General features: G+C 41.3%; 4 protein-coding genes and 2 long non-coding RNA genes across 10 annotated transcripts; 4 read left to right on the top strand and 2 right to left on the bottom strand.

Annotated features, from left to right (window-relative positions):
* LOC8065925 (CTD small phosphatase-like protein) lies at nt 47456-49004 on the top strand. Its single transcript, XM_002440730.2, has one exon. The coding sequence runs from the start codon at nt 47627-47629 to the stop codon at nt 48584-48586; it is 960 nt and encodes a 319-aa protein (XP_002440775.1). The 5' UTR covers nt 47456-47626; the 3' UTR covers nt 48587-49004.
* LOC110430127 lies at nt 49668-53965 on the top strand. Of its 4 annotated transcripts, XR_002447370.1 has the most exons (6): nt 49668-50036; nt 50088-50297; nt 50497-50552; nt 52025-52394; nt 52471-52584; nt 53713-53965. It is a non-coding gene; the product is annotated as an uncharacterized LOC110430127 (long non-coding RNA). The 4 variants fall into 4 exon arrangements; XR_002447371.1 differs by having other exon boundaries at nt 50237-50297; nt 50497-52394; XR_002447369.1 differs by having other exon boundaries at nt 50105-50297; nt 50497-52394.
* On the top strand, nt 60107-63756 carry LOC8055735 (aquaporin NIP1-3). Its single transcript, XM_002440729.2, has 4 exons — nt 60107-60489; nt 60944-61366; nt 63143-63204; nt 63281-63756. The coding sequence occupies exons 1-4, from the start codon at nt 60334-60336 to the stop codon at nt 63489-63491; spliced, it is 852 nt and encodes a 283-aa protein (XP_002440774.1). The 5' UTR covers nt 60107-60333; the 3' UTR covers nt 63492-63756.
* LOC8065924 (serine/threonine-protein phosphatase 5) lies at nt 69514-82388 on the bottom strand. Of its 2 annotated transcripts, none has more exons than XM_002439393.2 (13): nt 82220-82388; nt 77085-77228; nt 76477-76646; nt 76315-76386; nt 76033-76183; nt 72847-72955; nt 72646-72763; nt 72028-72175; nt 71517-71765; nt 70820-70945; nt 70645-70745; nt 70330-70404; nt 69514-69893 (listed from the first exon to the last, which is right to left on the bottom strand). In XM_002439393.2, exons 2-13 carry the CDS (start codon nt 77152-77154, stop codon nt 69834-69836), a joined length of 1449 nt encoding a protein of 482 aa, XP_002439438.1. In that variant the 5' UTR covers nt 77155-77228; nt 82220-82388; the 3' UTR covers nt 69514-69833. The 2 variants fall into 2 exon arrangements, with proteins under 2 accessions (XP_002439438.1, XP_021303569.1); XM_021447894.1 differs by having other exon boundaries at nt 77085-77177.
* Nucleotides 92759-94024, top strand: LOC110430553. Its single transcript, XR_002447901.1, has 2 exons — nt 92759-93064; nt 93440-94024. It is a non-coding gene; the product is annotated as an uncharacterized LOC110430553 (long non-coding RNA).
* On the bottom strand, nt 94449-96768 carry LOC8055733 (B-box zinc finger protein 22). Its single transcript, XM_002439392.2, has 3 exons — nt 96128-96768; nt 95492-96013; nt 94449-95383 (listed from the first exon to the last, which is right to left on the bottom strand). The coding sequence occupies exons 1-3, from the start codon at nt 96326-96328 to the stop codon at nt 95096-95098; spliced, it is 1011 nt and encodes a 336-aa protein (XP_002439437.1). The 5' UTR covers nt 96329-96768; the 3' UTR covers nt 94449-95095.

The following is a 144179-nucleotide window of genomic DNA, read 5'->3' as shown; positions in this document are numbered from 1 at the left end:
AAATGTTTTGCTTTTGCGTTGAATTGTTAGTCGCTATATATTAGTAACTAAGTTGGATTATCAGTTGCTAAATAAAATAATCCATTGGCACAATGTTTTCGACCCATTTCCATGGAAATTTTGGCCCAAAAGTGAGTTGTAAACCCTAAGTCACCACCCCATGTGGAAAGACCCAATAGACAGCCTCTCTTTCCCTCTGCTACCGATCCACTTCGCAGGCGCACCGCCTCCACACTCCCACCACTGACGCCCGTCCCCCTAGCCTGCCTCCACATCACCGCCATCATTGCCTACTATGAACGTCGCCCACCTCAGAGGTGAGCCCTGGCTGGCCACCACCCCCGACCTCAGGCACTTGACGCTGCTCTCCATCCACGCACACCCTGACATGTGGGCACCCAGAGTTGCGCCTGCCTTGACGCCACCCCAAGCCATGGGATAGCAAGCACATACTTGTGCTTCCGATTCCGCCCTGTGCCTTCAACCTATGCACATCGCCGGCACCTTTGTCTCTAGCCTCCACTAGTCCTCGCCAAATTTCAATCTACTGGAGGAGCCGAGCCCACCAGTGAAGAACTCCCCGCCCTAGATCTACCCAATCTGACATGCAGACTCCGGCCATGTGCTCATCTTACTCACACCCGACTGCCAGTTTAGATCATTTTATTATGTCTAAATACTCACACTTTACTTTTTGTCATACTGATATAACCTTTAGCATACTGATATATCCATCACTGTACACCCCTTTCAGCAACTTTAAGTCAATCACTGTTTAAGAGTTGTGGTGTAGTGTTGAGGCCAGTCTAGTCCTAGATGGAACTTATCAAGAGGTTATTTTCAAGCCTTTCTATGTCATGTTAAGCATAGTGGTAAATACTAGGTGGCCATAAATTTGTTGTTAACTAATTTGGAGGAGAGTCGGTAGTCCTCAAGCCATGTGCTAGGGTTTAACTGCATATTGTACTTCTCTAGGCTCTACACCTAGAAGCACTCAAGAAATTTGACACAACGGATCTAAGAGTCGAATGCTCTTGGGCTGGTACGCTAGTTTGTCAACCATCATATTATCTAGTGTTGTTGTATGCTCTAGTTGTTGCCATGGTACTGAGTGGGCACATCATGAACTGGTGGTGCCTGTGGCCTAGCTTTGCAGATCATCTACTAGGGCATATTTCAAAATATTCCTTTCTAATTGTTAGAGAACTTTCCTAGATAGGTTCACCTTTTGCCGGTGTGTCTACGTGGCACCGGGCAAATCATCAAGTCATGTTTCTATCTTTATACTTTTACTCATGCCTGGCAACTAATTCCCACTCTTTATATATAAGTGTTCCCTAGCTCATTTGGAGCGCGCGCACACACACACACAGAGATATATATACTTTGGGAAAGATTTGAGGGTATTCAAGTCAAGACTACTTAGGCCCCATTGGTTGCATCTGGTAAACTTTAACTCCTGTTACATCGAATGTTTGGACACATGCATGAAGTATTAAATATAAATAAAAATATAACTAATTACACAATTTGTATGTAATTTGCGATACAAATCTTTTGAGCCTAGTTAGTCCATGATTGGACATTAATTACCAAATAAAATAAAAATGCTACAATACCTGTTAAACTTTACTACCTCCAACCAAATATACCCTTATGGGAGAGTGTGGTTTTTGGTGGAAACTTTATGGGGAGGCTGAAACCATAGATTTGGAGTGGTGAATTTTTGGGAAGCTCAAGGGAGCATAACTGAATCCTAGTGACTTTTTGGTGCTCCAACATGGATTAGATGGTGGTGCCATTAACATAGTACCACAGGAAAAATCTGGTTATTTTTTGTTCTCGTTTCAACTCTTGCATTTCCATTTTTGTATTATGTTGTGCTTTGCTCCTTTTTAGGTGCAAGAATATTGTGTGGCAAATATGGTGGATTCTCCATGTTATTATGTGCTTAGTCATATATTGGCTTCATCCCTTATCTTAGAGTGATCTTTACTAAGGACATGTTCATCTTTGTGGCCCTAAGGACTTGAGTTTGTGTGGTCTTTTTAGTCCTAGGTCTTAAACCATGGAGGGGGTAGATTTGCATAGTCAAAAGTTGTTCCCTTAAATTTTTTAAGAAGAATTCACCCCACCCTCTCTTGGGCCATTCGGTTCTTTCACCATAGTCTATGAAGTGGTTTCAGACCAGGATGGGAGAGAGAGAATGACATGAGGAAATAGTGGAATTAGATAGTTGAGTAGATGACCCATACAAATATAGCTTTATTGGTTACTAGCTAGTCTACTAAAACAACTAGCATAGCCTATCAGGCCCATAATCTATGCATTGTGTGGTGCATTCTATAAGGAGCTTTTTGCTGACATGGTTATTATAGAAACTAAAAAGTGATTACATGGTTGTGGCCACCCTTATAGTAAGTATGTCAAAATTTAACACGACTCCAAAACGATATTTATTATTATTTAATAGTGGTGCCAATGGGACATGAGTCCAATATAGCAACCAAATCGAAGGCAATGTGTTGATACCATCACCTTTAGTATAGCAAATATACACGGGCACCTAATAGAAAACTCAAGTATGCGAATCATATACGTTTACATCTTGTATTCAGTTTATATCTTTTTTCCACAATATATAGTACAAGGAAAAACGCTTTATTGATCAGAGAGAGAGAGAGATGTAAACGTACACGTACATACACATACATACACGTACACGTACACATACACGTACACATACACATATAGATACACATACACATAAACATACGCGAAACGTCATTTATGGATGGTGGCCGATGCCGGGGCTCGGCACCGATCCCTCCAGTATCCAGGTGTTGCTCTCGGGATGGTCGACCTCGTCTCCTGGCGCCGCCGGCGGTGACGGCACTGCCACTGCTCCTTGTACCAACTGCCGATGTGATGAGGTGGTGCTAGTTACAGAACTGGCCGCAGGGCTGGTACTGGTAACAGTACTACTCTTGCTCTTCGGTTGTGCATGGTGATCAGTTAGCATCATCCTATCTCGAGCTTGACAAGCAGGTGAAGACGATGCTGCTAGGAGGGTAACGAAGAAGATCACCATTGTCACTTGAGAACCCATTGCGGCAGATTGGTCAGTGGGAGCTAGAGAGAGGCAAATTAAATGTGGGTTTGAATGTATGTGTGTGTGTGGTTTTATGGAGAATGTGAGCAACTTGGCCCTATTTATAGGAGTGAGTGGAGCTCTGCAACTAGCTAGCATATATATATGTTACGACAACATAGCAGTTAGCAAGTGGTTCCTTTTTAGGCTTTTAGAGAATATAATGGGTTGACGTCAACACATAGCAGTGAGCAAGTAGTCAATATATATACAATGTCTCTGGGAGTACAGTTTAAATTCAGTATAAAAAATGATACCAGCTAGCAAAGAAGCACTCAAGAGAAATAAGATTTATGGAATCCACAAACTGAATGTAGTTTTTGGTCAGTGTTTAATTAGTTTGAAAGAATCTATCTGAATAAACCAAAAATTAACTTCACTAGTTATAGTTTTGGTAAGTACCATTAGAAACTATAGTCATGAAAGAAAATAAATTAAATAACATATAGTTGGATAAACTTTCTGAAATGTAAGGACTAACTTTTAACATAATGTCATATGCTCTCATGTATATATAAATAACTGCAGAAATGAAGTTCTTTAATGTGTAACTAATAGAACCAGTGTTCGCCTAAACGGCTGCTAAACAGTAAACAGTAATAGGTACTTTTTGTAGCCTATCTAGAAACAGGTGTAGAGAATATGGTCATCATTGTACTTTGTCCTCAACGATTTTGGTGATTGAAACGATATAAGTGAACAATATTCAATAGGACTAACCTTTGTTATACATAGTTCCTGGGGATGCTAAGCAACGATGCAAAACAAGAACGAACAAGATCCAAATTTAAACAGGGAGACAAAACATGCACCAGATCAAATTATCAGTGAACACTGCATTATACAGTGGTGTGCAGAGAAGCACTAACACGGAACCAAGTGGACACCAAATAATCCACTAGATGGAAGGAGAATGTTGGAATATGATCCAAATTATAACGTGAGTCTTGCGGGGATGCCCGGAGGACCCATGGTTCGGGTTATGTTTATTAGCGGATTAATTTATTTCTGTATTTGACTACAGTCAATTCGTCCTATAAATACATCTTGTAAGCCTTATGCATGGGAAGAATTGAGAGAGAACTCATTGTATTCCCTGTATTTTGTAAACTCTCATCATATAGTGAACATCGTCGGTTGGCATCTGTGGTTTTTTTCTGCAAGGGTTTTTCTCGTAAAAATCTATGTCTCATGTTTGATCTTTATTCGCATTATTTCCTAACAGAAAAGGTCACTGGATCATATGGCAATGGTAAAAAAAAAAAGGTGGCAGTGAAGAAGGAGCACCATATATCCAACAAGGCACCTCTCTTTGCTTTGTGTTGGATGATCCGGTGATCACTTTGATCGGAAAGCAAAGAGCTGCATTGTTGGATATATGGTGAAACTAGATGATATGGTGTATAAAAAGATCTATCTCTGGATCATTTGGTGAGGTTCAGGACCTAGTAACTCAAGAACCAGCAATTGAATATATACCTCACCGAGCGAATCCTGTGTATGGTATTCCAGGCCACCGGATTATCATGTGATGTCTACGACAATAGGATGTTTATCCAATGACTAGTTGACGTGTGGTGGCTATAAATATGCCGTTGGCTGACTGTTCTGTGAGTGTTGAAGTACCATGAGGCTATAGGAACCTTGTTACAAGAGTCAAGGGTCTATTAGGCTTTATTCTATTAGGGTTAATTAGTCTCTTGTTTAGGGATTAAGTAAACCTCTCTATATAATAAGAGGAGATATATTAACATAAAATAAAGAAAGAGATTTGAAGTAAATCCCTTCTCTGTTGCCGGCCGTGGGCAGAGCCCCGCGGCTGGTGTTCCTAGCATCCAAAACCCTAGCCTCCTCTCTCGCTCTCACAGCCGCCTTCATGTGAACAGTACCCGTGGCTACTGTAGTGCGGGTACTGTTCACGCCTTGAGCGGCCGCTCCCTCAATCCCAATCATTCTATCTCAACCCTAGCCTGATTTTATAGATTTTGCTCACTCACAACACGCAAAGGAGCAACAAGCAAACATCATCTCAAATCATATGCACCGGCATGTATGCATAAGAATATTGCTAAGTCTTATGATAAATTTTAATTTAAAGAAAAATTTCATTTTACTATGTTTTCATGAGCACAAAAAAATAGATAACTAAATTATTTTAGCCCTATTTCAAAAGGAGCAAATTTTTGGGTGTTACAATTCTAACCCCCTTAAGATGAATCTCGTCCTCGAGATTTGGAAGACTATGATCAAAGAGTTGTGAATACTTCGTCCTTCAATCTTTTTTTTTACTTTCTTGAGTTGCTTTGCATGTTGTTACAACCTTGTTCTGAATAACTTTCTTAACTACTTCCAAAACTTTGATGAGGTAGTATAGACAAGATTCTTCTTTACACTAAACTCCTCATCCTTCCATTGCCCTTCGGTGTCCTCATGCCCCATAGTAAGCTATATTACCGATTCCAAAGCACTATTAGTGAATATGCTCAGGTTAGTGTTGCTCAAAACGTAAATATAGTTCCCTAGTCCTTGGTGTTAATGGAATCTTCATTGCCATAGCTCTCCTTTGCTATGGCCATTGGCAACAAGATTTACTTCTCCCTCATGATAACACACTTTCTATCATCAAGTGACCAACATCAGTAACACGGCAAAGGTAGATGACCATAACCATAGAATATCTCAAGAAACAAGTATCACTCCAAGATAGATTAAATATGCATCATCCAGTGATATCAAGGTACTACCCCCTTAAGACGAGATTGATTGGAGGACACTAGGGACTAGCTCTCCTATCCTTTTTGGACGCTACATATCATAGTCTTTTAAATTCGCTTGTACCAAGTCTCTTAATCCAAGGTTAGTTCCATCACTAAATTCCAACTATCAGTACCTTTATCACAGTTAAGTTGTTCCACTCTCATATTGTACATATAGCTTTGTAAGCTTTGGTGTCATCAGATCCTCATAAACACAACTCTCAATCCATGAATATCAGTAGTGACATATATCTCCATTAATATTCTCTAAATGGGGTGAGATCTTGAATCAAAAACCAAATTTACCGAACACTTGTGATCCTTATATATGATCCAACATTAACCAATTCTTCTCCTTGTAACTTCTTTAACTAGCATTTAAAGTCTTCTGACATCCCAAAGAACTTATGTGCAAGAGAGCAAACGGGTATCCTGAAATTTCCTCGCGATATGAAAAACATCAACGTAGTAAAACACATATAACTCTTATTCTGTTAACCCAATAAAGTTGTATCTTATACCGTTAGAATGCTTATGAATTTCTCTACAACTTTCATGTAGAATACCTCCTTAGGTTTTGTCTTTAAGCTTAGGTAAAATAGCCAAACTTAATATCCATACTGACCATGTCTCAGCAAAGGTGCAGTAACTTGTACCAGTCATATCTCGAGCTATAGAACTCATATGATGGTGATCCATATATTGTTGAAAAGCCTATAAAATCCTATACAACGTTATTATACAATATTTTCCCAGATTCTGAAGTTAATTTGGCTGAAATTAGGAAAATGACAGATCTGTCCAAATTTTGAAACAGTACAGAAACATCCAAGTGTAAAGATCATATCTTAGGTTCTACTTATCCGAATAAGTTCCATCTTATACTGTTGGAAATCTTAGAAAATTTTCTATAACTTTTCTATAGAACACTTTTCCAAATTCTATAGTCATATTTGTCTCAAACAGCAAGTACCCGAAACTGGTCCAGATTTTTGACAGCACATCTGTATCATCTTGTGATTTTTGTAACTTCTAACCCATAATAGATATGAAGGTTATTCTTGCGGTCAGAGAAAAATATTGAAGTCTAGATGTTCCCAGAAAAATTTGATAAACTTTGCACGATCAGAACTTGAGATACACCAGAATCATTGCAGACTGCTACAGAAATGAGCAAGGGATAGAAACAGGATATAACCAAACCCAACTACTTATTTCATTACTCCTTATGCCTTAGGCCTATAAACTAAATGATATTGTGGAGAAATTCCACAAAATCATTGCACTCATTACAAAAATCCAAATCAAGCATAACCATAATAACAAACCAACTAAGTATTGAAGGTTCACACTTCACTCAAGTTGCGATACTATCGTTCTCTTCGTATTAAGGTCAAAGATCCTAAAACTTATATTTTGAATGATGCAAGAAAATGGTAAGAAAAGGTTCTAAAAGCATACCAAATCAAGGAGTGAAGATGAGAATAATTATTTTTAAAATAAGCATCAAGGTAGAGATGAATAGCAAGGGTAGAGATATAGTATAGATGAAAATACCAAGGTTTATAGAGCAAGGGTGTTCTAACTATTTCAAAAACTTAAGATGGCCAATTTCTAGCTTGGCTTGCGTCCTACAGTCAGCATTGCTTTGATAACACTTTGTAATACCTGATTTTAAAGATTTTGCTCACTCACAACACGCAAAGGAGCAACAAGCAAACATCATCTCAAATCATATGCACCGGCATGTATGCATAACAATATTGCTAAGTATTATGATAAATTTTAATTTAAAGAAAAATTTTATTTTACTATGTTTTCATGAGCACAAAAAAATAGATAATTAAATTATTTTAGCCCTATTTCAAAAGGAGCAAATTTTTGGGTGTTACAGCAGCCACATAACAATCTGGTATCAGAGACCTTGCCGATCATGTACACCTCCGCTGCCGCCGCCACTAGTGTTAGGAGAGTCAAGGGCCTATTAGGCCTTAGCCCATTAGGATTAAATAGTCCTTGCTTAGGGGTTAAGTAAACCTCTCTATATAATGAGAGGAGATGTATCAATCTAAAATGAAAGAAGAGATTAGAAGGAAATCCCTTCTCTCTTGCCGGCCGTGGGCAGAGCCCCGCGGCTGGCATTCCTAGTGCCCAAAACCCTAGCCTCCTCTCTCGCTCTCACAGCCGCCTCTGTGTGAACAGTACCCGCGGCTATTGTAGCTCTCTCAATCCCAATCGATCTTTCTCAAAACTAGCAGCCACGTAACAATCTGGTATTAGAGATGTCAGGTTCCTAAAGATCTTTTGCCGCCATGGTGTCTTCTTCGGCATCCGCTGCGATGACGACACCAGAACAGTTGACCGCGGTGATCCTCGAGCTCTAGTCTTCTATTGCCGAGATCTAATCATATCTCACCGCCCTGCAGTCACAGCAGCAGCAGCCAGTGTCACAGGTTTTCTTGCACAGGATGCCTGGTTACGAGACGATGATGTTTTCATTCCAGGGCGTGCATCCATCTGCCCCGGTTCCTATCCAGCTGCCATGGATGTCGTCCCCTCCATCGATTTTGTCTTATGCTCTAGAATCGATGATGGGGCTGGTGCACGCGATGGCAAGCACCCCGGCAGCCACGACGACGGTCGCTCCAGCACCCTCCACCAGCGTTGTTGTCCTTCCTGGTGTACCAACCATCCAGCACCCATTCACCGATGAGATCTTCTATAGGGGTGCCAGCTTCCAGTAGATCCGAGATCGAGGACAAGATGTCACAGCAGACTGAGCAGCTGATGGCAATGGAGCTGACGGAGAAGATGCTTCACTACCAGGTGTCGGCGGCAGTGCGGCTGCAAGCTGCTACGCGTGGCCTTCTTGCACGTCGGCGGGTGTGGAAGATGCACGGTCTGCCGCTGATTCAGCCATGCACCTATTTGTAGCTCCACCACGTGGAGAACTATGATCTCATCCGTTGCATCGGAGATTTTTAGAATGCGGTTCTGCCCACGGGCAGCGTGCATGCTGTTTTTTCCACGGGCGGTGGACTCAAAGTCTTCGGCGTCAGCAGTTGGAAGCTCTATGCTCTTCTATGTGTGCTGCAGACCAGCAGCCGTCCAACGGGGAGAAGGCATGGTGCCATCGGTGGGAGCGTACTTCCTAGCGCCACTAGATTCCGCCACTGACCACCGCGAGGGCTCCTTCGCTGGTCGCTGTTGCGACCACTTCTTGGAGGCCACACACAAGCACATCTTTCATCCAGATGGTCTCCATGGGATCCAGGTGGATGGTGTCCGTCTTATATGCAGGGGTTAAAATTAAAGAGTCTCAATCTATTTCTAGTTGAGAATCCGAGATGTAAAAGGCTTATTTTTATGTGTTACGTTTGTGTCTTGCGGAGTCATTGTTAATGTCGTCATTAAGTTGCAACTCGAGAACGAGCTGCATGTCCAGGTGGGGTGTAGTGTTAGAAGAGTCAAGGGCCTATTAGGCCTTAGCCCATTAGAGTTTATTAGTCTTTTGCTTAGAAGTCTAGTAAACCTCTCTATATAATAGGAGATGTATCAATCTAAAATAAAGGAAGAGATTCTAAGGAAATCCATTCTCTCTTGTCGGCCGTGGGCAGAGCCCCGCGGCTGACGTTTCTAGCGCCTAAAACCCTAGCCTCCTCTCTCGCTCTCACAGCCGCCTCTATGTGAACAGTACCCATGGCTACTGTAGCACAGATGTTGTTTACGCCTTCAGCGACCGCTCCCTCAATCCCAATTAATCTCTCTCAACCCTAGCAGCCACATAACAAAGCCAGTGAGTGTTGAAACGCTCCATCCACTATATGATAGCTTAGCGATCATATCCAAGACTAGAATTATGCACGCTTAGTGCCATCATGAGTGAGTGATTAAGCCTGAGCAAATGAGAGGTGGGCTACGTGCTGTTGTAATCTTGGCGCACTGGTATACTGACTACTATGGAATGATTTTCAGTCATAGTCAAATCGATTTGTCTCCAACCGCCTCTACTCAAGTGTGTCAAGAAATCAACGAGATTTCTAGATGCAGGTATGCAACCGCCTTTAGAAATCAATTTATAGAGATAGTTAGAATACTCCACCTCTAAAAATCAATTTTCATAAAATAAAAACTAGCCATAAAAAGCAAAAAAAAGAACTTTATCGCAAGAGAAACTCCCGCTTTGGGAGCACACTTACCAGCAAGATTCGGACTCAAATGCTAAAACAAATTATGTGCGCCTATATTGGGATTCAAATGCTGGACCTCCCTTGCAAGAGCGTCTCGTACCAGTCCACCACACAATAACTTTGTATTAACTACAACAAATGTAATATTGAATATTTGGTACACTAAATGGTTTCAAATGAAAAGTTTGGAATGGCAAAGTTTAGATCCCATCGAACATAAAAACTTTGGTTTAGGAAGTCTCGTCATCTGTGGTGATTTAAAAAAACAAAAAATTCTAATTCCAAAAATCTGAGAATTTTAAACATAATTTTGAGGCACTAAACGATTTTAGATGAAGACATCATGATCTCTTTTAGTTCTAGAACTTTGATATATATTTTGTCATCCTCCGACTTGATTTGGAAAATTGTTTCTTTTTGTGGTGCACCTATTTTTTTAGGCGGGATACACTACCAACTTGCTCTATAAATCAATTTGTGGTTGGTGGTTCTAACTGCCTCCAAAATTGAGGTTTCTAGTGGTGGTTTGTCTCATCTAGAAATCGATTTCTAGAACCAAGTCATATTTGGAACATTTTTAGAGGCGGTTTTTGATAGAATTGTCTGTGCCCAAAAGAGCACGCCTTTGAAACCATTACTTTAGATATCAAACACTCCTGAGGAAGGAACTTGAGCTAATGAACAGCTTTGATACATGATGATGTAGTGTTGCCAGTTTATGCACATCTGACGATGGCAGTAAGGAGCACTGATGGCCTGAAAGTTGAGTTGCATGTCTTTCATAATGATTTGATGCTCTCGCGCTCATGCTTGCATGAGATTTGATGTCACCAGCACTCATGAGTTAGGTCTCACAGATATCTAGTCAAGCAATTCGTTTTATGGAGAAAAAGATAATGGACGACCAGAATTGACTCTTGCTGCAACTTGCAATCCTGCAGATATCTGCAGAATTCTATGATACTAGCAACTGGGGCTTAAACTTTTAGCAATTCTGCACAAGCAACTTATACATATGCCACATCCTTTGTGAAATACTAGTATGATATTAAACATGTACAACTTCTGATCAAAGACATGATGTGACAAGATATAGTTCCCAACAAAAAAAAGCCCAGATGGAAATTCATTGGATTGTTTAACAAAACGTGCCACTTGCACAAGTCAAATCCGCTAGGACTATTGGGCCTCTAATAAACGGAACCATATTATATATATGTATTGGGGTTCTAACTTTCTGTAATACAATCATCCAATCTTTCCTCTTTTGACTGGCCTAGTGTACTCTCCACTTGACACCCCTCTCCACTTGGCATTAGTTGTGCATTATGCATATGCATGCTTAACTATTCTCTCTCCTTTGTCAAACTATCAATATTCATGTTCTTTGTAACGATATACATGCTTAAGAGAAATCAGAGCGAGGGATGACTGTGAAAACAAGAAGGATCGAAGTGAATAACATAGGAAGAATGGTAGGAACGAGAGATGATGTAATGCATAGACCGAGGGATGAAGAAAGAAAAAAAATGTACTTCAATATAATAAAAATCATAGATTAATTATAGATAATGGTACACTTACGAAAAAAGTGTACAGGGGATGAAGGAACAAATTTTCATATTTTAATATAAATAATAGGTTATAGATAAGTCCATGCTATGTATTGTTGAATGTGTTTCACTAAAATCAAGGGTGTGGGTTAGGGGTTAGAAAGTTGTTATGCACGATGGCGGTTGCTGTGGGACAACCGACCAACTTTACCAAGCATGGAAGGACCATTGGTTCATTCTTGAATCTTTTTGAGAAAAAGCAAAGTGTCATACTTGAATCTTTTCGAGAAAAAGGTTGTGCTTGTGGTTGCTTGCACTAAGTGTTATCCAAATGAATTGTTAACTGTGCATTAATTACCTACAATGCATTGGCTTGTTCTAGCTATCACTGTCTAAATGTAGTTATAAACCGGTAACTGATGCAAAAACGGTTCCCCTGGTTTTGTTATCGACATGCAAACTGCTATCTGATCCTTACAATGGGCGGGGCAACGAGGTTTTCGTGATATTGATATCACTGTTCTAGGGTGATAATGTTATTTAACAGTACCATTTGAAAAATTGAGTAGCTCATGTCATTGCTGTCTCTAAATATTTAAGTATTTAACAGAAGGAAGTTATCTTTTCGAGGAGAACATTGGATCCTCAAACACCTTACAGCTTGTTCATTTGGCTGCTAAACTATAGCTAAAAGTTAATGTGAGAGAAAAACATTATTGGCAGATTCGATAAATAATCTCAAGCGAATAAGAGCTTAGTTGATAGGTCCATGTATAGGAAAAAATTTGATCGGCTTGTGACATGGAGGGAGACAAGCACTAGTAGCTTTAGTTCCGGTTTCCCAACTGGACTATGAATCCGTCTAGGTTGCCTTGAACCCAAACTAGACTAATGGTCAGGATAAACAAATCATGCCTCTCATCTATGTGTCTCGCGTGGAATTCAAACCTAAGACCTCATGCATTGTCTTGCGCATACCATTCCATCCCCCCTACACAACACATGTGACTTTGGAGGAGATGCTTTTATTTTGAACTAACCCATGGGACATGGCAACACTGAAAGGTCCTACTGGCTAGAGGGGGGTGAATAGCCTATTTAAAAATTTCTACAAACTTACTAGAGCAAAGGGTTGGTATAACAAAAGGCATAAGCAATTTTGCTCTAGTTCTATAAGAGATGCAAGCCACCTATCCGCAAGTCTAGTTGCTATAATCTCTATGTTCAAATGATGACTAAGTCACTACTTACACTAGAGAGCTATTGTAAACAAGAAAGTAAGCTACACTAGTTCACCGAAATATAAAAGAGTGAGATGTAATCTTTATACCATCATGTAGAGCGGATAAACGAATCACAATTATGAAATCCAATCACCAAGAGAAATCTAATGAGACAATCACAATGGAGACACAATATTTTTCATCCGAGGTTCACGTGCTAGCCGGCATGCTAGTCTTCATTGTGTCGACCAACACTTGGTGGTTCAGTGGCTAAGAGGTATAGCACAAACCTCGTCCTAACATAGGACACCGCAAGAACCTACCCACAAATGAGGTAGCTCAATGACACGAGCAATCCACTATAGTTGCCTTTGGTGCTCCATTGGGGAAGGCATAAGAACCCCTCACAATCACCGGGAGATGGTTTTGTTCAAAAAAAATCACCGGAAGATGGCCACAAACAATCACCAACTCGAGCCAATGCTCCTCCATTGCTCCAAGTTATCTAGGTGGCGGCAACCACTAAGAGTAACAAGAACTTCACAGCCACAATGATCCCCAAGTGCCACTAGATGCGATCACTCATGAAAATACACTTGGAATCACTCCACTCTCACAAAGATGGTGAATCAATAATAGAGATGAGTGGGAGGTATTTATTTAGGCTCACAAAGATATCAAGTAAGTCAAAGTGCCAAGAGACGCACCCAAGAGCCGGCCACCATGTATTTATAAGCCTCCCCAAAGAATTATAGCCATTGGGCTCTGAAATTTGTCACTGTCGGAGGCATCGCACGCTCCGGTTCTTACGCGTCTGACACTGATCTATCAGCAACTCTCGATTGCTACCATGTCTCCTCAATTAAACATGAGCTATTGATCTACAGCAGTCACTAAAATGTTAATGCACTTGGTCAGGAGGCGTCAGACACGCCAGGTGCTACGCACTAGACGCTCCCACCTCACACCAGAAGCTACTCAGAGAGTTTCAGGATTGCTCAAAGATGCATCGGACGGCATGCCATCTGACGTGCCTCAGTGTCCGACACACTCTGTCTGAAAACAACGCTTGCGATCTTGCTGACGTCACAGCTCATTGGACGCTCAAAAGTGTTCTAGCCACGTCCGGTGCCAGAGCGTTGGATGCGCCGATGACCCACTGTGTGCTGCGTCAAAGCTCCAGCATGTGTTAGACGCTAACATAGCATCTGACGCATCGCAGTTAGCGTCCGGTGAGTATTCTACAGTGAGAAACACTCCCACGACTTCTCCAAATCTTACCTCTAGCGCAACAGAAAATATGCATTTAAATTTTACAAAAACGTTGAATCCTGCCTTCCAAGCTCGGTGAGAGGGAGAGAGAGACCCAACTCCTCTGTCCCTCTTCAACCCATGCTCAAAAGTGCTAACCACAAAGTATACCATCTTGTGCACGTGTGTTAGCATATTTTCACAAATATTTTCAAGAGTTAAGTCAGCAAGGTTCTAAATGCATGCACATGATTAATAACACTTAGTGGCACTCAATAGACCGCTTAGTCAAAGAATTCTCCTCCTTGTAGTACGGTTATTTATCCTAAATATGATCACATCCTATGGTGTCTCTATCACCAAAACTAAAATCCTATTTATACCTTTGTATTGATCTCCATAGGATTTTGTTTTTCTCTTTCTTGTTTTCCAAATTGAGCACTTGATCATCTTGTGGTCATCACCACCATCATAATGATCCTCTAGGCTCCACCACTTAGCACGTATCAACCTCATCTAATCTATACACACTTAGCATAGAGGTTAGTACTTTGAGTTTTATCAATTACTAAAACTAAACTTAGGCTATAAAACACCAACTAGGACTAAAGGGTCAAGGCTCTTTAGTCTAGGTTGGCATTACTATAGGAAAACTTTTACAAGACATTTGGTCAGGCCCTCCAAGGTGGGCAGGCTAGTTAACCACCTCAGTCAATGCTTATGATTAACTAAGGTAGTTGTTTTTTATTAAGCGAGATGGTCACAGTCAACCGCCACATAAAATTAATTTACCAAGACGTTAAAAAATAACCACCTCTTATATTAACCAAGCCAGGCCTTATAAGTGATCCACCTCCAAAAATACTCCCATTTTCCATGAAAAAGGCCGAGGCCCAACAGCCCAAACCAGGCCCATAGGAGCGACCAAGTATAAAAACAAAAGCTAGGGTTTCTCTCATCACTCCTCTCCTCGCTCTCTTCTCCCCATCTAGAGCGACCCCCTCCTATCCTAAGCGGCTTGCGTGGGCCATCCCAAGCGCATCCCCTCCCTCTTTCTTATTAGACGCTCACCTCTCCCTCTCCCACTCCCTCTCAGGTGCTCATGTGGGTGGTGGATCTTCGACAGCAGGCGTGGCTCCTCTAGCGTCACATTAGAGTTGGACTGAGGTGGTAGGACTCCTCTAGTGTCACAGCAGAGGTAGGATGGCCCCTTCTCGCATGGCCATGCGGCACATCTCTGGGGGTGGACTGAGGTAGCCTGGCTCCTCCAACAGTGCGCACGGCTCCTCCTCATGCGAATCTAGCGCCACACCGCCACTAGAGAATCTCCACCACTTCCCCGGCTCCTTCCCTTCTCCCCCAACAACGAAGCACCTCCACCACCATAGATCCTATGCCACACCACCGCAAATCTGATGCCACCACCGTATATCCGGTGTCTAGGTGGAGATCTGGCTGTGGGTGCTCGTCCAGGTGCGAGACGAGGTGGGCAACAGGGAGGCCAGACCTGGCAGCACACGGCGGCGGCATGCAAGGGCTGTAGGCCCAAATCCAGGCTCGGTTAGGTCTAGATCTAGCTTTTTCATTTTTTGTTGTTTCTTTAATACGATTTGCCATGGCAGGCATGGAACCGCCTCAGAAAATGTCATATTAACTTTGACCTTCTATCCGAGGCGGTTGCGAAAAATGCCTTGGATAATCGGTTTTGCCCGGCTTGGTAAAAAATGTTATAGTAGTGTGGTAACACCAACCGGAACTAATAATATAGATCATTTAGTTTGGATTGATAACGGGGACTAAAGATCCTCTGACGCCCCGAGAAACTTGGACGCAGGACTAATGCTCACATTAATCCTAGACCCAATTGTAGCCGAGACTAATATGCTAAACTGAAAGTCTTTTCTCTACTAGTGAAGGGAATAGAATAAACCCAATCAACGGATGCTTCCTTCACGTCAACTTCTCCCTGCAACTCTTTTCTGGTGAACTTTCTTGACCCAAACCCGGTGGAGAGCAAAATGTGGCTGATAATGTGTAGAAGTGGGCGATAAAAAAAAGAGAATGAGCAAATCATTTCACTGTTGTATTCATTAAATAATGTATGTATAAGGGCAAAAGGGTAGTTTCCATATCAGAACAGACATTGATTTTTTTAGATAAAGTGGAAAAAAATCTGGCTTCATCCTCTTAGGCTAGTCTCAGTGGCCCGTTTCAATGCACTATTTCCAAAACAAATCTGCTGACAGAGCATCAATGAAACGAACAAAGAAACAACCTCCACAATGCATGAGTTTCACCTTGACGTTTCCTAGGCTGGGCAAAGCATTTAATTACTGCAAAATGATTGGATCACATACAAGATGGTGAAACGATTTAGTCCTCAGTGGGGATTTCATCCCGTTTCACCGCGTGGGAAACAATGCCCGTGGAGTTTCACTATGGTGAAACTACTTCCTTCTCTCTCCTCTTCGTTTCATGCAAAAAGTGCAGTTCTAATAAATGTGCATGACATCCTGATGAAACCCCCACTGAGACTGGCCTTAGAAGAAGAATTAGACCACCTTATTACAAACACCACATGACAAAGTCTCAAATGAGTTTGTTAAACAAAATCAACTCATAACTCAACTCGTGAAAAAAAAGTCATCCAAAGGACACAAAGAGTTGCATACCTGCATTCTCCAACTTGCGACATTCCTCTAATACCAACTTTTTCTTCTCATCACTATTGCAACTGAGCCCAGAACCATAGCCGAAGTGTTCCTGTGAATAAGACCTGCAAAAGGAGTATTTTTGTCCATATTTATCAAAAACAATTTCATTCCTTGTTAGCCAAATAGACTAGCAGATCAATACTGCACCCATCAATAAAAAAGATCTAAAAGTTTTATCCCTTGTAGGATACCAATTATTAAATAAGTTATAGACATTAAGAGGTGGATTAAGACGAAGCACTATAAGAACTGCCCTCTAGAGGAACCTAGCACAAGTGCACTCAAAGAAGATATGTTGAATGGTTTCTGGCTTACTACAAATACAACAAGACGCATCTCCACTCCCATTTCTCCTTGACAAGTTATCTTTTGTGAGAATAACCCTGGTTTTAAAGGAAGAAAATAAATATTTTAATCTTCAAAGATATCTTTAGACGCCAAACTATTTGTGAAACTTTGACCCCGTTATTGATTAGGAATCTATACATCGAACTGACTGAGAAAATTCCATTCTTGGTTTCCACCTTCTCCTCCTCCTTCTCCTCCTCCTCCTCTCCTCCTCGTCCTCTGATGAAGTGATGGAATTGATTAGAGGAGTGAAGAAGATGATTGTCAAGAACCGGTCCAAGGGTGTGCCCATTATCATGTCCACCTACCAAAGAAAAAAGCAAAGAGAAGAGAGCATGGTTTGGTTGCAGTGACTTCGGCTAATGTTGCTCTTCTGTTACGGTCGCTAACATGTCACTGCTCATGAGAAAAAGATAAAAGAGAAAATGTGACAAACATCATGCAGCTTTTTATGAAGTATCTTTTTCAAGAAGTGGCAAAACACTTAAGATTTCAAAAAGTTGGTTTAAAAAGTATAATATGCGCCAAATAAGGCCAAGATTAATTAGATACACAAGGAAGCATATTTTTTTTGAAACGAATCGGCAGGAGAGCTGCCTGCTATATTAAAAAGAGGAGAGTGCCAAGACAGGCAAAATACAAACACGAAAAAAGCAGCACCCGCAAAGGGTGAAAGGAGAGAAAAAATATATATACAGAAGTGTCAATCAAAACTGTAGACGGTGGTGATTTACGAAATTGTCCAGGTGCTTTGCTCCTGTCATGATCCACACTCTCACCTCCTCTTTGATCTTTTGGAGAACCCCCAAGTTTGTGGACTCCGCTCGTTGGAAAATTCTAGCATTTCTTTCCTTCCAAATTTCCCAACAAATTAGGATGATAATCGACCGGAGGCCTCTCTTGTTTACACTAGGCACATCTGATATGGCTGTCCACCACCCCTCTAGGGTGTCGCTAGGTGGCCAAGCATTTGGCTGCAAATTATGGTTTGCTGTCCAAAAGGCGATTTCACTCCACAGACGTTTCGTGAACCTACAATCTTTGAAAAGGTGCAAGCTCGTTTCTACATGTAGTCTACATAGAGGGCAGATCCTTTGGTTTGGCCAATTTCGTGCTTGCAATCTGTCAACAGTCCAAATTCGGTTTTGTATGGCAAGCCAGCTGAAGAATTTGCATTAGGCAGCGCCCATGCCTTCCAAATAATGGTTTCAAAATTATTGCGAGTTGTGCCTATAAACTGGGCGTGGTAGGCTGACGAAGCGGAGTAGTCACCATTTTTCTGAAATTTCCATGTGAGGGTATCTAGCGTCCCTATTCTCAACGTGATGCGCCTGGCCTCTTGCCACAGATGCATGTACTCAACAAAGTGCTGGGCAGAAAAGCTTGGATGTTGTAGGCTGATGTCACGTATCCAATTGTTGTCGAGGAGAGCTTGATGCAGCGTTCTGTTTTTTCTCTTGAAAATAGAGTAAAGATGTGGCACTACATCACAGGGGCGCTGGCCATTTAGCCATGCACTCTTCCAGAATGACGCTCGTTCCCCATTTCCAATTGTGAGCGTTGTGGAAGCCGCAAAGAGGAGCTTGTCTACTTTGTTGCACGGTGTTTCTTGTCCTTCCCAAGGTCTGTCAGTGTCTGCGAACCAGCCCCTCCACAGCCATCGCATTCTGAGGGCCCTCGCAAAACTTCCCAAGATGGAGAATGCCTAGGCCTCCAGAATATTTGGGTCTTGCTGATCGAGGCCAGTTTACCTTACACTTTCCTCCAGTCAGCGCCTCGGATCCCGCCCAGAGGAACTTCTTCCTTTGTCGATCTATGTCCTTGAGTGTTTCCTTTGGGGCACGCAAAGATGTGAGGAAGTACACTGCTTGTGATGTAAGGACTGCCTTAACCAAGGTCAAGCGGCCTGCGGGGTTGACTTGGCGCCCATTCCAGAGGTTGAGCTTGCTAAGTGCTTTGTCCACCAACGGCTGGAAATCCACTCGCTTTAGGCGTTTCACCGTCAGTGGCAATCCAAGATATTTGATTGGGAAGCAAGAGATCTCCGTAGGAGAGCCAGCCAGAATGTTGTTTAGGTTCAATCCTTCGCATCGGATCGGGATAATTGTTGATTTCTAGAAATTTGTTTTTAATCCTGAAGCCTCGCCAAAGCACGTGAGGAGATCAGCCAATGCTAGCATGTCCTTCCTTGTTGGCTTAATGAAGATTGTTGTATCATCGGCATACATCGACACCCTTAGTTGTGTCGTTCTTCCCCTTAGCCTAGAGAGATAACCCTTTTCTGTTGCTAGATGGAGCAATTTTTGTAGAGGCTCCATTGCTATGACGAATAGCAAAGGCGATAGGGGATCTCCTTGCCGTAGCCCTCTACCATGCTTGATCGGTGCATTTGGAATGCCATTCAGCAGCACCCTCGTGGAGGAAGTGAAGAGGAGCGCCGCAATCCAATCTCGCCATCGAGCAGGGAAACCTAATTTCTTTAGCAGATTCAATAGATATTCCCATATCATAGAGTCAAACGCCTTTGTAATGTCAAGCTTGATGAATAGAGTTGGAAGTTTGGAGTTGTGGTATCTTCTTGCTGCGTTTCGGACCGACATGAAGTTATCATGTATGCTTCTTCTTTTGATGAAAGCACTTTGCGCTGTGGATATGATGGAGCTCATGTGTGGTGCTAGGCGTAGCGCCAACAACTTGGCAATAATTTTGGTGAAGGAATGAATCTAGCTAATAGGCCGGAAATCAGTAATGGACTCAGCACCATCTTTTTTCGGAATTAGAACCACATTGGCTGAATTTAAGATGTCTAGGTTGCGTGTCCGCAGCGAGTAGAATGTATTTGCAGCCCTAACAACATCCGCCTTAATAATATCCCAACAGGATTTGAAGAAGATTCCTGTGTATCCATCAGGCCCAGGCCCTGGGGCTTTATCTGTCGGCATTTGGTGCATAACGTTTTTTATTTCCTCCTCAGAAAAGAGCACCTCAAGCTCGCTGAGATCATGTGTCGGTAGCTGCAGCACCTCCCAGTTAATGTCAAGCTGCTGCTGAGGTGGATGTTTCATGAAGTCTAGGAAATGCTCCTGTATCACCCGAGCTTTATCATCATGGTTTATTGCCCAACCATGGCCGTTTCTCAACCGTTGGATATGATTTTTCCTTCTTCTTGCATTAACTTTTCGGTGGAAGAATTTCGTGTTGGCATCTCCCAATCTGATGGTCGTTAGTCTAGATGCTTGTCTGCACCTCGCTCGCTCGATCACAGCTAGGCCGAGTACTCTTTTCTTTAGTTTTGCTCGTAGAAGCTCCTCAGTAGGCATCAATTCTCTATTTTCTTGGGCAATATCAAGCCTTAGGATCACCTCTTGCGCCATGAAGAAAAGATTTTTTGCGTCTGAAACAATTTCCTTGCTCCATATTTTCAACTTTTGTGCAGTATAGTGCAGCTTGTGGTACAGGACGTGGAACGGCTCGTAGTGTGTGGTTGGAGTGTCCCAGGCACGCTTGACTACTTCTTTGAACCCAGTAAGTTTGGCCCAATAATTTTCAAATTTGAACGTGTTTGGCCTTCTGGGACCCGACTGGTTTGAGAGCAGCAGTGGGCAATGATCCGAGAGTGAAGTCGACAACGCATTCAGAACGTGGTTATTGAAAGTAGCATCCCACTCTGTGTTACAAAAGAAACGGTCAAGTTTAGCCATTGTGGGTTGTCGTCGCTCATTGCTCCACGTGAACTTCTGGTTTTGCAAGGTGATCTCAGAGAGGTCACAATCATCTAGCGCTTCGTGGAAATGTCGCATGAGACGCGGGCTCAAGTTCCTGTTACTCTTGTGTGTTGCTTTATAAATGAGATTGAAGTCGCCCATGATTAGCCATCTCACCCCCTGTGCTAGCTTCAAATCTTTAATTTCGTTTAGGAAGCATAATTTGTCCGCACGATGTGATGGTCCGTACACCACCATAAGCCCAAAGGAGACGTTTGTGTCTTTTAGGTAGACGCTTGCCGTGATATGAAACTCTCCAACGAGAATGCTGGTGCAGCTTACTCGACATTCATTCCAGAGGATGGCCCCGAGGCCGGCTTGTATGCAAACTCTCGCATTCGATACCCACCCAGGTACGCGGCGTCAAATTGGCAAATTTGGTGCAGTTTAGTTTCTTGCAAACAAGCAATGTTGCACGAAGTTGCAGCTAAAATTTGGTGGACGGTGTCTCGTCTAACCTGTTGATTTAAGCCGCGGACGTTCCAGGATAAGAGGTCTAGGATTTGTGCACACATTGTTTAATGGCAAGCTCAAAGGCGTGCTGCTTCTTGGTCACAGATAGTAGCAGCACACAGTCTGATAGATGGTGGCCTGGATCAAGGCACAGCAGCAGCACATAAGAATGGCAGGCAGGCACTGACCATAGTAGAAGGAAGCCAATTAACAGCACACACACATCTCTAGATGCAAACGTGATGAAAGCTGATAACCAGCGAGTACACATTCTGCAACCAAACTCGAGTAGCTCTGGTAGTTCTGAAATAACACAAAAGCTGTCTGCAGGCACACACTGATGCAGATACAAATTCTGGGCAAGAGTTGCTTGATTCATAGGTGTTGACACCGTTTTTGAGCATGTGTCCATGTTTGGTAGAGTACAGGCCGGCAGAATAGGACGACGGTGTTTTGTCTACAGGGTGGTTGCCGATGAAGGAGAGATTGAACGTGACTAAGTCTGTAGATGATGATTTGTCTGTGCCGATGGCTACGACAAGGAAGTCTGCCGATGATTATAACAAGGGAGTCTGTTGATGATACGGAGGGAGAGTCCGGGAGTTGCCGATTGGTTTGTGGAGATGTTCCGATTTGTCACGGGGGGATAGCTTTATGTTTTCCTTAGTTATTTAAATCGTTTTGTATACGGATTCTATGTAATTTGGAATTCGAATTCTAGTCGTGTCTGGTTGTAACTTTTTGAGCAGGGTATAAATATAGACCCTAGGGCCTTGTAATGAGAATCAATCAATCAAACACACGTTTTTACTCATATTCCAGCATCTACTTTTTCGACGACTTCGTCATACCTTTTTTTCCTTTTCATTACGAGTTCTTAGGAATTCGTCGACTTAAGCTCAGCGCGTTCTCAAGTTCCGCGTGAGTACCTCTTAGCCGTGACATCCGGGCGCATCGCTGTTGTCAGGACTAAAGTATTCGAGTTACCACCTTTGCCGATAGTAAGGACAAATCGGCTGGCACGCCTTAACGTTTGAATCGGGTATTAGCCCCTTGTGTTTGCAGACCAGCTTTTGCACCAACACATCTTTTGGCACGCCTGGTGGGATAGATTCAAGATCAAGATCAACATGTCGACTTCTGAGTTTGATCAAGAAAACGTCATCCCCGTGACGGAAGCCAATCTCAAGGATGAGCAGAAGCAAGCTATTGCCAAAGCCATAGAGGATTACAAGCAGCAATGCCTAAGGTCCTTCAGCATAAACAGGAACGGTGAAGTGATTCAGAAGGATGCACTGCCGGCACCTCGGCAGGTTACTTTTGAAGCCAATCCCGGCAAACTTCAAGAGATGGTTGACAGCGCTATCAACCGTGCTTTGATCAACCAAGCTGGTGTACTGTCTAATACGGTTTTCAATGCCGTGGCAAGAACTTTCAAGGAAGGACAACTGCCACCGGATTATGTGGGCCCCACTTATCACTAGCCAAAGTCGCTAGTGGTCACAGCTCCATCGGCTGCTACGGCCGCTGTGGGTATGGAGATTCCTGTTCCGCCAAGCACGTTGGGGGTCACCAATGGACAGTCTACGCCGATGACAACTAATCCACAGACTTCAGATGGGCAGATTAAACTTGCCACAAATCTGTTAGCATCGGCAATGACAGGGTTAACTCCTCCTCCCAACTGGTGGGGTTATGGCATGCCTCCAGAATCAACGCCGAGTACATCGCAGACGACTGATATGAGAGGCAAGACTCCTATGGCATCGGCACCTCCCAATATGCCGATGAACCAGAGTCCCCAGTATACTACAACTACTACTGCAAGACCTTACACTGGGAATTCTCAAGCTCCAATGTTCCAGATGCCTAACGCAGCGGCAGACTCGATGCTGATGCAACAGAGGTCTATGGCTCAATCAGGGTATGTCAATTCAATGATGATGCCCAATTACCAGTCATCGGCAGGGCCTATGCCGATGAACGCTAATAATGGATGGCTTGGGCAGCAAGTCTTTCCGCAAACGCCCCAACAGAGTCACCAGGTTACAGGGTTCCAGCAAGGACAGATCTATCCCGGGTTCCATAATCAGGGGATCCCTAGCCAGCCAGTGAATCTCGGGCAGCAGGTCAGCGAACAGCAGATTGGCGGGCAACAGCTTGGTGGTCCACAGGTTGGAGGTCAGATGATCAACCCAATGTTCCGTGCAGATCGTGCACCGAACAGACACGTGGAGGCTTATCAGCAGGCACCTGATCCGCAACCGCCCCATCGGCAAGATGCCGATGCGTACTGGGCTGATAAGATTGCTGAAGTAATGAGAGACCAATTCGGGATAAAACCCAAAGTCAATACTTACTCTTATCGGACGCCGTATCCTCCTGCATACGACTTGATTCCGCTTCCACATCGGTACAAGGTACCGGATTTTACCAAGTTTTCTGGGCAGGATGACACGTCGACCATGGAACACGTCAACAGGTTCATCATTCAATGCGGAGAAGCTAGTAACAGGGATGAGTTAAGGGTTCGTCTATTCTCATCATCATTGTCTAGATCGGCCTTTACCTAGTTTATATCACTACCTCCCAACTCAGTGATTACTTGGGCCGATCTGGAAAAACAGTTCCACAAATACTTCTTTTCTGGGGTCCATGAGAAGAAGATCACCGATTTAGTCAAATTAAGGCAGCGTAATGATGAATCGGTTGAGGGTTTTGTACAGAGGATATGGGAAGTCAAGAATAAGTGCTATAGTCTGGTTCTGGACGATCGGCAGTTAGCCGATTTGGCTTTCCAGGGTTTGTTGCCACACATCAGAGACAAATATGCATCTCAGGAGTTTGAAAGCTTAAGTCATCTGGTACAAAGAATCTCTGATCAAGACATCAAGCCGTTTGAGCCCAAGAGAGCATGGAACAAAAAGGTGTCGTTCGTTGATGAAGCAACAAGCTCGGATTCTGATGAGGAACCAGTCATCGGCTTGGCAGAGTGGGTGAAAAACAAGAAGCCGATGTCTTGTCCTTTTGGACATAAAGAACCAGAGAAATTTGCGTTTGACACTGCTAAAGCCGATAGGATATTCGACTTTCTGCTCCAGGAAGGGCAGATCAAACTGTCACCTAATCACGTGATCCCATCGGCTGAAGAATTGAAGAGGATGAAATATTGCAAATGGCACAATGCAACTTCTCATGACACTAACGAGTGCAAGGTGTTCAGACAGCAACTGCAATCGGCTATAGAATCTGGGAGAATCAAATTTGACAACTCCAAGACCCAGAAGCCGATGAAGATTGACCAACATCCTTTCCCAACGAACATGTTGGATGCTAAGGGAAAAGCCAAGGTCTTAACCTCAGAAGCAGCCGAAAGAAGTGCATCGGTGGATCCTCAGCATCAAGTTACTACTGCCGATGCGAGAGGAAGGGGCTTGGTCTAGGAAGGAACCAGCTCAGGAAGGCCTCCCCGATCTGGGATTGTAATAACTCACAGAAGGCCTCGGGAAACTTGGCAGCAACGAGAAGATCGGTACCGGCGCCAGCAAGAAGATTATCGTCGGGAAGAAGAAAGACGCCGACAGGAGTGGAATCGGCATAGGGATCACTGGAATTGTCCGTTCTTCATCCATTGCTGGGAGGAGAATATCAAGCTTCCTACTATCAAGATTGCCCTGAGTGCAACGGTTATGATCGATACGACAGATTCGATCGGAACTACCGTGATAATGATCGGCGCTTCGATGGGCCGATTAGAGGGAGAGCATCCGTCCATGATCGGCTGGGGGGCAGACTCAGTGTGCACGACAGGCTTGGTGATCGTGTCCAATATCTTCCCAGGAACCAGGAAGAACTTGAGGAGATGGCTAATGCACGAGTTCCCGACGAATTCATATTTTGCAGGGATGCCAATGCACATCGGATGGAGTCAAAGGAAAATTATCGCCCGGCAACAAGGCAAAAGCCGCTTCCTCCATGGTGTCCAGAAGGGTTAACTAAGACGCAGAAAAGGAGGTTGCAGCGCGAAAGGCGAGAAGGGCTAAGCAAGGGCGAGAACTCTGGTCAGTCTGGAGATCAGCAGCAATCAGATCCCAAGGGGGAAGGTCCATCGGCAGATGTCAACATGGTCTTTATGTTGCCGATGGAGTTTCTTGCGCCATCTAGCGATGATGAGTTGAAATTTTCCGACCAAATAGCTCAATTGGCTCTGGATCCGATGACAGCTATCTTCGAGAAACCTGCCGATGACGAAAGACAACATCTCAAGGCTCTATTTGTCAAAGGGAGGGTTGATGGACAGCCGATGACCAAGATTCTAGTTGATGGTGGGGCTGCTATCAACATCATGCCGTATGCAGTATATCGGAAGCTTGGGAAAGGGGATCAGGATTTGACCAAGACCGATATGATGCTTAAAGACTTTGAAGGGAACGTGTCTCCAGTCAAGGGGGCAATATGTGTAGAGTTGACCATCGGCAGCAAAACCTTGCCGACAACCTTCTTTGTGATCAGTGGAAAGGGTGCTTACAACTTGCTATTGGGAAGAGATTGGATTCACGCTAATTGTTGCATCCCGTCTACAATGCACCAATGCTTGGTTCAGTGTGTAGGAGACAAAATTGAGATTGTCCCGGGAGATTCTTCTTATGTTATTGCGTCGGCAGAGGCGGACACCTATGAGAGGACTAGGTGTATTTCAGGAGAAGTTTGGGAGAAGGATTTTCTCAAGGTTGCCGATTACGAGATTCCACCGATCCAGGCAGTCAGTTCTGACGAAGATTTTTAATGGATAGGTTCGCCGATGATGGAAAATTAGGCCAGGGATTCACATCGGCCGATGATCTAGTAGAGGTAGACATAGGTAGTGGTGATAAACCTAGACCCACTTTTATTAGTGCTAAGTTAGATTCTGAGTGTAAGCAACAGTTAACTGATTTGTTAAAGGAATATAAAGATTGCTTTGCTTGGGATTATACTGAGATGCCTGGTTTGGACCGATCAATTGTTGAACATCGGTTGTCTATCAAGTCTGGATTTCGGCCACATCAACAGCCAGCTCGCCGATGTAATCCTAACATCCTCCCTGATATTAAGGCCGAAATCACCAAACTTATTGAAGCTAAGTTTATTCGGCAGTGTCGGTATGCCGAATGGATTTCCAATGTTGTTCCGGTTTACAAGAAAAACGGGAAGCTTCGGGTATGCATTGATTTCAGGAATCTCAATAAAGCTACGCCGATGGATGGATACCCAATGCCTGTTGCCGATCTACTGGTTGACGTCGCGGCTGGGCATCGGATCATTAGCTTTATGGATGGCAATGCAGGATACAATCAAATATTCATGGCAGAGGAAGATATTCCAAAGACTGCATTTAGATGTCCTGGTCATGTCGGATTGTTTGAATGGATAGTCATGACCTTTGGCCTAAAGAATGCTGGTGCTACGTATCAAAGGGCCATGAATTTTATTTTTCATGAGTTCATCGGTAAACTGGTAGAGATTTATATTGATGATGTGGTGGTTAAGTCTGGAGACTTCACAAAACATCTTGCCGATCTGCGAAAGGTGTTGGAATGCACAAGGAAGCATGGTTTGAAAATGAATCCCAATAAGTGTGCATTTGGCGTATCGGCAGGACAATTTCTTGGTTTCATGGTGCATCAAAGGGGGATTGAGATAAGTCGAAGATCTATCGATGCCATCAATAAGATAGTGGCCCCTACCAACAAGACCGAACTCCAGTCCTTGATCGGCAAGGTAAATTTTATCAGAAGATTTATATCTAATTTATCTGGTAGAATTCGTGCTTTCAGTCCTCTTCTTAAGTTAAAGGCCGATCAAGAATTTGTTTGGGGAGAAGAACAGCAGCTGGCTCTGGACGAAATCAAGAATTATTTAGTAAATCCTCCAGTTCTAATTCCACCTCAGCAAGGAAAACCCTTCAGATTGTATTTGTCTACCGATGGGATGGTCATCGGTTCGGCTTTGATTCAGGAGTTTGAAGGGAAAGAACGTGTAATTTATTATTTAAGCAGGAGGTTGATTGATGCTGAGACCAGGTATTCGGCTATCGAGAAACTGTGCTTATGCTTGTATTTCTCTTGTACCAAGTTGAGGCACTACTTGTTGTTGGCCGAATGCACTGTTATTTGCAAGGATGATGTAGTCCGATATATGCTGTTCATGCCGATTATGAGTGGCAGGATTGGCAAGTGGATTCTGGCACTATCAGAGTTCGATCTGCGTTATGAATCGGCCAAGGCTGTTAAAGGGCAGATTATGGCTGATTTGGTAACTCAACATCGCAGCGCGGTGGAGGCCCTGGGAATTGTACCTTGGACGCTGTTCTTTGATGGGTCTACATGTGATCGGGGGGCAGGAATCGGCATAGTATTAATTTCCCCTCGGGGAAGAAAGTATGAGTTCTCTTTGCCGATTGTTGCCATGTCAACAAATAATCAGGCTGAGTATCAAGCTTTAATAAAGGGATTAGAGTTGTTGAGAGAAGTTCATGCTGATGCTGTTGAGATCTTCGGGGATTCTATGCTAGTTATAAATCAGTTGGCTGGAAGCTATGAATGCCGAAGTGGAATTCTTATAGGTTATTAAGAGAGGAGCATGCAACTGTTAAAGGAATTCAAGAATTTCCATTTAGAGTATGTTCCTCGATTACATAATGAAGAGGCAAATCAGTTGGCTCAGCATGCTTCGGGATATCAGCCCATGATTAATGCAATATCGGCAATTGGTGCCGATGATTGGAGAAAAGAAATTGTTGATTATTTGAAAGATCCATCCAAGAAAGTTGAAAGGCGAGTTCGGTTTCAAGCCACCAAGTATGTGCTCCTCGAAGATGGATTGTACTACCGAACTATTGTTGGGATTCTCCTCCGATGCTTGGGTGATGATGAAGCTAGAAGTTTGATGGGAGAAATCCATGAGGGGGTATGTGGAGCGCATCAGTCGGCTTTCAAAATGAAGTGGATGATTAGAAGGAATGGATATTACTGGCCGACCATACTTGAAGATTGCTTCAAATATTTCAAAGGATGTCAAGGATGTCAAAAGTTTGGCAATATTCAAAGGGCACCTGCATTGGCTATGAATCCTATTATCAAACCTTGGCCGTTCTGGGGATGGGCTATTGATTTGATCGGCCAGATTTATCCACCATCCAGTAAAGGGCATAAGTTTATTCTAGTTGCCACCGACTATTTCACTAAATGGGTTGAAGCTATTCACTTGAAGAAAGTCACCTCGGCTAATATGATTGTTTTTGTTAAGGAGCACATTATTTACCGATTTGGGATTCCTCAGACAATCACTACCGATCAAGGTAATATGTTTACATCAGGGGAGTTTGATGAATTCGCAATCGGTATGGGGATTAAAGTATTGAATTCTTCTCCTTACTATGCTCAAGCCAATGGGCAGGCCGAGGCGTCTAACAAAGGAATTATTAAGCTTATTAAACGGAAGATTAAAGAAAATCCTAGAAGGTGGCACACGTTGTTAAATGAAGCTTTATGGTCCTATCGAATGGCTTGTCATGGATCGACCAAGGTTTCACCTTATCAGTTGGTGTATGGGCATGATGCGGTATTGCCTTGGGAAGTTAAGGCTGGATCAAGGCGACTATCTTTTCAGGATCAATTGGCTGCCGATGACTATGCTACTTTGATGACAGACGAGTTGGATGATCTGGCAGAGCATCGTTTGAGGGCTTTGATGAATATAGAAGAGAATAAGAAAAGAGTTGTCAGATGGTATGATAAGAAGGTAAAGACTAAGGAATTTGCCGTTGGAGATTTGGTATGGAAGTTAATCTTACCGATCGGGACTAAAAGTTCAAAGTTTGGCAAGTGGTCTCCAAATTGGGAAGGTCCCTATCGGATAAATCGATCGGCTCCTGGTAATGCCTACATTTTAGAGACTCTCGAAGGAATCGAATTTCCCAGAGCATTAAATGGCAAGTATTTAAAGAAGTACTACCCCAGCATATGGGTCGATGCATAAAAGTTTAAATGTCGATAACACTCCTATCGGCTGGATTAAAATGTTTGGAGCAGGACTTAATGTTTCAAAAGATGCCGATAACAGTCCTATCGGCTAGACTGAACATCAAGAAAGCCGAAGAGCGGGAAGAGGCAAGTGTGTTGCCGATGAAGAGTTCACATACTTAGTAGCGCTTGGATGGCTGATATAGCGCGTAAGCGGATCTGGTCGGCTGCTTCTATCTCTTTGGCATCTTCATCGGCGGAACCTTCTATTGGCTTCAATTTCTTCTTCAGCTGCAGTGCTTTGCGACCATGGGTGTTTCACTCTTGCTCGAGGTGTTTGATGGTCTCCGGCAGTTGATTTTCTTCCTGTTGGGCTTGGGATAGGGCATCCTCCACTTGCTTGAGTTCTGCCAATAGGGCTTCTCGTTTTGCCGATAGGTCGGAGATCTTCTGCTTCAATGCATCGCCTGAGGATTTCAAGGTGCCGATGTTCTTGTGCTTTTCATCGGCTAAGAGTTTCTCTTTCATCATTTCCTCGGAGAGCTGAGTCTGAGCAGCTCTATCGGCAAGGCGCCGAGTGGCTCTCTGGTACTGCAGCTGGCGACTTTCTAGATGCGCAGCCTGGAAAAGGGTTTCTTCGGCATCGGCAGGAATCTGGCCTCTGAGGGTCTTGAACAGAACCTTGGCCGGGTCGGAGTCATTGACCAGTTGAGCTGTATCTTGATGAAGGATAGCCGATAGCTCTTCCAGCTTAACCCTGATCTCCGCCGATACAATCCCAACTGCTCGGGAAGAACTTGCCTCTTCACCTTCTCTTCGGAGATATCAATGGCGAAGGAAAATAGGCTGTCGGGGGAGTCTTGTTCCTGGGAAAGAAAACGAGACAAAATGAGTCATTCCATGATCAAAGCATTGGCAAATAATACTGGTGGAAGACTGGCTGGCTTACTTGCTTCAAGGCAATCTCTCGCCTTTGACTTGAGGATGCCGATGGAGCCATGGGTTGGTCGGTCAAAATTGTCGATGGAACTACGTCAACTGAAAGTTAACAGAGCGGGTTATAAGGCTGAAAGGGAGCAAATTCATTGGCAATGATGTTATAAAGATATGTTACCTTGAGGAGGGACAATGCTTGTCTGAATTGAAGAAACTACCGATGATATGATTGAACCTGCTGGGTCGATAGTTTGTTCGCCCACATCGACCGGTGTGTCTTCTGGTTGGGGTGCTTCTAGCTGAGGTTCTTCTTGCTGGGGTTCTTCCGCTTGTGGTACTTCTTGCGGTTGAGGAGGAGATGGTACTTGCCGAGTCTCTGTTTCTGGAGGAGAAGGAGAAGATTCCACCAGAATAGGGGATACCGGAGGAGGAGAAGGAGTTGCCACTTTCCGGCGCTTCGTTTGCGCTCTGGTACCTTTGGTGCCTTTTCTCTTCTGCTGGCTGGACTGGGGGGCATCGGCGTCTTTGCTTTTGATTCTTGCCGATGCACTGGTTTGCTGTTATAGAAAAAGGAATTTGTCAGTACCAATACAGCCGATGACAGAGTAAGATCGGTATAGGTGAGAAGGTTTAGCAGTGACCTTAAAAGCCTGCGCTAGAGCAGAAGCGGCTACCGATGGTGATGTCTGAGTTCTCCTAGTGGTGACTTTCTTGAGGCGTATACCCCGGTGCACGATAGCAGCCAGGGTAGGAGCTTTGTGGCCGATTGAGGAAACTGGGCCTGATGCAAACAAGTCAATTGGCTTGCCACTCCTGCTGACCGACGGAGGAGTGTCATCGACCTGAAAAGTCACACAAAGGGTCAGTTACCGATGGAAATAAGATTGAAAGAATTGAAACATCGGTTTGAAAGTACTTACGGCGTCATTGGGAACTTCGTATTCGGGGTCGATCATGTCGCGGTATGTAAGGGCCGATTTGCAGAATAGATGCTCCTTCCATTCTGCCCACCACTGCTTATATGCCTGAGTGATAAAGGCGGCTGGGACCCATTCTGATAGGTCTACATCGGTATCGGCACTTGATGGCAGCTGGGCTACTCGAATCCATTCAAGAAGACTGGTGATGGTTTTCTTGGGCTTTATCACATCGGCGTAACAGAGTGCAATCGGCAGCTGGCCGAAAGCTAATTGGCGAGCTAGTGCCGATGGATTATAGAACTCATAAGTCTGGAGAGATGTTTTCCCACTGCCAAAGAAATTCACCGGTATGGCTCTAGGGGTCACCAATGCCATCATTACTTCGTTGTCCTTGTCAAGAGCCTCGTTGAACGGGTTGAAAACCAGAGGGAACACGGTGTCTGGGTCATCATAAGCAAACCATGCTCGTTCATCTCTGGTCAAACCTTCATACAAGGATTGGAAGAATCGGCTGATCTGATCTGGATTACCCCCTGTACCTGGCAAAACTATGATGGCTTCACCAAAGTTTAAGGGAGGGCGTGTTGCCGATTCCTCTTCACCCAGCACATGGTTCTCGGCTATGTCTCTTGGAAAATGCTAAGTGAAAAGATTAAACTCCAGACGCTTGTGTAGATGGAGATTGAGCCACATGTTAATGAACCACCAAGGGCCTCCCAAGTTGCCGATAGACTGACCAAGTAAGAGCTTCCTAGTTACTTGGTGAAGGAGGTGGTAGGCTGCTCCAAGCAGGTATCGGCCGAGAGGAAATCGGCCGCCGTTGGCTAGATTTTCTGCTGCTGCTAGATAAACAGAAGTTGGTCCTGCCGATCGACCACAGAACACGAATTTGTCTAGCCACATGTTCAAGAAACAGGTCTGCTCTTTTGCGTTAACAGGGCCTGTTTTGCGGTATTTCTGGATATACCCTGACCAGCCGCCGATGGCGCGGGTTTCTACCTTAGCGCTGGGTTTAGTATCAAAGAAGTGGGTGCTATCGGCAGAGGAAATATCTAACCCGGTGAGCATAGCCACATCGGCAAGAGTAGGGGAAGCAGGGCCATGGCCAAAGACAAAGGCGTTGAGCGTGTCTGACCAGAAGTATGATGCAGCTATCAGCAGTGACTCGTTCCTATGCATATCGGCAATGGACAACCTAATGCATTGGGCTAGATTTCTCTCACCCCACTGAACTTCATTGGAGTTGCTGACCCTCAGGAACCAATCCTTCCATCCCACAGTAGGGCTGGGCCAGGAACGAAAAGCATCCTTCCATAGATCCAAAGAAAAATCCTCTGCCCTAAAAGGGATTCTGTTGGTTTCTGCATTTATGAGATCGGTTGGATCTAGATCCCCTAGTGGGCCAAGGCATTGGAGGTGTGGTTGATCGGTGGGGATGACAATTTTGTTAGCTGATTCCTAGTGGTTTTGGAGATAGAAAAGAAAAACAAAAAAAGGGGGGAAAAGAAAATGCTCAGTAAGACTGCGGATGAACAGGGATGCGAGAAAAAGTACGAGGGATAGTGCGAAGAACTGACCTCAGGGATGATGAAGTTGACGGCCATTTTGCCACGGAGGAGAAGCTTGAGAGTTTTGGAGTTGGTGAAGAAGGAGCCTCGTCGGAGATCTTGGAGCTTTTGGAACAGCGCCGCCGCCGGGAAGGTGAGGTTGGAGTTGTGGAATGATGTGATGGAGAAGGAGTACCCGAGAAGGAACTACTTATAGGATAAAACGGGCAGGGGCAAATCTGACTTATCTCTTTGCCGCATCCGAGAAATCCGAGGGTGCTTAGGTAGATATGGTAACTGTTTGCATGGTAATCAAGGGATTGTGCAGGAGATTTGACAGGAAGCGGTCATTATTCAGAGATATTTCACTGTGCGAGATCTCCTGGTCGGTCCATCGGCGGTGTCTTGTAACGGTTATATTGCCGATGGGCAAATAAAGTGGAGATAGCCGTTTGGGAAGATAAGGTACGAGCATCCTGGTCAGTCCATCGGCAAATCTTTGCAACGGTAATATTGCCGATACGCAACCAAAAAGGAAATATCCGTTTAGGAAGTTGAGGATTTCAAGGGGTTTACAAAAGAACAGGGTCAGAGTTGTTCAGATTGAGGTTGTCGGTTACCAGGTTAGGAGCATTAATTGCGGGAAAAGGCATCATTACTGCAGAGAATTTCAGAGCATTAACGATCTTATACTCTGAAATTGGGGGGCATGTGTTGACACCGTTTTTGGGCATGTGTCCATGTTTGGTAGAGTACAGGCCGGCAGAATAGGACGACGGTGTTTTGTCTACAGGGTGGTTGCCGATGAAGGAGAGATTGAACGTGACTAAGTCTGTAAATGATGATTTGTCTGTGCCGATGGCTACGACAAGGAAGTCTGCCGATGATTATAACAAGGGAGTCTATTGATGATACGGAGGGAGAGTCCGGGAGTTGCCGATTGGTTTGTGGAGATGTTCCGATTTGTCACGGGGGGATAGCTTTATGTTTTACTTAGTTATTTAAATCGTTTTGTATACGGATTCTATGTAATTTGGAATTCGAATTCTAGTCGTGTCTGGTTGTAACTTTTTGAGCAGGGTATAAATATAGACCCTAGGGCCTTGTAATGAGAATCAATCAATCAAACACACGTTTTTACTCATATTCCAACATCTACTTTTTCGACGACTTCGTCATACCTTTTTTTCCTTTTCATTACGAGTTCTTAGGAATTCGTCGACTTAAGCTCGGCGCGTTCTCAAGTTCCGCGTGAGTACCTCTTAGCCGTGACATCCGGGCGCATCGCTGTTGTCAGGACTAAAGTATTCGAGTTACCACCTTTGCCGATAGTAAGGTCAAATCGGCTGGCACGCCTTAACGTTTGAATCGGGTATTAGCCCTTTGTGTTTGCAGACCAGCTTTTGCACCAACAATAGGAAACAAATAGCACAAAATAGATGTCCCCAGCGACACTTATGCTGCAGCCATCGCCATGACCGCATCCTGGAGTTCTTCAACCCCCTCGCCTACCATGCGAAGCAGCGCCTCCTCAGCTTCACGCGCATCCTCCGTGCCGATGTTGAATATCTCCGTCATGGCGGCGATGACGTCCTGCGGTAGTGGCCCCTTGAACATGGAAATGTACTCCTGCAAAGCGGTTTCCACAGGTTCGAGCTCATCATGTATGAAACCAAGTTTCCTGCAGAGATTGCGTTGGGCACGTTGCATTTGGGTCATAGGACGGGCAGCTGCGAGGCGGGCGCTGCGGTGTACCGATGACATGTCGAAGGTGCGCTGGCGGCGGTTTCGGCACGACAGAGCCGCTGGAGGATTCGGAGCAGCTGGAGGCGTCACTACACACGTAGGCTGCTGAAGCACCGGCTCCAGCGGCTTACTGAAGAGGCCTGTGACTCCGGTGGCCAGTTCCTGACTACTTGCTGGTTCTCCACCGTACGCCTGTGTAGCAATATCATTGGCAACAGTGTCATGCAAGACAGTGGCTTCTCTGGGACCACACGGCCCACACATGACCACAGCAGAGTTCGATTGCATATTGAAATCAAGATTTGCATGATGCTCAGAGTCGCAGAGATGCACCGGGGAGGTTGGTTGTGGAACCTGGACTGTGGGAACTAGCTTGGCAGCTAGCTCCATACGCGCCAAGGCTTCTTCGACCTCAGCTATGGACTTGTCTTCCATTGTTGTTGAAGCTGGTAGCGCGTTGAGGATGCGGTCGAAGACGCTGCGTGCTGGAACTATGGCTTGGGGCGGGCGCTTGGACCAGGCTTCATTCACCGTCGCCTGTGTCGCCAGAGGCAGCAGCCCCAGCCCCTCCGCTAATGCACACGCTTTGTCGATGTAGTCGTTGAAAGTGCATCTAGCCCTTTGTGGGTTTTGGTGAATTGAATGACAACATGATTAAAGGTCTAATAAGTTTGCTAAGTGTTGAACAGGATATTGAGTCTATTGCACATACTTGTGGATTGTGTATTAACAAGTATGTTCAAGGCTCAACAAGCAGGCAAACTTGATGATATGCCACATAGTGTTGAAATGAAGGCCAAATTGTGTATTGTTGTATTAAAGGATTATGGAAACAATCTAGGTCAAGCAAAAGACAACAATGCAAATAAAATCTATGGAATGGCTTATATGCTGTGGGATATCATAACATCATGAGAAAGCAAGCATATTTGACAAATGGCAAAAGAGACATGAGTTGATGTTCTTGGATTGGTGTCTACAATGGCTTGCTTTTCATGAACAAGAAAAGCTTGATAGTGAACTAGGTTTGATCAAGCTAGAAGTATGAAGATCAATATTGAAGTGAGTATTGAGTGTCAAGCCAAAATAGAGAGGATATAAGGAACTGTGAATTGGCTTGATCATATTGATGCTGATCCATATATGTCTCTATGTGAGTCAAACTGAAGCTTGATTGATCTCAATATTTATATCTAGAAGATATTCAAGCAAGGATCACAATATTGAAGAAATGATTATTCAATGGATACTTAATGTGATATGACTTGAGTATGGCTTGATAAGGTGAAGATAGCAAGGAAAGGGCTTCGAGGGACTAAGCGGAGGTGAAGGGATAAGCGACGGCTTAAGGACCGAGGTACCATGGCTAAGGTGAAGAAGAGAGTACTTGCATTGAGTCGAGGAACTAATCAAGCTATGAGGAGTCATATTGTGTTGAGAATCAAATCTTTAGTAGAAGTGACTTGAAGCCATGGAGGTGAACTCATATGTGTTGAAATGGGTCAAGTCACATGCTCAAGGTGTGTTTGCTCAAGAAAAGGAGACAAAGTTGATTGCAACCCTTTATGGAGTAATATTGAGAAGAAATGGCATATGAAGACATTGAAGACTCAAGTGGTTAAATTGGTTATATTCTTTTGTTCTTGAGTATAGGTATGCCGTACTATCAAGGGGGATGCAATACGAATGATAGACAAGTCTCAAGTGCTCAAACTAACCGAACCCAAGTGCTAACATGAGAGAAAACACTTAGCACTGCACCTGCACTAGTTGATCTTGAAGCTTGTTCTCTACAGGGTTGGATAGCCCTTGAAACAAGCTTTCCGAAAAGTCCAAGATCACTGCAAACGGAGTTCGGAGTAAAAAGTTATGACTTTTTTCCGTAAGGTGACCTGTGCTGTTTTTACAAGGGCGGCAGTGCCGCACTTGATGGGCGGCAGTGCCGCACTTGATGGGCGGCAGTGCCGCCCTTGTACAGTCACAACGGCTAGTTTTCGAATCCTAACGGCTAGTTTGAGTGGAATGAGTATATATACCCATCTCACTGCTTCTGGTCGTGCTGCTGATGCTTCAGACTTTCTCAACCTTTGCAAAGCCTCTCCCCAACCCTCTCTTTGTGGGAGTGAAGTGCTTAGTGCACAATTAAGTGTTGGGGCTGTGTGATTAAGTGTTAGAGAGCATATTAGAGCAATCCTAACCTTGAGCACTTGCTAAGCTTCGTCGATCTTTGTTGTGCATTTGTTACTCTTGGAGGTAAATCCTCCTAGACGGCTAGGCGTCGTCCGGCGAGCTCCCGTGCTTGTGGTGAGCAGCGGGACAGTTTGTAAGACTCTCTTGCAGCTAGTGAAATCACCCCTCATCTCAAGAGTTCATTCTCTTGATTTGAGAACGAGGGCAAGGCAAGCCTTGGTGGCGAGCCAATCCTTTTGTGGATACCTCAACAACGTGGACTTAGGCAAGCCTTGGTGGCGAGCTGAACCACAGGATAAACACCGTGTCATATTGTGCTTGTTTTACATTCTTGCAAGTTTATATTGTTGTTGAGGTGCTTGTAAGGTTTGTGGCCGATCTACTTGATGGTACTTGTTCTGCTGCGTATAACTACTATTCAGTGACTAACATACTTGCAGGAAGCTGGGAAATTTACCTGATCTAAATTTCCTTGGTTGGATTTTGAATTGTACTAAGTTCCTCCTGCGCAGGCCGGCAGTGCCGCCCTCTAATCTGATAGTGTTTTGAGTTGAAACTTTGCAGATTTGTCATTGGATACCTCTAGTACTTCTTCACCAAGTTTGGGCTCATTTGGACACACGGTTGCAGGAAGGCAGTGCCGCCCTCAAAGGGAGGCAGTGCCGCCCTGAGTTTTAATTTCAGTTTGAGCAGAATTTTTTGGCAGGCCTATTCACCCCCCCTCTAGGCCTCCTCGGCGACATCAAGGTCCTTCCAGTCGTGCATGAGCGCTCATAGGGATGATGCCATTTTCTTGTTGCCATGGCCAGCAGTCCAGTCCGGGATGCGCTGCACAGCATCCTGAATGGCGAATGCTTGAGTTTTGAAGAGGCGCTGCAGGTCTGTCTCCTTAGTGACCTGCAAAGTGCTCACCTGAGGAAGCTCTGCAGGCAACTTTAACGGAGCCTGAGTATCGTCGTCGGCAGTCCGTTGTTGCCCGCCATATGTGTTGCCATGGCCCCAGACGCGGCGCGGAGGGGAGCGATCTCGCTCACGCTCGCGGTAGGGGCCATCCTTGGTGCGTTCACCCCAGGTAATGTTATTTGATGTTATAGACGATAGTATATTTTCCACAAATTTCAGTAAAATTAGGTAAGTTCGACTTTTAGACAAAATTCAATGATATGGTTTGAAAGGAGGCCAGAGTTGGTACGTCCTAGACAATGCATACATGGTTTTATACTTTTATGCCTCGTTTGGCACATCCCTGAATGACTTCGGCGCTTTCTATGCTGTGCCAAGGAGCAAGAGCTAGCGAATCAAAAAAATACCGGTTTACCTGCTTCTAATTCATTTTAAAAGAAGAGATAAAAAAATAGCTCCTTGCTATATTACATGAAAAACTTGAAGTGAAACTGATTGGAGCTCCACCGACGGGGTCATTTTGGTATGGCTCCAACTCCGACTTTGGCAATAGCTTCAACAATGAAGTCCAAGGAGTCCTACCGAGAAACTTTTTTTTTATAGATAAGAGTAGCGATGAAAACAGATCTGATACATATAGATATCACTAATGTTACATTTGTTTTTATATTTTTGTTCGGATTCGGATTCAAATACGGATATTGTCAATCATAGTGGATAAGACATAATTGGATATCGATATCATTAATATACGATTTGAGTATTCAGATACGGATACGGTATCGGACGTTGAATATCCCAGCTCGGATACGGATAGATTTGAACCCCTATTCGGTTTCAAATACGGTTGAAAAATAGACATACAGTTTTCATCCCTAGATAAGATGAGCGTTTATAGAGGAGCTACTTTTTGAGTCTGCTCTGACTTCCGAAGAGAGCACTAACTCCTGCGGAGGACATATTGGAGAAAGAGCCATGCCCAATAGAGCACTAACTCCTGCCGAGGACATATTGGAGAAAGAGCCATGCCCAATAGGGATAGAAAATGAAAATGGATATCCAAATTATTTTGGCATTCGTATTTGCTAAAACCTATAATATGGATATTTTTATTTGTATCCATTTTTGATGTGGATATTAAACAGATGTATTTAACTTTGTTTTTTCAGTACTTTTCTATTCAATCCTAGATCCATATTCAACAAAAATATAAAATATTTGATATGTATCTGTATCCATGAAGAACAAGGTATAATGAATTTTGTTTGGGGATGACCCTGGCGCAGCTCCTGCCCTGTTGCTTAATCCTTGTGCAGACCCGTCTAAGGGCACTCACAATGCAGACTCTATCATGGAGTCTAAAGTTATTTATTACCTCGAACAATGTGGATTTGGAATCTAAATAAGACTTGGAGTCTTATTTTTTTCTACCTCTTTCTTCAATAAATATGTTGCCACATCAGCAAAATACCATAAATAATATGTAATTAATTGTCTTGGACTCTGTGATATAGTCTTGCATTGGGAGTGCCCTAAGGCGAGTTTCAGTGGAGGTTTCACCAGGATGTTACGCACATTTATTATAGCGCTGTGTCAACAAAATTGCACTTTTTGCATGAAACAAAGAGGAGAGAGAAGAAAGTAGTTTCACTATGGTGAAACCCCGCGGGCGTTGTTTCCCACGCGGTGAAACGGGATGAAATTCCCAGTGAGGGCTAAATCGTTTCACGATCTTGCATGTGATCCAATCATTTTGCAGTAATTAAATGCTTTGTTTAGCCTTGGAAACAACAAAGTGAAATGCTTCACTGCTGGAGTTATTTCATAGATGGTTTCATTTCAATTTTGATGATGTGTTGGTATGTGAAACCGTGCAGTGACACTGTCCATTGAGACTGGCCTAACTGGCCTCGCGGCAGTCTGTCACCCTCACCGCAATGGTCCCCATTCTCCCTAGTTCATTGTTTTGCAGGTACTACATGATGAGGATGGTTATCATTGAGTGAAGGATTGCCGAGAGCGGCCTGAGGGAAATCCTCGCCCGTCAAAGCGCGGAGGTCTGCCCAATGCCATAGGGAGATGCTAGACTTGAATGCCTTAATGGGCCCGCCGCGCCCGTTGAAGATTTGGAGTAGTTGGCCAGAGCAGGAAGATTACAATTGTACCCTTAGATGCAGCTCTATGTGTATCTAGTGAGTGCCAACTCTAGTGTAATTTTACCTTGACCCCTAGTATGGTCTATAAATACTCAGGGCGCTCATAAAAAAAAGGACGGATCTTTTTTGGACAAATTAATGGGCATTTAATCCACGTCAGTTTTTTACTCTCTCTCACCACCCCTCTACCTTTGTTTACTAAGGGCCTGTTTAGATCCCAAATTTTTACGTTCTCAAACTTTTGGCTATAAACTTTACATTTTAAATAGGTGTTTACATGCTTCCCAAATTTTTTTGGTCTACAACACACAAGACACGGGCTCCTAAGCAAGTTTATACAGTTTTGGGGCTCCAAGATCCCAAATTCCAAATCTTTACAACCCAAGTTTTATAGGCCCCTGTTTAGATCCATTCTTCCAAAAATTGCTCATTTCTCCAAAAGTTTTGGCTATTTGTCTGCATCTAAACAGGGCCTAAATACCTATGGGAAACCCTTGTTACATGAAATAATTGAAGGAAAACTAATTGGAGCTCCAGACAGGGTCAGTTTGGTGTGGCTCCAACTCCGACTTTGGCAACAGCTTCAATAAAGAAGTCCAAGGAGCCCTACCAAGAAACTATTTTTTTGGTATAGATAAGTGGAGCCTTTAGACTATCTCTAACAATCATCACCCAAAATACAAGACTCATTTGTCCTTTAGGTAGCGCTACAGATAAAAGGTTTCATACCTATTTTTAGTCTTCTCCAACAACGAGACCTAAAAGACAACACTCTCTGCAAATGGGTCTCGAGGAGAGAGGATACCCAAATTTGGGTTATGCCTCTTCTGATACCCAAAATAGATCTTCTGTATGGATACTCCATTGTAGGCTATAGGTATTGTGTTGGAGACCTATTTTAGTTTTAGGTTTATGTTCGCAAATGAATCTCACACAGCCGAGCGAGTCTGCTCTGACTTCGGAAGAGGAGCACTAACTCCTGTGGAGGACATACCGGAGAAAGAGCTATGCCCAATAGGGATATAGAAAATGAAAATAGATATCCAAATTATTTTGGCATTCGTATTAGCTAAAACCTACAATATGGATATTTTTATTTGTATCGATTTTTAATGTGGATATTAAATAGATGTATTTAATTTTGTTTTTTAGTACTTTTCTCTATTCAATCCTAGATCCATATTCAACAAAAATATAAAATATATGATATTTATCTGTATCCAAGAAGAACAAGGTATAATGAATCTTGTTTGGGGGGATGACCCCGGCGCAGCTCCTGCCCTGTTGCTTAATCCCAATGAGAGCATCCAATCGTTTGGCAAATAGGCTTTGCATGTATTTACAAAAAAGTTCAAAAAACATCTATCCAATTGTTTGGCAATTGGGTTTTCTAATTTTATTAACTTGGTGTAATACCCGATTTTAAGGACAAAACCAGATATGCACCATATGTGAGTTTTAGAAGTCAAACCTCACATATAGCTACAAATAAGGGGTAATATCAAATGACAATGCATAAATATATAACATACTTAGTATAAAAGAGATAACCTTTGATAGCAAACAGCGGATAGACAACTTCCAACTTCGGGTATTAACTTCACTCTACAGGATCCAAACTGACTGGTTGATCACAAGCCTAAAATATCTCCTGAAGTGTGGGGGAAATAGCAAGAGTGAGTCCATGTCGAACTCCACAAGTATAGCAACTAGATTGTATAGCTCCCACAACCTCATGATCAATGTGACATAAGTAATGTAAAGCATTAAACAATAAACAATGAGTATATTTAACACACAAGAATCATCACCCTTAATGTAGATGTCCCCAAGGCCGCTCCTGACCGTGAGCTCGGCTAGTATACTAGTTTTTAACCCTCTGCAGAGGTTGCACATCTTTACCCATGAGTCATGATTTACCCTTTCGTCCGAGGTGATCAGCCTCTTAACCCACTTCCAAGGAAGGTCAGCAGGGATCACTATGAAGCCTTTCAAAAGTTCGTCTAACATGTTAGGGCCGCAAGGTTTCCTTTGCGCGCAGATATAGAGCCCCCCTTCCGATGGCACAATGACGCGCAGCCTATACACATACAGACAGAGGCCACACTATACCCAAAACGGTTCAGCCCCTCCGCCCTTTCGGGTAACCTCTAACAAGCTAGAAAAGGTCTTCATACTGAGCTAAAGCCAGAGCCATTATAGCCCTCATGGTTGCACTGTTGTCCCGGGTGATCACGTACAGATAAATCATCAAGTGGCTAAAAAGTCATTTTTATCATTTATTACTTAACATTAATCTAGTCACAGGATCATGGTCACAGAAATAAAATCCAAATGCTATACTTGCCTTAATCCAATTGCTTAGTTCCCACACCATCAGCTTTCGGTCACCATCTTTTGGTCTTCGGTGCCAACAAACAATTCTCGTCTACTCGTAGCAAGCACCACGCATAGAAAAACATACAAGCAACAAACAAAAGCAACTAAGAACAATACACCACACAGAGTAAACAAGTGTACTAATAGATAGCTAATGTTACAAGGTAACAAGTAACGCTAATAATAGAACTATCACTATAAATAGACGACTATCAAAAGATTTTTATATACAAAAGTAATTAATTAATTAAAGTCACGAAATTAAAAAGTTTCAAACTGAGTAAATAATTTTACTAACATGTAGAGCTCATGATTATGAACCTAACGCAATTTGAATGGGATAAAACGGTGTTCAAACGGAGAAGATATGGCCTAAACAAACTAGTGTATTTTCTTTGTATTTCTGGATTTGTTTTTCTAAAGAAAAACGGCAACAAAATTCATACACGTCATCACCGCATCATCATGACATCATGGAGCTAACAATGAGGGGAGGCTTCCTTGCCTGGCGACCTGGAAGTGTAGAGAAATCTCTTGACGAACTCACCTGCACCGATCGTAAATCGTCGTTAGAGCATCAGGTAGTCCTCATCAAAGCTGAACTGCGGCTCGAGCTTGCCCTCAGGATGTTCTTGAGCTTTGGCGGTGCTCTTCTGCAAGAACTCCCACCCCTGCTCCAGGTTGATCGTCTTCTGCTTGTGCATCGCCATCACTCCCCAGCTGCAGCCGGCTCGGCACGGCATGGTAGGCGCGTAGGGGTTCCACCGGAGAGGGCAACCGGATCAACTGCAGGGGGTAACGCCCGGAGACGTAGGCGTTGGCCTCGGCTTGGGCGGCGGCTTCCCCAAAGACAGGACGTGATGCTGAAAGAGATCGATGCCCTAGATGAACATGACGTATATATATACACGCTCCGTTTGGATCAAGTTCGACTAGGTTTACAATTTATTATTTTTGGAATATTTAATTTCATGGCTAAAAATAATTATTCTAGAGAATCTAGAATTACTATTTAGCTGCCGAAAATACTTCGAAAGCTCCAAAAATTCGAAGCAATAAATTCTCAGAGATATTATGTAACATGAAAAACCCAAATAAAGTATTTGGAGATCATGATAAGATAATTTGAAGTATCTAAGAATTAGATTATGCTCACGGAAAAAGGCCGGAAAAATTTTCTGAGAGGTTTGCAGAGATTGCTTGGTGGACAAGAAACTGAAAGGAGTGACGAGGTATGAAAGAAAAGATTTTGAGAGACTCTAAATGAAATATTGAGTTGAGAGACAAGAAATTTGATTGTAGAAAAAGATAAATATGTGCCGAAAAAGGAAGATCGATCTACTAAACGTATTTTAAATATTTTTCTTATTATCAACATACAAAGAACAACAAGAAAATATCACAACAAATCTTATGCATCTGCATGTATACACAACAATGTTGCTAAACCCTATGATGAATTTTAATTTAAAGAAAATTTTCATTTTACTATATTGTCATAAGCACAGAAATACAAAATAAATTATTTTAGCTTTATTTTCAAAGAAGCAAATTTAGGGTGTTACACTTGGCAAATAGAGGGGAAGAACTTGCATATATGCCAAGCCCCTCCGTGCTTGGCATCGTGTCCCTCACGCGAAATCTGTCGCCCTCGCCCATGGTCGCACGACTACTCCCTCCTCCCACCGCCAGATTTTTTTTGTCAAGTGATTAATGCAAAATCATTGGAGATTGTCTCTTTTCACCTTTGTCATATTTATTTGGGACTTGGCAAACTCCCTCATTTGCCAAATGAACTATGCAAAACGGTTGAGGATGCTCTGATGGCTTGCCTAACTAGCCTCGCGGTGGTCTGTGACCCTCGTCGTGATGGTCCCTATTCTCCTTAGTTGAAAGGTCCTAATATGGCTAGAGAAGGTGAATATCCTATTTAAAAATTCTACAAAGTACTAGAGCAAAGGGTTAGTATAACAAATGGCGTAATGCAATTTTGCTCTACCTCTACAAGAGATGAAAACCACCTATCAAAGCAAGTCTAGTTGCTATAATCTCTATGTTCAATCAATGACTAAGTCACTACTTACACTAGAGAGCTATCCAAAATTTCTATACAAGATAGTAAGCTACACTAGTTTATGGGAATGTAAAACAATGAGAGGTAATCTTTATACCGCCGTTTAGAGGGGATGAACCAATCATAAAAATAATATGAAATCTAATCATCAAGTGAAATCCAATGAGACAATCACAATAGAGACACAAGATTTTTCTTCCAAGGTTCACGTGCTTGCTGGCACGCTAGTTCCCGTTATGTCAATCAACACTTGATGGTTCAGCAGCTAAGATGTGTTACACGAACCTCATCCACACAATTGGACACCACAAGAACCAAACCACAAGTAAGGTAGCTCAATAACACGAGCAATTTACTAGAGTTACCTTTTGGCTTTCTGTCGCGAAAGGTACAAGCCCCCTCATAATCACCGAGAGCTGGCCACGAACAATCACCAACTCATACCAATCCTCTTCTATTGCTCCAAGCCATCAAGGTGGTGGCAACCACGAAGACTAACAAGAACTTCACAGCCACAATGATTCCCATGTGCCACTAGATGCAATCACTTATGCAAATGCACTTAAAATCACTCTCAATCTTACAAAATCAGGAATCTATGAAGGAGATGAGTGGGAGGTGTTTGCTTAGGCTCACAAGGATGTCAAGTATGTTAAAGTGCCAAGAGCATGAACCCCAGCCAGCCAAACACTAATCTTAAAAAAAAGTCGGCTAAATACTATTTATAAGACCCCAAAGAGTAGAGTTATTGGCTCTCTGTTCTCATAGAAAACAGGGCCACTAGATGCTCCAGTCGGATCGACCAGACGCAGACCCCAGCATTTGGTGCATGGATGCCTACCACGTGACATCTGCCTTTAACCGTTGTGCGTTAGATCTCAATGGTTAAGTTCACACTGGACGCTCTTCACAAGATGACAAGATGCAGACGCCTAGTGTCCGGTCGTTACTCAAAGAGGTTCTAGAACGTGATTTTTATCACTGGATAGGTCTTGTGCCTGGTGACCGGACTCGCGCCAGTGTCTAACTCCTTCAGCTCACACGTCTATGCCACGTTACACAGACTGGACGGTGAATAGTGTTTACACAATGTTTGGTTAGCAGCGTCCAACGCTATCAAGAAAGTGACCAGACATGCAGGTCTCTGCATCCGATGCTAAATCCTCAAAATAGAACTGACTGGACGCAGCCCCTACGTCCGTTGAGTGTTGCTCAGAGATACACTCCTGTGACTTCACCACCTTTTCAAATCTACCTCCGATGCAGTGGAAAATAGGCATTTCATTTCATAAAATGCCAAATCTCACCTCCCAAGCTTGGTGGGAGGGAGAGAGGATCCCAAACCCATCTCTACCCTTTAAACTCCACCTCCTTTGCAAATATGTCAACACCACCATGTGTATACCATCGTGCATGTGTGTTAGCATTTTCATAATCATTTTCTTTAAAGGAGTTAAGTTAGCTCACTAGGTTCTAAATGCATGCACATGAACAATGTCACCTAGTGGCACTCAATAGATCACTTAGCCAAAGAATCCCCCTCTTTATAGTACGGCTATTTAACCTAAGTGTGATCACACCCTCTATAGTGTCTTGTTCACCAAAACCGAAACCCTAAGCAATACCTTTGCCTTGATCTCCATAGAGTTTTGTTTTTCTCTTCCTTCTTTCTAAGTTCAACACTTGATCACCATGTGGTCATCACCACTATCACCATGCCTCTAGGCTCCACCACTTGGTATGTACTAACCTTATCTAATTCACACTCTTAGCATAGAAATTAGTACTTGAGTTTTATTAATTATCCAAAATTAAACTTGGGCTTCCACTAGTTCTCTGTTTTGTGGGCACTACATGGCGAGGATGGTTATCACGGAGTGAAGGATTGCCAAGGGTGGCGTGCCGGTGACACCTTGAGGGAAACCCTCACCAGTCAAAGTGTGGAGGTCTGCCCGATGCCATAGGGAAATGCTAGACTTGAAGGCCTTAATGGGCCCACCGCACCCGTTGAAGATTTGGAGTAGTTGGCTAGAGTTGGGAGATTAAAACTGTACCCTTGGATGCAGTTCTATGTGTATCTAGTAAGTGCCAACCGTAGTGTAATTTTACCTTGACCCCTGGTATAGTTTATAAATACACGGGGCGCTCGTTCAAGAAAGGGACGGATCTTTTTCGAACAAATTATTTAGCATTTAATCCACTTTAGTTTTCCACACTCTCTCTCTCTCTCTCCACCCCTCTCCCTTTGTTCATTTACTAAATACCTATGGGAAATCCTCGGCCTTTCCTGCATGGTCCTCCACGAGGGTGAGAGGCTAGGAGTAACCCCACAAATCTATTTAAAAGTTTCTCTCCATGACTATAGTGACTAATTTTTAAATTTAATATTATTATTATTAATGATGCATTGAAACTAATTAATAGTATATCTAGAAAGAACTTCTATTTAATTTTATTAATGATACATAAAGATTAAATTAGTTTGAATTCTTTTTATAATTTAGTTTAAACCTAATATATCTTTTGTTCTAAATTATTTATAATTTATAATTCCGTGATAAAATACTATATAAATAATGATTGGCTATCGGTGAACTTAGTTGTAAAATCCTGTTCATGTATGTTGAATTTAATTTAACAATATGCATTTTTAGTTAAATTGAGTAACTATCCAAATAGAATCCTAATTTGAGACATCCGTCTCTTATTTATATTCCAAAATATTCATAAACATGTTCAAATTTAAATTAAAATATGGTAAAAAATGATAGCCAAATTTGATTTCATGTGTCATCCTTAGGGGCTTTTTAGTTGGCGGAAATTTTAAATTTTGGCTACTGTAGTACTTTCATTTGTATTTGACAATTACTGTACAATCATTAACTAACTAAGCTTAAAAAATTCGTCTCGCAAATTATACAAATAGCTATTTTTATCTACATTTAATACTCCATATATATACCACAAGATTTGATGTAATAAAAAAATTTAAAATCTTTACAAAATTTTTGAGGAACTAAACAGCCCCTTACTATCGAAGAGGCACGTTCTCCACTCCACCTAGAAGCCGAGCTGGCGCCACCTTGTTACAAGACGACACGAAATTCTGGCCCAGTCCAAAGTCGACCGTTGGGTCCGCCTCCGCCCCGAAATCAAATCAAATCGCCCCTCCCACGCCACGAATCCATTCCACTTCCGCTTTTGACCGTTGCGTTGCATAATCTCCCTCCACAAAAACTCAAACGCTCCTCCCGCTCACGCCGCCGCTCTCCTCCCCAACGCACCAGCACCAGCGAGCGCGGCATTGAGAAGCAGCAGCAGTACAGGTTCACAGCAGAGCCACCCCGTCGAGGAGACGGACGCCGCGAGATGGTGTCCAGGACGCCCACCAAGGCGCCGCCGTCGCCCAAGCTCGGTACCGGCAGCGTCACCGTCACCCCGTCGAAGCCCTCCCCGACGCTGGTGGCGCGCCGCGGCCGTGCTCTCCGCCGCCGTGTTTCCCCCGCCACCGCCACCAAGCGCCGCCGCGGGAGCCCGCTCAAGTCGCTCGCGTCGGCGCCCGCCGCGGTCGCCGCCTCCTTCGACCGCTCCATCCGCACCTGCCGCCGCCGCCTCCTCAAGCTCTTCGCCCGCCTCGCCGTCCTTGGCAGCCCGCGCAAGCGCCGCGCTGCCGCCGCGGGGTTCCAGCGCCTCCGCTCCTCCTCGACTCCCCCTCCTCCTCCGCCGCTGCCTTCGCAGAACCCCGCGGTCCGCGCGCAGTCCGCGGCGCTCCCGCCGCCGCCGTCACCGGGGAGGCGGACGCTGTTCCTGGACCTCGACGAGACGCTCATCCACTCCCAGACGGACCCACCGCCGTCGCGGTTCGACTTCACCGTGCGCCCCGTCATCGGTGGCCACGCGGTCACCTTCTACGTCGTCAAGCGCCCGGGCGTGGAGGCGTTCCTCCGCGCGGCGGCCGAGATCTTCGACGTCGTCGTCTTCACCGCGGGGCTCCAGGAGTACGCCTCCCTCGTGCTCGACCGCCTGGATCCTGACGGGGAGGTGTTCGCGCACCGCCTCTACCGCGGCGCCTGCCGCGACGCCGGTGACGGCAGGCTCGTCAAGGATCTCGCCGCCACCGGCCGGGCCCTGGACCGCGCTGTCATCGTCGACGACAATCCCAATGCGTACGCTCTGCAGCCGGAGAACGCCGTCCCGGTGGCGCCGTTCGTGGATGATGACAACGATCAGGAGCTGCAGAGGGTGATGGCGTTCTTGGACGTTGCCGCGGGGTACGAAGACACCCGGGAGGCCATCAGATACTACAAGGATCTCGTCATGGCGAACTGAGCCGCTGTCCTGCCACCCGGGAGGCCATCGGATACTACAAGGATCTCTTCTTGAAGCAGTTTCAGGTTTAAAAGTTGGTACATTTTGGCAGATTTATCTACTGGTTAGTCGGAAAGAGAGAGGTTGCAGCAGAACAGGAGATGTGTTAAAGCTTTGACTTTTCAGGATCTTCCTGAATTTCAATGCGAGTTTTATGATGTAACTGAAACCAAATTGAATTGTTACAGTAGAATGTTGAAATCACCGATTACAAACTTATTTTTGTTTTGGATGGTGATGAGCATTCTGAGGCAGTTTTAGGGAGTCAGATGGTGATGAGCATCCAAGTTTCAGAGTCTTCCTGAATTTATCTATGCTGCTGAAATCAAATTGAAATTGTAGTATCTGCAGATGCTTTGAAACTATGGCGTTATAAGAATTTTGTCATTCGGTGTCCCTTATGGGAACAAACATTTTGGGGAACGAGGATTATAGGAGAAGAGAATATGAGATGATGTCCAACATTCAGGAAATTTCCTCAATTGGGGCCAAGCATGTCGCTGAAATCAAAATATGTAATTGTAGTCTGTGGAATGCTTTGAAGCTATGGAATTACAAGCACAGGGATATGTCTCCATATCTCTCGTGCACAATTTCCAACTAATTACTATCTTTTTGTTTCTTTCCCACATGATGCAAATTGATAGCTAGTTTCTAGGTATAAAAGAAAGGATGGACAAACAAACTGTAGATGCAAACAAGCGTTTTGGTCGAATAGACAAACAACTGTCAAACTGATACCAAAACTATTTGAAACTATTCTGATCATCTGTGTTCACTCCTACAATTTGGAACGCGACGGAGCACGCCCAGCTACTCCACGTTAGCGAAATTTTTTTACATCGTCCCATCCCAGATTCAACGGGGAGATTGGCCTCGGGCTCCTGTTATCGGTGCTCTCGAAGCATGGCCGTGTCCAGTGCGCTGCTCGGCCAGAGGGTCTGTCTGCTCCCGTACAGTTACCAGCCAATAGAGTGTTTCCAGCGACGTGCTGCACTGCTACTCCAAATAAAAAAAAGGGGCTGCCAAAAAAGGGGAAGGAGAACGGTCTTCTCTGCTCGCAGTTCCACGCTAGTCACCTCCTCCTGCTCCGTCTCCACATTGCTCTCTCTGTCGCCGTACTCTAGGCCCTGGGCGTTCCATGTCGTCTCTCACTGTCGCTGTGCGTGCATTCGCCGGTTCCTCTGTCTCACCGTCCACGGAGGGAGGAGCCCGGGCATGGCTAGGCGAGGCCGCACGCCGGCGCCGGCGCCTTCGCTGCTCCTGCCCTCGCCCCACCCCCGTCTCTCCTTCTAGATATGGCGGCGCAGCGGAAGGGCTCCAGCACGGCCTTCTTCGCGATCCTCATCGCCTCCGTCAAACATAGGGTCATGGTCGTCCTCGACTACCTTGCCGCAGTCTTCGCACCGAGGTTCGTTCCTCCTCGATCTCCATCTCAGTCTTGGTCTACTGTTTGATCTAGGTCTTCTCTTTTCTCAGATCGAGGCGGTGGAGGACGCCCAGTAAATTCAGATGTGTAGCAATGAACTCAATATGACCTGGGTTACTGTTGCAAAAAATTATTTTTTTGCTATATTATTTTGTCAGCGCTTAATTTTCAGAACTTTGTAGGACACGGTGTCTTCAGAATGAGAGGATCCTTTCTTGGATTTATCTTCTTCATTGAGAAGAGGTATAATTGCTCCTCTTCCCCATTTTTATTTATTCTCATAAGGACTGCAATACTTTGAGGGATTTTAGTTTGTCATTTCTATACATTCTTACGCTTATTTGCAGTGTCTCAGTTTCTACTGGACATCATTTATTTGATTTAATTGGAACATCAAATCCTGCAAATTGAGAATGTTGCTTATTTTCTCCTAATTGTGCAGGTCATCAGCCAATTGAAGGGCTCATTAAATCTTTAGTAGAGTCTTGGGGTCTTGTGGTATGATAGATCCTGTCTCTTATCCTGCCACCTCCTCAAACTATTATTGAGTTTGCCGCTGGGCCAATAAAAAAATCTTGGTGGTTCCAAAACAGCTCTTATTTTTCTTCTCTTCTCTTCAGACTAGGCGCTCTTTGCAAAATGTTTTTTTACTATAATTGCTGAGGGTGTATTATGGGTCCTGAAGTTATATGATTATGAGAGTTCTTTGTAGTTCAGTTAAAACTTTAGGATACAAATAGCACAGTTAAACCTTGCATAGGATACCTAAGTAGACTATGTCACACAAAGGAAGTACTCCATCATGTTCATTCAGACGTGTCTGAATATCACCATCACATCGCTGTAAAATTCTAAGACCTGCCAGCACAGCTGTATGCCTGTAGTTATTTTGATGATTTCCACGCCTACTATTGTTATCAAGAGTTTGTGAAGGCTGGTAACTTCTAAATGGTCGCTGAATTTTTGTATCTGCAACCTGATAAAAAGATATAGGTAGAAACTGATATTTGTCAGGATATAAAAGATTTTGCTACTTCTTGCGTAGATGCTTACTACACATTTTACCTTAAATTTATTATATATCGACTGCTACAAATTCCAGGAATTAGGAAGACTACATGTGAATTTAGTTTTCATTACCCCATTCTCAAATTTGCTTCTTATTCATGAAGCTTTGCATGTATCAAACCATCCTGAACTTCACTGTGACCTGTACTCACGTTTCTCAGTCTATGCTTAAATACACAATAGATCAGGTCTAGCTGCAGGCATATATGGCGGAGTGAGTTCATATTCATGTTTAATGAATTCTTCTATACAGTTTCCATTTCTTATACCAAGTGAAAATTGAGGTGTATGATTTATATTGTTTTCCAAGCAAGAAACACAGGTTACAACTCTGGGCTACTGAAATATGCAACTTATCACCTATTTGCACTTTTATCTAATAACTCATTAAATATTTGGACTTCAAATTTCATCGTGTAAATGAAACATGCAAGGTTTGAGATCACACAAATCAGCATGTCACTAAAATAGCTTCCTGAAAAAGAAATCTGAGCCCCCAAAAGTGTCAGAATACATTATTTGAAGTGTTTACTGCAGCATGTCCAGGCCACGTAGGTAGGGGCGAAGCTACGTTGAAGACTGTGGGTGCCCAACAAAATTTGAAAAATCACCATTACGAGGAGACTTTCATCATGGTTATAGATTAAATTTTCATAACTATAAGAGAAAGGCACCCCCCCCCCTCTAATTTGCTCTAGCTTCGCCCTTGCACATAGGGTATTTGTACCACTTAGTTCAGTTACTATTACAAGCAAGCTTAGGCTTTCTGGTTAATTTCACAGTTAGTTTACCTCGGTTATGATTTTATATTAGTCTGTTGTGCCAATCATGAACATTTACTTATAAATTTTGGGTTTGTGCAAAAATCTTGATTGTGCATTTATTTGTAATTTCCTTGATAGTTGAACTGGCAAATGATTTCATCAGCGCAAGATCTACCTGGTGAATGGTGATGGAGTGCTGGTTGAGAAAGCTCACCTCCGTCTCCATCTCGAAGACATGCGATTTGTAGATTGACGCATACACTCCTATATGTATTTTCCCTACCTACTATTTTAGCGATTACTCTTCATGTAGGGTTAAGTGTGCCTACGAGTGCCCTACCCAGATCTGCCAATAGATTTTTTTTCAACCTGTCCATACTAATGTTGCATGTATTGCTATTGTTTTCTTCATGTTCGGTAATTCCTTCTTGGCTTTAACTATTTTGTGTATGTGCCCTACTTTTGAAGTTGGATATGTTGGACGCTGGTGCACAGACTGCCTAGCTTGGTACTTCTCTTGTATTTCTTCTATTTACTCAATAATCAAAATTAAAGCTCCTTATACTAGCCCATTTTGTTTGCAGCCTCAACTTCCAGTCAGCGAAGCCTGATTTATGTGCTCCTTTGGGTGCACTCAGCAAGCGGTATTCACAGAGATGGAGTCATCAAACAATTTCTGAAAATGATTTTCTGTTTTGGTGACAACCTTATTCTCACCCTTTCCTTCATGCCCCCTTCATGTGTACCTCACATTTTGTGCCTATTTTATATTCACCGTCCCTACCTTATTGTCGTGCCCATTTTTTGGTCCCTGCCGCTTTGCTTTCACAAGAAACCTTTATTTAGTTTCGTAAGAAAGATGTATGAGGTCAGGTGACATATACATGGATAGTTGCAGGCCAGAAAAATATATTTATTTCCATTGTTGTACTCTAATTTTAAGTTCCTGTCCGTATGTATTGCAATTTATGCTTGGAGTTCTATATAGACAACTCAAATTAATGCCCATCTTTATATTGGCTAATTATACCATCTTGTCTTGCAATTTTTTGGTTCCTAGGTTTTTGCTTCTGTGGGGAAGTTTTGTTTAGTTTGATAACAAAGATATATAGGGTCCAGGTGGTGTGTATGTGTGTGTGCATAATTGCAACCAGAAACCTATATTTATTTTGATTGTTACAGTGACAATGCATAACAAAACAGTGACTATGTGTAGTCATAGACGCCTTTTGGATCAGCAAAGGGCCCATATATAGGGCCAATATATTTGTTATCTTTTGCTTAATTATAGTTCAAGGTGTTCACAGACAAAATGAAACCAAGAAATAGTTACATGACTGCAAATTCAAAACTCAATAGCTGCGTATTTTTTGCACAAAACAACAATTCACTTGACTGATACTATGTACCCTTGCGGGGAAGTTACCCAATTTTGTTTACTGTGGCACATATATGTTTCATTATTCAGTCTTCTCTGTTTAAAACTAATCCAAAATGCAAACCCGCTACTCGACCCATTCTTATTCCACCATACAACTATCTTTTGAATGCCCCCTTTCTTACTGTAAATTTACCAACTTATTTAGCTAAAGAACCAATTTAGTCATTATCCCAAAGTTCTTGGCTGTACATTTGTGAAAAAAAGGATAAAAGGTAAATAGTTACATCAACAAAGACCAAGGAAGAAATGAGCAACTGATAATACTCTTAGCTCTCTACATCTGTTTACCAAGCACCAACCATTCTTCCCTATCCTACCTGATTTAATAGAAACCACACTGGTATCATCTATTATTTTTTAACTGATTGCCTTTGCTGCTCCACAGAATGACAACATAGAACAAGATGGCTGCTTCAACGTTTGGCGAAATGCACGAGGTTATATTTATCATGCCATGATTGCCTTGCCATCTCAATTCTATGTGCATAGCAACAGTTTCTGAGAAACACACATCAACATGTTTAGGAACTTTCATCGTGTCACTCCTCTACTCATTATGTTGTTCAATTATGCTTTGTCTACTATGCCTTGGTAATATCAACAGCTGTCTGATTCAATATATATTTTTCAAATGTCAATTTACCATCTACATCTATACCTACACATATAACATTATATTGCTTGCAAGCAAACTTCAATAGAAACTTACTGATCGCGCGCAGGGGCGCGCGTTTCCTACTAGTTTTTTCTAATTGTGCAGACAAGTCAGACATTGTAATCCAGTGCTAATCTTGCACTCCAACGAGCTAAGAAGAATCATCTTAATCTTGCACTCCAATGAGCTAAGAAGAATCATCTTAATCCGTTTTTTTCTGTACCCCCTAAGTACACCCTGGTAGAATGTCAAACATTTTAATTTCTATTGCCCATATGAGAAACTGTTGCAGAAATTTGTTCTCAAACTAAAATATTGTCCCTGAATTGATTAGTCCTAGAGACTAACTAGGATCATTTTGATCCCATAGAAGTGCAAACCCCCGTTCCCACCAAAATCAAAAGAGGTTCCAGAATCACCAGCATTTAGGGATGTCTCCTTTTTATTCATCCATATTATTTTGATGATGATCTAATATTCCCAAACTATAGAGGTGCCTCAAACTTTCTTGTACGAAAATAGGAGCCTAAAAAGGGAAGTTTTGTCAATGAGCATGAAAGTTTCATTCTAGAAGAGCCACAAGCTCCATATTTACATGAGAAGTTTCCATAGTCAATACGAGTAATTCACTATGATAATGCACATATGAGATGTATCAAAAGTTTTATTTCAAAAAGGTTATAAGAACAGCATACCCTTTTGTTTTGAATAAACAAAATTGTTCCATGAGTTAGAGGATCTTTTAAGCTAAAAATGCTCCTTTGGTTGGTGTAACGCTTACACTGATTGAACTGTTTGTCTAGCAATTGTTGTGAATCTACTACCACAAAGAACATAGATAAAAGAACTTTCTGACAGGAGGCTGGAGCCAAATCGGCTGAACCCATTTAAGTTGGGTAACAAAACCTATCCACTAATATATGTTGGAATATGATCCGAATTATAACGTGAGTCCTACGGGGACGCCTAGAGAACCCATGGTGGTTATGTTTATTAGTAGATTTGTTTCCGTATTTGACTGCAGTCAGTCCGTCCTATAAATACATCTTGTAAGCCGTTCTAAAGACTCTCGTCATATAGTGAAGATCGCCAATTGGCGCCCGTGGTTTTTTTCCACGAGAGTTTACCACATATCTGTGTCTCGTGTTCGATCTATTATTGCTTTAGTTTCTAACAATATAGGCCCATGCAATGCACCAAACAAAGAGAGAGGAAATGTGACACAATGAATGACACTAAGTGGATGGAGATTGGGGATTGATTGACCATACATAGGCTGGCCGACCCCACCCCTACTGCTCCAAGTATTCACCCACATGTGATGTATTTGAAAATTCTCCACTCGTCCCTTATGAATTACTCCTTCCGGTCCTCTATATCTGGCGCCTACCTGTTTTTTTTGGTTTGGCCATAATATCTAGCGGACTAGAATACCGAGAGAGAATTAATTACGGAGCAGGTTAAACGAAGCGTTCTCGGCAACAAAGTCTTGTGCGTGCGTCCCAGCTTGGCAACCAAAACGTTGCATCTGTCCTAGCTCGATTGCATGCTGACCAATAGACTTCTCAAGACTAGGCCGCTGTTACTCGCAGTTAATACCCTTCTTGGTCTCTGGAATTAGCTCGCCCATGCCAGATATAGAGGACCGGAAACATCCATAAAACTCGATGAAACCAATCTTGGGAGATTATTTGAGCACAACTTTGACTCGACACATTAGCTTGCGTAAGTTTTATTCTTTGACTACTACTCAATTTTGTGAGACTGTTCTCAGATAGGAAGATATTACCTAAATTGTTAAAAGATGAACACAACAAGATAGAAGTATTTCCTTCTTGAGTAAGTATTACTTGGAGAATTTTTTTTAGGCTAAGCTTTAAAACCCTCAGCTTCACATCTCCTAATGGTTTACATGTCCTATCAAAGCCAAATATGTTACACGATAAAACCCATACATATCCTACATTTTATTGTGTTAGTTTTGAGACATTACGAAGTAGTGACACTTCAAAGCCGACCTATTTCCTTCATGTTTACCTTTTATTGCTGGTCTTTCCCATATATCTGTTTATGCTCAATTTATTGTTAAATTCAAGGATTCTTTTTGTCAAGCGTTTCTCCAAACCAAACCCAAGATCTTTTCACTTATCATATCCACCAATATTATCTTCCCAAATAAATACTCCAATTCCTTACTCCATCTACCATTTGTAAAATCCCCTCAAATCCCTTGAAAAAGAAGGCAGATCAGAAAATAAAATAAAAATAAAATAAAATAAAATAAAAGAGGCACCAATTGACATTCCTCCACCAAATCAAACACATGTTCCTTTCACTTATCCTATCGGAATCATGGGGAGCTGATACCTTCCTAATACTTTTAGTGCTCCCCAAGATGCAATCCATACCATTGAGAGGTAAAAGAAGGTGCATCTGACCTGGGCCCATTTCAAACCACCTCTCCTCTTTGCCTACAAGTACCGCATGCCTAAGAACCGACTTATGCAAGCTATAAATAGAACTCCACTTCTAGAAAGAAGAGATACAATATTGAAAATCTCATGATAACACATTAAGATTATTATGCAATGCATCAAAGAAAATAAGTTAAGAAGTAAACCATAATTCTTATTTATCTCGTATATGTTCACATCTATATGATATTCCTCGATTTACTTCCAAACATGGATGTGACTAACAGGTCATCATCAAACATGCTTATTTGAAAAAAAAAGAAGAAGAAGACTAGAAAATTTGAAATAAATGATGTTATCACTACTAAAAAAATTGTGAGGCATTTTGGAAAAGGCCTCGGAGGTGGACAGGATATCCAACTTTCATTAACCGAGGCAGTTACAAATAACCGCCTCAGTTAATCGATTTACAGAGCGGACAACATAAAATGCTCGCCTCGGTTAACTTATATTAACTGAGGTGGTTTATTGTAATGCAACCGCCTCGGTAAATCATTAACTGAGGCGGTCATCATAATACAACCGCCTCGGTAAAGTAGACCCAGCCCGTTAGCCTACATCAACCCAATATCAATCATCTTATATAAACAGAGAGTTAGGGTTTCTCACATCAGCCTCTCACTCCCTTAACCCCTCCCTATCCTTAGCCACAGCACGACCCCTTCCCATCTCGTTTGCTTGACACTCCTCCCCTAGCCCGACGCTCCTCACATCCCGTTGTCTTCTCCCCTCCCGTCAGTGCCCCCTTCCCTCCCGGCGGTGGCCCCTCCCCTTCTCCCTCGGCGGCAGACCTCCCCTTCCCTCTCGTGGTAAGGGCCTCACCACCCCGGCGGCGAGGGTCTCCACCACCCTAGTCGCGAGCTGCTTCGGGGGCGGCGGATCCGCGGGCACGGCAGGTGTAGCTCCCAGTGGCGCTGCTCCCCTCCTCCATGTCATCCTCTCCGCTGGTGACGCTCTTCTCTAACCAGATCCAGACGCACGACAAAGCATAGGCGACCGGATCCAGACCTTCACTATGCGGGGACTGGCCTCTTCTTCTGCCCTAGCACTTGGGGGCCTTCCTCTCCCTTTGGTGGGCGGATCCAGGTAGGAGGAGCTCTCAATCAACCCCCACGGTGGCGAGCGCGGCCCTAGTGGCGGTGGCGGCGTGCAGACGATGGCGGTGGCCGAGTCTGGCGTGGAGCTAGGCCCAAATGCAGGCCTGTTAAGGGCTAGATCTAGGCTTTTTTATTTTTTTAGATTAACCATGGCGGGCATGGAATTGCCTCAGTTAATGGTCACATTTACCGTGACCTTACCAAAAACCACATCGATTAATCTTATTTGCTTCTATCGACCAATCTTACTCATTCAGTTAATAAGTTCTGACTCTATCGAGCCATTTTTTATTATAAGATCAGCCCATGTGACCCATTGATCATGCTTCCATGGGTCGGATCAACTATCTAATTGGTCAAGGCGGCCAATTCCCATCCTAACCCATCGAGGCCAAGGCATGAGACATGTGACGCGGGCTTTAGTAGGAGTCTACATCGTGCCCAGTGGAAGCATCCCTTTATCATCTGAAATGCACACGCGGATGTGAGGCTGATGAAACTGACCTAATAAATTGATGTCTATATGATGCAACTTTTCTACATTGTGAAGTTGAGCAGACTATATGGACTTTCTAGTGGCACATCCCGACTTCGGTAGAAAGAAACAAAAATCCTAATAAACCAGGCAGAGCATTTTTTTTCTCTCCATTTCTCTGTTGGATTTACACACATACTATAACCCAAAATTATTATATAATGATGAGTCAAAATAAAAAAATTATCTGAAATGTTCTAGACAAAAGGTTATTGAAAGGTTGATTAATCTGAAAGAGAACCTTTCATCATGTGAAATGCTCCAGAAAAGAAAGCAAGAAGAATCATCATCTCAAAGTAAGTAATGGGAACACTGGGCTAAACTATATTTTTGGCACTTTGGCAGCATTCCGTGCACTCCAAACCGGCCCTTTCTTCATTTATTATTGTTGAGGATCGTACCATTATTTGATCTCAACTTCACTCTAAAAGGCTTATTTGGCACAGCTCAACTTTACTAGAAAAGTTGTTTTTTTAGAAAATATCTTTATGAGCAACTTTCTAGATGAAGTTGAGCTGTTTTGGAAAAAGTGTTTGGTAAAATAGCTTCACCAACTACTTCATGCATAGATGAGAGAGAGAAATGTGAGAGAGACTACAATAAGCTACTTTTTTCAGCTTCATCTCAACTTATATTTTTGTGAGAGGAGAAGAAAAACACCTTCACCCATAAAGCCGTTTTAGAAATAATTATTTGGCAAAAAGAAACAGCTCACAACAGCCTATAAAGCTATTGTGAGTTGTACCAAACGGAACAAAAGAATAAGCTCTAAAATATATAATATAATAAATTAACAATCATATAAATAATAAAATGCGGTTCAGCACAAGCTAGGCGCCTAGGCTCGCTCTGAAAATTGTCAAAGACCACGTCAACACAAAAACCAAAAGGACAAAAACGACGGACCTTTTTCACTTCCCCGTGAAGCTACGAGCACCTGATTGCCGTGACAATCCTGGTAAAGCGTACACGGAACATAGCCAATTCGTCCGAACTACTACTCTACTTTAATTTGAGAGGTCAATTTGTTGGGAGATGACCTTATATATACACACGAGGGTGCGCGTGTGCAAGGACGAAGCCAGAAAAAAATTTAGAGGGGGCTGAACAAAAGTTCTACATCAACTTAGCTCTACTATTACCCCTCGTAAATATAGATTAATGATGAAGTTCACAAAATATATCTAAAAAATAAAGTTCTTAGCCCACCCTACCTTATAAATTTGTATCTAAAATTAAAAGGAGAGCACTAGAAATTCTACTGAGCCAGGAGCGGTAGGGGGGCTGGAGCCCCCCTAGCCCCACTACTGACTTCGTTGCTGCGTGTGTATTCATAAAAATGAGTGTGCGCTCGTGTTTGTGAGCGTCTGTAACTAAGTCTCACAGAAAATATATGCATACGCACCACACTCACGATCCAAGAATGCTAAGAGTGAATCCCATGAAGAAAGTATTAGCTTCCATGAACTTCCCTCTGATCAGCATCTGGGAGAGTTCTTTCTAACTAGCTAATACTAACCCTGCCCTGAACACATTCACAACTGTAAGCCAGAGGATAACCATAATTTGCCACCTCTTTGACACTGAAAGACTTTTCTAGACCATGTATAGATTTTTTTATATGGGCTTACGGAAACTAGCCCATGTATACACTTTAACACGGTGCAGTGAATCCATGAATAACTTCTTTGTTTCTAACAAATGCATTCTTTCTGTACTTACAATTAAACTTTTTTTTTTAAAAAAAAGGACAACAAAATCTCAACGATTCACACGATATGATGACAAAAGTCAACGAAATTTCCTTCGCAAAAAAGTAATGAAATTCCATCAGATACTAATAAAGACGATAGCATCGCATGGCGAATTCGAGCTCTGGGTCAGCCGCTACAAGCATGTTGATCACGCGAGAGCAACTCATCAACTAACTCCCAAATGAGGGAGTTTGTGTTCACATCGCCCATGTAATTTAAAACAGTTTTTATATGCATGCATTGTGAAGAATTCCCGGACACACCACACATGCATACGAGTAGACTAGTCTCCGTGTTCAGTCGACGAAGGAAATCAGGATAATAAATCTTTTTAGGAGACAACCACACGGTGCATCTCGCCATCTAGCTGGAGCCTGGAACTGCTGGACCCCATAAATAGTGCTTGATTTAGACCAAGCTGCTCCCTCATCATCATCTTCTTCTTCCTCCTCGCAACACGGAGCGGTCAGCTGCTGCTGCTGCAGGCAGAGATGGCAGGAGCAGAGGTTGCAAACGGCGCCGTGCACGAGGGCGGCGCCCTGGCTCTGGAGGAAGGCAGAGGAGGAGACGAAGCAAGGTGTGAGAGCTCCGAGCAGGACGGAGCCGGTCGTAGCCGCCCCATGTTCTCCGTGCCGTTCGTGCAGAAGGTATGCTTCTCTTGCTTTCAACCATTTGATGGCTGCTTCACTTTCTTTCTTGCAATTCAGCAAAAGGTATGCTTCTTGCATGCATGCTTAGCAAAAAAAAAATCATGTATCCTTGGGGAGGGATGATCAGTAGTGTTCAAACACTCTTACGGAGCAACAGACAGAGGAAAGAACAAGATGAAGAAAAAAGAACTGCTCATGTCTTCTGATCTGAGTTGTGCGCCAGAAATGGCCAAATTCAGAAAAATACTGTAATAAGTACACGGGCGGCTAAGGGGAAAGAAAACTCCAAACATTTCTTGTGCGTTGTTGCTACATACTTCACAACATCTTTGTCGTGTGATTCATCCAATCGACATCCAGTCCAGACAAAAGAATAATCAGTCGGCAACTAGGTGAATGAAGCAACCCCATATGTGTGATGTGAACGCGGCGATGTGTGATTCTGATGCAGATCGTCGCGGAGGTCTTGGGGACCTACTTCCTCATCTTCGCGGGGTGCGCGGCGGTGGCGGTGAACCTTCGGACGGGGGGCACGGTGACGTTCCCGGGCATCTGCATCGTGTGGGGGCTGGCCGTGATGGTGATGGTGTACTCCGTCGGCCACATCTCCGGCGCGCACCTGAACCCGGCCGTCTCCGTCGCGTTCGCCACCTGCGGGCGGTTCCCCTGGAAGCAGGTGCCCGCGTACGCGGCGGCGCAGGTGATGGGCGCCACGGCGGCGAGCCTGACGCTGCGGCTGCTGTTCGGGAACGCCAGGGAGCACTTCTTCGGGACCGTCCCGGCGGGCTCCGACGTGCAGTCGCTCGTCATCGAGTTCATCATCTCCTTCAACCTCATGTTCGTCGTCTCTGGCGTCGCCACGGACAACAGAGCCGTAAGCGCCGAAACCATTTATTATATAATAGTAATTCTTATCCTTATTATTATTCCCGTGCCACCTCAAACTTTGACCATTATCGTCATGATGAAATACTATGCTCGGTCGATTCGTCACGGGTCCTGCTTGTTCAGCTTCAGTTGTCCACCATCAATCGCCAGCATCCAATTTTTTTTTAAAAAAAATATGCAACAGTACTCCTCTCCTAATATCTAGGATTCCACTATAAGACTCAAATCGTAGACTTAGACCCCCAAAAAAAATCAAGAACCGAAACAAAAATACCAACATCGAATTTTTTAGACCTTATTCGGTTTCTAATTCCTAGGAACTGAATTTATCTTTCATCGGCAAACCGAATTTTTCATTAGACTTGCACTACTAATAGCCAGCCTAGGAGTTTAAAGTTTTGAAGTCAGAGATGTTTTCTCTTTTTAGAAAGCATATTGAAGAGTCTGAAAAAGTATATATAGATAGATTGACTAACAATCGAAAATTTAAAACGAATAAGTAAATAAAGGAGGTCATCAGCATTTTGAAACCATCAAATGGCTATGTTAACCATCGCTGTTCAGAGCGTTGCTTTCTAGTTGGATTATGGTTGCCTGTCACTTTTAATGAAAACCCACCGTACCCAAGGACAAGAAAAAGCGTTGCGTTAGTATAACCATAGAAGCTTATCGCTATCGGGATTTATCTCACCGGACTAAAATTTATGCGATCTTATAGCACAACACACACAGCCGTAAGTTAGTATCTGTTCTCCACTAGGAACTTTTTGACCATTGTCACATGCTTTATCACTGGTTGAATGGTCACAAATAGCATTAACGAAGTTAATATTCAGAACATCAAACGTGGCTCTTGACATGAAAACTTCCCTCTCACAAAACAAGAAAAACTTAAAGTACTCTCTCTATTCTAAATTGTAATTTATTCTGATTTTTCTAGGTACGTAGTTTCTGTTGCATACCTAGATATATGTAAAACTCGTATATCTAGACTAGAAAATCGATTTACAATTTAGAATGGAATTGTAGTAGTCTCTCCGCTCTAAATTATAAATCTTTTTGACTTTCCTGGTACATCAATTTTGCTATATATATTTAGATATAGATGTTGCTATATGTCTAGACATAACATATGTCTAGATATATAGCGAAATCGGTATACCAAAAAAGTTAAAGCGACTTATAATTTGAAACAGAGAGGGTACTTAACATTATACTAATAATTTAATAACTTTGTTCATCATGGCTGTGCAGAAAACTGATTATTCCTAGTTGGGTTGGTTGCATGACGTAGGCACTGAGTGTGCACGCATAGAATTGTGTGCCTTTTAGAGGAACAACAATAATGTCTCGGCCATAAAAGGAGCTGGGTTAAAAGAAAAGAAACAGAATAGTTGAAATAATAGTACTCCTTAAGGTTAAGGAACATCGTATACATGGTGTCTGACACATATGCATACAAGAGACCAGGCTAAAAAAAATGGATTGACGAAATCACTAAAAAGAATCAGTGTTAACGCTCATGTCTTCAACCTCAAAATTGGATAAATAGTCGACAATGCAAGCATCTGTACTGAATCTTGGACTCAAGCAACCCAAGTCAATAGATCATATGGTGCAAACATAGAATTGGGTGCCTTAGTGAAACTAATCATAAGCACATTCTCTTTCTTTGTTAAATCTCTCTTCCTCATAGACAAAATTCTGACGTGCACACCCTTATAAGGAGCTGACATGTAACATTATCCCTGCTCTTTTGCAGATTGGCGAACTCGCTGGCCTCGCTGTCGGAGCTACCGTCCTGCTAAACGTGCTCTTTGCCGGGTAATTAAATGCATGCATATATCTGCAACAGTGCGTTAATTGAAAACGCAACTGATGTGATGCACTGCGCGCACAGGCCTGTATCAGGAGCGTCCATGAACCCGGCGAGGACCCTAGGCCCGGCGATCGTCGTCGGCCGCTACGCCGGCATCTGGGTGTACTTCGCCGGGCCCATATGCGGGACGGTGGCCGGAGCCTGGGCCTACAACCTCATACGCTTCACCGACAAGCCGCTGCGGGAGATCACCCAGACCTCCTCCTTCTTGAGAAGCGTGAGGAGGACCTGAACTGGAGAAGCTGCCACCCAAACAAGCAACTCTCTGAAGATAGATACAGTTAACAGTGCTGTTCCTTTATTTGTAGCTACTCTCTCTCTCTCTCTCTCCTTTTGTCAATTAATTTACATATTATATAGTAATATGCTTGGCTTGTTAGATTAAAACGCTGCAAGATTGGGTCACCTAACTGAGGTTTATTTTTCTTCGCGAAGAAGAATTACCCTTCACCTTTTATTTAGGGATAAAGGTAAAATGAAGAAGAAATCATCAGCTATGCTCGTGTCTGTGTTTTCTTCTCTCTAATTTTGATTTTAAATATAAAAAAGAATATAAATAGAATGCTTTAGAACGAGCCATTAAGGCAGCTCAACGAGCTTTTGGTTTGAATTAGTTCCTAGGCCGTCTTTTTTTTTCTTTTTTGCTCTTTTTTTTTAAGTTTCTCGTCTCTGGTAGTAAGATTTTAACATCTAGACTTTGGTCCTGGCGCCGTAGGCACTGGCGCCAAGGTCACACGGCACGGCGCCACCAGAAGTGGCGTCAAGCTACCCTCTCAATTTTCGCTGGCGTGGCGCTGACGTGGCGAAGACCATGGCTTCGTAGATCTTTGGCGCCAAGCCTGGTGCCGTGGATCTTGGCACCAAGCTTGGCTCCAGCCGCGTTGGCATCAAGCCTGTCTTACATGTTAGCGTATCTCTTTCTCTCTTTCCTCTTTCTTTTTTTTCACTTCCTTTCTCTCTGAGCCGATGTGCTGCCGACCGTCTGCTCTACTCGGAGCCACTGTTCTGCCGGCCGTCTGCCCTGCCCCGAGCCGCTGCATGCACTATTATGGATTGTATGTACTGTATGGACTATTATTATAGATTGTATGGACTTTATGGACAATTATAAACTCTGTGGACTTTTAATATGCTCATGTATATGGTTTGAGATGATTGTGGTATATATTTCATCATTTTATATACTCATGTCATATTTGTATAAGGATTGCATCAAAAAATCGGGGAAACTCTGTCGAAATTTTCTTAGATAAGTACATTTGTGCAGAAAACCTAGAGCATTTAGCCTTTTTCAGTGATTCATCATGTTACTCTCATATCGTGCAAAGACTTTTACAGACGAATTGATTGATCACCACCGTCCCTTCTCAAATAGGCTTTTCAGTTTTCGAATCTAGCCTTTTCCAGTGACTTTCGCAATAGGCTTTTTAGTGATACCTAGTAGGCTTTTCAGAAGCACTTATTCCCCATTACAACGACTACTAAGTCTCAGGCTGCCTATATACATATAGTGGTGGAAGTGTTGCTACTCACTTCAAGCAAGAAGTTGGTTAAGTTGAAGTAGAAATGTTTGGAGGGTCATCTAGAGGAAAGGTAAAGGGAAAGGGGGACGAAGGGAACTCCTTTTCTATGGGAGGGTTCTCTTGGTCCTGGAGACTTTGAGGAAGCACTTTATGATAGGTTCCCCATTGAGAGCAAAAGTGATTTCATCAAAAAGGCACCACTAAGAGGATATGATGACCGGAAAGAAGAGTGACCAAAATGCATGCATGGTGAGGACTACTTGGTGCAGATGTTCAGGGAGGGGATAGATAGAGGTTGTCATTTCTTTAAATGCCTGCGAGCATGGGTAATTGATATTATTATTCATTGATTCAATATGTTACTATTTTATACTACAACTTATACGACATATTTATTGCAGTGTTCCTTGTCTGAAGAAAATTGTGCGTTCACTAGGTGGGTTGATCCTAGACCTATTCATCCGTACGCGGAGTACATCTACTACCTATAGGACCATATCTTCGATTTAGAAAGGAAAGTTGGTAGTGGTTACAAGGATGACAAAGAGGACGACAACAATAATAGTGTCGGTTCATAGGACGCACTTTGCCATCATCCATACTGCACCTACCCTAATCACAAGAACAAGGGCCCTCATCCACCCCCACTACCAACAATGGGAGGATACTGCAGAGAAGGTGTAACACAATTTGCTATGTAGCCACACTACTAGGTCAAAGTAAACTCATTCACAGGACACATCCATATGTTCGTTGTTTGGTTAAATTACCTAAGAAATGTTAGGGTTAGACGAAAGAACTATATACCCTTGTTTGGTACATGTTCTCACATGTCATGTCATATGCTTATTGTTGGCTTCAATTACCTAAGGCATGTTACGTTTAGTCCAGGACCTCTGTACCCTAGTTTGGTACATGTTTTGACATGCCATTTCATGTGTTGCGCGGTGTGAATTATGTAGTCTGCTAGTTCATTTATATTTTATTTGCAATACTTCAACTTGTTTCACCGCCTTCGCAATATTGAACTAAATATAATGACTACTAAATGAAATCATAAACACATATGACAAGTACAATAACATTTGAAATATATGACAACAAACTAAATAATGCATAACATGCCCTAGGTACAACCTTACTTAAAGTGCATTACATGATAACACATTGCAAAGTCCAACACTAAACAACATTGTTCGTGAATAGAACTAGCAGGTCATGTAAACTACTGAGTGCAACGAGGCCACTTTCCCTTCCTCTAGGCATCGGGATTCTCCTCCATTGCTGCCTTCGCTCGTCATACACGCTCAAGCTTCTTCTCCTTCTCCTCCCTGTATGCAACAACATGTCTCCTTTCCTCCTCTTCATTGTGCTCTTTCTGTAGAGCCTCCTCTCTGTGTCTCTTCTCCATATCTCTGCATGTTTCTCATCCCACTCCTTCAGGTCTTGTAGAAGCCACTTATCTAACTCCTTGATCTCAATGTCGATCTGCTGCTCAAAATCATAAAATGGTGGAGGGGCCTGCAACAAAGATAATTATTACAAAACAAATAAATCTGGCTTCATATGACAAAATACTTAATGCACAATAAAGTTTCTCACAATAAAGTTATTGCAGCGCTGTTGCAGTGTAGGCTCCCATGTAAAATTGGAACACGTTCCAATACCTCTGCTTATAGGTTTTCTCATCTTTAGGAATTTCTACCTTGGAAGGATCACCACAAAAGCATATGGATCTTGGAACACCGCTAGGAAGAGGCTTTAGGCCGTAAGGACTTCCGGTCGTCTGGCCATAGCTACAACTAAAACAATTTCCTTCTAATAGTTGAACCAAAAACATTAAACCCTAAACTTAGGGTTTACCAGATAATGCATAAACAATGAATGCATACCTTGATTTGCTAGCCTTTCCACGCTTTGGCACCCTATGGGTGTATATTACAAATAAATTTTAAAAAGAACATGAAACCCTAAGTAGTGATGATTCTTAGGTTCAAAAATATGACTAATATATACTGAATCGATACTATAAAAACTAGTAGAGGAGAGAGCATACCTTGCTCTCCAAGATCTACAGATCAAATCCAAGTTCCCTCAATAGAAAATGTCAAATCATGAGATAGGGGAAAGTGGTGACACAAAAAAAACCTGAGAGGGAGGAGAAACAAAAGAAGGAAGCCTCGGAGAGGAAAAGAGGCTGGCCAATGGTAATGGTGCCAAGCTTGGCGCCAATGGTGACAACCTCAAGGTGCCCGCCATGTCAGCTAGAACGGCGACGTGGTAAAAAACCATGGCGCTAATGGGGCTGGCCCCAAGACGTGTTACCTTGGTGCCATTGGCAATGGCGCCAAGGCCTGGGTCTATATTCTAAAATCAAACATTTAGGGATGTATTTGAGAGAATCTTTCAAAAAAGGTAAAAAAACAAAAAAGACCAGTTCCTAGGTCACGATCTGGATTGTGTTCCCATGTCACATCCTGATTCATGACTCTTGAGAGTGGTGACTCTTACTCACATGGACTTATGTTCCCATGTCACATCCTGATTAATGACTCTGAGAGTGGTGACTCTGACTCACATGGACTTATAGACCTCAGGATGGTTTTGTCAAACCATAAGCAACTAAGGCCTTGTTTAGTTGCGGAATTTTTTTGAATTTCGCTACTGTAACACTTTCATTTTTATTTGACAAACATTATCCAATTATGGAATAACTAGGCTTAAAAGATTCGTTTCGCAATTTACATACAAACTATGCAATTAATTTTTATTTTCATCTATATTTAGTGCTCTATGCATGTACCGTAAAATTCGATGTGACAGAGAATCTTGAAAAGCTTTTGGTTTTTTGTGGAAACTAAACAAGGCAGCAGGCGTCATGCAACTTCTGAACTCACGGCATGTTTCTACGTCCCATGTTTCTCCGGCATGTCAAACATTACCACGGCAAGTTGCCTGGCATATGACGATGTGGTACTTATACCAAGGAATTGACATGTTTTCACCAATACTAAGTCAATCATAGGCCTTGTTTACTTCCACTCCAAAATCCAAATTTTTTTAAAGATTCCCCGTCACATTGAATCTTTAGACGCATGTATAGAATATCAAATATAGATAAAAATAAAAACTAATTGCACAGTTCGATCGGAATTTACGAGACGAGTCTTTGGAGTCTAGTTAGTCTATGGTTGGACAATAATTACCACAAACAAACAAAAATGTTACAATGTCGCAAAAAAATTTCCTTCAGAAACTGGGCCCTACTCACATTCAATTCTGAACTCACGCATAACGCAGATCCCGCTGCATCTCCCTATTGGTAAAAAAGAGAACCAATACCAAGATACTAGAACATTGTTGCCGATTTTATAGCTCGGATACGTGAAAACTTCAGTAATGAAAAAAAAATCCGGAGATTTAATTGATCCATTGACCTTAGTATTCATGATTAAGGAGGGCGTAATGCAAACTATAGAGGTCGTTGTTTTCTTTGTATGCAACTGTCATGTTGTATATAGACTATAGGGTGGCTTCTATTTTCTTGCTAGGCCCGTAACTGCAGTAGCTTGTGCTTTTGCGACCTCGTTGAAAGATACCACACAATACCATCCCCTCAATGATGTGAAATGATGAACCTTGTTATCCACACTTTCTAAAATCAAAGTTTGATCGGATAGCATGTTGGTACTCAATTCCCCAATTCAACCACTCTATTAAGCTCGGGTTACATGGTAACTAGTACATATCCCCTCCGTTCTTAGTTGCAAGACATTTAAGGCCTTGTTTAGTTCACCCCAAAAACCAAAATTTTTTCACGATTTTCCATCACATCGAATCTTTCGACACATGTATAGAGCATTAAATGTATATGAAAATAGAAACTAATTGCACAGTTCGTCTGTAAATCGCGAGACGAATCTTTTAAGCCTAGTTACTCCATAATTGGACAATGTTTGTCAAATAAAAACGGAAGTGCTACAGTGTCAAAATCCAAAAAATTTTCACATCTAAACAAGGCCTAAATATTACTTCTGCTACGTATCTAGACATAAAGTATATCTGAATATATAGCAAAAGTAATTTATATAGAAAAGACATCATCTTATAACCATAGTCTTATAAAGATAAACCTTTTCATGCAAGATGTCCACATCAATGTTATATTTCTTCATGCAAAGTTTCCACATCATTTCCCATTAATTCATATCATCCTTTATTAATTACAAAAATATCTATGTCATCTCTATCATATGAAGTACTTTAAATCTTTAATATATTAACATACAAGCCATTTACAAACACGGTTTGTTTCATCACCTATTCCTCTATCGTATAAATATTCTATTAGCTTAGCAATTTTTTATCAAATCTGATATAATAAAATAGCATGCAAGTCAAATTCATACACACACATACACCATGTACATTACGGCCATGCAAACTAATGCGTGCAGAGAGGGACCGCTGCACATACGCTCGCCACTCTGAGGAGAATGCAATCCGCCTCAACCAGAGGCCTATTCCACCACAAGCACACGCCGACAGAGCAACAACAGAGCACAAATTTCAGTCTGAACATTTACAATTACGACAGACACACGTCATTTACACAATTGATCCTAGTTCGCAATTTCAAAGACATGATGATGACCAGAATTATCACCAATGATACCAAACTATATGAGAGTATTATGGGTTGAAATGTAAGGATTACTCAGATAATACTACTGAGGCACACACATAATAATTTGATAGAAGCACTAAACATGTGTATAACTTAGCTGATAAATAAATAAAGGAAATGACGATTTAGCAATTTTACAAGTAAACTAGAATCTAATGATCTAAGGCTGTTTACTGATGGTTACAAGAATGACAACTCGAGCACAAAAATTGATGCAACGTCCCAGTAAATCGACAATTGAATCCCTTACATCACTTGATTTGTTGTACAGAGCATACACTTGAACCTAGCAAGAAATGTGTTGGGAGCTGACAAACAATAGACTCATCTGATAAAAATTGCTAGACAAGGTTGCTATATTCTGTCATTGAAACATCCTGAGGAAGTTATTTGCATACGCCATCGGCCTCACATCAGGGTGTGGCTGCAAGATGCATCAGCAAGTGTGAAAAACCCTTAATCAGATATCCAGTTGCTAATCAGATTAGTGCTAAAACGAAGTTTAACAGGAGCATGATAAAAGGATATTCAAACTGTCAACCAAAGGGAACTATAACTATGAGGAAATGCATTTGATAAGTAATGGAACTAATGAAGGTGTTTTGAAATCTGGTGGTTTCCAGGTAATAACCACCTGAAACGTGGAACCTAACAATTCCAGTTTGACAAAATGTGAATACTAATGTTCCACTAAAAGTTCAAGGACATGTAAACACAAACTGGGCAAATTATTAAAACAGGCATTGTTCACTTCTGTTAGTATATACTTAAACCTTGAGCTTCAATCGACACTTCCCACATAAAAAGCTTGTGCTGGTGATCCAAAGTTAACACAAACGAAAGAAAAGAGAGCTACTCACCACAGCTGAGAAAGTAACAATATCTGGTTTCATTTCTGGAGCTGTGAAGCGAATAAATGCACCCTTGTTGCCCATCTGTATCAAAAAATGCAGTTCACAAGATTAAAATAGCACGATACAAATACAATAGTACATAAATTTGACAGCATAGATAAATAAATGAAAAATAGGACAAGATTTGACCAGAAAAACTCTATTCTTTGCATCAATAAACAAAAAACATCAAGACAAGCAATCAGCATGCAATGGCATAACAATGCAAATGGAAGTTAGTATAAGAAAGCAACACGGTAACATAAAGCTGTACACCTATACCTGGTCACAGTAATTAGGCGCAGAGAAGACTGTTATAAGCTTCCCATCATGTTCAATTTCATGGCCTTCATCCTTTACTTCATGGGACCGGACAATAAGATCTGGCAAGAAAACGAAGGTGAAAACATTTCTCATGTAAATTCCCCTTCAGTAACTAAGATCCCATGATATTTACCCAGGTTATTTTCCTGTAGAAACTTCTTAGTCACATCTGCGCCAAAGGAAAGAGCAACACCACGTTTGCTTGGACCTCTTCCAAGCTGAGGCTGAGGGTCACTCCATAGTAGTTCACACATTAGACCTGCCATAAAGAACCAGTAGTAACATTGTGTCATATGCCCATCATTGCCAAGTAGCCAATAGAAAGATGGCATCATACATCCTGAAAGCATCAAGCCATGAAAGTATGAAACATGTCGACAAGACAAGAACTTAGTACACGACAGTTGATTAGGACCATCTGGGGGTCCTACCCACCCAGCATGTCAGTTTAGGAAATAGTACACACACATGGATGCTTTCAATGATAAAGCATATAGAAATTTGGCTTCACTTTAAAAAGAATAATAGCTAACATTGTTCAACATTTTGGGTCAAGTCCATAGTTGAGCTACTCCAAGTTAATGGGAAGCAGTCATGTGGGGAATCTATGTCATGTGATACTGCAGCAAGGTGACCAGGTAATAGAGCTTCAGTATATCATCATAGTGGTTTAAGAAGATAGTAAAAGAAAACTCAAACCACGAACACTGTAGACATACACATAATAACTAAATCAAGTGTAGATAAACTGCCACAGTAGGAAATCATTTCATAATATTAGTTGGAAATAAGCAGCATCAACCAAGTATAGAAAAAAGAGGATATTATACCTTCTTCAGGTGGTTCACAGAAACGATCAATGGACCTGATGTCTGAAAGTTTCACCCCATCAACACTAAATAGCCCTCCATGAACCACAAAGACCTTGTTGTTGATGACATGCGCAAGAGGTAACCAACAAAAGACTTCAGCAAAAAGTTCAACAAACTTTTCGCCCAGTTTTGACCTCACTTCCCCCTCAAAGCCATATATTTTGTTCATGCTCTTGCTTTCATGATTTCCTCTTGCAAGGTACATAGCTGAAAGATTACAAAGATTCACCAGTGCAATATTAGTACATCTACAAATTAAAGGCCATGTCTATCAAAAGTTAACATGACACCACAACTGCTCAAGTAACAATATCATGAGTGGGTTGGATCTTGGAGATGCCTCTAGATCTCTCCTTGTACTATATTTTTCTTCTTAATGAAATGACATGAAACAATCCTGCATCTTTCAAGAGAAGTAACAAACTACACAATGTTGCTCAGTCACGGAATTAACAATATGTGAGAATACCTTTTGGATAGAGGCACTTGAAAGCAAAAAGCGTGAGTATGACTTCAACAGAGAAAGATCCTCTGTCCACAAAATCACCATTGAAGAGGTAAGGATTTTCTTCTGAGGGAAGCCCATTGAGGTCAAATATGTTGAGCAAATCAAAGTACTGCACGGGGAAAAAAAAGATTAATCATGCCAAACAGTGCAGCTTAAAGGAATCATATGGCAATACAAATTTTAGCCAGGCCAAATAAAATCACTATTTCAGATGTCCAATCCCCTCATGTACTGAAGATCTTTATAATCACTGTGCATCAAGGCTAATGTTTCTTCTTTCTTCCTATGTCAAATTTTAGAAAATGACAAGCTTTATTTCTACTTTATGTTATATACTAATAGTTTTATACAGTACATCAAAAAGAAATACAAACTGTTTGTTAATTTGTAGGTGGGCAACTACGGTCGAAAATAGGCAGTTTCAAATACAGATGAATTAAAAGGAGGTAGCTTGAGATACAACTTTAATAGAATGATGCAGTCATTTTGCGTTCTTCTCTTAGCAAGTATGCACAAAACAATGGAGCGAACAAAGTCTAAACAGTCACTTCAAGTGATACACCCGTTAAACATAAATACCTGACCATGCACATCACCGCAAACTGTAAAATGCCCACCGTTTGGAACATTCACATCAACAAGGGAAGGCATCGAACGTAGCAAATCCAAGGTTTTTAGAACAATCTGATAAGCATATCTACATTGACAAGTTAATGAAGAAAATGACTCAGAGAACAGATAAAGACAACAAGAAACATGTTCCATTATGAGATATTGTACCTTTTATGTATGCATTTCTGCTTCTTAAATTCATCCAACATTGCTTTGACAAAATCTATCGTTATTTCTTCGCCATCAATTCTTGGTCCCGCGTAGTGTGGCTCTACTTCTAGTGAACGAAAAGAATTGTGCACCTTAATTAGAATGTGAAATAAGCAGACATGTGTTGTACAAATAAGAGAAGTCTCCACCCACTCAAAAAAGGAAAGCACAAGGCTTGCATGATAAATAGACATTCAAACTTACAATCAAACAACACAAGATGGCATAATTCACAATAAAGTTAGTTGAGTTTCTGTAGCATGATAGCATCAAATGGATGGGAACTAGTAAGTCTGCAGTAGGTATAGTTTTTTAATAAATTAGCCAACGATGACTGGACAGGCTCGTATCCCTTATAAGAAGGTGCAAGAGAAACTCTTAATCACCCACAACAGCTATAAAGACACCTGCAACCATGCATTTTCACTTTTAGCAAGATGGTCTGCAGTCCAACACCTATTGTGTGCCACTAACCACATGAAGAACTTGGATTTGCCTGGTGCCCAGCTCTTCCAGATTCTCCCCCAAGGCCCAAACTGTACAGCCCCAATAAAAAATCCCTCATATGCAGATTTAGCAGAGTACACTCCTGAACTAGAGAATTGCCATATATGAGCATGATCTACTTCAGGTTGCAAAGTCAAATCCAAGAGGAGGTCCCACAACTTCAAAATTTCTGTCAACACGGGTACTGTAATGGCACCCCGTATGTCCTGCACCCATTTCATCTCGGTAAGGGCTTCATACACTGTCCTTTTCCTTGCTTTGTTGTTGACTGATCCAAAAGGAGTAGTCACTAATTGATCCAGGCTCTGTCCATGCAGCCACCTGTCGGTCCAGAAAATTGTGTTCTTGCCATTGCCAACCTCTGAAACAATGGCCACTCTAAAGAGAGCTTTGACTGCAGGGTGCATTTGGATTTGGAAAGTCACCCAGGGCCTATCAGGTTCAGATTTGTGCAGCCACAACCAACGGATCTGGAGAGCCCATCCCAGCTGCTGCAGCTGGGAAATGCCAATGCCTCCGAGTTCTGGTGGCCGAGTAACCTTAGGCCAGGCTAACAGGCAGTGTCCCCCCTTTGTATCCCTTCTGCCTCTCCAAAGAAAACCTCTTCTAATTTTGTCAATAGCTTTAAGAGTCCAGGGAGGAAGATCCATTGCCATAGCCAAGTATACCAATATGGAAGTGAGCACAAACTGAACCAAAATCTTTCTCCCAGACTTGGTGAGCAAATCCGCTTTGTCAGTTTCCGCAAGGAAAGCAAGACTCCCTAGGTATTTGCAAGAGAAATCTGATAGTTGACAGGGGAGATGTTCCTGTACGGTGATTGTATCCTCCTCCGAACACTGGATGGGGAAGCTAAGTTCTAAAACTTTAGCCACTAAACTTTAGACCTGAGAATCCAAACAGGCCTTAAGCATCCTCAAGTTTACTTCTACCTATTCATTCAGCATTATCCATTCCAATCCAAATGGAGCAACATTATTGGCAAATGTGATGCCTACTTCGGCAATATTTAAAACAAGAATTATGAGCAACCAAAATCATATAAATGTGTATGCCTCAAACTGCACCCGCACCTCAGCACCTTTTCTGAACTATTTAGGGTTAAACATTAACTAATAAACCTAAAGCACATTGCACATTTTCTTTACAAAAGCATAATGAACAAACAACTCTAATGCATATGATTTAACAAAAGCTAATGCATGCCCACTAGCACATGATTCTAACCAACAGTACCATATGAAGACTAGTAAAACTAGTCATACTAAGTAATAGAATTCCACACTGCAACCATTCCAAGGGGAGAGGAAAGCTATTCCTCGCAAATACCTAGGACTTCAACTCCACACACATGCACTTCAAAGAGTCCATGTGGAACCGTTGATTGAAAGGTCGGTAAAAGATTGTCAGGGTGGCAAGGACACCTACTTGTAGGGCATGCACACAGAACACAACACGGTGGCAGGGTCCAAGACTCTAGACTCCGAGCAGCCGAGTGGTGAGCACGACCAAGAGGATTATTTATAAGTTTGTTTGTTTCATTGGTTAATTACCTAATTTAGTTGGCTAATTTTAGTACTATGTTAAGAGTAAATATGGATCAGAAATAAAGGAGAAGGCAATGGCAATGAGAAGTATAGTAATTCTTATTTTTATTATTATATGTTTCGATGAATGGGCATAACGAATCTGGGTTACTGGACCGTAGATTTGAGACACTTTGTCTATGCTTTTTTTGTCCTCCACTACTGGTGTCAAGTCTGCTTATAAAATCCAATTCACTGGGTTCTTCGAGCCATTCAGCAACAACTTGTTTTGGAAAGCAGAGGCAGAAAATAAATGCAAGCAGGTCTGTGGAGTTAAAGTCTAGCAAGGAGTGTGGAGTTGAAGTCTTCGCATGGACCCTAGTTCAAAACAAACTCTAACATCCAACAGTCTAGCAAGGAGAGGATGGCCACCATAGTTCTCAAGGCGTCGCCTAGGCGCCCCCCCCCCCCCCCCCCCCCCATCGCCTTGCAGAATGAGCGCCTAGGCGAGCAAGGCGGGCGCCTAGGCGTCCAAACTATGATGGCCACATCAGACTTCATGTCCTATCATGGACAGAAGGAAACTAGGCTGAATCTGTGTCTGATATGCCCTTTCAGAGTTGAAGTCTGGAAGCAGGTGCATGCATGGAACAATTTTCTCTTCCCTCATATCCAGGCTCCTAATTCCAATTTCCAACTCCATTAAGGATTGGTCCAAGCGGCAATTAAAACGGTGTCAAAAGACAAGAAATGTGCCTTTAATGCTGCAAGAATTTACAGCATGTGGAATCTATCGCAAGAAAGGAACCGACGGATTTTCCAAAATGAAGGATCCACATCACTAGCTTTGGCGAATGAAGAAAGATGTAGAACAATGGCAGCGTGCTTTTTGGAGGTGTAATGGGAGTCTTAGTGCTTTGACTGTATTAGTATGTGCTAATCCTGGTTGTGCCCATCCTTCTGGGGAGCTTTGTAGCCCTTAGTAGCAAAAAAATTATTCATTACTTCTCCCCTTTAATGCAAGGGCAGAGCTACTGCCAATTTTCTTTCAAAAACATAGAACATGGAGCAACTAGTGAGCAAATCCCCAGCAGAATTCAAAACCAGGTACCTATGATATGGTAGTCGATGGAGTCTGCCACGGAGCCCCTCTCAGCATCTCCAACAGAAATTGCTTCTTCAAAACGGATTTTTTGGACAGCTTTCTCACACTCTTTCAACTTTCTTGTAGCGTCTGGATCATTCGGACAGATTTTTTTAACCTGGGAAAAAGATTGTTTTTCTAATTTAAAACAGAAAACCAAAAGTAACAAAATTTACTACCCAATATATATTGGCAGTCAGTAGTCTAGGTCACTAGGAGATATGTACACAAGTAGAGCAGTTTGCTAACCTGCTGAAAATCCTTTAGGGCTTCCTTGAACTTTCCCATGGCAAGATACGCTGCGCCACGTCTATAATAACCCTACAAAAAAAAGAAAACTTCATTAAATGCTGAAACTAAAAAAATAAAGAGACCATGTCAGCAAGAGGTGGCACTGGCATCATCACTTACTTTTGAATATCTAGGATCAATTTCGATGGCTTTCGTAGCATCCTGCACAGCACTTCCGTATTCCTCTAATTTTGTGTGTGCAAATGCACGGTTTGCCCAGTAAACTGCATTCGAACTATTCAGCTCAATGGCTTGACTGTAAAGCTCTATAGCCTGAGAGAACTTGTTTGCTGGAGAAAATAAATGTAAGTAGTAAGTGCCACAGTTCAAAGAGAACATTAAAGAAGATCCCATATTACAGCCAGATATACTTAAAATTTTAATGTAAAGGAACATCAGTAGCCAAAATGCCAATAATGCTCTAGATGGTTTAGTGAGTGGATCAAGTATAAGCCACACTTAATTTTCATTGATTGAGACATACGACTTTCAAATTTAGTGCAAGATTTAGCATACAAACCCTATTATGTCCCTATCTGATTTTTAGCCACCATTACAATTCACAGAAAAATAGTAGGTCATATTATCATAATTGAATTTATCTTTTGCCCACTACAATAAGGTACTCAGAAGTAATTTTTATGTAGTGAAAACACACCTACATGGAGTGTTAGGGAAAAAAGTTAGTGCTCAGCTACAATGAAGAATCAGGTCAAATCCTAGCATACCCTTGAAGGCATCATTCGCCTTAAGTTTAAATTCCTCAGCCCTTTGCAGATCTGTTGCAGTAGCATCCATGATAGTTATTATCCTTCAGCTGCCTACCAAAAGGATAATTTCATATGAAGACTTAAAGACCCTTTATCCACAAACTGCGTGTGCAAAAAGTAAATGAGTTAGTGAAAGAACAAAGGAAGTACAAGAGTATCACACACAAGCATAACTGAAAGATAGATGCTTTAGCACCTTTTCTAGAAACTTACGATCCATAGTTTCACGACAGTAGAACATCACACAAAGACAGCATTTGAAAATATGCACCCCCAAGTTCTAATGCACTCAGGCCCTCACTATAACACACACATACTAAAAGTGGAAATTAACAACTTAATGAGATCACAATGTTTCTAGAGAAGTAGAACTATAGCTGCTAATTATTCACTTTAAAAAATAGACCAACGTAGAAGAACTAGGTGGCATTTTATTAAGAAGAAAATAGGCACATGAATTCGCCTTGGCGAGGACTTGAACTTGTGTGGTCTGGCCATACATCCACACCCTTGACCGACTGCTAGCTCAGCTTCCTACTTAATTATTCACTTAGAGTGTAGAATATAGGAGGGTAGTCAGTAGTCGTATCATGATAAACCAGTAGCAGTCAGTAGTCCTTTCATGATAAACCAGTAGCAAAGGAGCATGAAGCCAACCTCGCAAAATTCTGCAGCACAAACCTCGCTGTGCAGTCCTAACAGAACCATCCATCTCCTAGAGCAATATCATCACAACCCTTACCGGTTACTCCAGGTACTAGTCCACATCACAAGCCCATCTCTCAGTATCACCCACAACTCCAAGGATATGATTTTGACATCGGGTCCACCAGATACCTTCTCATTAAAGGTTCCACTTTTCTACAGAAACCATTTTGCATGCCTTTTACTCGACCCTGAAACTTGGCTTCCTCCCCTGAAACTTAGCTTCCTCTTTTTCACCCCTAAACCTAAACACTAAAGTTGGGCTTTTTGGGAATGACCCAAGCTCCAGCCCAATATCCTCCCCCATTTATGAACACATTATATGCCCAAACCTAATCTCATGTCACAACAATCAGATAGAATCAAGACATAAAAGATTGAGTTAAATTGCATGAGTAGCCCCTGAACTTGTCAAGAGGTGTCACTTAGATCTACGAACTCAGAAAATGCATTTCTGGGTCCCTATTCTTGTTATATCGTGCACCGCAGGTCCATATTAGCCACACGATCATTTGTTGCTTATGTGGTAGCATGCATTTTATATTTAGACCCTTTTTACTTGGAAAATAGACCATAGGCCCTGCCTTCTCGTGCCCAAGCAAAGCAGCCAGACACCATGACGGTCGCGAAGCAGCAGCAACAGCACAACGTGCATCAGCATCTTCCGTGTCCAGCAGCTCCTGCGTGTCCGCACCAGCGGAGGTGGACGGGAGACCACGGTACTGTCGGCTGGAGGCCACCACACACGTGCCTGTGAAGCCAGTGCTCACCGTTGCGTCGTGGTCTCGTGGATGGCACACGGCCACAGCAACCCAGGACCCACCCGACCACCCCCGCGTCAGCCGACAGCGGAGTGAGCTATGGTCAGCTGTTGCTTCTCATGCGCAGTGTGCTGTTGGCTGTTGCTGCTGCTTGGCATCCGCCGTGGTGTGCGGCTACTTTTTGTGGACGCGAAAAGCAGGGTGTATTTTCCAAGGAAAAGGACCTCAACATAAAAATATACACCATGCTGTCATGCCATATCAGCAACAAATATCCATGTGGCTGGCATGGACCTATGGTTTACCATATAACAAGAACAGGGACCCAGAAATGCACTTTTAGAGTTTGTGGACCTAAGTGATACCTCTTGACAAGTTCAGGGGCCGCTCATGCATTTAACTCTAAAATTTCAAAAGAACAGCCCCATCTCTCAGTTACTCTTATATATACAATTGGAGTTCCAAACAAGGAAGGACCAGCTATTCTCCAAGCAAGGACCTCTGTTCTACTTTCCTTTTATACAACATATTTGGTATTTTTCATGATGTTAACTTTACTTGGTAAGCACTTCCCTACAGACTCTAAGGCACATCATGTTTCATGAAGTTATTACAGCTCCTAATCATGTACTCCCTCCATCCAAATATGCAGAGCTTATTTTATTTTGGGAAATCAAAATTCACTCCCACCGTCCACAAATAAGCATTTTTAGCATTCAAAGTTTGTCCAAAAATGTAAGCATTTTTAGCATAATTTACCCCACCCCTCCCTCATCATTAATTTTATCCGCCAACATAAAAGCATCTCCAAGAGAAGCTCTATTCAGAGCTACATCATATGTTTCAGATAACATACACAAAAACTATGGCTCCAACAACTTTTCCATCGCGCCAAAACCATAATTCTTGATCTCCACTTGGTGAGAAGCCCGCTGGTTCTCCAAAGTGTTACACCGCCGCTTCTTGCAGATATCTCAAGTCATTCCTTCCTCTTCCCATACCCATATGGTACCATCGCCGACTGCTCCACATGCCAACCTACTGATGCTGGCTCTGATTCAGTTGCACACAAGCAAACCCGTCGCTATTCACTGGATGTATGTGACTACCAATTGAGTTCACATCTCTAAGTGCAGGCCGACCACTGCCACTTCAGCAACGACACCAGATCCACCTGAGGTTGGCTGCCCTAGCGTGTCCCCTTCCCAGATATGGTCCCTGCCACGCCAGGCAAGCAGCACGGATAGCCTCCGCAGGTGAGCCAGCCTCCGTTGTTTGTGGCATGTGAATATGTGCTTGCTTTTGCTTATGCAGATGACAGAAAACAGGGGCACAGGGCAAGGCAATGGCTTCTGTGGCCAGAAAGGAACATTCTGATTGGATAGCAAAAAGAAACGAAATTATATTTTAGGTGCATATATGGGCTGTCTGGGCCACTCCAGCCTAGGTGCAAAGGTACATTCTAGCCCAATAGAATATATGGGAGCATGAATTTTTTTTCAATTCAAGCTTGGCTCTAGGGCCTTATATTACTTATCGATAGCTCAGCACAATTGCGAGCAACTACAATCTTTACAATGTCAGGAGGATCATCAGCCGTAACATCGATTGACCCATATATGGGAGCATGATTTAGTGCACGTATATAGAGCAAAGTCACAGAGATCCCAGGTGGATTGGGTCGTAGAACATGGTACGTTACTTGCGACAGGTTTTTATATGGCGGGGTCAAAAATGGTCCCATGTAGCCAGGTTGGGGACAATGTTCCTGGGTCAGGTGTCAATGCCTTCGACCCTGTTTTATGTGACTAGACTGGATTTTTTTGGAACAGCTCTCCAAATGAGGATTTAGGGTGTGAAAAACGCAAAGATGCTTATATAGACACTTAAAGAGAGAGAACAAACACTACATCAGTAAGCTTTTCCACAAGAGCCAATCTAAAATGGAAACAATTATTTCACACATGTTTAAATTGGTAAATTTAGGAGCTTGTTTAAGCACTTGGCCGCCCAATGCATTTACATCATAATGTAGTTATTTCTTACTTGGAGACAAGTGTGAGGCTACTGTAGAAGATTGAAGCACAAGAAGCCTATGCGAGCGTCGATTCAGCATGCAAGCGCCCATGATGCTTCAAGGTAGCTTAACATGGCATGGGAATTTAATAACTGTCCTTAGGTGTCTGCTAAGAGTGCTGCGTTGTACGTGCCCTTACCGAGTGGGTCTTAGGGGTGTGTTTGGTTGCCTGCATCTCCTTCATCCTGGCTGTGTGGATCCATATAATATGAAAAAGAAGCTTGTTTGGTTGCGGCCCAGTGGATACGCTCAAAATGAACTTCACTGGCCATCCTAGCTGGGTGGAAGCAGTGTTCTTAATGTGGCCCCACATGTCATCCTCTCAGGTTTGGTAGACTGCATCTGCTCATGCAAGCAACCAAACAGCATCTCCCTTTCTTGGCATCCGCTCATGCAACCTCACCATATCTTGTTTTTATGAAATATAGTTCCACTCAGCCTGCATCCACCCAACCAGGATATGCAATGCAACCTCTATCCACCAACCAAACACTCCATAGAGCGATTGCTGGAGATGCTCTAACTTGGTGTCTAAAAATTTAATTAGCGCATGACATTTATAGTATCAATAGAAAAGAAAGGCATTAATTGCATCTCTGTAAGGTCAGTCTCAATGCATAGTTTCATGGCACAGTTACCAAGACTATAAACTAGGTAACCGGGCCACATGAGTTTCATGGGGATGAAACTCCTCTCTCATCTGATGAAACTCCTTCATTTATTGCCCCTGCCAAGTCAGCAATTTTGCTTATGTGGCACCCTATTTAATGTGCATGATACTCTCATGAAATTGAGACTAGCCTAAGTGATTGATTGAGGGGCATCATAGTCATCTCCCTTTCTCCTTAATCTGTCTTAAACATCTTACAAACACATACATTTGTGGACAGGGGAGTATAAATTATAAGTATGTTCAGTGCATAGAAATTATACAGCTAGATTGATATTTCAAAATGCTTCCAAACTACATCAGTTTCCTAGTCGCAAATGATATATTTTGTGAGGAACCAATGGCCAAAGTATAACATTAAAGACAAAAGGAAAACAAACAAGTATGCCTCTATAAAACTGTGGAACAACTAAACAATATTTTTGGTAGGTGCTGATCACTTTAGTTCTACCAAATGACCCCAGCAAGAAACTACAACGCAATTAAACATAATGACAGTCCTAGGGGGCATCACTGTTGAACAGCACATCCATTGGGAGCACAAAACGCAGGTTTTCAAGTATCTTTCGCAGCAGCATGGTTCGCACAGCAAAAAGGGATATCTTAACACAAGACAGGGGCTGACCCAGTTAAGAACATGGGCGTCCACATGTACACCCGATAATTTTTTGCTAAGCAATCGCAGTTAGCAGGCATAATACAAGCATATGCACTTGTAATTAGATTCAGATCTGAATACGAATAGTATGTTAGGGTTTGGGCGCACGGCTTCGCACAGCAGTAAGCGGAGACCAAGGGGCGGCGTACCTACGAATAGTAAGTTAGGGTTTGGGCGCACGGCTTCCGACAGCAGGAAGGGAAGACCACGCGGAGGGCGTACCTGGTGTTGCTCGTCGCCGACGAAGGGGGCGAAGTAAGGGGCCGAAGTAGGACGGCTGCGGCAGCGACGGGCGGCGCAGTCGTCGAAGGCGGGGTGTTAAGCGCACGCTACCACGCTGGGGGTGATGGAGGAAAACAAAAGGCAGGGTAGGGTTTTGCTTGCAGCGTACAGGTACAGCCTACAGGCAGCTCGAGTGCGGCGGGTGCGTTACAGGGCCGGCCTCTCAAATTCTCCCTCAATTCCAAATTATTGATCAAAATTATAAAAAAATTACAAAAAATTATAATATTAATTAAGTATATAAAAAATTTAATTAATAAAAATTTAATAGTTCTTGGTATAATAAATATTATTATATTATCATATAAATTTTAATCAAATTTGAAATGCTTTGATTCTTCAAGATTCTTCTTATAATTTGCAATGGAGGGAGTAGTTTCCAACAAACCAAAACCCACTTGTAATCCTGATTTTGTAGCGAGACTGAGAAAACTACTCTCCACTCTCCATATTCTTACCTCGACGCGCACATATATCTAGAGGTGAATGGATATGAGGATGAATGGCATGTTTGGATTATATGACTCAAAATTAGCCTATCTTGTAAAAATATATTAAACATTAGCTAATATGGACTAATAAGGACTAATAAACTCTAACCATCAATTAGCCTCATTGACTCTTATTAGCCTAGAATTAATCCATATTTAGGATTTCTAATTGATATAAAAAAAATAGAGGCTAATTATTAGCTCCCTGGTCCTAACACCCCGGTATGACAAGGTAGAGAATATAAAAGTAGTTGCATTGATTTTGAAATAATTTACATTTAGAATTCCTAATGTAAAATTGTCTTTTATGTTTTATAAGCAAAATCTTAGAAACTCTCCAAGAAACTCAATAAATGTGCTTCAGGTTTTCTTTTAGTCACTTACAAAAATCATTCATTTACAAATTAAATTTTTTGGGACTACTGAAGATGAACTAACAACATTTTAGACTGAGGAGGGATATAATAATAATAATAATAATAATAATAATTATTATTATTATTATTATTATTATTATTATTATTATTATTATTATTATTATTATTATTATTATTATTATTATTATTATTATTATTATTGTTGTTGTTGTTGTTGTTGTTGTTGTTGTTGTTGTTATTTTATTTCAAATTATAAGTGCTTTTATTTTAAGTGTTTTTTCTACACACCAATATACTCCCTCCTTCCTAAAGTGAATGTCAGCTATGAGGTTTGTGCTGGTTAAATTTTCTTAGGTTTGACTATGTTTATAGAAAATATTATTATCATTTGTATCTTCAAACAAGTTTGTTATAAAAATATATTCGGCGGTTCATGTAATGATATCAAATATGCACTATAAATATTAATATTTTCTTTTATATATTGATCAAAGTAAAAAATATTTGACTTCTCGAGAAATGAAAATGACACTCACATAGGCGTATATATTATATTTATGTATATAGTAAAAGGAATGTATATATAAAAGCTAACATGACTTAGAACTATAATGGATGGAGTACTATTTAAGCATTAGATCTTAGAGCATGTTTGATCCTCGCTCTAGAAAACATGCATAAGCTAGAAAAGCAACAACAGGGGTTCAATTTCTATTGTATGATGCTAAATTGACCTATCTGGCATAGCTTCCTAGGTGAGAAAGTCAAACAATCAAGGCATCAATGTTGCAACATATATTTAACTTTGTTTTAGTCTTTTACTTTCTAGAAATTTCTTTATTACAAATACTTTGCTTTTACTCCCTCTGTCCTGTAATATAGTGTATTTTACCTATTCTAAGACAAAATAAAAAAGAGGACAATAAACACATGTATCCCTCACTTAACTTCCTAATCTATTGAAATATGATCCTATTCGCATGATTAAAGGGTACAATCTAAGTTTTTTTTATAGAAAATATGGTAAGCACTCAATTACTTTCCTCTTCCGTAACTTTATTTAAGTAAATATTATCTTCTTGTTCCTCGAATGTATTATATTTAGGGACACATCTCAAATGCCACAATGCACTCTATTCCACGGTGGATGGAGTATCTTGTCTATTTAGGACTATAATGATATTCCTTATTATCAGTGTATATCTTATTATAATATTTTAATTTTCTAGAATCTAGTTAAATAACACGTTTATGTTACTCAACAAATTGTAAGAGGTCCATATATATAGTTAATCTTTCTTAATTAACATTATTGTTCTTAGGTATAGGCATCAACTAAATAGGACTTCTCTATAATCACCTGAATAGATAAAAACAATCAACTTTCTAGGTGACTTTAGGACAATAATTTTTGCAATGCATATTGTCAAATACTCCGACTAAAAAATTCATATGCCAAAGATATGGCTAACAAATTTATAAGCTAATTTAGCAAAAACTTTTATGTGTAACATTTGAATAGCTAGGAATGACATCTTATAATGACTATCCTAATACCCATATTTTTATTTTTTTACCATGTTATGTTAATCAAACAATTTGTCTTATATAAAGCTATAGTTAAATATCTAAGCAGCTAATTAAGTTGCATTGGTGTATCGTATATGTTCATGAATGGTTTAACTGTATTTGGGCCCCTTTAAATTGTGCACCATATACCCACGCCCCTTCATGTGGGCTCTAAGTAAGTAAGCATTGACATTGTGTAACACCAATTCCTCTTACTCGTCTACTTACTGCCTTTTACATATTTCAATACCCCTACCTTTGGAAGAAAATTAGATGGACCAGGGTCCAAATTGCCTCCCTTGCGTCCATGCCTTGGATGGCTCCCACATGGCGCAAAAAATAAATCACACGGCTGTTGGGAGGGGCGCCTCCACCACAACACCTTGGCTTAGGGTTCCCTTCCTACACATGGCTCGCCTGCATCTCATCTCCAATAGTCCAAGCAAGCGCGGCTCCCAACCAACAACTGTGGGATTTTGATGGGTAGCCATCCAACACATGGCGTAGGGGTTTTGATGGGTACCTCCGTCGAGATCAGGCCACTAGCGGCTACATGGAGGCTCACGATGCCAATCTATTTGTATTCCTCTTATAACCCTACGTACTCTTCTTAGAATGTAGTTAAACATATATGAAGTGGAAACATTGCTCATTATTTTTATATGTTTCTATATTGTTCTTATAATATAGTTAAATATCCTTCAAATGGAAAATCATGTCCATTTTCAAGAGTAATTTGTTCCTTCCTTGCTATCATATTAAGTTCAAATCATAATTTGGGAGATTAAGTGGGGTCTTACAACCTACATTTTGAATTGTAAGTTATTATATATTTTTAGATACGTAGCTTTTATTATATATTTGGACGTAATGTATATTTAGATGCGTAGCAATAACAAAAACCATGTACCTCAAAATTTAGAGCAACTCCAGCAGGGCCCCTACTTAAGCCCCAATAGCTAAATATGGGTGCCCAGATGTAACACCCTAAAAATTCCCTTGTTTAAAATAGTTGAATTTGATTTATTGAGTCAATTTTGTGAGCATCAAAATATAGGAAAAATAATAATTTTTTGGGAAATTAAAATTTACTGTAAGATTAGAAATATATTGATGCATACATGCTGCAACATTCATTTTTGTGATGTGTGAAGTTTTGCAAAGAGAATTTATTCAAATTCAAATTTAAAAAATGAGCTTTGAAAATTTATTGAAAAATAAAAAGAAAAATCCTATTCCCTCCCCCTCTCTCTCATTCCAGCCCGGCCCAACTCGCGCAGCAACTGCCAGCCCGCCTTCTCCTTTCCCTTTCTCTCTCTCCATGTGGGACCCACCCGTCAGCAACTTCTTCTTCCTCCAACCGCCCCCTCCCTCTCTCTCTCTCTTTTTCTTTTTTTTCTTTTAATCATGCGCATCCAAGCTTGATCCAACGACCATGATTAGAACTTACCCCTTCGCGGGGATTTTTATTAAAGAGCCCCTCGACTTCATAGATATAGAACCCGCAGTCCTCAGCCAACTCCATATCCAGATTGAAATTTGATTTAAATTTCATTTTCGACTTCAAATTAATTACAGAATTGCCACTGCAATGTTTTGGCCATAAAATATTCGTTTTAGCTCCGATTTGACCCGTTCAAATTGCGTTAGATTCGTTTTCGCGAGATCTACATGTTAGTAATCTTGGTTCATCAGTTTGAAATATTTTAATTTTGTGATCCTATTTAATTAATTACTTTTCTAAAGAAAATCTTAGAAAATTCATATCTTCTCTGTTTTAGCTCCGATTCGATCCGTTCAAGTTGCTTTACTTTTATAATTTCATAAGCTTCGCGTTGGTACCATTGTTTTCTAGGTTCACCACTGTTAGATTTCCTAGTTAAATACAAGTCCGTAGATAGCCTTCGCAGTCCCGTTTAATGCGTAGATTTCATGTCGTAACTCCGTTTTCCGTGAATTTCTCATTGACGTGATCGTAGCAACGTGTAGATGATTTTGGAAACTTTTATTTAAATTTATTTACTGTTGGTGTACTGTTCTAATTGTAGCTTTGTTTGCTTTGTGTATGTGTGGCCTTGAATGCTTGTGTGTCGATAATCGATGATCGAGATTAGACAGTGGGCATTACTTCGGTGATCAAGATCAGAGCCTTGGAAGCAAGTAAGATCGGCAGGACCAGCAGGAGCAATTGGATCAAGGCAAGTATAGCATTTGAGTTTTAATTCTATGACTATGATCTTGTGACTAGATTAATATAAAGCAACAAATGATAATAATGACTTTTTAGCAACTTGAGGATTTATTCGTAAGTGATAACCGGGATGAAAGTGCAACCATGAGGGCTATAATGGCTCTGGCTTTAGTCAAGTATAAGTAATTTTTCTAGCTTGTTAGAGGTTACCCGTGTGGCGCAAATGGGGGATAGCAGACCGTGGATCCCCTACGGGGTAGAATCACACGGACTGACTACCGAAACCAAGCGGCCCTAACTTGTTAGACGAACCTTTGAAAGACTTCATAGTGATCCCTGCCGACCTACCTTAGTAGTGGGTTACGAGGCTGATCACCTCAGGCGAAAGGGTAAATCATGACTCATGAGTAAAGATGTACAACCTCTGTAGAGTGTTAAAAACTGGTATACTAGCCGTGCTCACGGTCACGAGCGGCCTTGGGAACTCTTACATTAAAGGTGATGAATCTTGTGTTAAGAAACTCATTGATTATTGTTTAATGCTCTATATTATTTATGTCACATTGATCATGAGACCGTGGGAACTATGCTATCTAGTTGTTATACTTGCGGAGTCCGTCTTGGACTCACTCTTGCTATCTCCCCCACACCTCAGGAGAAGTATTGGGCTTGTGATCAACCAGTCAGTTGGATCCTGTAGAGTGAAGTTAACACCCGAAGTTTGGAGTTCTCTTCCGTGGTTTGCTGTCAAAGGTTGTTTCTGATTTATTATGTATGCTATATAATTTATGCGTTGTCCTTTGATATTACCCCTTATTTGTAGCTATATGTGAGGTTTGTCTTCTAAAACTCACATATGGTGCATATCTGATTTTGTCCTTAGAATTGGGTGTTACAAAGTGGTATCAAAGCAATGCTGACTGTAGGACGCAAGCCTAGTTAGAACCGGACGTTTTAGAATGCTTCTATCTCTGCTAACTTCTTGCTTTCACCTTAACCTTGATAATTGCTAAAAATTATGCTTACCTCTGCCCTATTCTATTATAAAAACTTTGTCCCTATTCTAAATCCAACCTTCTTGTCTATTTAGATGGCTCGTAACAAGGAGACCTTTGGCATGAACGGACAAAAGGACCTCGCTTCGCCACCCATAAAAGCATTTAACAAAGAGAAGCTTCTAGCCATGCAAAAGCAAGTAGTGGAAGGAATGACTCAGATTGGGAACTCTCAACAGTGCATCTCAGGACCAGTGAAGAGACAAGTAGCAGAAGTTTGGAAAAATATGAGAACTCATGGAGGTGTTGGTAGTAATACATCGGGATATCAGGATCAATGCCATTGTTGTAGGCATTATGGTCTTCCTTGTCTTCGGAATAGGTCATCTAAAAAGGAAGTTAAGGTAAAACCAAATTGTTTGACTAATGAGGATAAGAAGAGGAAGGCAAAATCACTAGAGCCAGCATTGGAAAGTGAACAACATTCAAATTCTAAGTTGTCACATTTAGCTTTGAACTCTAGCCATGAAAATCCAAACCTTGGAGATGAAGAAACTTCTCAAGATAACCCCACTGCTCATGAGGTATGCATAGATGGATGGACCATCACTTATAAAGAGTATCAACCTCGAAGGATCAACCATGTTAGGAAGAAAGCTAGCCAGCCAGAGACAAACCTTCAGAGTCAGCGAGCTGATAACACACCGAGCAACACCTCAGTGGAAAATGATATCACGAAGGATCCATCTAAGAAAAAGTGTTATCACTGCCGACAAAAAGGACACTATGTAAACTCTTGCCCACAGAGGAATCAATAGATGCATCATGAAAGTAGCCACACTGAGGTTAAGATATAGGAGTTTGTGCCTTGTGTAATAAAAACGTTAGCAGCGAAAGTCGAGTTTGTGTGCCTTGTGAACCTTTAATGCTTGGTTGAATTGTCTTTATGGTTATGTTTGATTTGGATCTTTGTAATGAGTGTAATAATCTTGTGAGTTTCTTCACAATTTCATTTAGTTTACATGACTAAGGCATAAGGATTAATGACATAAACAGTTGGGTTTTGGTTTCTCTCTTGTTACCTTATCCTGCCTTTCTAGAGTATCTCATCTTTATCGGTTTATGTCTCTGTTCTTGGATGACTAAAAATCATGAGAAAATTCTGGATGATGGTAGACTTCAGTATCTTTCTCTGACCGCAAGAATCACCCTCATAGCTATTATGGTTTGGAAGTTACAAAAATCACAAGACGATACAGATGTCCTGTCAAGAATCTGGACCAGTTTTGGTTGCCTGCTGTTTTGGACAAATATAACTATAGAATTTGGAAAAGTGTTCTATAGAAAGGTTGTAGCAAATTCTCTAAGCTTTCTAGGGGTATAAGCTATAACCTTACTGGATTAACAGAACAAGAGTTATGTCCATTTTACTGTGCTGGTGATTTTCATATCGCGAGGAAAATCAGGATATTTGTTTCTTCCTTGCACATAAGTTCCTTGGGATGTCAAAAGAGTCTCAATGCAAGATAACTTGTCAAGAAAAAGTGCAAGCTACCTTCCTTGTGCCTCCTAGTCGACCTTTCTTAAGGGGGGTAGTACCTTGATATCACGGGTTGATGCATTCTCAATTTATCTTGAAGAGAGTGTTGTCTCTTGAGATATTCTATGATTATGATCATCTCTCCTTCTCGTGCTACTGATGTTGGTCACCTGATGACAGAGAGTGTAGTATCCCATGGATCAGGAGCCCTATATGATGTCTCTTACTAATACGTGGGAAGAGAATGATGATCCTGCCTTTGAAGGATGTTATGAGTATGATGAAACTGAGTGCTATCAAAATAATGATACTCAAGAGCAAGTTGGAAGTGAATCAAATCAGAATCCACAATGGCGAAAGAGAAAAAGGAAAAGCTATAAGAAGCCTGCTCATGGAAGTAGGGTGCAACGAGACTATATCAATGGGAGACTGAGCAATGTGGATAGGCATAACATTCATGGAGCTACCAAAGTGGTTGGTGGCTATATTCAAGTAGACTCAGTGCAAGTTTTTGCTCTGTTTGACCCGAGTGCTTCGCATTCTTTCATTTCTGCTGACTTGGTAAAGACAATCGAGTGGGTGAAGTGCCCAACTAGGAAGCCTTTACTAGTTCAAACCCCAGTGGGAGAAATACAAGCAGATCAGGTGTGCTCAAATATCAATCTGGTCATAAACAAGGAAAACTTCACTGTAAACCTCATTGTGCTAGAGTCGCTTGGTATTCCCTTGGTCCTTGGTAATGGATGGTTGTGTGCACACAAAGGAGTGATCTATGGTATCTAGTACAAAATGCTCTTAACAGCACCGTCAGGAAAAAGAATTGAGTATCATGGTGGTCCACTCCTACCTGATGAAGTAAATGCATATTAAGTTTCTATGTCTCTTGGAGTTGTAAGATAAGAGGATTAGTAGTCAAGATGGACTTCGGTCAACTATGAATAATAGTTATTCAATGGAAATGTTGTTCACGAGGTGTGACCTTGAGACAAGTGTTTAAGTTTGGTATGCAAGTTGTGAAGTTGAAAGGATTATCAAGATATTTTCCTGTTTCTCTCAGAGGATCTGAGCCTCTTTCGAATCTCGAGGACGAGATTCATTTTAAGGGGGTAGAATTGTAACACCCTAAAAATTCCCTTGTTTTAAATAGTTGAATTTGATTTATTGAGTCAATTTTGTGAGCATCAAAATATAGGAAAAATAATAATTTTTTGGGAAATTAAAATTTACCGTAAGATTAGAAATATATTGATGCATACATGCTGCAACATTCATTTTTGTGATGTGTGAAGTTTTGCAAAGAGAATTTATTCAAATTCAAATTTAAAAAATGAGCTTTGAAAATTTATTGAAAAATAAAAAGAAAAATCCTATTCCCTCCCCCTCTCTCTCATTCCAGCCCGGCCCAACTCGCGCAGCAACTGCCAGCCCGCCTTCTCCTTTCCCTTTCTCTCTCTGCCATGTGGGACCCACCCGTCAGCAACTTCTTCTTCCTCCAACCGCCCCCTCCCTCTCTCTCTCTCTTTTTCTTTTTTTTTTCTTTTAATCATGCGCATCCAAGCTTGATCCAACGACCATGATTAGAACTTACCCCTTCGCGGGGATTTTTATTAAAGAGCCCCTCGACTTCATAGATATAGAACCCGCAGTCCTCGGCAAACTCCAGATCCAGATTGAAATTTGATTTAAATTTCATTTACGACTTCAACTTAATTACAGAATTGCCACTGCAATGTTTTGGCCATAAAATATTCGTTTTAGCTCCGATTTGACCCGTTCAAATTGCGTTAGATTCGTTTTCGCGAGATCTACATGTTAGTAATCTTGGTTCATCAGTTTGAAATATTTTAATTTTGTGACCCTATTTAATTAATTACTTTTCTAAAGAAAATCTTAGAAAATTCATATCTTCTCTGTTTTAGCTCCGATTCGATCCGTTCAAGTTGCTTTAGTTTTATAATTTCATAAGCTTCGCGTTGGTACCATTGTTTTCTAGGTTCACCACTGTTAGATTTCCTAGTTAAATACAAGTCCGTAGATAGCCTTCGCAGTCCCGTTTAATGCGTAGATTTCATGTCGTAACTCCGTTTTCCGTGAATTTCTCATTGACGTGATCGTAGCAACGTGTAGATGATTTTGGAAACTTTTATTTAAATTTATTTACTGCTGGTGTACTGTTCTAATTGTAGCTTTGTTTGCTTTGTGTATGTGTAGCCTTGAATGCTTGTGTGTCGATAATCGATGATCGAGATTAGACAGTGGGCATTACTTCGGTGATCAAGATGAGAGCCTTGGAAGCAAGTAAGATCAGCAGGACCAGCAGGAGCAATTGGATCAAGGCAAGTATAGCATTTGGGTTTTAATTCTATGACTATGATCTTGTGACTAGATTAATATAAAGCAACAAATGATAATAATGACTTTTTAGCAACTTGAGGATTTATTCGTAAGTGATAACCGGGATGAAAGTGCAACCATGAGGGCTATAATGGCTCTGGCTTTAGTCAAGTATAAGTAATTTTTCTAGCTTGTTAGAGGTTACCCGTGTGGCGCAAATGGGGGATAGCAGACCGTGGATCCCCTACGGGGTAGAATCACACGGACTGACTACCGAAACCAAGCGGCCCTAACTTGTTAGACGAACCTTTGAAAGACTTCATAGTGATCCCTGCCGACCTACCTTGGTAGTGGGTTACGAGGCTGATCACCTCAGGCGAAAGGGTAAATCATGACTCATGGGTAAAGATGTACAACCTCTGCAGAGTGTTAAAAACTGGTATACTAGCCGTGCTCACGGTCACGAGCGGCCTTGGGAACTCTTACATTAAAGGTGATGAATCTTGTGTTAAGAAACTCATTGATTATTGTTTAATGCTCTATATTATTTATGTCACATTGATCATGAGACCGTGGGATCTATGCTATCTAGTTGTTATACTTGCGGAGTCCGTCTTGGACTCACTCTTGCTATCTCCCCACACCTCAGGAGAAGTATTGGGCTTGTGATCAACCAGTCAGTTGGATCCTGTAGAGTGAAGTTAACACCCGAAGTTTGGAGTTCTCTTCCGTGGTTTGCTGTCAAAGGTTGTTTCTGATTTATTATGTATGCTATATAATTTATGCGTTGTCCTTTGATATTACCCCTTATTTGTAGCTATATGTGAGGTTTGTCTTCTAAAACTCACATATGGTGCATATCTGATTTTGTCCTTAGAATTGGGTGTTACACCAGATAAAAAACACAGCTCCAGTAGGGCCCCAACTCAAGCCCCCAATTTAGGGTGGGCACCCAAATTTCCTACCCAGACCGCATTCCTGTGGGCTCTTGGGCAGGCCCCAAAACGACAGTTTCGTCTGGTACTCCCCCGCGTGCACGTGATTTCTTCCCCGCTCGCTCCCTCCCGTCCACTCGCGCATCACTTTTCCCCATCAGCCGCCGCTAGGGTTTGCAGCCCGCCGCCAATCCGCCGCTCGACTTTCTTGTGCGGGTGTCCGGCGACTCCCAGGAAGGTGCGACCTATGACCCCTGCAAATCGCCTTGCGAGGCGCGACCCTTGGTGCCACGCGCGTCCAGCAATTCCCACGGCTTGGTGCGACCTCTGGCTCGGCGACTCTCCCATCGAAGGTAAGACTGAGACCGCTCCTTCCTGGTCCTTTCGAGCACGCGTAGAATAGAGGCGTTGCAGGAGAGTGCTTAGTACTAGCCCATGTATGGCATGCGTAGAGGAGACCACCGCTGCTGCTCTGATGTTCTTTCTAGTACGTTAGAAGCCTGAATGAGCTGTATCCAACTTAGATTCTACTAGTGTGCTACTGTATGATGTGATGTTTTTTTTAATCCTATCCGATTTGGATCCTACTAGTGTGTTATAATTATTTTGTTGAAACTAAACTGACTTGCTGCAGATGTTATTTTTTTACAGTTTGAGCCATTTTTTCATTTACTTTGTCCAAATTGTGTTGCTCAATTATAAATTAATATTTGACAATTATATTGCAGATGGTGTTTACCGATGACGAAGATGATTTTCTTGAGCAATGGTGGGAGAAAGAAGAATCGGATGATGATGATTTGGTTGCGCTGCTGCTAATTCTTGCTGAAGATGAAGAAAGGAGTCATAAGAAGCGTCGTCCTGGTTCAATGCCTGGTCGTCAAACGGTGCCAAGAGACATGCATGCTGGTAACTTGCGCATTGTTGCAGATTATTTTGCGGACCCACCAATTTACAATGATAAATTCTTTCGGAGGAGATTTAGAATGTCTAAACCATTGTTTCTGAGAATTGTCCAAGGAGTCGAGGCACGCCAAATGCAGTAGGTTTGCTTGGAGCAACTGCCCTACAGAAAGTGGTTGGAGCTTTTAGGATGTTAGCTTATGATGTTCCTGCAGATTCCATGGATGAGGTTGTGAGAATTGCAGAGAGCACTATGATTGAGGCCTTCAAACACTTTGTTCAAGCAGTGGTTGATGTTTTCGGTGAGCAATACTTGAGGCCACCCATTTGTATTTTCCATTTATTATTTTAAGCATGGTGCTTTATTGATATGGTTTAAATAAATTATTATATAATATAATGTTCTCAAATACATATGCACATACGTGTGGGGGAATAGAGAAATTAAGAATAGGGGCTTTGTTTTGAGGGCTCTTGCTGGAGTTCAGAACAAAAAACAAGACCCCAAAAAGTAGGGGGAGCACCCAAATGAAAAGTAGGGGCTCTATTTTACGGGCTACTGCTGGAGTTGCTCTTAGAACCAAGCAAGTACATAAGAAATAGGAGCAGGAAGAAAAAAAATACATTTATAGCTAGGGGAACAATCCTCAAACAAGCCGTTAAGAAGAAAGCACGATTGTTTTGCTATATATAGGCAAAAGTTAATCCACTCATCCAAAAACCGCGAACAAGTAAATCTGTCAAATAATAATTTTGAATACAATCTTGGGGCAGCAGGAAAATGAAATCGTTCGTGGCATCTCTATCCGTTCCGTTCCACTGAAAGATTTTCAATTCCAAAGGTATGTGGTTTTTTTATTATTTAATAACCATGGAAATAGTTTCAACATTCGGTCCATGTCTCCATGACCATCATTTACCTAAGTTAAGCCATTTTATAACCCTTTTTTTTAAAAAAAAAAGAAAAGAAAAGACGTGGCAACTCAGCGAGTGAGAGGCAAACTGATTAGTTAGCACCATTGTACTAATCTGCAAGCAGAGCAGCAGCATCGCCAACATCTTTGTTTACATTGATTGAGCCTTATCATGCCACTGGCCAAGCTTTTGAGTTTGAACGGACAAGAAAACGAAGCATCAGCGTCGTACTGTCCAGTGTTTAAGCTATCGGTTAGCGCATCAGCTTCAGTGAGCTGAGCTCCGTTGGAAGTCAAAGGCGTTTCTAGCATCGTCCAGACTTGATGGTGCACCCGCCAACAGTCAAACACGCGCACAAACTGAGAATCCCCGTTTCGCTCTCTCTCTCTCTCTCTCTCCGGTCCGTCACCATGGATGCGTGCAACGCATTCCTCAGTCCTCACTAGCGGTGTCACCATGGATGGATGCAGCAGCGGCAGTCTACTCTGCCTAGCTGAGCTGCAAGAACGATCTGTCTGGAACATAGCGACAGCCAGTATGAGCCTCCTGTGTCCTTCGCGTCGGAGCTAGCGGTTCCTCTGGCGCTTGGCGGCGCCATTGGCGGTCGGGAAGCAGCGGACGCCGGCGCCGCCGCCGTCTGGGGAGCAGATGTCCGGCACGAAGGCGTTGCTGTCGTGCCCGCCGTGCTGCCAGTGGAGCCCGGAGGCCGTCGGCGGGGACGGCAGCGCCGGCACCGACCACTGGATCTCCGGCACCTGGCCGAACAGCTCGTTGGCGGCGTCCCGGTCCTCCGACGACGAGCGGTAGTACGGGGAGCCACCCGCGCTGCCCCCGAGCTTCCCGCTGCTGTCCGCCTGCCGAGACGAGGATGTCAGATTAATGGCAGCAAAGACAACAACTAATAATAATCCATAGGTAATCACTACAATCGGCGGTCCAAGAACAGAGCTGCGGGTGCTGACCTTGGAGGTGCCGCTCTCGCCGAAGCTGAAGCCGCCGCCGTTGAAGTCGCTGACGCCGCGGAAGAACTCGCCGAGGGGCCAATCCATGACCCCGCCAGCGACGCGGCCCTGTCCGGCGGCACCGAAAGCCGGCGGCGCCCGCGGGCTGCGCTTCGGCGTGGCCCTGGGAGCGGCCTCCGCGAGGCAGGGCGCAGGGGAGCCGAACTCCTCCTCCACGGCCGACCAGTCCGCAAGGCTCCCGGTAGCGCCGGCGCCGGCCGCCCAGCCGAAGTCGCTCTCGTTGTAGAGCGGCGGCGGCGGCGGCGGCGCCGGCTCGCTCTTCGACGGCGGGGGAGGCGGCGACGCCTCTGGCTGCTGCTCCCGGGAGAGGTCGTCCGACTCCAGCTCCTGGCCGACCTGGACGCCGGTTAGCAGGAACCGGCGGTGCGCCGAGACGAAGGCGTTGGCGGTGTGCACGGCGACGTCGCAGCTCCGGCAGAGCAGCGCGCGGTCCTCCAGGCAGAAGAAGTAGGCGTCGCATTCCTGCACCGCGGTGGCGGCGAGGATTGACCAGTCAGTGAACCGCGGTGGCGGCGAGTATGGTTCCTACGAGTCGAAGACAGACAAGAATGAGCACGCACGAACGCACGCACGCACCTGGCATATGTCGCACTTGGGCGGCGACACGGCGGCGGCGCTTTGGCCGCCGGGGGCGAGGAGGGGCAGGCGCTGGTGTTTGCCAGCCAATCGGTTGGCGGCGTGGACCTCCCGGTCGCAGCGCGCGCAGAGCGCGGCGTCGTCGGCGCAGCAGAGGACGCTCGCCTCCGCCGCCTCGCAGGCGCTGCACAGAACCTTCATGAACCTCGCCGCCGGAGGTTAGCTAGCTGGTTCTCTCTGCTCCTCGCGCGCGGCAACAAGGCGGGGGGGAATCGAATGCCAATTCCAATGGCGCGTGAGTGAGGAGGTTGTGGCATGGGGTGGTGGCGGTGTGGTATTATGGAGGCGCGCGGCGTGAGGGGGGAGAGGAATGGGAATGGAATGGATTCGTGGCGTGGGCGCGGCGCGGTGGAGGGGGACGAAGCGGGCGACGTCGCCGGCTCCTGTTCGACGAGGCGTCCGAGGCCTCGTGGCCGCACAAATGGAGCCGCCGTCGAAATCGCCACTTTGATGCCATCGTGCTTACCAACTAGTGACGAGTGTACCAATAATAACAAGATATAGATTCACGCCACTGCATCGGCACAAGTTATCAAAGCTAGCTGCTAGTATGCCGTCGGATCATCATTTTCGACCGGAGAATATGGGCTAAGGCCTTGTTTAGTTCCAAAATATTTTGCAAAATCGACACTGTAGCTCTTTCGTTTGTATTTGACAAATATCGTTCAATCATGGACTAACTAGGCTCAAAAGATTCGTCTCGTCAATTCCGACCAAACTGTGCAATTAGTTTTTATTTTTGTCTATATTTAATATTCATGCATGTGTCTAAAGATTTGATGTGACGGGGAATCTGAAAAATTTTGCAAAATTTTTTGGGAACTAAACAAGGCCTAAAATATACTCTCTCCGTTCCAATTTAACAGAAGATGGTGTTATTTGACATAATGCATAATAATTAATTATTTTATTGCTAGTCAGCGTACTTTTTCTATCAGATAGCAGTGTTTTTCTCTCACAATAAATCAGTCAACAGTAATTTCAGCCTTAACTTTTCATACCAGCGAACAGGCCCAAGCTATATAACTTTGCTAGTATCATGTCGGCATATATATAGAGGAAAAACAATAATACAACGATAATTCAAGTTTAAATGTATGTTTAGTATTAAAAAGGGTAATTTAAACGTGATGTTCACAACATTTCTTTTGTAGCTAAGTCAAAATTACATGTCTTCACAAACAGTGAACATATAATAGGTTTATGCACGTGTTTGCATTTACTTTTCAGCCCCCAAGATTGATAAATCTTTTCATTGTCCACTTAACATTCGTATAGTTTCTGCAATCATAATCAGCATCACCAATCATAGGTATTGAAACTTCATTAGTTATTAGACACCTCGGATCAATCGTTTCCCTATATGAGATGAGATCAACATCTGCTGACCCAAGTTGTGTAGCAAAGATTGAGAAACCTACAACGGAATACGACTTTCAGTCAAGAATCATGCATCCTCCTTTCTTATAATTAGGCACTTGCACGAGCTCAGGAAGCAAGAAAATAGAGTTTCTACCAACAAATGTTCATTGCAACGTTCTCCAAATGGAGGGTGTGAGTACGGAGTAGGCAATCCCTATACACATTGAAAGAGACAGGGTTGTTTATGGTGGGCATTGTCATGGGATGGCGCTAGCGTAGGTGTGGGGCGTGGAGTTTGCACGAGGGTTGAGATGTGCGTGGAGTTTGCACGAGAGTTGAGATATGCACTCTATGTATCAGAGCCAAGAGGGCCACGTGCCAGCGAAAAAATGGTCGAATGGGGGATAGGTATCCTAAGAGAGTGTTTTGGTGTTGCTAGGGAGATAATGACATTATATGCTTTTTAGTTGCAGAGAAGAGATTCATTCACTTGGCCCGAAAAAAAACATGGACCTGATTTACCACCCCCACTCTGTTCAAATCGATCCTATCCATGATTGAGGTTGTTTGCCAACCTTTTCAATTCATGAAAATAATCATGACAAACTATCTCCTAGCATATTCTAAACTTAAATCACAACTTGTACTAGTTCAAGGAGAAATAGAAACAAAAAAATTCTCTTTCTCATAGTGATGATTTTGTCTAGATTTTTTGCAGCCATATTTGATCTAGTTTGAACCATTGATTCTTTCCTGAGAAACAAAGACTTGTACCACCAAGTTATTGATGTAGTTTTGATTAAAAATGAAACATATTCTTATTACTTACTAAAACATAGATCACCTAATCAAATTGTGAAAACTTTCGAGCAGTTTGTTGTCCAATACTACCTATGTTCCAAATTATAAGTCATTTTGATTTTTTTTGGTAAATTCATTTTGATATGCATCTAGATATAATAATATGTCTAGATACATAGCAAAATGGATGAAAAAAAATCAAAGCGCCTTATATTTGAAATGGAGGGAGTGCAATCTAAATAAATATATCTCTATAATCCCTTACGAAGGTTGCCATGTGAAAAATAGAGAGAGGTATCTCATCATAATCACAAGCGGACAGAGCAGTCATTGACACGTTGGCAACTAACTCTCACCAACTTTAACCAAAGTTTAAAATTACTGATTTTTTATGGATCCTCAAAGGAAGTAATGGGTCGTGAGGTTAAATATAGCAAGACATAAACAATGTGAAAAAATAAAGTTATGATATATATACGTGTAAATATTTCTATGCTTTGCAACCAGAGAAAAAATATCGAGGCTGTAATATAAGCCATAGGCTTAATAGGACATTGTTGTAATATAATCCACAGGTTGTAATATCGAGGTTGTCATATATTGTCAATATTAATTTATATTATGTATGTGAAGTCATCATAAAATAATTTGTAGCTTTTAGATTTTATATATAGAAAGGATAAAACATATATAAATAGATATATACTATTAATGTCGTGGTTTTCTATGAACGTAGGGCATGTTTTCTAGGAGATAAAAATTGACTTGTTGCATGAACATGGTGATACTGAACTCATATGTAATCTTGAAGTACGTCAAGAGAAAAAACTGCAAAGAGCCTTCATGTTCGTGGTCTTTAACACCTGAACAATGCCTTAGCCTTTATGCATGTTTGTGAGCTTCAACACTTAAACACAAGGTTTGTTGGTAATTGGATTGGATATCACAGAACACTATCATAATCCAATTAGGGTGAGTTCTGGCATCCTGCATGACCCACTTTTGTGAGAGAGCCTGCCTTGTGGTGTTGGTGCTTCCTCTCTACTATGTCAGGCCAAAAAGGGTCGCTGCAAATCATAATCACTCCTCTATAGCTAATAGTAATAGCCATAATTTCTTTTGAAAAAAAGCAGCAACCCCATAGTTACCCTTGAGATCCCTCTTTTGCTTTCACCAAATCTCTTTGGATAGCAATGGTGCGGTGCACACGCAGGGAAAAGGTAGTTGACAAGGATAATGGCTAACAGAGGGCATGCCATGTGGTTGTAAGAGGTAACTAACAAGTACAGTAACAAACTATGAGCCATAAACAAGAACTCAAATTTGTGATTTGACATGGTAAGGTAGATGGATCACGGGAACCACATATAGCTTGGGTTGGGCCACAAAGCCTGAGGAGGGAGGGACAGATGTGAGCTGTGAGGGGGACAAGGTTAAGACCAAGTTGCAGGTTGGGCCATGTCAAAGCGATTCATTGTCGTGGTTCATTTGGTTAGCATCACATGATGCAGTGTTCTTTCTGTTCCAGATTAAATATGAACTATTCTAAACTTTTAGAAAAAAAATATCAGCATCTGTAAGACCAAATAAACATACTATTAAGGCATAATTTACGAGAATTTAATAAAACTATTTTGATTCTTTAGGTATTGGTGTATTTTTATAATCTTGATTAAAGTTAGAGAAACTTGGAGTGGAACAAAACAGGGAGTATGAAAAAGAATGCTACTTATTGCTTCGTTGATATACTTGTATCTTTATATATTATATATAAGAAGAAGATATATATAGCTCAACATACAAGGTGAAGAAGGTACGCTACGTCAAGCTTATTTTATTTCGAAAGAACTCAGTCTCTAGAAAAAGCGGAATGTGTATCTATCATCCATTATTTTTCTCCAGGATATATAGGATTATTTATTTTTAAGATGAGTAGTCATGGCAAGAGCTCATTGACATATCCACTTGTTTTCTTGGACGTTTCTATCATCTATAACATCCTATATTTGGTTCTTTTTTTATTACAATAATTTTCGAGTTGAATTGTGGCACCCATTGCTAGCTGCATCTATTTGGTTCTATCATATATATATATATATATATATATATATATATATAAAGTGATGTTGCATCCATCCTATATATATTCCTATTGCAACAGAGTGGACCTGATTCGGTGTATCCCGCCTCCAAGCTTGGAGGATGAAGCCGACTTCACGATGCTGCCCGGCTGGGTGTTGTGGTGGTGAGCAGGGGCCATATCCACATCATTGGAGTAACTCTCTTCTCAATAATGCTTCATCTTCATTCCTCTCTTTATTCTTTTTTTTGGAAGGAGTGTGTGTTGTTTTGGAAGAGAGAGAAAGAGAGTCGGTGGTGTACTATGAACTTTTTGGCAATCCTAATTACTGATTTTTTTTATGGCTTACATCAATATAATATAATACTTCTTTCGTTCTAAGTTATAAGACGTTTTGATTTTTATTGATATGTTAGTTCTATTATGTACCTTAGACATATAAACATAGCAAAAATCATGTGTCTAAAAAAGCTAAAATAAAAATATCTTATAATTTAGAATAGAGAAAGTAATCATGAATTTAAACATGTCTTCAATAAAAGGTTGGAATCCGGCATTTCAGCTGATGTATGCGGAAAAAGGTTCAGTTAAGAAGACAGAATGATGAAATGGATTGATTGAATTTAAATCCATATATCATGTGTGATGGCCAGTGGAATTGCTATACTGCACTAAACATCTAGGGTTCACTTTAATAATGGTATATGTCACTATGTCAGCATAGTGGATCCATATGCAGATCCTTGTATTAAAAAAGAAAACAGAGGGAGTGGAAGAGTGGGGTCACTTGAACTGCGACCACCGAAAGGATCCACCGCACCGGGAGCACGAGAGGGCAGACCAGCACAAGCGTGTCCCACTTGGCGTTTAAACACGCGCCTGGTCGTTAGTGGCCCATTCGGCCATGTCTTCTGTAGACAGTTAACGCACTGCTGCTTAACAGCCAACAACTCTCTACGTGTTCCCATCTACTTGGACAGAAACAACGGCATAAATGGATCTAGTTCTTTTATATGCTACTGTACTATATTTGCAAGAACCGGAAAGGTGTTTCTGAATATTGACTCGCGTGTGAGATATGGTCATCAATATCTATCAAGTTTAGCCACAGTGTCAGCTTTGTTTTAAGTCAAGATATCTTAAATTTAACTAAATTTATAAAGAAAAGTACCGATATTTATGACACTAAATAGGAGTAAGTATAAACATATTTTATGATAAATCTGTAACACCTAAAAATTTAATTTCAATTAATAGGAATTAATTTGATTTAATTAAGTATTTTTATGGGCATTTAATTTAGTGAATAAATAATTTTGAGAAAAATAAAATTTAATATAGGATTAAGAACTTGATTATGCATTCATGTTGGAGCATAGTGTTTTTGTGTTGTTTGTTTGATTTTATTTTATTTATACTTTGCTCAAAAACCCTTTTTGAAAAAGATTTGAAAAAGGAAAATAAAAGAAAAGAAAAAAAGGGGAGGAGCCCCTGGAGACAGGCCGAGGCCCAGCCAACCCCCGCGGCCCAACTGCTTCGCGGCCCAACCCTGCCAGCAGCGCGCCTTCTCCTTTCTCTGACTGGCGGCCGGGCCCGTCCCTCTCTCTCTGACGCTCTGGCTCCGCTTGTCAGCGCGTCTCCCCTTCCTCGAGTCCGTGCCAGTCACCAACAGCAGGCCGAACCCAATCCCGGGAGCCGCGATTTTCTTGCCTTTTTGCGCGAACCGACCCCTATATAACCCCTAGCCTTGCCCCGCGCGTGTTTTCCATCTTCGCCGCAAGGGAAAGAAGTGCCCTAGCTGCTGCTGCCGGCTGATCGGAATCTCGCCGAAGTGCGTCGTCTTCCCCGCCGCAAACCGAGCCCCCTGCTTGTCCTCGGCCCGAGCAAACTGCTTTGGTGAGCTCGCCTCTCCCTCCTCTTCAACCCGGTGCTCGTGGTTCAGTTTTTGGCGCACGAAATCGCGAGAACACAGGCGCCGGCGAGCTTAGCGGCGGCGCTCATGGCGCACCACCGCGCCGGAGCAGAGAGCCGGCCGGCCGGCCGCCGTCTAGCGCCCCTAATGGACTGTGAACCGTCGGATCCAAGATCAAAGGCCAGGATTAGAAGATACCCCTTTGGGGGGGGTATTTATTTTCTTAAGAGCCCCTAGATTTCTTCAGTATTAAACCCACAGTCCAAGACGTATCCTTGATTTACGCTTTCCAGATTTAAAAGCGTATTCTAGTGAGTCAAAAAGCGCTTTCAGATATTTACAGAATTGCCATTGAATTTGTTTTGCTTATAAAATATTCGTTTTAACTCTGTTTTTGTCCATTCAAATTTCGTTAGATTCTTATTTACAAGCTCTACATGTTAGAAGTATTTATTCACTGTTTTGGAACTTTTTATTTTCCCAGTAGCATTTAATTAATTATTTATCTATAGGAAATCTTAGAAAATTCATAACTTCTACGTTTTAATTCTGATTTTCGTGAACTTTACGTTTGTGTGATCCTAGCGCTGCGTAGAATATTTTTTATAAACTTTTATCTTTGATTTCTCACTGTTGGTGTAATGTTCTAATTATAGTTTGTTTGCTTTGTGTATGATTGTCTACATTGGATTGCGTGTTGTTGATTGATGTCTCGGAATAGACGGTGAGTCGTATGTTGGTGATCAAGACCAAGCCTTTGAAGACCAGCAGGCTTAGGAGAGCTTTGATCAAGGCAAGTATAACTTGGGATCATCCTTGTTACCTATTCACTTATAAATACATATATATCATATGCATGCTTCCACCTTGTCGACCTTAGCAAAATCATAGATGTTTGTTATCCTAGATTCCTTGTTACCTATTTGATATGCATTTGGTGTAGATATGCTAGTGCTTGATATAATCCATGATCTTGTAAGATGATTAATAGTTATGCAATGAACATAAAAGGATGACAAATAACTATATGAGATCTTGTCTGTAGGTGATCACCGGGACAACAGTGCAACCATGAGGGCTATAATGGCTTTGGCTTTAGCTCAGTATGAAGACCTTTTCTAGCTTGTTAGAGGTTACCCGAAAGGGCGCTAGAGGGGCCTAACCGTTTTGGGTATAGTGCGAGCCTCTGTCCTTATGTGTATAGGCTGTGTGTCATTGTGCCATTTGGAAGGAGGGCATCTATATCTACGCGCCCGGGAAACCTTGCGGCCCTAACATGTTAGACAAACTTTTGAAAGGCTTCATAGTGATCCGTGCCGACCTTCCTAGGAAGGGAGTTAAGAGACTAGCTACCTCGGGCGAAAGGGTAAATCATGACTCGTGGGTAAAGATGTACAACCTCTGCAGAGTGTTAAAAACTGGTATACTAGCCGTGCTCACGATTAAGAGCGGTCTTGGGGGTTCTTACACTAAAGATGATGAGCTTGTTAAGTTGCTATGTTCATTTGATTATCGTTTATGCTATGAGTTAATTATGCTTACATTTGATCATGTGATTATTGGATTATTTATGCTACCTTGACATTTGCTATCTAATTATGAACATGCTATCCATTATTAAAAGCTAAATGCAGTCAAACCAGTGTCAGCTATTTGAGCCTCATGAACCTCTAATTATACTTGTTGAGTACGATATGTGCTCACTCTTGCAATTTCCTAACACCCCAGGTTATGCTAATGATGATGATTGGAATGAGGACTATCGCTATGAGTACTAGGTTTGAAGTCAACTAGTCAATGTTGTCCCTGTGTGGAGCTTCTTGTATAAGACTATGTGATTTGTTATCGTTCCGCTATGTAATAAACACTGCAATGGTACACTTGAGATTTGTCTACTTATGTGTGCAACTGTTTCTGGGGCACATATAAGTCTTTTATGCATCCTATTTTATTCTTAAAATATGGGTGTGACAAAATCTAATGGCACTTAAATGATATAATAAATTTTGATAAGTTTTATTTGAATATTTTGACTTAAAAACAAAGATAGATGCTCTTCATGGATGCAGTAATGCACTAGCCAAATGATAATAGGGCAATTTTGTAACTTGCATAAGAATTTTATATATAGGAATTAGGGCCTATTTAGAACATAGGCTCAGGAATTGCGCAGCTATTTTATAGGAATCATGTCAATTTTATAGGAAAAACACAGAAGCATGGAAAAATGCTCACGTCCCAAACAGGCCCTCAGTTCAATTTTATAGGAAATTTTCTTGTATTACAAACAGGCGACTAATATTAATATATTTTTGAAGGATCCATGATTTAACCTCCCTTTCCACATCTGAATTTCACATTGTTAGATTGTCATGGATATTTCATCAAAATAGTCATTCTACCCTCTAGCTTGAGTGTTTTTACCTCTTGAATTTCTCTCCCGTTACGCCAACATCACACCACCTAGGTCTCTTTATTTGCACCAAAATTGGCCAACTCTAGGCATTCTTAGAAAACTAGCTAGGTGACTTTTCAACTTTGCTGGACTACTAATTGGACTAGCATTGCGCTCCTCTCCCTGAGACAATCAAGATTCATATATTGAATGTCCAATTGGATCCAGATGAGATAATTATAGTGTAGGGAAGGTCCAGGTCTACGGAAACCGTTTAAGCTGGTTTTAAAATTAACCACAACCCAAAACCTCAAGCCAACACTTGTTCAACCCATAAACTCTCTAGTTCTCTTGGCATTCACATTTTAAGTTAGAAAAAGAAAAAAAGATAAAATCTTCATTTTCTTTGCATAATAAGCTTGTTATGAACTTGTGTTTCTGTAAGAACAATTTTGTGATGGTGTTAAAATCTCACAAGAACGACTGACCTTGAAACATCTACCTTGGACGCTACCCGCAACACTAATATTAATCTTTGCTTCCATGCTATTGTTTGTGTCTCTTTGTTGCATGATCATGAAAATGGTCTTCAAGAATATGCACATCTGCTTCCTATCTAGCTCCAGTTCAAGCAAAAATGCTAATGGTTGCAGAATAATGTACATCCCAAGTCACTAGAATTGCTCATGGCCTGGCCTGTTAAATAATGCCCTGATACACATCCATACTCACCAATAGATCTTGATTCATCTGGCTGATTCCTTTGTATGTATTATTCATCACAATATCAATAATAGCAGTAGCACGTAGCACAACAAACAAGCAAGATTACAAGCGATCGATATGCTATTAGCCCTTTGGCCAGATGCAACTGTGATAGTGAACACACTAGATAGATAGATCAATTAAGAAATTGGGTAGAGGACATATTTAATTCGGCTATATGGCGAAACAAAACAAATCTTCCCCAATGGAGTCACCAAAAGGTGTGTTGGCACAACAAAATGATATACACCACAACACTAGAACACGTGAATCGCAGACCGGTGAGTTCTCAACAAAATTGTGCACATCAGACAATCAAATGGTGGTGGACTTGAGCACACCGAACAAACCACCGCAGCGCCGGAATGCGTAGATCATAGACCGGTGAACCTTCGGCAAAAATTTCTATCAAGGCTAGTGCACTTAGGTTTGTTTTAAGAGTAAACTAGGAGAATACCCCGCACATTGCTACGGGAATATGGTGGATTACGTGGACAAACAAAATACTTATGTGTCTTGTTTGACATAGACACAATAATTGTATGCATAGTGGATTTTAATTGTGAGTGATAGTGCATTGCTTAGCAGGATAGTTTATATGTTGAGAGAAATATAGTGACTTGCTGACGTGGAAACTACAATTGCATGGACTAGTGGATATTTAATTATGTATGATAGTGGGTTACTTAGTTGACCCGGCTTGCATATTGAGAGAAACTAGGTGAATTCCCCGCACATTGTTGCAGGATTTTCTTAAAAATAAATCATTATATACATAACATTATTATATGGTATTCAGTATATTATGTATATATACATATATATATATATATATGAATTTGACTTGCATGTATTTTATTGTACTAGTAAAAAAATTGCTAAGCTGATAAAAGAAAAAACTAATATTTGGTTACATTATAGAGGAATTGGTGATGAAACAAATAGTGTATGTACATGACTTATATGTTAATAGATTAAAGATTTAAAGTATTTCACATGATATAGATGACATGGTTATTTTTTATAATTAATATGGGACGATATGGATTTAGTGGGGAATGATGTGGACACCTTGCATGAAGAGATAGAACATTTAGTGGGTCACTTAGTGGGGAATGATGTGGACACCTTGTATGAAGAGAGAATTTATCTAGTGGGGTTTAGCTTTATAAGAGTATATGATATGATAGGTAATGGGGTTTAACTTTATAGGAGTATAAAATATCACGCTTACTTGACGAAGAACGACTAGTTTATAATAAAAGTAACAAAGGTCACTAAAGCTCTCTTCATACCCATATCTTTCCTGTCTACTCTTATTAAATGAGGCTGCGAGTGCATTTCATATAAAAAATAACAAAGGCTCACATGACTAGTGCATTCAGGTTTGTCCTATAGAGTAGAGGTGCCTGGTTCAATACCTAGGCCCAATAGTTTTTTTTAAATCTTGTCCACTACGGCCTGCGTGCGAGGCTTTCCACTACGCATGAGCTCTGTTCCTTGGTTAAATGCGACGGCGCCGGGAACACGTGTGAGGAAGAGACGTACGGCTCCAGGACAGGCCAGGGGCAAACACGTCACTGAGTAGCTCTTGCGGCCACAACGTCAATCTTTATGAACTTCGTGAAAACAGACCCTTAGTCTAGAATGTCAACTAATATGGATATAAAGGGAGTAGCATTGAACTTTGAAATTAAATTACATATGTCGATGCCTCGTTACACACTCCACAAATTGGCCGACCACATCCTCGCCGAGTTTTGAGGCGCTCCGCCTCTTGGCCGCTGAGGAGCTTGACATCATGCGGCAGGCTATTGATGCTGTCGCGCCGGAGGTCTATAAGGCCAGTCTCAGTGGAGGGTTTCACCAGGATGTCATGCACATTTATTAGAGCGCCATGTCAGCAAAACTGCACTTTTTGCATGAAACAAAGAGGAGAGAGAAGGAAGTAGTTTCACCCCGCTGGCGTTGTTTCCCACGCGGTGAAACAAGATGAAATCTCCACTGAGGACTAAATCGTTTCACCATCTTGCATGTGATCCAATCATTTTGCAGTAATTAAATGCTTTGCCCAGCCTAGAAAACATCAAAGTGAAACTCATGCATTGTGGAGGTTGTTTCATTGTTCGTTTCATTGATGCTCCGTCAGCAGATTTGTTTTAGAAACAGTGCATTGAAACGAACCATTGAGACTGGCATAATGAGAAGTTGGCTAGTGTTTGGGCGGCAGCGAGCTGGCACAACTGCTGCTCCAATCATGTAGCAACGCTTGGTGAATTGCCAATACCAATCTCAGACATGCAATGTAACCAAACACATATTAATACTTGCGGCCTACCACTACACATTCAACCAAACAGAGATACAAACAGTGGAATAGCTAGACTAATGTGCAGCCTAACCAACAACAACAAATTGCATTCACTTGTGCAGGCAAGCTATATAACCTTTTAATGCAATGTAAGTCACGTGCAAGTAACCAATCAGACTCTAAGCAACTTCGATCTACAAAGAATTTAGTAAGGGTACGGTACAGGAACATGTTTTTGCATATACCTGGCAAGCTTTATCCAGTGCCAAGTGGTGCGGCACAGGAACGCAGAAACAATGGATGGAAACTGATGAGCAGCGTACATCTTAGGACGTCTTCATCTTTAATGGCAGTTTATAAATAGCTATAGCTAGATGTGGCTTCGAAATAATAAAAAAAGAATATTGTAATAGAGAGTTATATGAGCAGTGAGAGAGTTGTTTTTTATAAAACCATAGACTAGTTATTTGACAGTCGCTAACTAATTATTCTCTCTTTTTAATAGCTAATATAATTCTTCGTGGACTAGCTATTTGGATACCATCAAGAATGCCCTTATCGTTGTGTAATAAATTCGATCCGGCCGGTATGGTCCTGAATTTGATCGTATCAGTGGGACTGCTAGCGTATCCAAACCATATCCAACCATATGGGCACTGAAAATGACGCACGCATATATAGGCTAGTGGTACTAGGTCAGAACTAGAACAGGGGACCATGTATTTGTATGCATGTATATATACCAACGCAACACTATACATGTCACTTGAGGACGCCACACACCACAAAAGCCACTATATTCCCGGCTTTGCCGGACTACAGCTGGCATAGTTGCCACCCGGCCGGCAAGATTGAAAGCTCCTGCGTCTCCTCCTTATTAGGTCATGTGCTAGAGCTCCGAGTGCATCCATATATATAATTTTGATTTCTTGGTCCCTTGAGAGATATTTCGATCGAGATACACGCATGTGTTTCTTTGCAAAGAAGATATTTTTGGTACCTCCCGTGGCCAAACCGGCGTCTAAAGACATCTCCAACTGTATGGAAACATTAATTCCAAAATTTTGGTTTCGCAACATTTTCAATAATAAATATTATTAAAGATAAAAAATAACTTTTCACCGATAGTTTCCAATAATTTTCTCATATAACCCACTTGACAATTTTTGGTCGCCGCCTATACCACGGTGATACTGTCACAATTGCTGTCCCCAACCGGTGCCCCATGGATGTGCACACCCTCAGCTATCTTAGAGAGTATTTGAGACTGCTCTATAACTATAAACTCTGTTTCACAAATTCTACTATAGAGTTTGCCGAGCATCTCTTCAAGTGGTCTCACAACTCCATCTTTTTCCTCAAACAAAATATATAGAGGAGAAACATTGCAAAATCTCAGTCAATGCTACAGGCTGCTCTGGCTTCACTGCAGGCTACACTACTACAGAACAGACTTTTGGTCACTTGCCCAAAATGAACAATAATCTCGGCCAAAACAGAGTCCGGGACAAAAACATATTTAGTCCCGGTGAGACCAACCGGGACTAAAAGTCCCCTGCCCAACGGCTATTATGTCAGACATCGGCAGAGGGGACTTTTAGTCCCGGTTGGTCTCACCAACCGGGACAAAAGCCTAGCCTTTAGTCCCGGTTGGTACCACCAACCGGGATTAAAATCTTTTGTCCCGGTCCGTCCCACCGGCCGGGACTAGTGTTGGAATTTAGTCCCGGTTTTTTAAAGGAACCGGGACTAAATGTCCCTCCCCATATTTGAACTCTTCTTCCCGTGGCCGAGCCCATCGATCTTCACTCTTTTGCTGTGTTCTTCATTTGGAGTTGCTTGTTCTAGCTTGCTCTCATCTCCGGCTATTGATTCATTTCATCGTTTCTACACCGTCATCGACTTGTTAAGAGGTCACTAGCTTCGTCTTCTCAACATTTAGAAGCGGCGTATGTCATTTCCTAGTGTTATGTATATTATTTTTTATTTTATGGTTTTTTTAAGAGGTTATTAGCTTCATCGCCATTTCAAAAGCGACGCGTTTTTTTAGAGAAATAGTGATAATATATTTTTTATTTTAATTAGTTTAGAAAAAAATAAAAACATATAATACTTTAATTTGCAATTTTTGACCGATTTAGTTAGTTAATTATAACTAGTATACATACCACATTTCATGATTATTTAAGAAAAAAGAGAATTTTTGTGCTTTTTTAATTTAGCTTGTTTAGAAAAATTAGAAATATAGAATTTTAGGTTTTTTGTTACTTTAATTTCTCTATTAAAAATAAAAACATATAATACTTTAATTTGTAATTTTTGACCGATTTAGTTAGTTAATTATAACTAGTGTACATACCACATTTCATGATTATTTAGGAAACTAGAGAATTTTTGTGCTTTTTTAATTTAGCTTGTTTAGAAAAATTAGAAATAGAGAATTTTAGGTTTTTTGTTACTTTAATTTCTCTATTAAAAATTAGAAACTTATAATACTTTAATTTGCACTTTATGACATGGTTAATTAGTTAATTATAACTAGTATGCATGCCACATTTCATGATTAGTTAGAAAAACCAGAAATAGAGAATTTTAGGTTATTTGTTACTTTAATTTCTTTATAAAAAATTAGAAACTTATAATACTTTACATTGCAATGCAGACAATGACACGTCATTGGATGTACAATGCCGATCGCCGCTCCAAAGAATTCATTGATGGTGTGCATTATTTCTTAAGAGTGGCCGAGGAAAACAAGCGTGATGGATTCATATGTTGCCCATGTGCCTTGTGTCAGAATTTGAAGGAATATTCTAGCTCTAGAAATATTCACTCACATTTGTTGAAGTCGGGTTTTATGCCAAACTATATTTGTTGGACCAAGCATGGAGAAAACGGGATAATGATAGAAGAAGGTGAAGAAGAACAGTTGGAGCCTGACGACATTATTGCTCAATACGGTGACTTCGGTGATACAGCAATGGGAGAAGCTGAAGATGAGGCAGATGCAGAAGGCGCACCTATTGAAGATGATGCTCTTGGTGATGTCATTCGTGAGGCACAAAAAGATTGCGAAAGTGAAAAAGAGAAGACAAAGTTTGACCACATGTTAGAAGATCACAAGAAATTATTATACCCATCTGTCCAGGATGGGCAAAAAAAACTGGGTACAACACTAGAACTGTTAAAATGGAAGGCACAGAATGGTGTATCCGATAAGGCATTTGGGCAATTACTAAAGATCCAAAAAAAATGCTGCCAAAGCCTAATGAACTGCCTACTACTACTACGTACGAAGCAAAACAGATCGTCTGTCCTTTGGGATTAGAAATCAAGAAGATACATGCATGTCCTAACGACTGCATCCTATACCGTGGCAAGGACTACGAGAATTTAGATGAATGCCCCGTATGTAAAGCATCACGGTATAAGATCAGGCGAGATGACCCTGGCGATGTTGAGGGGGAAGAACGTCCCAGAAAAAAAAAATCCCTGCAAAGGTTATGTGGTATGCTCCTATAATACCACGTCTGAAACGTCTTTTTAGAAATAAGGACCATGCAAAATTGTTGTGGTGGCACAAAGAAGACCGTAAAGTAGACAACATGTTGAGACACCCTGCTGATGGGTCCCAGTGGAGAGCAATAGACAGGGAATTTCCAGAGTTTGCAAAAGACGCAAGAAACTTAAGGTTCGCTTTAAGTACGGACGGTATGAATCCTTTTGGTGAGCAAAGCAGTAGTCATAGCACTTGGCCTGTTACACTATGTATCTACAACCTTCCTCCATGGTTATGCATGAAGCGAAAATTCATTATGATGCCGGTGCTCATCCAAGGCCCGAAGCAACCGGGCAATGACATTGATGTCTATCTAAGGCCATTAATTGAAGAACTCCTTTTATGGAGTGAAACAGGTGTTCGTGTGTGGGATGAGTACAAACAGGAACACTTCGACCTACGAGCACTGTTGTTTGTGACAATCAATGATTGGCCTGCTCTAAGTAATCTTTCAGGGCAGACAAACAAGGGATATAATGCATGCACATATTGTTTTGATGACCTTGATAGTATATATTTGAAAAAATGCAGAAAGGTCGTGTACCTTGGGTATCGTCGATTTCTTTCTATGAATCACCCATTTAGAAAGAAAGGAAAGCATTTTAAAGGTAAGGCAGACCACCGATGCAAGCCTCACAATAGAACTGGAGAAGATGTATTTGAGATGGTTAAGGATGTGAAAGTAGTTTTTGGTAAGGGACAAGGCAGCCAACCAGTTCCAAAAGATGCAGCGGGTCATGCACCCATGTGGAAGAAGAAGTCAATATTTTGGGAGCTACCCTATTGGCAAGTCCTAGAGGTCCGGAATGCGATCGACGTCATGCACCTAACAAAGAATCTTTGTGTGAACCTTCTAGGATTCATGGGTGTATATGGTAAGCCTAAGGATTCACTTGAAGCACGACAAGACTTGCAACGCATGGAAGAACGAGACAACCTGCATCCAGAGAAGACAGATGATGGACGCCAATATTTAAGACCTGCTAGCTACACTCTTAGCAATGAAGAGAAAGAAATCATGTTTGAATGCTTAAGCAGCATCAAGGTCCCATCTGGATTCTCCTCTAATATAAAAGGTATAATTAATGTGCCTGAGAAGAAATTTCTAAACTTAAAGTCACATGACTGCCATGTGCTTATGACGCAATTGCTTCCAGTTGCATTAAGAGGAATTCTACCTCCACATGTACGTCTGGCCACCGTAAAGCTATGTGCATTCCTCAATGCAATTTCTCAGAAGGCAATCAATCCACTAGAACTAGCTGCTCTACAGAATGATGTGGTTCAATGTCTTGTCAGCTTTGAGTTAGTGTTCCCACCATCCTTCTTTGATATCATGACACACCTCCTAGTTCATTTGGTCAAGGAGATCAATATTCTGGGTCCTGTGTTCCTACATAATATGTTTCCCTTTGAGAGGTTTATGGGAGTTCTGAAGAAATATGTTCACCAACGTGCTCGGCCAGAAGGAAGCATCGCCGAGGGCTATGGGACAGAGGAGGTCATTGAGTTCTGTGTTGAATTCATTCCTGAACTTGACCCAATTGGTGTTCTTGAATCGCGCCACGAGAGGAGACTGAGTGGAAAGGGAACACTAGGAAAGAAAACATACATCGGTACGGGGGACGATTCTTTCAATAAAGCACACTACACAGTTCTTCAAAACTCATCCGTGGTGGAGCCGTATGTCACGAAACACAAGGACTTCCTACGATCGCAATTCCCAGAGAAGAATGAAGGTTGGCTTATGCGTCAGCACATAGACACTTTCAGTGATTGGTTACGAAAAGAATGTCAGGGTAATGACCAGATTGATGAGCAACTGTATTTGTTGGCTAGGCAACCATCATGGCACATCCTCACGTACAAAGGGTACGAGATAAATGGAAATACATTTTACACCCTAGGCCAAGATAAAAGAAGCACGAACCAAAATAGTGGAGTTCGCGTAGACGCCATAGACCCGAATGGAAATAGACAAACATATTATGGTCGTATAGAGGAGATTTGGGAACTAGACTACGCACCTAATTTTAAAATCCCTTTGTTCCGGTGCCAATGGGTGAAGGTTACCGGAGGCGGGGTGACAGTTGACAAAGACTATGGAATGACAATAGTGGACCTCAACAATGTTGGTTACAAAGATGAACCATTCGTCCTTGCTGCTGATGTGAATCAGATGTTCTATGTGAAAGACATGTCTACAAAACAGAAGAGAGGAAAAAATGACAACAAATCAACAAACGAGCCAAAACGCCATATAGTTCTCTCAGGGAAAAGAAACATTGTGGGAATTGAGGACAAGTCAGATATTTTAGAAGATTATGAAAGAGATGACCGAATCACGCCTTTCAATGTGACCAAAGATCCAAGCATACTGATAAATGCTGAGGACACTCCATGGTTACGTCAAGATCATGACCAAGGAACATACGTCAAAAAGAAGATCACTGTTGTGCCCGCCTAATAAATAGATTGCAATATAGTATGTGTATGTGACAATTGTAACATAATATGTTTATATTAATTTTTCTTATTTTATATCATTTCAAATAATGAAATGACATTTAAGTTTGCTATTATAAGAGATGTGTCAATTATTTGTCAAATGCAAAAATAGTCAAACTTGGTCAAATGACAAACTAAATTACTTAAAATGAAAAAAATTTGAATACCAATTTGTTAGATATCATCAAGATCTAAACTTTTTATATAGACAACTTTTCTATTTGAGAAAGTTTAAGTTCACAATACCCACCAATTCTTGAATCTCACACAAACTATATGAAACTACATGTGTCAATTGTGGATTTTGAACTACACCTTCACAACACTTTGTCAAATGCAAAAATGGTCTATATATTAAATGTAGATTTTGATGAGTGGAACAATATTGGTATTCATGACTTTTCCGTTCGAGACCATCTAGGGTTCCGAAAACCGATGCGTGGCTATGAATTCTATCAAAATTCAAAATTGAGTGGTTCAAACTTTTCCAAAAGAAAAGTTGACCATTAGACAAAATGTAGAACTTGATGAGTGCAACAAACTTTGTATTCATTACTTTTCCATTTGGGACCATATAGGGTTCGGTCAAAGTGTGTGTTTCTAAAAACCAATACTTTGACTTTGGTCAAACTTGGTCAAATGACCCATTTGATGACTTGAAATGAAAAAAATTTGAATACAAAGTTGTTAGAGATCATCAAGATCTACATTTGATATATTGTCCATTTTTCCATTTGGATAAATTTGAGCCAATCCTAAGCACATTTCTTCAAAATCCAAGACAGGTATTGGTCAAACTTGGTCAAATGACAAACTAAATTACTTAAAATGAAAAAAATTTTGAATACTAATTTGTTAGATATCATCAAGATCTAAACTTTTTATATAGACAACTTTTCTATTTGAGAAAGTTTAAGTTCACAATACCCACCAATTCTTGAAACTCACACAAACTATATGAAACTACATGTGTCAATTGTGGATTTTGAACTACACCTTCGCAACACTTTGTCAAATGCAAAAATGGTCTATATATTAAATGTAGATTTTGATGAGTGGAACAATATTGGTATTCATGACTTTTCCGTTCGAGACCATCTAGGGTTCCGAAAACCGATGCGTGGCTATGAATTCTATCAAAATTCAAAATTGAGTGGTTCAAACTTTTCCAAAAGAAAAGTTGACCATTAGACAAAATGTAGAACTTGATGAGTGCAACAAACTTTGTATTCATTACTTTTCCATTTGGGACCATATAGGGTTCGGTCAAAGTGTGTGTTTCTAAAAACCAATGCTTTGACTTTGGTCAAACTTGGTCAAATGACCCATTTGATGACTTGAAATGAAAAAAATTTGAATACAAAGCTGTAAGAGATCATCAAGATGTAATAGTGAATATTGTTGTAAGCATAAATAAATAAGAAATAGAGAAATTTTTTTAATAAATAATCCGATGTAATGGTGAATATCACGTATATCATGATTTTAGAGATAAATGATGATAAATAAACAAAATTTACGTTTAAATATTGCACAAACAAATTTTTCTATCAAAAACATCTGCGTTAAGAAATTAAAATTAAATAATACATTTTTGCATTAACAAAATACTAATTATTTTTCATATTTAAGTTTGCTAATATAAGTGATGAAAAGATTTTATGTTTCCAAATTGATTAAGTAAGCAATTAGACAAAAAGAAATGGAACTATTATTTTTTAACAAATTAATACCTATTATTCTATTTACTATGCAGTTAACAACATTAATCTAATTATTGTATGCATAAATAAATAAGAAACTGAAAAATACATTTAGTCCCGGTTCCTAGCTAGAACCGGGACTAAACGTTGCCTTTAGTCCCGGTTCTAGCCAGGAACCGGGACTAAATGTTGGACCTTTAGTCCCGGTTGGTGCTACGCACCGGGACTAAAGGTCCCCGCGTGTATATAAGAAAACCGTCGTCTTCATCCTCCAGATCGACGTTGCCCTAGCCTCCAGATCGCCGCCGCTCCCCGCGCTGCCTCCACATCCTGCCCGAGCCGCCGCTGCCTCCTTCTCCGTCGTAGAGACTCTCCCGGACGAGCGCCGCCGCCGCTTCCTCGCCTCTGGACATCGTCGCGCCGCCTCCTCGTCATCCCCGAGCCGTACCTCGTCGTCGCGCCGCCGTGCGGCCTTCGAGCTTCTCCGGCGCCGCCTCCTCGCCCTCATCGCCCCCGCGGCCACCTCCTCGCCCTCGTCAGAGCGCCCCCACGGCCGCCTCCTCGCCCTCGTCAGAGCGCCCCCAGCCGTCGGTCTCCTCCCCGGCCAGAGAAGCTCGCGCCGTCGTCGTCGAGGGTGAGCACGTACACAGAGAAAAAAATGATTATTGATGATGTGTTGTATGAATTGTTGATTTGTTGTATGAATGAGATGTGATATGTTGTATGAATGAGATGATTTTAGTGAATTTTATTTGAATGAAAAGAATCTGTTCCCAAACGCATGACAAAAATCATTTTAGTGAATTTTATTTGAATCAAAACTATAATTTAAACTATGAATCTGTTGTGGCCCAAATGCATGATAAAAATCATTTTAGTGAATTTTATTTGAATCAAAACTATGAATCGGTTCCCAAACGCATGCCCATGAGAAATACGTACCTCTCGCCAAAACGTACTCCTACATCTACACTTGTTGTGTACTCCGATCGACGAAACACATGCGCTCACGAAACGTACACTTTTTAAAAATCAAACAATTCAAAATTTTTATGACATTTCTATAAAAGATATAAATATTATTAGATTAATTATTTATATATTTTTATACTATAAATTTACTTGAGACATAATTAAAAACCTTGTTGTGTATAGTTGAACTTGAATATAGAAAGCACAAGTTACATTAATTTAATTTATAATTTATCTTTTGTATTATATAATTTATATGATATAATTTATCCTATGTTGTAATTAGTTAGTATGGATAGATATTCAGATGAGATGTATACTTTCTATTTTATAATTTATCTTTTGTATTATATAATTTATATGATATAATTTATCCTATGTTGTAATTAGTTAGTAGGGATAGATATTGAGATGAGATGTATAATTTCTATTTTATAATTTATCATTTGTATTATATAATTTATATGATATAATTTATCATGTGTTGTAATTAGTTTGTGGGGATAGATATTGAGATGAGATGTATAATTTCTATTTTATAATTTATCTTTTGTATTATATAATTTATATGATATAATATATCATGTGTTGTAATTAGTTTGTGGGGATAGATATTGAGATGAGATGTATAATTTTTATTTTATAGTTTATCTTTTGTATTATATAATTTATATGATATAATTTATCATGTGTTGTAATTAGTTTGTGGGGATAGATATTGAGATGAGATGTATAATTTCTATTTTATAGTTTATCTTTTGTATTATATAATTTATATGATATAATTTATCATGTGTTGTAATTAGTTAGTGGGGATAGATATTGAGATGAGATGTATAATTTCTATTTTATAATTTATCATTTGTATTATATAATTTATATGATATAATTTATCATGTGTTGTAATTAGTTTGTGGGGATAGATATTGAGATGAGATGTATAATTTCTATTTTATAATTTATCTTTTGTATTATATAATTTATATGATATAATTTATCATGTGTTGTAATTAGTTTGTGGGGATAGATATTGAGATGAGATGTATAATTTCTATTTTATAATTTATCATTTGTATTATATAATTTATATGATATAATTTATCATGTGTTGTTGTATCGAATATTGTCTAAGTTTAGTCTATCTAAATAATTTTTGTTGATCGCGTAAAAAACTTTTAACACTTGATTAAATTTGCAGAAATGGCCAATCCGAATGACAACATGGATGATGCAATGATGGACCTAATCAACAGCGGTGCCAATCCAGATCCCCAAGGCGAAGATGATGGGAGTCAGTACTTTGTCGAATATGAAGAACTTGTGGGAGACAATTCTGATCAGATCTATCTATAATCTAGTATATATGTATATATATGAAATTAAAATAAATGACATTTATACTAATATATTTATACTTGTTTGTGTAGCCCTCTAAATCGGCGACAACTTCTGAGAAGAGTAGAAAAGTGCGTGGCCCGAAGAAGCCGTTGGAGGGTCGGTACATTCTGTCGGAATTCGATGACGGTACAGGACAAGTACTTGGGGCTAATTCTAAAAAATTTGTTGCACACTGTGGCTACCTTGTAAGGGACAGGCTCCGATCTCTATATATTAAATTCTGCTCTTTTAACTTGGTAATGGATAATTAATAATGATCGTTTTATTGCTAGGGTTTGGGCTGGGTTCGTACAGAAACACCGTCCAGAGTTGAATGCAGCACTTTCAAAGCCCATCTTACTTCAGTGGGTTCTACGGCAGACACCGGGCAACAATTTGTGTGGCTACTATGTGTGCGAGTTTATGACGGTGCATGCCAAAAGAACTAATCTTGAGCACCTAAAAGTATGTAACATGTATATATAATAAGTATATTTCATTTATTTATTGCTATTTAATAAATCCTATTTATACCTCTAACTTTTTTCTTTAATGTCTATTAAAGGAGATGTGGCTGAAGGAGCAGGTGTTGGATGAGGTGCGCCTAAAAGGAATTCAGGAGACAATCGCAGGATTTCTTAATGACCAAGTTCTGGATTCCGGCGGCGAGTGCTACTTCAACCCTCAGGAGCAGATGAAACCAAATAACGATGATCATTTGTACGATGCTTGAGTGGTGGAGAAAAATTGTGTTGTAAATACTTTGTCCGTGAAGCATATGTGTAAATATTTTATTATGGACCTATAGATATAATTATTTATATATATATATAGTGTTTTATAGTATATTTATATGTAATCCTTTAAATTATATAAATTATATAGGTGCGCGTTCCATAAACTACCAGCAAACAATACGCATTCGAAAATAAGAATAACATAATTGTAAACCCTAAATGGAAAACCAAATGAAAAGAAAAAGAAAAAAGAAAAAAAGAAAAAAGTCTTTAGTCCCGGTTGGTAGCAACAACCGGGACTAAAAGTGGAGGCCAGGTGGCACACCCTGGCGCACCTTTTAGTCCCGGTTGCTGTTACCAACCGGGACTAAAGGTGGATCCAGGGAACCGGGACTAAAGGTGGGACATTTAGCCCCGGTTCCGTAACCGGGACTAAAGGCGCTTACGGCCCGGGGCTAAAGCCCTTTCCTGTACTAGTGCTACTTCAGCTCCTTTGCAGTGTTTCTCCTCTACCTAGCTCTATCACAGGCTCCTCTGACTACAGATTCGTGGTCACAGACACCTCCACAAGCAGATATAGGGATTAGGGTATGGGTTTCAGTAACTTGTCGCAAGATTGAGGATCTCATGAACACAGCAGTAGTAGACACTGAAGAAAAGAATAAATACATCAAATGTAGCGTCAGGGGTGCGAGCCACTGCCTTGGGTCGAAGTGAGGGTGTTGGTGGTGGACGGCAGCGCCTTAGATTAGAGCGACGGTGTTGGGTGCTGCGTGTGTCCTGGCATCCAAGCACCCTGGTGGCGTATGGACGGACGACGTGGGAGAGGGGCAACATAGGAGAGGGGTGGCACGAGCCAAAGAGAGGGGAGTGCGTACAGGACAGAAGCGACACGGAAGGGAAGCCCCGTGAACTGGAGCTGTGGCCTCAGGGTCATGACATAGGGGATATCTTCCGTGAGTTGTTTTTTATTTTTTTGATGTGGTATACCTATAACTGATGCCAGCACACATGCAAATGTATCAAATATCAGCGTCAAATTGAATTGAGCTTAAATTGAGCTCGATCCGATTTGATTGGCGACATAGCTACTGCTACTATCCATCATCACTCCAATCCAAACTTCGTCCCAAGTTCCAGCGGCCATGTCATGTCACTAGTACACAGATGCTCTAAGCCGGCGGGGGAAAAAATTATCACAGGCGGTTTTAGTTGTAACACGCCTGTGGTATAATTTTGTACGGTTTGCTTAAAAAACCGCCTGTGTAAAAAGGTCTTTAAAACCGCCTGTGTTAATGCTCAATTTACACAGGCGGTTTCCTTATTAACACAGGCGGTTCACATAAGGAAACCGCCTGTGTAAATTGAGGATTAACACAAGTGGTTTTCTTATGTGAACCGCCTGTAAAGACCTTTTTACACAGGCGGTTTCCTTATTAACACAGGCGGTTCACATAAGGAAACCGCCTGTGTAAATTGAGGATTAACACAAGTGGTTTTCTTATGTGAACCGCATGTAAAGACCTTTTTACACCGGCGGTTTTTTAAGCAAACCGCCTGTGATATTCTTTCTATAAATACCCTACAACCCCTTCTTCCTCCTCGTGTAGAACTGTAGCTCGCAGCCACATTCTATTGGAGCACATCTTGGAGGTCCAGTTTTTCCAAAATACAAGGGGGGAGGTTTTGATCTTCATTTCTTGGAAGGAGGTGGCTAAGAAAGGTTAGTTGATGCCTCTAAAGGCTCTTTTGTGCCCTCTTGCTCAATTAGAGCTACTTTTTGGATCTAGGGTTTCACCATGAGAGAGAGAGAGTAGAATAGCTAGGTATGGACTATATTTGCTCAAATGAGGTTGCTTAAGATGGTTAGATGAAGTCTCTCCTCTCTTTTTTCTATGTTTTCTTCTCTAATTAGTGAATCCAAGAAAAATATATATAGTGCTTTCCATGAATGGTGTTTCCATGCTTGGGAAGAAAGAGAAAGATAAGTTTTCTATTGTTTAGGATGTTCATTTTTATGTAAATTTGATTTCATTATGCAATATGTATTTTTCATGTATGAGGTTGCTTAAGATGATGCCTCTCCTCTGACCATTTCCATGTTTCCTTCTCAAATTTATTATAGTGAATCAAGGTATATATTTAGTTGATTCCATCAATGGTGTTTTTCTACCTTGTCAATTTGATTTAGTTGTTAGTTTTTTTTATTACTTAGGGTTTTGTCTTTATTTTTAATGTTAGCTCCGAGGTCTACAAATTTGATAGATATACAAGTTGGAGGTTTTCATCTTCACAAGTTGTTGTTTGAAAGGTTAGATGACAATTTTCCTAAACTACTTGTTTTGCATTGAGATCAATTAATTTACTAATTTTTGCACAGCTCATGATGGAGCGGTCCTTCTGGATGTATAACTTATCAAGACTAGATCCATCATACATACCTGAGGTCCATAGGTTTGTTGATGCTGCTAAGAACCATGCTTTGAGAACAAAGACGAAGCACATATATTGTCCATGCATCGACTGCAGAAATATTAATATTTATGAAGATATTGAAGCAATCATTTCTCATCTGGTAAGCCGAGGATTTATGAAGGATTACTTGATTTGGACAAAGCATGGAGAGGGTAGCTCGACACCTTATACAATTGGGGACCCTGCGAATATTGACGTCGACGGTCCAGGCATGCCTGATGAAGGATTTCAGTTTTTGCATGACACACACCAAAGTGAATATGTTGTGCCAAATGTTACTGCTGGTGGTTTTGCTTGGAGAAATGCTGATGACAGAATTCATGTCTTACCAAATGATACAGCCGCGGAAGATTTTGAATTCTTAGAGGCAATGTTGCATCGTCATACTGAACCATCAATGTTATTAATGAAAGGGATGGAGGCCTTGAAGAAGGCGGCTGAAGAGCCTCGTATGATGAGTCCAAGGGTTGTACCAAAGAGTTCAAGACGCTGAGATCTGTGCTAAAACTACTGATGGCAAAAGCCAGGTATGGTCTGTCTGATGTTGGATTCGATACGTTCTTAAGTATTATCGGAGACATGCTTCCCAAGGAGAACAAGTTGCCTGCTAACACGTACCATGCAAAGAAGCTGATCAGCCCGCTCACTATGGGTGTCGAGAAGATCCATGCGTGCATGAATCATTGTATCCTATATCGCGGCGAATACAAGGACTTGGATACGTGTCCAAAGTGTGGTGCAAGTCGGTATAAGACAAATAAAGACTATCGACATGAGGATTGTGCTGCCTCCATGTGTAAAGCAGGGAAGAAGCGAAAGAAGACCCAAAAGAAGGCCCAGTAGAGTTCAAAACCCACCAGCAAAGATAAAGAAGAGGTTGATTATTATGCGCAGAAAAAGATTCCTGCTTTAGTGATGTGGTACCTTCCAGTGGTAGATCGACTGAGGAGTTTGTTTGCTAACCCTGACGATGCAAAACTTATGAGTTGGCATGCTTCGGATGAGCACAAAAATGATGGCAAGCTTCGCCATCCAGCTGATGGAAAGCAGTGGCAAGATTTTAATGAGAACCATCAAGACTGCGCCAGCGAACCAAGAAATGTTAGGTTTGCACTGAGTACCGACGGAATGAATCCATTTGCTGAGAGGAGCAGCAAGCATAGCACATGGCCGGTGATTCTCACCATCTACATCCTTCCTCCATGGTTGATGCAAAAGCGAAAATACCTTTTGCTAACCATACTTATCTCTGGACCAGTCCAACCTGGAGTTGATATGGATGTTTTCTTGGAGCCCTTAATGGAGGAGATGAAAATGTTATGGATACAAGGTGTTGAAATGATGGACGAGTATCGCAAAGATTCATTCACACTAAGAGCAATTATTTTTGTTACGATCAATGATTACCCTGCTCTCTTCACATTGTCAGGGCAATTCAAGGAAAAGGTTGGTTGTGTGGTGTGCATAGATGGAACCCATTATGTGTCCCTTAATGCATCTAAGAAAATAGTGTACATGAGGCATAGACGCTTCTTATCAAAAGGGCACAGGTACCGCCTAAAAAAGATGGATAAGTACTTCGACAATAATGATGAAAGGAACTCAGATGCACCATTAGGTAATAGCAAAGGCCAGAGAATTTTCAAAATAGTGAGCAACATCAACTTTGTGTTCGGAAAGAAGACAAAGGATGGAAAACCAAGAAAGGATGTCAAACCATCTCCAGGGGCAACATTCAAGAAGAAGTCCATTTTCTTCGAGTATTTGCCATACTGAAAAGAATTGGACATACGACACGCGATCGATGGTATGCACATCCAGAAGAACGTGTTCGAAAGCCTTATTGGCACATTGCTAGATATCAAGACGAAGACAAAGGAAGGACTCAATTCACGCTTTGACATGGTACAGTTAGGTATAAAAAAGAGCTTCATCCTGTTCTTCAAGAAAATGGAAAGTACCATCTCCCAGCAGCAAGCTACAACCTCAGCATAGATGAGAAACATGTGATGTGTGAGTGGTTGAAGAATTTGAAAGTTCCCTCTGGATTCTGCTCTAGTATACAAAGTATTGTGTCAATGAAAGACCTTACACTCACCAACTACAACTGACATGATTGTCACGTAATGCTGACTACTTTCCTCCCTATTGCAATAAGGGCTATAAATCCAGTGTTCTTGAAGATGGCAGTCACACGATTGTGCTATTTTTTCAATAAGGTCACATAAAAGGTAATTGACCGTGATGAGTTAGAATCCCTTTAGGAATTCACAGTGGAGACAGTGTCACAGTTTGAGATGTGTTTTCCCCCATCATTCTTTGATATCATGGTGCACCTTGTGGTGCACTTGGTTCCTCAAATACAAGCATTGGGTCCCATGTACCTGCATGAAATGTGGACGTACGAGCGTTTTATGGCAATACTAAATGGCTATGTGTCAGCTCGTGCTCGTCCTGAGACATCCATGATAGAGAGGTACTGTACTGAAGAGGCAATTGAGTACGGAGGACCATTCTGCAATAGTGTCCTAAAAGACCAGGTCGCAATAGGTTTGCCTCCATCAAGGCATGAGGGTAGGCTGCATGGAAGTGGGAGGACTGGATGGAAATCATTCATCCCGCCAGATTACAATACAGTCCTTGAGGCACATCACAGCATCTTACATCAGCTCTCGATAATGGAGCATTTGCTCGGTCAACACTTGAATGAGCTTCGAGAACATAATCCTGGGCAAACGAATGATTAGATAATGAAGGAACACAAGAAACAATTGTACACATGGCTAAGGGTGCAGAATATTCCATCTGGGGAAACAATTGAGGAATAAACCATCAAAGCTTTGGCATCGGGACCATCACGCCAAGTGACAACATGGCAAACCTATGACATAAGTGGATTCACATTTCATACCAAATCCAAGAATAAAAAGAGCATGACACAAAATAGTGGTGTTCGATGCGAGGCCACAGACAACGAAACTGGTGATATTATTACATACTTTGGCTTCATCGAGGACATATGAGAACTAGACTATGGTATATTTCAGATCCCCATGTTTCGATGTCAATGGGTAGAAGATAAACATGTCACAGTGGATAATTATGGGGTCAGAGTTCTTGATCTAAGTAAAGTGGGATACAAAGATGACCCATGGATCCTGGGTAACCGTGCTGCACAGGTGTTCTATGCTGAACAGATCCTTTCTAAGAATGAGAAGAAAACTACTAACAAGCTGAAGCATGTAGTTTTTCCAGGAAAGCAACAAGCAATAGGAGTTGATGGTGTAGCGGATCTGGAGGATTTTAACCAGTTCAGCGACATGTCCCTCTTTGTGGATGACTATCCTGCTAAGATAAGAAATGTTGAGCGAAGCATCTCACAAAGTTCTTTGCCTTGGGTGCGCGCTGATGGACAAGTTAGAATAGTAACTACCTAGATTGTATTTGTCATTCATCATGTAAACTCTAGTCATCATGTAATCTCACTTAAATTTATGAAACTATATGTGAGACCTTTCGATTTAGAACTACACTTTCGTAACGCTTTGCCAAATGCAACATAATTATGTTACAAATAATGTAGAAACAATATAATTATATTATAATATCAATACACAAATAATATATATAAACAACATAATTATGTTACAAATAATATAGAAACAATATAATCATATTATAATATCAATATACAAACAATATATAACACTAAAATTAAAAAAGAAATTTAGAAATAATATAATCATATTATAATATCAATATACAAACAATATATAACATTAAAATTAAAAAAGAAGTTTAGAAACAATATAATCATATTATAATATCAATACATAAATAATATATATAAACAACATAATTATTTTACAAATAAAGAATATAGAAAAATTATGTTACAAATAATGTGGAAACAATATAATCATATTATAATATACATTAAATATATGATACAAATATATTTTACAATAAAAATAATGTAGAAACAATATAATATACAAATTATTTTACATTATGTTACAAATAATGTACAAACAATATAATATACAAACAATATATAACACTAAAAATAAAAAAAATATAACAGAAATTATTTTGTACAGGCGGTTCGCATTGACCACCGCCTGTAGAAAATTTCTACAGGCGGTGGTCAATGCCAACCGCCTGTACAAAAGAGTTTCTACAGGCGGTTGGCATTGACCACCGCGTGTAGAAACGATTTCTACAGGCGGTGGTCAATGCCAACCGCTTGTAGAAATGCCGCACATATAAAGGCCGCGTCCAGCCCCTGAAATTTTCCAAGTCCGAGGCGCCACGAAGTTTCAAATCGACGCCGTCAGGCTGCCCATTTTTGCCACCACCGCCGCCGAGCTCGCCGCCGCTCCGCCTCCGGTCTCCGCCGCCGTTGCTCCGCGCCCGACCCTAAGCCCAGCAGGTATGCCCGCCTCCCTCTCTTCTCCGACGTCCGCGCTCCGCCTCCGGTAACCGCCGCCGCCGCCGACGTATTTGCGTGGCCAGGGAGCCACCGGTCACCTCTAGCTTAGCTGAGACCGTTCACGGGTGCGCACGGGCCTGTTGAGTCTCCCCCGCCGCTCAGCCATGGCCGTCGTGGCCGGAAACGGCGATCCAGGGACTTCGCTCTCTATTCCAATCGTGACCAGGGGCTTCGGCTTCAAATTAGAAGAAAGGAAAGGGTTTTTGTGCGAAGCCTAGACTCATATGAATAGTGACCGCAGGGACCTATCCGCTGTAATTTAGTTCGAGTCAAGTTCAGGGGCCTCTGTGCAAATTTGTTTTTCTTTCATATGCTGAACTTTGGAAATGCATAGTAATTCATAAAAAAAATCATAAAATAGCAAATATAGACTTTTTGGAATCTTTGTAAAATTGTCTATCCAGTAGATCTATAATATGGCATCTTTTAGTTTGAAATTTTAGCTGTAAAAATAGATTTAGACAGTTAGGTTTTAATTGCTTGTTGTATTTATCTTTTTCATAACTGTAGTAGTAGTACTCAAATAAATATGAAATTATTGTGATATGCTTTTCATATGATATTGGAGGTGTGGTAATTGTTTCATGAATTTAGGAATAATAGATTAAGAGATATAAAAATAACAAATGCCCTATGTTGCTTTGCTCTTATTCTTAGTAGATTTGCATGTTTATATTGTTTGACTCAGTTAAGATGTGAATCTTGCCTTAAGGTAAATATATGAGTTGTAGTACTTTTCATAAGCTTTCCGAAAAGCTAAACAACACAATTTTTGGTTAAGCACATGTGTAGTTATAGTATTTTAAATTAATGTTTAGAACAAAGTTCACAATTTAGTAAGCTTTCTAGAAAAGATGTAGCAAATATTTACTTTTAATTTAAGTGTCTATGTATATACATGATGCTTATGCGAGGTTTGTGATGCAATTATTTATAAGTCAACTATCTATAAGTCAATGGTTGACTTAGAGTTTTATCTTCAGTGTTCATACTATACTATATAACATTTCTGATAACATATATGCTTTAGAATCTTGCAATGACGACTTCTCAAAGTGAGCAAGCACCAAGGTCCGGCCCTATGGAGCAAGCACCAGGGTCTGGCCCCACGGTGCAAGAAAAAGGGTCAGACCACACCGAGAAGGCACCAGGGTCCGGCCCCACGGTGCAAGAAAAAGGATCAGACTGCACCGAGAAGGCACCAGGGTCTAGCCCCACCGTGCAAGAAAAAAGGGTCCGACCGCACGGAGCAAGAAAAAAGGCCCGAGCACGCAGAGAAGGAACAAGGGTCCCACAACACGGAGCAGGCAGAAGGGTCACGTGAGTCAACTCCTTCGTACGAGACCTCGGTAAGCGACATTCCTGATCCTCGCATAGAAAGGAACGCCCGTCGTGAGTACGCACGTGACCCCGATTACAACCCAGAGATAGAAGAGGTGAATTACTCATTCATAATTATATGTTTCTATACTTTTATGCGCCTCGGTATATGTGAAGAATAATACATATCTTTATATGAATAGGAGGTGCTATCTCAATTGAAAGAAATGGAGGAAATCCTATCCCAAGAAGAAGTTGCACATGAAAGTGCACCTGAGCCAACGACGGAGACGACCACTGAGACCGGGAACAAAAGGAAACGAGGTGAAAGAGGATTGAATCAGTTTCCAAAAGTAACCTATAGAGTTCCAGATGTTAGTGCGATAGGACAGCCCTTAGCTCCAGAGGAGACCTTACCTAAGTGGCGTAACACACTCGGTTTCTTAGTTAGGGACCATCTTGACATCACAGTCAGGGAGTGGAAAAATGTGGACAAAAATGAGATCACAAGAATGTGGAACAGACTGCTTACGAGGTTTGTTTTACCTCATGGTTCAGAAGACCTCGTAAAAGAATACACATTGAAGCAATGGGCGATCATGTTTAGAAATTACAAGTCTGAGTTGAATTCAAAGTGGGCAAAGAAAGGGTTGGACACGACAAAGAGGTATAAAATCACGGCTAGTCAGTGGGCAGTGCTTCTAGAGTAGAGGAGTTCTGATGACTTCAAAGCTTTGAGCGAATCCAAATCTGAACTCACAAAAAGGAACAAGTACCACCACCACCTAGGCATAGGTGGTTACCAGCGCAAGCTTGCCCAATGGGACCAAGAGGATGAAGCACAGAGGGCTCAGGGTTTGCCGGCGCTCCCTGACCAACTTGGTCGCAGGGGCTCGCGGTGGGTTCGTGCTCGCGTACCGGCAAAGAAAGCCAATTCTGGCTTGTCATTTGCTGACCCAATGGTCGAAGAGGGTGCGAAGAATATTTTCAAGGTGGCAACTAAGCAGCAAGCAGGCAAATTTAAGCCACAAAGGGAGAAGGATGTTCTTACTATTGCTCTGGGTAACCCAGAGCATCCTGGTCGTGTACGAGGTATCTCATCCAAGGAAGGATGGAAAGAAGGATTCGGACCAGAGTGGGAAGGAATGTATAGAAAACGCGATCGCTACAAGGAAGAATTGTCTAATTTTTTTAAGGAGGAGGCTAAGAAAGAAGTCGAACAGGTGATGAATAAAATGCTCTCCGATCCTCCTCCTGAGTTGATGCAGCGACTGGCGTCTGCAATGTCTAGCCAATTAAGTGGTCAGCCTCGCCAGATGCAGCTAGTGGTCGCCCCGACAACATCACAACAGGCTCCAGTTGTCCCAAGTAGTGTCGCATCTACAGGAAACAAGGACCGCTATCCAGTTTCTACAGGCGGTTCAGCTATGCAACCCGTCTGTATAAATGAACTTTCTACAGGCGGTTCTCATTATTTAACCGTCTATGTTAAAAATTTTAAATGTCCCGCCCAATTCCAAATTTTCCCACCAGACCCTTTTTTCATTTTATATTTTAATATGTACATACAACATATATATATATACACGTAATATTCAAACTACTAAAGCCAAGAGATCATGTCAACCATTGCAACATGCAATTCATTTATATATATACTTTTACTTTATACATAAGGTTACATTAATTACAAACATGATCACACATCAAGTTTTTTCTGTTACATGCATTAGAGGTTTCACCTCTGAAACCTCTGCTCTAATAACCGGATCGAGTTAGCTTTAGCCTACTAATCTCCCTTAGTGCTCCGTATTTAGGCTTTGCTAGGGCGCTGGTCCGATCTTGATATTTCCCTTCGCTGGGAATGACTTCTCGCAACATGAATTTGCAGAGGTCCTCAACTATGTTGTATAAAGTGGCTTCACTCATGCTCTTCGCCTTTTCAAAGTCTTTTTGCTGCATTGGAAGTTAGAAAACATCATATATTTAATGTTCATAATACATAATTAACAACCTTAATTACTTAGAGCATTAATTACCTTATAAGGGTTAGTCATATATCTTCCGCCCTCTCTCATGAACTCACATACGTAGAATCCACAGTGGACCGATCCTAGTGGTTGCTTGTGACACTATATAAAGAAAAAGAGCATATTTGTGAGTTGCAACATGATGTGTATTCTATGTATATAGCTAGCGAGAATAACTTGGTAAACTTTCATACGTACCGGCCACTTATGAAAGAACCTCAAAGGCTGCCCCTGTATTCCTGACTCGCACTTTCCCCCTTTAATCTTATAATACCTATAGGCCCTATGATATCAAAAACATTCTGCAAGTTATTGTCAAACTCTTATAAAATTTTGTATGCATATTTTACTTAGCTTACCGTTCTAAGAGAGAAATGAATGGTCCATAAGTTGTTGGTTCATAGTCTGCGGGGTCTAGGACATGCACACGTCCATGCTTGGGATTAATCATTAAGCAGATCCAGTGGCCCCTGAGAGAATGAACTTTGTGATCAAACTGCACATTTTAACTATTAATACGATGCATGCAAACTGACACTTACCTAAAGTGATATGGTGCGAATATTAATTCCCTGTCTTGAAACTCTAGCATTGTCATGGCTAGGTAGAGGCCGTAACTAGCTATTTGTTTCTTTTCCCATTTCTTTATTTCGTCCTCCTGCTCTTTTAGATCCAAACCTTTTAAGGAGTCATGATCTTTTACGATCCTGAAAATGTGCTCGTCCTCACATATCCTCATTGGGCTCATATACGCGACCCTTTTATTCGCATTAGTACTTGGATCCGGACCATACCGCATCTGTTGCTGTTCATATTGCATTCTGCAACGTGCACTTGTATGTTAGTATTAAAATTTAATGTAACTCACAAATTTAAAGCATTGTATGAGTGACACTTACAATGCAAACACAGATATGAGCTGCACGTCGAGTCTTTGTAGGTTCATCATTAACCACGTCCTCAAAGGTCACAATTGCTCTTGTATGATCACAATTAAATGCCTCTGCTGGTATATCTACACTGATCGTGTCAATGCCAACAGAAGATGCTCTCATATACCAGTCATGGAACCTTTTTACACCAGCTTTTTAAGTTTATCTCAAGTGAGTAGAGGCCTACCCAACTCATATTTCTTAGGGACATATTTATAATCATCTTTAGTGGGTGGCCTAATATTTACAAAAGCTGGTTCAGACTTCTTCGCTGCCTTCTCGTGCTCACCCAAGTCAACTAATTTTGTCATGCGGCTCATTGCAATTCCTGACAAAAATAGGGCAGTACCAGCAGACTTCCTCTTCTTTGGCTCGAACGGAGAAATCAATTTGGGCACCAAAAATTTTAACTTTTTTGGTGGCGGTGGTGTCGTCTCGTCATCTTTGGTTGGTTGTGGTGGTGTCTCGGCATTTTTGGGTGGTGGTGGTGGTGTGGAAGATTCTGGTGGTGCTGGCGAAGGTTGTGGTTTAGGTGATGGTGGTGGGGATGGTGGTTGAGGCATTATAGGTGAGGATGGTGGAGCGAAGATCGGAGAGGGTGGTGGACTCGGAAGAGATATGGTACCACCGACATCTGGAAGGGACGACTCCTGAGTCAGTGGTACTTCTTGGATGAAGGTTGTGGTAGCTCAGACAACAGGACGTCTCGTCGAGGCCAAAGAATGAAATTCTTGATAGCTTGTCCCAGCTTCTCAATACCCTCAGGACCAGGAATGTCTAGCATGTCATCCTCATATCCTTGGACAACTGTCAGCACTTCCACCCTACAGTAGTCCTCTGGAATTTCGCTACCATGAAACTGGCGCCCTGGGATTGCAAGTCCTGTGGCTACTTCCCTTGTACGATTATTGTTAAGACCGTACCTTATGACTAGAGAGCAACAAACAGAACTTTCAATCTCATCAACTGGATAGCGGTCCTTGTTTCCTGTAGACGCGACACTACTTGGGACAACTGGAGCCTGTTGTGATGTTGTCGGGGCGACCACTAGCTGCATCTGGCGATGCTGACCACTTAATTGGCTAGACATTGCAGACGTTAGTCGCTGCATCAACTCAGGAGGAGGATCGGAGAGCATTTTATTCATCACCTGTTCGACTTCTTTCTTAGCCTTCTCCTTAAAAAAATTAGGTAATTCTTCCTTGTAGCGGTTGCGTTTTCTATACATTCCTTCCCACTCTGGTCCGAATCCTTCTTTCCATCCTTCCTTGGATGAGATACCTCGTACACGACCAGGATGCTCTAGGTTACCCAGAGCAACAGTAAGAACATCCTTCTCCCTTTGTGGCTTAAATTCGCCTGCTTTTTGCTTAGCTGCCACCTTGAAAATATTCTTCGCAGCCTCTTCGACCATTGGGTCAGCAAATGACAAGACAATATTGGCTTTCTTTGCTGGTACCCGAGCATGAACCCACCGCGAGCCCCTGCGACCAAGTTGGTCAGGGAGCGCCGGCAAACCCTGAGCCCTCTGCGCTTCATCCTCTTGCTCTCATTGGGCAAGCTTGCGCTGGTAACCACCTATGCCTAGGTGGTGGTGGTACTTGTTCCTTTTTGCGAGTTCAGATTTGGATTCGCTCAAAGCTTTGAAGTCATCAGAACTCCTCTGCTCTAGAAACACTGCCCACTGACCAGCCGTGATTTTATACCTCTTTGTCGTGTCCAACCCTTTCTTTGCCCACTTTGAAATCAACTCAGACTTGTAATTCCTAAACATGATCGCCCATTGCTTCAATGTGTGATCTTTTACGAGGTCTTCTGAACCCTGAGGTAAAACAAACCTTGTAAGCAGCCTGTTCCACATTCTTGTGATCTCATTTTTGTCCACATTTTTCCACTCCCTGACTGTGATGTCAAGACGGTCCCTAACTAAGAAACCGAGTGTGTTATGCCACTTAGGTAATGTCTCCTCTGGAGGTAAGGGCTGTCTTGTCGCACTGACATCTGTAACTCTATAGGTTACTTTTGGGAACTGATTCAATCCTCTTTCACCTCGTTTCCTTTTGTTCCCGGTCTCAGTGTTCGTCTCCGTCGTCGGCTCAGGTGCACTTTCATGTGCAACTTCTTCTTGGGATAGGATTTCCTCCATTTCTTTCAATTGAGATAGCACCTCCTATTCGTATGAAGACATGTATTATTCTTCACATATACTGAGGCGCATAAAAGTATAGAAACATATAATTATGAATGAGTAATTCACCTCTTCTATCTCTGGGTTGTAATCGGGGTCACATGCATACTCACGACGTTCCTGTCTATGCGAGGATCAGGAATGTCGCTTACCGAGGTCTCGTACGAAGGAGTTGACTCACGTGACCCTTCTGCCTGCTCCGTGTTGTGGGACCCTTGTTCCTTCTCTGCGTGCTCGGGCCTTTTTTCTTGCTCCGTGCGGTCGGACCCCTTTTCTTGCACGGTGGGGCTAGACCCTGGTGCCTTCTCGGTGCAGTCTGACCCTTTTTCTTGCACCGTGGGGCCGGACCCTGGTGCCTTCTCGGTGTGGTCTGACCCTTTTTCTTGCACGGTGGGGCCAGACCCTGGTGCTTGCTCCATAGGGCCGGACTCTTGTGCCTGCTCCGTGTATTCACTTGGAGAAGTCGTCATTGCAAGATTCTAAAGCATATATGTTATCAGAAATGTTATATAGTATAGTATGAACACTGAAGATAATACTCTAAGTCAACCGTTGACTTATAAATAGTTGACTTATAAATAATTGCATCACAAACCTCGCATAAGCATCATGTATATATATAGACACTTAAATTAAAAGTAATTATTTATTATTTATTATATATATATATATAATTGCATTGCATTATAAATAATTACATTATAAAAAAGAAATAATAATTACCTAGCACATGCATCATGTATATACATAGACACTTAAAGTAAAAGTAAATATTAATTATTTTATTATTTATATATATATAAATAATTGCATTATAAATAATAACATTATAAAAAAGAAATAATAATTACTTAGCATATGCAGCATGTATATTACTTAACATATGCATCAATTATTTATTATTTATATATATATATATATATAATACAAGTGTCAATTATTGCATAAAGAAATTTTTTACTAGCCCTTGCAGCTTCTCAATATACCAAAATAGTGTAGTGGCAAACTTGCAAATAATTCAAAGTATTTTCGTAATAAAATAAATCATCAACGGCGGCGCAGCCATGCCCTACGGCGTGAAGGTCGCCGGAGCTCTCGAATCGAGCGCTAGAGGCCACGGTTTTCGAAGCTGAGCGCACGGGAAGAAAGCAGGGATGGAGGCGAACACGCTTAGCTCCAAAGCGCGACCAGGGAAGGCCTCTGTGGCGCTTGCCACGGCGGGTGGCGGCACGGCTCGCCGGAGTTGGTGGCGGCTAGGGTTTACGGCGGCGAGCGGATGGGAAGAGAGGGCGCTGCATACCTGGTGGGCTTAGGGTCGGACGCGGAGGCAGAACGACGGCGGAGACCAGTGGCGGAGCGGCGGCGAGACCGGCGGTGATGGTGGCGGAATTTCGGCAGCCTGACGGCGTCTATTTGAACTGAGTGGTGCCTTCGGACTTAAAAAATTTTGGAGGGTCTGGGCGCGGGATATATACGGGCGGTATTTCTATAGGCGGTTGGCATTGACCACCGCCTGTAGAAAGTATTTCTACAGGCGGTGGTCAATGCCAACCGCCTGTAGAAACTCTTTTGTACAGGCGGTTGGCATTGACCACCACCTGTACAAAATAATTTCTATTATATTTCTTTTTTGTTTTTAGTGTTATATATTATTTGTATATTCATATTATAATATATTATAATATTTGTTTGTACATTATTTGTAACATAATGTTTCTACATTTCTTTTTTATTTTTAATGTTATATATTATTTGTATATTGATATTATAATATGATTATATTGTTTCTACATTATTTGTAACATAATTTTTCTATATTATTTATTTTTAAAATAATTATGTTGTTTATATATATTATTTATGTATTGATATTATAATATGATTATATTGTTTCTAAATTTTTTTATTTGTAGTGTTATATATTATTTGTATATTGATATTATAATATGATTTTCCTAACATAATTTTTCTATATTCTTTATTTGTAACATAATTATGTTGTTTATATATATTATTTGTATATTGATATTATAATATGATTATATTGTTTCTACATTATTTGTAACATAATTTTTCTATATTTTTTATTTTTATGTTATATATTATTTGTATATTATATTGTTTGTACATTATTTGTAACATAATGTAAAATAATTTGTATATTATATTGTTTCTACATTATTTTTAATGTAAAATATATTTGTATCATATATTTAATGTATATTATAATATGATTATATTGTTTCTACATTATTTGTAACATAATTTTTCTATATTTGTAACATTATTTGACAAAGCGTTACGAAAGTGTAGTTCTAAATCGAAAGGTCTCACATATAGTTTCATAAATCTGAGTGAGATTACATGATGACTAGAGTTTACATGATGAATGACAAATACAATCTAGGCAGTTACTATTCTTTCTTGTCCATCAGCGCGCACCCAAGGCAAAGAACTTTGTGAGATGCTTCGCTCAACATTTCTTATCTTAGCAGGATAGTCATCCACAAAGAGGGACATGTCGCTGAACTGGTTAAAATCCTCCAAATCCGCTACACCATCAACTCCTATTGCTTGTTGCTTTTCTAGAAAAACTACATGCTTCAGCTTGTCAGTAGAGCACGGTTACCAAGGATCCACGGGTCATCTTTGTATCCCACTTTACTTAGATCAAGAACTCTGACCCCATAATTATCCACTGTGACATGTTTATCTTCTACCCATTGACATCGAAACACGGGGATCTGAAATGTACCATAGTCTAGTTCCCATATGTCCTCGATGAAGCCAAAGTATGTAATAATATCACCATTTTTGTCGTCTATGGCCTCGCATCGAACACCACTATTTTGTGTCATGCTCTTTTTATCCTTGGATTTGGTATGAAATGTGAATCCACTTATGTCATAGGTTTGCCATGTTGTCACTTGGCGTGATGGTCCAGATACCAAAGCCTTGATGGTTTGTTCCTCAATTATTTCCCCAGATGGAATATCCTGCTCCCTTAGCCATGTGTACAATTGTTTCTTGTGTTCATTATCCAATCATTTGTTTGCCTAGGATTATGTTCTTGAAGCTCATTTAAGTGTTGACCGAGCAAATGCTCCATTATCCAGAGCTGATGTAAGATGTTGTGATGTGCCTCAAGGACTGTATTGTAATCTGGTGGGATGAATGATTTCTGTCCAATCCTCCCACTTCCATGCAGCCTACCCTCATGCCTTGATGGAGGCAAACCTATTGCGACCTGGTCTTTTAGGACACTATTGCAGAATGGTCCTCCGGACTCAATTGCCTCTTCAGTACAGTACCCCTCTATCATGGATGCCTCAGGACGAGCACGAGTTGATACATAGCTATTTAGTATTGCCATAAAACGCTCGTACGTCCACATTTCATGCAGGTACATGGGACCCAATGCTTGTATTTGAGGAACTAAGTGCACCACAAGGTGCACCATGATATCAAAGAATGATGGGGGAAAACACATCTCAAACTGTGACACTGTCTCCACTGCGAATTCCTAAAGGGATTCTAACTCATCACGGTCAATTACCTTTTGTGTGACCTTATTGAAAAAATAGCACAATCCTGTGACTGCCATCTTCAAGAACACTAGATTTATAGCCCTTATTGCAGTAGGGAGGAAAGTAGTCAGCATTACATGACAATCATGTGAGTTGTAGTTGGTGAGTGTAAGGTCTTTCATTGACACAATACTTCGTATACTAGAGCAGAATCTAGAGGGGACTTTCAAATTCTTCAACCACTCACACATCACATGTTTCTCATCTATGCTGAGGTTGTAGCTTGCTGCTGGGAGATGGTACTTTCCATTTTCTTGAAGAACAGGATGAAGCTCTTTTTTGATACCAAACTGTACCATGTCGAAGCGTGAATTGAGTCCTTCCTTTGTCTTCGTCTTGATATCTAGCAATGTGCCAATTAGGCTTTCGAACACGTTCTTCTGGACGTGCATACCATCGATCGCGTGTCGTATGTCCAATTCTTTTCAGTATGGCAAATACTCGAAGAAAATAGACTTCTTCTTGAATGTTGCCCCTGGAGATGGTTTGACATCCTTTCTTGGTTTTCCATTCTTTGTCTTCTTTCCGAACACAAAGTTGATGTTGCTCACTATTTTGAAAACTCTCTGGCCTTTGCTATTACCTGATGGTGCATCTGAGTTCCTTTCATCATTATTGTCGAAGTACTTATCCATCTTTTTTAGGCGGTACCTGTGCCCTTTTGATAAGAAGCGTCTATGCCTCATGTACACTATTTTCTTAGATGCATTAAGGGACACATAATGGGTTCCATCTATGCACACCACACAACCAACCTTTCCCTTGAATTGCCCTGACAATGTGAAGAGAGCAGGGTAATCATTGATCGTAACAAAAATAATTGCTCTTAGTGTGAATGAATCTTTGCGATACTCGTCCATCATTTCAACACCTTGTATCCATAACATTTTCATCTCCTCCATTAAGGGCTCCAAGAAAACATCCATGTCAACTCCAGGTTGGACTGGTCCAGAGATAAGTATGGTCAGCAAAAGGTATTTTCGCTTCTGCATCAACCATGGAGGAAGGTTGTAGATGGTGAGAATCACCGGCCAAGTGCTGTGCTTGCTGCTCCTCTCAGCAAATGTATTCATTCCGTCGGTACTCAGTGCAAACCTAACATTTCTTGGTTCGCTGGCAAAGTCTTGATGGTTCTCATTAAAATCTTGCCACTGCTTTCCATCGGCTGGATGGCGAAGCTTGCCATCATTTTTGTGCTCATCGGAAGCATGCCAACTCATAAGTTTTGCATCGTCAGGGTTAGCAAACAAACTCCTCAGTCGATCTACCACTGGAAGGTACCACATCACTAAAGCAGGAATCTTTTTCTGCGCATAATAATCAACCTCTTCTTTATCTTTCCTGGTGGGTTTTGAACTCTGCTGGGTCTTCTTTTGGGTCTTCTTTCGCTTCTTCCCTGCTTTACACATGGAGGCAGCACAATCCTCATGTCGATAGTCTTTATTTGTCTTATACCGACTTGCACCACACTTTGGACACTTATCCAAGTCCTTGTATTCATCACCGCGATATAGGATACAATGATTCCTGCATGCATGGATCTTCTCGACACCCATAGTGTGCGGACTGATCAGCTTCTTTGCATGGTACGTGTTAGCAGGCAATTCGATCTCCTTGGGAAGCATGTCTCCGATAATACTTAAGAACGTATCGAATCCAACATCAGACAGACCATACCAAGCTTTTGCCATCAGTAGTTTTAGCACAGATCTCAGCGTCGTGAACTCTTTGGTACAACCCTTGGACTCATCATACAGAGGCTCTTCAGCCGCCTTCTTCAAGGCCTCCATCCCTTTCATTAATAACATTGATGGTTCAGTATGACGATCCAACATTGCCTCTAAGAATTCAAAATCTTCTGCGGCTGTATCATTTGGTAAGACATGAGTTCTGTCATCAGCATTTCTCCCAGCAAAACCACCAGCAGTAACATTTGGCACAACATGTTCACTTTGGTGTGTGTCGTGCAAAAACTGAAATCCTTCATTAGGCATGTCTGGACCGTCGACGTCAATATTCGTAGGGTCCCCAATTGTATAAGGTGCCGAGCTACTCTCTCCATGCTTTGTCCAAATCAAGTAATCCTTCATAAATCCTCGGCATACCAGATGAGAAATGATTGCTTCAGTATCTTCATAAATATTAATATTTCTGCAGTCGATGCATGGACAATATATGTGCTTCGTCTTTGTTCTCAAAGCATGGTTCTTAGCAGCATCAACAAACCTATGGACCTCAGGTATGTATGATGGATCTAGTCTTGATAAGTTATACATCCAGAAGGACCGCTCCATCATGAGCTGTGCAAAAATTAGTAAATTAATTGATCTCAATGCAAAACAAGTAGTTTAGGAAAATTGTCATCTAACCTTTCAAACAACAACTTGTGAAGATGAAAACCTCGGAGCTAACTTTAAAAATAAATACAAAACCCTAAGTAATAATAAAAAAACTAACAACTAAATCAAATTGACAAGGTAAAAAACACCATTGATGGAATCAACTAAATATATACCTTGATTCACTATAATAAATTTGATAAGGAAACATGGAAATGGTCAGAGGAGAGGCATCATCTTAAGCAACCTCATACATGAGAAATACATATTGCATAATGAAATCAAATTTACATAAAAATGAACATCCTAAACAATAGAAAACTTATCTTTTTCTTTCTTCCCAAGCATGGAAACACCATTCATGGAAAGCACTACATATATATTTCTTGGATTCACTAATTAGAGAAGAAAACATAGAAAAAAAGAGAGGAGAGACTTCATCTAACCATCTTAAGCAACCTCATTTGAGCAAATATAGTCCATACCTAGCTATTCTACTCTCTCTCTCTCTTGGTGAAACCCTAGATCCAAAAAGTAGCTCTAATTGAGCAAGAGGGCACAAAAAGAGCCTTTAGAGGCATCAACTAACCTTTCTTAGCCACCTCCTTCCAAGAAATGAAGATCAAAACCTCCCCCCATGTATTTTGTAAAAACTGGACCTCCAAGATGTGCTCCAATGGAATGTGGCTGCTACCTACAATTCTGCCCGAGGAGGAAGAAAGGGTTCTGGGGTATTTATAGAAAGAATAGCACAGGCGGTTTGCTTAGGAAACCGTCTGTGTAAATTCTTTAACACAGGCGGTTCACATAAGAAAACCGCCTGTGTAAATGGAGCATTAACACAGGCGGTTTTCTTATATGAACCGCCTGTAAAGAACTATTTACACAGACGGTTTTTAAATCTTGCCGTACAAATTTACACCACGGGCGTGTTACAACTATAACCGCCTGTGAAAATTTTTTGCCCCCGCCGGCTTAGAGCATCTGTGTACTAGTGCAGAACAGACCAGGGCCTTGTTTAGTTCACTCCGAGAACCAAAAAGTTTTCAAGATTCTTTGTCATATCGAATTTTACGGCACATGCATGAAGCATTAAATGTAGACGAAAACAAAAACGAATCACACAGTTTGATTGTAAATCGCGAGACGAATCTTTTAATCCTAGTTAGTCTATGATTGGATAATATTTATCACAAACAAACGAAAGTGCTACAGTAGCGAAATTCAAAATTTTTTCACATCTAACCCTAGTTAGTCTATGATTGAATAATATTTATCACAAACAAACGAAAGTGTTATAGTAGCGAAATTCAAAAAAATTTTACATCTAAACAAGCCCAAATTGTTTCCTTTCCTTTTCTTTTACGTATAAAATTTATATTATGTATGTATGATTGCTGGACCTAGGTATGCCGTGGCCCACCTGACATACCCTGTAAGTCTGCCCCCTGCAAGAGGCAAGGATCGCTGCTCTTTCACGTGAGATTTTGATTATTGCTGCCCCATTCTGTGTAATGGGTTGTCCGTGGGCCAATTGATACAGTGCAGCGGGCCAGAACAATCAAATGGGCCAGCACAAACTGAACCAAATGTTGCGTATTTAGGCCTTGTTTACTTCCAAATTTTTTTGCAAAATATGAATAGTGACACTTTCGTTTGTATTTGACAAATATTGTCCAATTATGGACTAACTAGGGTTAAAAGATTCGTCTTGTCAATTTCGACCAAACTGTGCAATTAGTTTTTATTTTCGTCTATATTTAATACTCCATGCATGCGTCTAAAGATTCGATGTGACGGGAAATCTGAAAAATTTTGCAAAATTTTCCGGGAACTAAACAAGGCCTTATAGCGGTTGCACAGACAGCGAATAATAAACAGAGTAATTGGCCTTTCTCACAAACTTGATGAATCTAGGCCTTATTTAGTTGACCCAAAAATAAAAAACTTTTCAAGATTCTCCGTCACATCAAATCTTGCGGTGCATGAAGCATTAAATATAGATAAAAATAAAAATTAATTGCACAATTTGCCTGTAAATCGCGAAACGAATTTTTTAAGCCCATGATTGGACAATGTTTGTCAAATAAAAACGAAAGTACTATAATATCAAAATTCAAAAACTTTTTGAATCTAAACAAGGCCCTAGATGCAAGAGATTGCAGCTCTCCGATGTACATTCACGGCCTCGTCACCTCGATTCTCCAGGATACATTTGTACATATATACAACTTACTCTATCTCACTTTCATGATACAGTTGTACTCTTAACGCTTTAAGTTAAATATCCATCGTCATATCCAACTTCATCCGTCCCAAAGTAAATACACATCTCACTTTGTGAGAAGTTAACTTTTAAAAATTTGACTAAATATACAAAAAATGTATTCATACTTATGATGTGTATTAACTATCATTAGATTGAGCATAGAATATACTTTCACAATGTTACTTATTTGGAGTTACAAATGTTGATACTATTTTTTATATTTTCAGTCAAACATAAAAAAAGGTTTGGCTTCATGTAAAATGAGATGCACCTATTTTGGGACAGAATGAAAGTATAGTCAAACAAATATCTTTCCTTTTTTTCTGTTCCATTATTGTTGCTCAGCAAATTGTCTGAACAATTTAATTTCATGCATTGTGATTGGCATTCTCGCCCACGGAGTCCCATATTACGGTTTAGAATTCTCCACATGCATGATGGAACGGCTCCTGCACGCCATTTTCCTTTCTAATCTTTCACATTTATGCGACGGTACTTCAGCTCTGTTGGTCTATTTCTGTCACTCGATCACCAGCCATCCATCATTGCAAGTAAAACAAGTGGACTGGCACAAAAAAAAGTGGACTGATCCCATGCACAATACTTGTCTCGAGACTAATCCCTAGCTACATGTGTATGTGGTGATCAAAATTAAAGAATAATAATCTTTTGTCACCATTCGTTTTTTCAATTGATAGGGTAGAGTAGAACCACAGTTCTTATCCACACCCATCTACTGGAGAACAGACTTTTGATCCGCACTGGATTTTGGTTTTGGTCATGGCAATTTTAGCGCCCGGGACAAAATGGATAATTATTACCGGTTTGAGATACCAACCGCGACTAAAGTCACCTACCCAATGGCGCTGGTCACAGGCTTTTGCAGCAGGGCATCTTTAGTCTCAAACGATATACCATCCGGGACTAAAGATCATCATTTAATGTCGGTTGCGATTCCCATCCGGAACTAAACCTTTAGTTCCGGTTTGTAATTCCAACTAGGACTAAAAAGCTACATTTAGTCCCGTTGGGAACCTAAACTGGGACTAAAGGTCCCTGGTTATACATCCTGTGTATTCTTCTTCCTCCAGCCCGAGCCATTCGAACTCATAGTTTCTTGCTTCTTTTTTATTCATCTTTGGCCATCACAAGACTACTCTCCCTCTCGATTCTTCAGTTGTAAAGGTTACTAACTTCATCCTCTCATGATTTATTAGTAGCATATCTGATTTCATGGTCTAGATATATGTGAAATTTATGGTGGATTTTTTTATTATTTGTACAACATTTGAACTCAAAATAACTTGATAAGCTTAAACTAGTTCATCAAAACTAGTATACACCTTTTTTTGCTAGTATGCATACCACATTTCATGGTTTATGTATCTAGAGCAATAAAAGATTCTAAGAGTTATTTTATAATTTGTTGTTTAGAAACTGAGGAATTTATATAAGTTTACAAATTAAAATGGATATAGAGAGTAGATGGCAGCTGCTTCCGGTTCCTCGGCCTCTCATCACGTTCGAAACTGAATGAGGCCAGACCTTCCTCTCATTACGTGCGGCGAGTGTGAGTAGAATATTGTGATAGAGTACCGAGTGAAGAAAGAGTGTCCTAAGATGGGTCGTATCTTCTACAAGTGTCCAGATCGCAATGTAAGTTATTTTATCACATTCAATTGTTATGGTTAATTTATACCTATTTTTCTTGATGATTTTGATTAACGTTTCTTATTTATTTGTTCTAGTTTCAGTGGGATGCCGGGGAGCCATCAGAAGACCATCGATGTTGAACAAATGAATGTTCTCTCTGTTTTAGTAGGCAATGGTCGTGAAATCGTTTTGCTGCTAAAGTTCATTATAGCATTACAAAAAACCTGCTAATCCATGACAAAAAATTTCCGTCACGGATCATCAAAAAACTGTCACTATGCAACATTAGTGACAGTTTTAGAGAACGTCACCTATTGAGCGTCAAGGATTAACCTCCGTGACAATTTTCACAAAACCGTCACAGATTAACAGAATTCGTGACAATCTCAAACCGTCACAATTGAGCCCAAGGCCTAGTTAGCCCAACCCAAACCCATTACCTATGATGGTTCAAAACCGTCATAGATTAATTGCCACATCATCTAGACTGCTTATGTGGATCATGACATGGAAGCTTGTATCACCATCTAGCCCATCTATTTTTGTTGAAAGAAATCCCAGACATTTATTGAATGACAAATATGATGACATTTCTTATTGCATTTCCAATTATAGATTTACAACCATTTGGTCAAATATGTTTATATATATAAATATTTACACATTGATGATGAAGCAATTCAAAAAAATAATAACAATTCATACAATCAACAATTATCTCTCCATGCCATAAATAAGCAAATAAGCAATGCAGTCGCCTCAGTGGAATGATGCTCCTTTGTCAAGCATTTTTCCAATATTGTTTATCCACCGATTCCCTTCGTGAAAACCATAAAAAAGAAACGCTCAATCAAATAGTGATTTAGATAACTTAATAGATAGCTGCTGCCTAAGCTAAAATATGTTAGGTACAACTATCAATTTAAACATATCCAATTGAAATGTTGCACTCATAAAGTATATTTCTGCTTTTATTGATGGTAAACTAATGTCATATTTTGAGTTACAAAAACAAGTTGCTGCTGCCGGCTAACAGATGCAAAACCAACACCATTGACCTTTAAATATGACCTACGTGCAGTGCAGTTCAGCACAGCTAGTTTGTAAAATTTATATCACCAATGGCACAAAGTGGCAGTAGCATCACCAAGTCGATTAGCTGGACACTGCAATTATTTACTAAACTGAAATTCTAAATGATTGTTTAGGTATGGCTTATAATTAATTTAAAGCAAGCAGCAAAATTGCATATACACAACACAATCAAATAGCAGCATCACCATTTTTTTCTATGTACTATACTGAACCAAGGCAAGCAAACAGCTTAAGCTAAAGTTAAAGCTTTTAAAGTAAACTGATATGATACAGAGGATAAAGGAAAACTGATGCTGCTAGTTCGACATTTCATTTCTACAGCCCAAAAAGAACATCAAAAGATAATATATTTTAGTTAACAATTGGCATGCTGAGAACTAAAACTACACAGCCATAGAATGCAGTGTCTGCTTGCTAACCCAAAGCAGAAAACCGTGAAATATAGAAATAAACAGAAATTTCAAACAAATATTCTAGATTACCACTGAAGAGCAAGTATTATTGGGAGCAGTAACAAGACGGGGAGCCATCACCTATACTGATCTTCTGAGATGTTTTCTTTTCTTTATGCCCATTACCATTCATGTTTTCCTCCACTTTGAACTCAGCAGAATCCCCATCTAGGACCCTTGACTCATCGCCAGAAACTGAAGACACATGAAGACTGCTAAAATCAATTCACCATGTTAGCAACAGAGTGACAGAAGATTAAAAGACTCTGGAAGAAAAGCAGACTACAGAGCATGCAATCCAACAAAAATCAAGCACCACTATTCCATTCCACAGGCTAATCCATTCCATTCCATCGCACTCACCGTCTTATCACCGATGTCAACAGCACTCTGGTTGCAGTCCTTGGCATCGACGACGCTGAAGTGGACAGCCTCTTCACCCTGTCAGCCCGATCAATCAAACAGATCAAAATTAGGCGCCATTATTCCGATACTACTTCACGTGCACATAACAAAACGAGCAGAGGTGCCAAAATTTTAGAGGTTAAGGGCCGCTCATGCCAATGGAGCAACACTAAACTTGGGAAAAAAATAATGACATGCATGTTTAACTTACCCTTTGTAAATTAGTCAGTATGTCTATGTGCACCCTCTTTAGTCTAGATTTCAGGATTTGTG

Source organism: Sorghum bicolor, chromosome 9, assembly GCF_000003195.3.
Source record: "Sorghum bicolor cultivar BTx623 chromosome 9, Sorghum_bicolor_NCBIv3, whole genome shotgun sequence".
NCBI lineage: Eukaryota > Viridiplantae > Streptophyta > Magnoliopsida > Poales > Poaceae > Sorghum > Sorghum bicolor.
The sequence above is the reverse complement of the archived record's forward strand: the minus strand, read 5'-3'. Positions and strand labels throughout refer to the sequence as shown.

What these genes read in the sequence shown, in the direction of transcription:
- LOC8065925 (XM_002440730.2), top strand. Translation starts at nt 47,627, where the DNA reads ATGGTGTCCAGGACGCCCACCAAGGCGCCGCCGTCGCCCAAGCTCGGT.
- LOC8055735 (XM_002440729.2), top strand. Translation starts at nt 60,334, where the DNA reads ATGGCAGGAGCAGAGGTTGCAAACGGCGCCGTGCACGAGGGCGGCGCC. An exon ending in CCGTGCCGTTCGTGCAGAAG is followed by an intron (nt 60,490 to 60,943) that starts GTATGCTTCTCT and finishes ATTCTGATGCAG; the next exon opens with ATCGTCGCGGAGGTCTTGGG. An exon ending in TCGCCACGGACAACAGAGCC is followed by an intron (nt 61,367 to 63,142) that starts GTAAGCGCCGAA and finishes GCTCTTTTGCAG; the next exon opens with ATTGGCGAACTCGCTGGCCT.
- LOC8065924 (XM_002439393.2), bottom strand. Translation starts at nt 77,154, where the DNA reads ATGGATGCTACTGCAACAGATCTGCAAAGGGCTGAGGAATTTAAACTT. An exon ending in CATCGACTACCATATCATAG is followed by an intron (nt 72,956 to 76,032) that starts GTACCTGGTTTT and finishes TTCGTTCACTAG; the next exon opens with AAGTAGAGCCACACTACGCG. An exon ending in GCGGTGATGTGCATGGTCAG is followed by an intron (nt 72,176 to 72,645) that starts GTATTTATGTTT and finishes TTCCCCGTGCAG; the next exon opens with TACTTTGATTTGCTCAACAT.
- LOC8055733 (XM_002439392.2), bottom strand. Translation starts at nt 96,328, where the DNA reads ATGAAGGTTCTGTGCAGCGCCTGCGAGGCGGCGGAGGCGAGCGTCCTC. An exon ending in CCAAGTGCGACATATGCCAG is followed by an intron (nt 96,014 to 96,127) that starts GTGCGTGCGTGC and finishes ACCGCGGTGCAG; the next exon opens with GAATGCGACGCCTACTTCTT. An exon ending in GCGAGAGCGGCACCTCCAAG is followed by an intron (nt 95,384 to 95,491) that starts GTCAGCACCCGC and finishes TCGTCTCGGCAG; the next exon opens with GCGGACAGCAGCGGGAAGCT.